This window comes from Argopecten irradians, chromosome 5, assembly GCF_041381155.1.
Source record: "Argopecten irradians isolate NY chromosome 5, Ai_NY, whole genome shotgun sequence".
NCBI classification, from domain to species: Eukaryota; Metazoa; Mollusca; class Bivalvia; order Pectinida; family Pectinidae; genus Argopecten; species Argopecten irradians.
This window is the reverse complement of record NC_091138.1, coordinates 5,740,827-5,885,005: the sequence shown is the minus strand read 5'-3', so window position 1 is coordinate 5,885,005 and position 144,179 is coordinate 5,740,827. Positions and strand designations below refer to the sequence as shown.

Here is a 144,179-nt window from a genome sequence, read left to right as displayed (position 1 = left end):
TGAAGTCTGCGCACTGATGGACATCCGGTATGGATCACAATAATAGTGAAGGCGATTAAAATCAAAGGTCAATTAAGAAATGACAAAAAAATTCAGATACAATGATTTTACAAAAAATCATTAACAATAATGTAATTAATAAAATTCGTGTTGTATTCTGTGTTCAAACTGCAAGTGAGTTATAGATATTTGTTAAAACATGTTTAGCACATTTAACTTTGTTTCTTTCACTGCGTTTGGTTTAGTGTATTTGATTAACGTTCTTTGAAAGTCAGAGTCATCTTAAGGTTTACTAAAGGCAAAATCACAGTTATATTACATACTCCAATATAACTATTCGTCTCAGTGGCTACTGTATGAAAATGCTAGATTTTTTCCAGAAGTGAAAATTTACCAATATTACTCTCTTTAACGTCCAGTATATTGAAAGCCACCCCAAAATAAGTGCATTGTGTGTGAATTAGTGCGCTAAATTTACAAACGAAACATACTCATGTTTTCAAACAAGAGGCACATGGGCCTTAACGGTCATCTGACTCATGGCACAAAACAGTCACAGTATAAAGTAATGGTTAACAATTAATATAAGCAATACAAGGGACATCTTAGTTTAATATGTGAGTTTCTGAAGTAGGTAAAGGTCAATTGTTGTACAAACTTATCCTTCATCCTAGTATGCTGCAGGCCAAATATCAAGTCTCCAGGCCTCTTAGTTATTCACAAGAAATTGTTTAAAAGATTTTAGCTTATTTGACTTATGTGAAGTTGAATGGTCGTCAACGTCATTCATTTGAATAATTTGTTTCTACAGATGTTCCATGACATATATGGTTGTAACCCATTCAAGGATTAAGGAGGAGTCTGATATTACAGCCAAATTTCAGCAAAGCTCCCATTTGGACCCCCGCCGTTCAATCCCCATGGGTCTTTCCTCGGTCCTTTATAAAATATGATTGTCCGTCCCCTTAATGATGTTTCATGACCAATATGGTTTTAATCCACTCAAGGGTTAATGAGGATTAGGATTTTAAAGCAAACTTTCATCAAAGTTTTTTTTCTATTTGAGCCCCATCCCTTTGTCCCTAAGAGTCAAATCTGGCTCATTAATATAAGATATGATTGTCTTCACCCATTGATGTTTCACACTAATTATGGTTTTTATTCACCCAAGGGTTAAGGAGATGTATGATTTTTAAGCCACATTTCAGTCAAATTAACCCTTCTGAACCCCACACCTTTTGTCCCACAGGTCGGACTTAACTCTTTTATTTCAAATATGATTGTCCTTCCCCAATGATGTTTTACACCAAAGATGAATGTTATCCACTTAAGGGTTAAGGAGAAGTAGGGTTTTAAAGCAAAATGTTATCAAAGTTCAAATTTTGAGCCCCGCCCCTGTGTTCCCAGGGGTCGGACCTAACTCGTTTATGTAAAATATGATTGTCCTTCCCCAATGATGTTTCGCCTCAGATATGTTTGTTATCCACTCAATGGTATGGAGGAGTAGGATTAAAAAGCCAACTATCATCAAAGTTCCCCCTTCTGAGCCCCGCCCCTCCGTCCCCAGGAGTCAGACCGAACTCGTTTATATCAGATATGATTGTCCTTCCCCAGTGATGTTTTACACCACATATCGATGTAATCCAATCAAGGGTCAAGGAGTAAATTCTTCAAAATCTGATAAAATTCCAGTTTCATGTTAAGGTTCATAAAGTATTGCTTTTTTAACATATATACGAGTATACAGATGCAAGTTTTTAATTTACACAAATAAATGAAAAAATATCAAATATTTGTTTATTTGTGTTATTGTACCACTATGGACCTCCATACTTTCAAAATGAAAGTAGTCCTTTAAGAAAAATAGCTGCCTATTTGAACTATTTCTCAAAGTTTACAGAGGCATAATGGCCATTACACTTTAATATAGCATAAACGTAATGCAGCTTACCCTGGAGATAACCATTCATTACTTTTTCCACTTTTCAGAAACTTTGAAACATACATGCATGTTTGATATCATAATCTGGTATGTGTTACAATGATGACTTTGTAATGTTTTGGGGATTCTTCTAATATGAATGTGAAAGGATATAGATTTAACAGATATCAAGGTCACGGATAAACAAAAATTAAACATAAGAACAAACTTTCTTAAATTTCAAAGCATCACCACTGCAATAAGAAATAACTCCAGATATATCCAATACAGTGCTAAGCTATCCATATACACTTAAAAATTTAGAATTTTTTCTGAAGCATCAAAAAGTTAAAAAAAAATACAACCTCAAGAATAGAAATGCTTCAATCTCTACCGGGAAATCCAAATGGAATAATTTATCTAACTTTGATGATATTTGGACACAAATATTGATATAACAATCCTTTTGGTGCAACTAAAAACTCCAAAATACATTGGATACAATATAGAGTTAATTAACATATTTTAACATGCAATCTTTTTTGTCCAAAATTTGGCTTGCCGAAAGTGCGAATTGTTATCGTTGTAAAACGAAAGTAGAGACAATAGTATATATGTTATGGAAATGTATAGATGTGCATAATTTTTTATTAGCTTCGAATCCCTACTGGATAGATTGTTCATTCCATTCGCCTTTAAAGAAACATTTATTTTTATTTTAAATCAACCAATACTACATAATACGGTAGACAGTATGATTATTCTATTATTGAAAACAAAACATGTATCACACAAGATGTTACCAAGATAATTTATCATCCCTGTGCCTTAACTAAACTTATAAAGGATGCACACTTACATACACATGTAATATCAGCTGTATCTTCTGAGACCATTCGTACCATTACTTATCCTCTTTCTTTCTTTCTTTTCTTTCTACCTCCTTTATCTACTCACTATACGAACCCTTTCTCTCGCTTTCTCCTCTTCTTTAGAAAACAGCAACACAGTATTTTCCTTTTAAAAATAATTGAATAATGTCTCATCACTTAAACTAAATATATATATATATATATATATGAATCAATTGCGAGATTATGAATATTTGGATGTAAGCGAGTAGTTATAATGACATGCTTAAAAATATAAATATGATGTCTACCAATAGTAATGCTTGTGCTAGAAGCGAAACTGAAATTCAAGATAGATGGGCAATGTGAATGATTATTAGTAGCACAAACAAATGAATAATGTTTAATATGAATTTCAAAGTGAGTATGATACAATGTACATTTTCTAAAAATAAAAACGATTAAAACAAATATTTGTTTTAAGTTGACGAATGGTAATATGTCTGCAAAAGTTATGTGATGACAAGTGTACAGACATATCAAGCTCGGTCATCTGACACTGTGGTTTATTTCAATACAAAAAGATTGAAAGTTTTTTATGATGGCGGCTGTGGTGGCCGTCTTGGGATTAGAATCGATCGAAAAAATAACACTTAGTCGTTACCATCTCATGATTGCACCAGTATATCTTGAGTTCAGAATACTATGTACCGAATTTTTCAAGGCAACTGAGGAGGCCATTTTGGATTTCAGATCGACCCAAAAAAACACTTGATCGGAACCATGTCACGCAAATTTCAGCTAAATCACATCAGCAGAACTTGAGAAGTTCAAAGTAGTTTTTGCCAATATGGTGTCCGTGGCGGACCCGAAAACAACAACACGCGGTCGCGACCATGTCAGGATCATTTTAGGCAAGTTTAAGTTAAATAACACTTTTAAAACTTGAGAAGTTCAAAATGTTAAAAGTTTAAGCACTATGACGGCCAAAGCACGATGCCTATTGGTCATCCTGGCCCTTTTAGTCAGATGACGCTCATGCAACCTAAAAATCTTCAAATATTTGTTCTATTTTACAACCAAAATGTATGGCGTGATTATTTTGGGTACATTGTATCTTTTGTCCCCAATCTGTTCCCTGACTCAGAGATCCCAGCAAATTTCATTTAGAAATATAATACAGATTGGTGATGATCTTTTTACAATATTTAGATTTTTATTTGTCCAATATCAAGCATACCTTTTCTACTCTTCTGTCCTGTCAGGTATTTAAGCATCAACTGAACTATTGAACATGAACTTGGATATGATATCAGAACCTGGTTGTCACGGTACAGTTTAGATTACATACTTCCGTTGTCGTATGTAGCGGTGTGAAATGTACTCAATAAACCAAACCTCCATTGTTCTGTCCCTATAATAGAACAAACGAGCATTAGCTTGTAATGACAAGTTTCTGAATTTACAGGACAAGCTCAAAGATAAAATGCTTTGTGTCATCAATTTTATGAAATTGTATTTTCTACTAGGATAAAGAGCTACCATGCAATACATTGGTTTCAAGAGATTCAGTACAGATTGCCATGCTTTTTGGACTATTGTGATTTACATGAAAACACATGATATTGTCAACTCTAAAATAGATATGTAATTATTGCCTTTTAAATGTGTAATTTAGTGGTGAGTGTTTTAATCTGGTTTGTTTTATTATGTGTATATCCTATTAACCGTCAGGATCATTTTAGTACGGTCCCCGTGTATGTGATCTGTTCGGTGTGTAACGTCCTATTAACAGCCAGGATCATTTAAGTACGATCCCCGTGTATGTGATGTGTTCTGTGTGTAACGTCCTATTAACAGCCAAGATCATTTAAGTACGGTCCCCGTGTATGTAATGTGTTCTGTATGTAGCGTCCTATTAACAGCCAAGATCATTTAAGTACGGTCCCCGTGTATGTGATGTGTTCTGTGTGTAACGTCCTTTTAACAGCCAGGATCATTTAAGTACGGTCCCCGTGTATGTGATGTGTTCTGTGTGTAACGTCCTATTAACAGCCAGGATCATTTTAGTACGGTCCCCGTTCATGTTATGTGTTCTGTGTGTAACGTCCTATTAACAGCCAGGATCATTTTAGTACGGTCCCCGTGTATGTGATGTGTTCTGTGTGTAACGTCCTATTAACAGCCAGGATCATTTTAGTACGGTCCCCGTGTATGTGATGTGTTCTGTGTGTAACGTCCTATTAACAGCCAGGATCATTTTAGTACGGTCCCCGTGTATGTGATCTGTTCGGTGTGTAACGTCCTATTAACAGCCAGGATCATTTAAGTACGATCCCCGTGTATGTGATGTGTTCTGTGTGTAACGTCCTATTAACAGCCAAGATCATTTAAGTACGGTCCCCGTGTATGTGATGTGTTCTGTGTGTAATGTCCTATTAACAGCCAAGATCATTTAAGTACGGTCCCCGTGTATGTGATGTGTTCTGTGTGTAACGTCCTTTTAACAGCCAGGATCATTTAAGTACGGTCCCCGTGTATGTGATGTTTCTGTGTGTAACGTCCGTGCCAGGATCATTTAAGTACGGTGTGTATGTGATGTGTTCTGTGTGTAACGTCCTATTAACAGCCAAGATCATTTAAGTACGGTCCCCGTGTATGTGATGTGTTCTGTGTGTAACGTCCTTTTAACAGCCAGGATCATTTAAGTACGGTCCCCGTGTATGTGATCTGTTCGGTATGTAATGTCCTATTAACAGCCAGGATCATTTATTTGTTTGTTTGTTTGTTTGTTTGATTCAATTAACGTCCAATTAACAGCTAGGGTTATGTAAGGACGGCCTATCATGTATGCTTTGTATTGCGTGTATGAAGTGTGAGGTGCGTGTTTTTGGAGACTGCGATATATAAGGACGGTCATCGTGTATGTGGTGGCCTGTGTGTGTGAAGCGAGATGTGTGTTTTGGGAGGCACTGCTATATTCGCGTCAGCAATGGGAACCTACATCAAAGGAGCGCTCAACCTTAGGACAAAATTGAGGCGTTGTCTAGAGCGACGTTAGGAAGAAGAAAGTTAGTTAAGAAGAAGAGTTACACTATTTCAAAATTATCAGGGTTGTATATCAACACCATTATCGAATATGCGTACCCGGCCTACTATACCTTCCGGCCGACATCCTTATATGTCTTAAAGTCTTTTGAACTACAATATGCAGTTCAAAAGACACCGGGTCATACCCTGACACACGAACAGAAAAAAGATAAAAGAGAAGTTATCGGAAATAGTGGTGACATTTATTCATATCGTTCATTTTATTTTCATGTTAAAACAATATAAACAATAGGATAAATTACATGGTAAATGATGATAGTTTTTAGTAACATTTTATACTCCTGAACGTAAAAGTTCGCCTGGCTAGCCTGTGAGTACTAAGGAAAGGATCAGACACCTAATCTTCACATGTCTTCGTGAGGCCCTAGTCGAAAGGGTATAAACTCTCAACACCAACTTTGATTCGATTTCTACTGTCGCGGTGACAAATATAGGCCCTTTATTGTTGTCTAAGAACCGTTAGATTAACACGTGTATTTCCGACTAATTCCGTTTCGCAGACCGGTTTGACATGGCTATTTCAATGTACCATTGCAGGTCTTGTATCTTCGTTTCACAGACTGCTTTATAGTTTTAGAGATGCCACTTAGCATATAATATAGAGGGAGTTTACTTAGTGTAGCATTACTTTCATGTAAATATGTTACCTACTATTTTAACGAAGTAATATATTTCCAGTAATGTTGCATCGAAGATAGATTTCACAGTACTTTTTAAGTACCATTATATTTGGTCAAGACCAAACAAATACCGCCGTAATTGAGACGAGTTGACCTGTGAACACAGCATGCAAATAAGTGCACTTTCATAGCACTAGTAGTTTCTATCATTTCTTGATTTCATAGTTTCTGCTGATGCGGCAGAACCATCGTTTTTTTGCAATACTTCCAACGGTATCCATTCGTTTGACTCATCATTACTACCCATATTTACATGACGGTGGAGAAAACAGTTCAATTACTCTTGAGGGACAAACTTTTGGCTCATCTAACCGACCCAAACCCTTCTGAGTTGATATGAAAGCGTCTTGTTTCGGGTCGAAAACATAGTATCTGCTGAAGTAATTAATTTACATAATGATATGATAGTAATTCTTTAGATAAACGCAGAGAGATCGACGGTTCTGTTTGACCTATCTCATTGTGTCTTCAACTGTATGTCAATCTCTGTAAAATCCATCATATTTGTTGATGAGGCGTCTTCATATCTGTTCATAACTCTCGCAAGTCGATGGTATCTGACATAGAAATCCTCAGAGTACCGCACACTACCCCATTTCAACAGATATTTCTGGAGGTGTCCAGGGTATGGAACCACTATCATACTTAGCTTAATATAGACACATTCAGTGATTCCATTTCCATGATCTCGCCAGGACCATAATCCATTTGGCAGATTACAATATAGAATCAGCGGTGATAGCATGACCACTAAAACAGCGGAGTTGTTATCTTTGAAAACACGACACTTCCTGGAATTCCCGAACACTATACTGTATCATGGACAGCGCGTAAATCCGAAACGAAACGATACTGTTTCTACCCAGTGACTGTCCCACAGGTAGAAGGTTTCTTTCTCTTACTCCCCCGTGCTGTGTGGAAATGCTGTGGATATTTTTTACAGCACTTTGAACTAAATTACCCAATTTTACATCATGGAGGAGTTCCTTACCTTTCTCTATATATTAGTCTATAGTGGGTATTTGACTTACATGCGTGCCAGACACCTATGGATAGAGAATAGTACCTGTGGCTGCCGTCATTGCATGATCGTAAAAGGCGACTAAATTTGGGATATTATCATTTCTCTTCTTCCTAACTAACTTTGTTCTTCCTCACTTTCTGTGAGTTAGGCACTTGGTTCTTTCCCCTGGACGAGATACACTGAGGACTATAAAACTGGCATTTCATGCTCTTGCTTTGCGCTCAGCATACAGGGAGTAGGACGACTGGTTTGCCCGTTGTCAGTTTAATGTGACCGGGTTAGGCGTGATGCTTGGTGGCATGCTTCAGTGATATAACACTCTTAAAAAGAACAAGATTTCTACTATGATTACATTAACTTCCTATTCCTATAAACATGTAGGGACAGACGATCGTCCATGCATGTGTCCTGCCTGTATATAGAGTTGTGTCTGTTATATGAAACTACGGTATATTCGTTTTGTATCTTCTTCTATAGTGGAACTCCTGCCATTTACATAATACTTTATCACTGAAGCAAGTCGCCGTAGACAAAAAGGAACATATCACACCAGGTGACATTATACAGACAACAGTCGTCGTACTCCCTTTATGCTGAGCGCTAATTATAAGCATGATCAGATACTAACACTTTAATAATTATTGACTTTGGTTTGTCATTGATAGGGGACAGAACCCGGAGCCTACCTCAAATGGGCGAACGATCACATGTGAGGCGCTGTCAAGAGGGACGTTAGGAAGAACAAAGTTAGGAAGAAGGTAATTCTAACGCTCTACCGGAACGACATGAATTTAGATTTCTTGTGATGAATACACGGTAAGCTCGCCATAAATCACTAAAGTTGGAGGTAGGAGATTAAACTAATTAACTAACAAAAGAAATTGGGAAATTGAAGTTGGTCCTACAGATAGGGCGTTAATCGTAAAAGGCGACTAATTTTTGGATCTAATATTTTCTTTTCTAGCTGACTTTCTTCTTCTATTCATTAATGTTTTCCGTATGCTTGTTTGTTTGTTTGATTAATTAACAGCTAGGGTAATGTAAGGACGGCCTCCCATGTATGCAGAATGTTGTGCGAGGTGCGTGTTTTAGGAAACTGCGGTATATTCATGTTGTGTCTTCTTGTATAGTGGAACTGTTGCCCTTTTTATAGTGCTATATCACTGAAGCATGCCGCCGAAGACACCAAACAACACACCCCACCCGGTCACATTATACTGACAACGGGCGAACCAGTCGTCCCACTTCCTGTTTGCTGAACACTAAGCAGGAGCAGAAGCTACCACTTTCATAGACTTTGGTGTGTCTCGGCCAGGTGACAGAACCCACAGCCTTCCTCACAGGGGCGAACGCTCAACTCAAGGCCAAAACTGAGGCGGTGCCAAGGGAGGAATTAGGAAAGATAAAGTCAGTTAGGAAGAAGAGAAAAGAAAAGATCCTAAATTTAGTCGCCTTTTACGATCATGCAATAGGGGCAGCAGGTACAATTCTAATGCCCTACCTGCAGGGCGCTTCCATATGCAGTTTGCAATTATCTTAAGGTTCATGAAAACTTTTTTTACATATATTTCATAGTAAATACAATCACTTTGAGTCCCTCAATGCTCTACTGAACCAACACTAACACTACCAGAAGACCGCCATGCTTCCGGCTCATTCGATAACAGTTTGTTTTTATAGTTACGTTGTGTTTTTTGCTTTATCCAAATATTACAAGATCTTAATGGAGCGTTTGATGTGTTCAGCCTTCAAGATATGCCGTGGTCCACTGAATCCACAATAACATATAAAATACATTTATTTAAGTACAATTACTATAGCCTTGATGCTGATTTCAGAATGTGTTTTGCTGTTTTGATAGATAACAAAGAGCATTGATGCCCGCTGGTTACTCGTGGCGGGTGTCGGTCTTTATAGGCAATATATTTAGCAGTACTATGACACTATCTCAAAAGCATTGAATGTCGTCAGTCCACAACATATTATGGCTATTACCAAGGGAATTTAAAAGTCTTTTATCATATCCCTTCCCGTTCAAATGAGTTACCGTCTTTTACAACGTCGCTTTCGATAACGTGGCTTAACGATTTTTAAGAGAAGTTATCCCTCAAAAACTTAAGAAATTCGTAAGAAAAGCAATCATAATAAAAATAAGGGAAAAGCACAATCTTCATAATAAATAACATGTAGTAAATAAGAAACAACGATGATCCTGTTGGACATTTTGATAAATGTATCTGACGCCACAAAGGCATGTTACATAACAATAGTAATGCATCGTAACCACACACGGCTTGTTACGTTATCAGTCTTTGATGAATGTGTCAAGCATATTAATGCCAATATACACAGCAGAGTTATTGAAATTAATATCTTATAAAGATAACTATCTAAATGTATTTTGCATAATATGATGTTGTTTATAATGAGATCAGCTTGACAGAGGCCTACTGTGTGTACATGATTTTAATGAATAGATATGCTCGTACATCAATACCCTGATCTAATACAGGTGTAAGGGATGTAAAGATATGACGTCTACCTCTGAGATATAGATAAGACAGGTTGCCAGAATAACATTAAAAAGGCAAATCTGAAATTAGTCATAGAGAAGTAAATATTAAATGTGTAATTATAAGCATGATCAGATACTAACACTTTAATAATTATTGACTTTGGTTTGTCATTGATAGGGGACAGAACCCGGAGCCTACCTCAAATGGGCGAACGATCACATGTGAGGCGCTGTCAAGAGGGACGTTAGGAAGAACAAAGTTAGGAAGAAGGTAATTCTAACGCTCTACCGGAACGACATGAATTTAGATTTCTTGTGATGAATACACGGTAAGCTCGCCATAAATCACTAAAGTTGGAGGTAGGAGATTAAACTAATTAACTAACAAAAGAAATTGGGAAATTGAAGTTGGTCCTACAGATAGGGCGTTAATCGTAAAAGGCGACTAATTTTTGGATCTAATATTTTCTTTTCTAGCTGACTTTCTTCTTCTATTCATTAATGTTTTCCGTATGCTTGTTTGTTTGTTTGATTAATTAACCAGCTAGGGTAATGTAAGGACGGCCTCCCATGTATGCAGAATGTTGTGCGAGGTGCGTGTTTTAGGAAACTGCGGTATATTCATGTTGTGTCTTCTTGTATAGTGGAACTGTTGCCCTTTTTATAGTGCTATATCACTGAAGCATGCCGCCGAAGACACAAAACAACACACCCCACCCGGTCACATTATACTGACAACGGGCGAACCAGTCGTCCCACTTCCTGTTTGCTGAACACTAAGCAGGAGCAGAAGCTACCACTTTCATAGACTTTGGTGTGTCTCGGCCAGGTGACAGAACCCACAGCCTTCCTCACAGGGGCGAACGCTCAACTCAAGGCCAAAACTGAGGCGGTGCCAAGGGAGGAATTAGGAAAGATAAAGTCAGTTAGGAAGAAGAGAAAAGAAAAGATCCTAAATTTAGTCGCCTTTTACGATCATGCAATAGGGGCAGCAGGTACAATTCTAATGCCCTACCTGCAGGGCGCTTCCATATGCAGTTTGCAATTATCTTAAGGTTCATGAAAACTTTTTTTACATATATTTCATAGTAAATACAATCACTTTGAGTCCCTCAATGCTCTACTGAACCAACACTAACACTACCAGAAGACCGCCATGCTTCCGGCTCATTCGATAACAGTTTGTTTTTATAGTTACGTTGTGTTTTTTGCTTTATCCAAATATTACAAGATCTTAATGGAGCGTTTGATGTGTTCAGCCTTCAAGATATGCCGTGGTCCACTGAATCCACAATAACATATAAAATACATTTATTTAAGTACAATTACTATAGCCTTGATGCTGATTTCAGAATGTGTTTTGCTGTTTTGATAGATAACAAAGAGCATTGATGCCCGCTGGTTACTCGTGGCGGGTGTCGGTCTTTATAGGCAATATATTTAGCAGTACTATGACACTATCTCAAAAGCATTGAATGTCGTCAGTCCACAACATATTATGGCTATTACCAAGGGAATTTAAAAGTCTTTTATCATATCCCTTCCCGTTCAAATGAGTTACCGTCTTTTACAACGTCGCTTTCGATAACGTGGCTTAACGATTTTTAAGAGAAGTTATCCCTCAAAAACTTAAGAAATTCGTAAGAAAAGCAATCATAATAAAAATAAGGGAAAAGCACAATCTTCATAATAAATAACATGTAGTAAATAAGAAACAACGATGATCCTGTTGGACATTTTGATAAATGTATCTGACGCCACAAAGGCATGTTACATAACAATAGTAATGCATCGTAACCACACACGGCTTGTTACGTAATCAGTCTTTGATGAATGTGTCAAGCATATTAATGCCAATATACACAGCAGAGTTATTGAAATTAATATCTTATAAAGATAACTATCTAAATGTATTTTGCATAATATGATGTTGTTTATAATGAGATCAGCTTGACAGAGGCCTACTGTGTGTACATGATTTTAATGAATAGATATGCTCGTACATCAATACCCTGATCTAATACAGGTGTAAGGGATGTAAAGATATGACGTCTACCTCTGAGATATAGATAAGACAGGTTGCCAGAATAACATTAAAAAGGCAAATCTGAAATTAGTCATAGAGAAGTAAATATTAAATGTATGATAAAAATCTAGTGGTTAATCTAAATATTATTGGAGCTGTTTTAGTGAATCGTTTTGAAGACGACATAGATACCTTGAAATCACGTGTTCCTCGCACTTTAATGTAATTATTTTCAGTCAATTGTATCTGATAAAAATAAACTCCATATGCAAATGCTTCCTGTTATTTAATATCCTAACATCAACCAGCAGTATTACATTTACGAGGTTGTTATTGTAAAAACAAAAACATAAATTTATTCATCACCTTAACAGAGACACCTACTCCAGCATAATGCGGGTCCAAATTTCAGCGATTGTAAATTTTCGAGATATGTTCCAACCATTTTTCGCGGATCAAACTTTGGTAAAGATAACAATTGGTCTACAAATTGCCACAGAAATATTGCCCCGCCAAAATCATCGGCTATACGATATGTTATCTTACGCCTCGTGCTTAACATAATTAAGATAATGTCCATTCAAATTCTTTGTCGCATATCATCTGGTTTTAGGAAAATGATCTACATTTTAAATATACAAAGTATAATGTACTCAATTAACTCCGACTCTATATCTATCTGACTGTAATTTATTTGCCTGCACAAGACATCATTTACTTTTCATAGGTAACCTGTTTGGTCCAGTTGAGAGGGCGCTATTGCCCCATTGTTATATACCTATAAAATAGTTTCTGTATAAACTCTATTGACAAAATGCCAATAAAGGAACTGTTCCGTCAAGCCCTCAACCCACGTCAACAACTGTATATTGTATTGTCAAGGGGTGGAATAGTCATTGAAGCAATAATTCCGTGTAAATAAGGCTGCCATGCAGGTAGGGCGTTAGAATTGTACCTGCTGCCCCTTTGCATGATCGTAAAAGGAGACTAAATTTAGGATCTTATCTTTTCTCTTCTTCCTAACTGACTTTATCTTTCCTAGTGTCTCCCTTGGCACCGCCTCACTTTTGGCCTTGAGTTGAGCGTTCGCCCATGTGAGGAAGGCTCTGGGTTCTGGCCGAGACACACTAAAGTCTATAATAGTGGTAGTTTCTGCTCCTGCTTAGCGCTCAAAAAACAGAGAGTGGGGCGACTGGTTCGCCCGTTGCCAGTATAATGTGACCGGGTGGGGAGTGTTGCATGCTTCATTGATATAGCACTATAAAAAGGACAATAGTTCCACTATACAAGAAGACACAACACGAATATACCGCATTCTCCCAAAACACGCACCTCGCACTACATACACGCAACACAACGCATACATTGGAGGCTGTCCTTACATGTCCCTAGCTGTTAATAGGACGATAATTGAATCAAACAAACAAAAGTATAAATAAGGACATAATGCCTTTAGTACTTCCCCCACCCTGACCTTTCGATAACGTTATACTTTTTTCATTTCTTAAATGATATATTTTTTTAAGCTAACATTTTTTTCCAGGAAAACAGCTTGTTTCCTTTCTACGTATATCATGCACAGCCTATCCGCAACGTGACGTCAAAGATGACGTCATGAAATAGTGATATCACAATGGAATTAAATTTAATATCGTGCCCCCGGGAACACTACCCCTGGATGCGGCTCTATAGCAGTCAAGTGCCCCCTATGTGTGTTGCAAATCAGAATGTGGTAGTTTGTCATTTGTTATTTAGTACTTCTCGTAAAGCTAACGCGTATTGCATAGCTTTCACGTTATTCTAATGTGGCTGATATCGCTGAAGTTTGCCTTTTTTGTATTCTGCAACTTAGGCCCCTCCTTGTTTAGGCTACACAAAATGCGACTGCTCGGCTCCGCGAGTTTTATTAATTTGTTATTCTGCATGAAATCGAGAAGCATCGTGGGATTTGACTAAGTTTTGATTTTGTTTCAATGCTGCTGTGCATCTGTCGCTGGTTCCTATCTACGCAATTTTGTCCTTTTTATTCCAGAAATAGTTGTGAGGCTTGTTTGATAATTCAAGATATCGTTTCTTTTCATAAATTTAAAAAAAAACCCACACAACAGTTTCAGTTATTTTTTCCACAAAATTATTCCCGCGTTGACAGATATCATAACAAATTACCTTAGATTTAAAGCCCACAAGCAAGCACAGACGCAAGAGTAAAAACTAATTTACTATAGTAAATTCGATTAAACCTGTACGTGGTACATCTGATATCATCTCGCACATTATATTTTGATGCGCTTTAGGACTTTGCTTTATGCGGCTAAAACATAACTCAATTTGAGGTCGTCGACTTGTCAAAGTGTTTTAACCATCCTTTAAACTGTGATCATTAAAAATATCTAAACTGGCATTCGCTTTATAATCTTGTAATGAAATAGTTAGGCAAATGCAACTTATTGCAAAGGAGGGGTATCACTTTCGGACGTTTTACGGCCACTCAGTGATAGCAAACTATTTTGCATAAAGATACATTAGGATCAACTGCCTATTGGATGCTTTTCAGAATATCCGACTAAATTCTTAGACGATGTTCCTGAATCAACTGCCTGAAGATATATTCACATTGGACAATCATATTACCAAATTATATATCTTTAAATAAAATTGTCATACCAAGGCATCGTTATACTACATTCGCCCCACACTCATATATAATTTCAAATTAGTTATAATTTGAGATCATCATGCTACAAGGACAATTAGATTTTCATTTCATGGCACCGTTTGTACTAGAAACATCTAAAGAAAGTTCACGGTGAAATGTGCAAAAGATATCGTCAAAAATTTAGTATAACGATGCCTTGGTATGAAAATTTTATTTAAAGATTTATGTTAAAGCAAGTTATATATAATATATAATTTGGTAATATGATTGACCAATGTGAATATATCTTCAGGCAGTTGATCCAGGAACATCGTCTAAGAATTTAGTCCATATAGGAAGTTATTATTGAATCATTGCCTGATATCACTTTGAAATCGTGAACTTTACGCCATTCCTGCTTCCTAGTATCGAATATATAAGAGACTCAGGATATTCTTTAAACACTACAGACATGACACACTTCACACTAGGACAACTCCGCAGATACTAACACTAGGAAGCATGGAAATAATTTTATGAAGATGTATTTTAGAATACGGTAAAATTTGATTGTAATTCCCGCCAGGATGTTTAGGGCTGAACAGTCCTTAGTCCAATATACTAATTATACATATCAAACCAAATAAAAACCATGGAAAAATGCCTTCAATCATCATTATTCATTCAACTCTACACAAACAACAAAACATATTTTCATCATATAGAGATAACATTTTTACAGATTTTACCTGTATATATTGGGTTTGTGAAGATCAGTTGAGAAAGAATTTATTCTTTTTTAGCACTAAAAACTTTAATATTTTTGCTGAAAAAATAAGGATTTTCAAAGATTTGATAACTTGACATTGATGATTAGTACTGCATTAAGCATTATGCTTAAAATGATTACATCCTAGGGTTACATTGGGTAGGTCACGTGCAAAAATTAGGTCGTATTCAATGAATGGTATCATCTGTCCACTAAGCATATGCTGTTTTCCCATGTTTAAAGTAGGATTATAGATTGTTAAGACTTGTTTTATGAGCTTAATTTCAAGCAACGCCTTCACTGAGGTAGGATTTTAGAATTATGCCAACCGCCCCGCTACATTATCGTGAAAGGCGACTAAATTTGGAATCTTAACTTCACGGTTATTGAGATGAAAATATGTTAACTTGTTTCAACCATTTTAGAAGCTTTAGAATAATGTTTAGCTCTTGATTCGTATTTTGTCATGGTCTTCTTTAGATTATTACATCCTAGGGTCACATTTGCTGGGTGTCACGTGTATGAATTGAGTCATATTCAATAAATGGTATCATCTGTCCACATGCTGTTTTCGAATGTTTAAAGCAGGGTTTTAAATTGTTTAGATTAATGTTTTATGAACTTGCCCCACTGCATGATCATGAGAGGCGACTAAATTTGGAATCTTAATTTCATGGTTACCTAGATGAAAATAGTTACATTTTCATCCATTCCATAGTTTTCAGAGTAACGTTTAGAGCTTTATTTAGGTTCTGTAATGATCTGGTTAAGATGGTGACAGTTTAGGGGCATATTCTGTCAATTATGTATCTTCTGGATTTTCTAAATATAAAGCAAGTGTTTAAGCTATTTAAGTTGTTTTAATGAGATAATCTCAAGCAACACCTGCATTGCAAGTATTTGTTACAATTGTGTCTGCTGCTCCATTGCATGATCGTAAAAGGCGATAACTTTTATTTAACTATTAACTATTCCCTCTTGTTCCCATATGAAACAATGCTTTCCGAAGCAAATGGTAGTTAGACGCAGATGCAGACGGGAAGATCAAAATTGATTCAATTTTTACTTCTCTTTTAATTACTTTTTTGTGCAATGTCCTTGAGTTTAGCCAAATTTATAGCTTCACCAGTTGCCAAAAACAAGGAGATTTTTAATTATATGAGCCTGTAACCTCGTTATTAAAAGTCTACTTCACTAGGTTGAGATTGCTTCCGCCCCAATCGCGATGATTGCTCTGTGTTATTGGTAAGGGTATCCAGAACCACGGGGAATTTCTACCTCATTACTATAACTCATCCTGACGATTAATTCCTGTTATTTGTAACCAAGACATTAAAGATATCATGACATTTAACGAAGCATTGAGAATGTATTTGGATATGCTGAAACAAAAACTGATTTGTATTCTTTCGTATCATTTCACTTTATTTGCAATCAACGTATCGATTAAACAAAACTATGAAGTATGGGGATTTGGTTTGTTTCATGTTACGGCCCATCGACGGCTAAGGTCATTTAGGCCCAAACTGGATATAGATAATATACAAATGGAAATATAAACACACAAACACCTTTTTAAACTAGACTTTCTTTATTGTCAACCATACGAACATTAACTATACGTATTGTTTATTCTGACCTAGTATAGTTGCATGATTTTTATTTCACTAAGTGTCAAACCAGGAGTGACGACTCTTTAGAATACATCAACCTTGGGACGGAACTCATATATGAAACACTCCTATGCCGGTAATATTCGACTAGAGTCAAAATTGTACTACTTTATCTAGGGAGACATTAAAGGTTAGCCGTTTTATGTTAGGAAATGGCCAAAGTGACACAGATATCTAGTGGAACATTTGAAGGTCATTGGTTATAACGGGAGGAGATGTTACTTTATAGACGATCGTTAAGACAAAGGTAACGTCATAACAATGGGTGGTTGTTGTGTGTAAAATCACTAAGCTCAACAGTATTTACCCAGCTTTTTTTTTCTTTTTATATTTATTTTATTTTCGAAGATTTTACATATACAGAAACATGGTTATCTCACTCACACCATACACACCCACTCACATCATATTCAGCATAATTTCAATATATTGCCATCTTCATGTATTATAACTCAGTTATGATTTATATTGTTATACAAGTATTTTGTTTCATTTTTATATGTCTACGTACTATTTCACAAGCCATCATTATCCAGGAGATGACTGAGCTAAATATAGATATATAGTCACGTGTTGGTGGCCAGTCTATATAAGCTAACCCTGCCTTATCCATCACTTCGCATGTTATTTGTCTAAAGTAAGAAATGGCGTAACACTCTAATCCTTGATACACATTTTCTTATCGTCTCGTGAAGCTAGGTTGGTTTTACGATCGAAACACATCTTAGATAATGGGATTGCTTCGTAAAGATGAATATTGCAACCTAGCCTAGAATTATAATTGTTTCTAGCGCTTGACAAATGGAAAATGTACAATTATATAGAAATTATGTTCTTCGTATAGAAACCTAGAGCTGACACGCATTATTGTATCTTAATAGAGACATTAAACCTGTCTATTTGTGATCATAAAAAGCACATGTGATAGTTATACACTCTAAATTGAAATTGTTGCGGAGAAAGGCATGTTTATAACATAATACAAAAACAACTATTTTGTGGGTGTATGTATATAAATATATAAGAGTAAATCAGAAAACATGTTATCGTACTTCAACGCGCTTCATCCTCCCCTTGAGATTTTATGTTATCAAAATGACCCTCCCAAAACGATTTCAATGCTAATCTGAGTATTGTGAATCATTGCTGAATATGACAAGTCAGTAATTAAACAAATACTGGTTTTAAAACGTACCATTCAATGGCCTCCTTAACACAGGGTCAACAACCTGGCTACTATTGTCAAAGAATGATGTCCCCTTACTTCCTGTTCTCAACATGCCTAAGTAACAAGGGTGAAAAAGGCATCGGAGATATTTGGAGCGTGTGTTTGACATCCCCGTACCAGTCCTCTCCCGTATAACACCATATCATGCCGACTGGGCGATTACAACAAATTAGAGTGCCAGAGAGACAGAGACCTGTGGAAGGGTGTGACTTCTCAGTAATAGTTTTACTGTCTCCATGCTGATCAGTCTCCATGGTGATTTTTCTGAGAATTAAAAGCAGCTGAATGCAGCAAATGGTGGAAGATCTCATTTAGACGAAGCAATGTGCACGGTTGGCAGCAAAAGTACATAGCACATCTGAGGGCTGCAATTACAACACTGATTGTGTGCAATCAAAACACCGTGAGATCCTTGGCCCGGTATCTTTTAATGGGACTCTTAAATTATCTCCATAAGGCCTTGAAAATAAAAATAACGATGCACAATTATAATGAAGCTGTGTTTCTCTCAATTTCACTTCAAAAACGACACATTTTATATTTGAGGCAACAAATTTTTCCATGAAAAAGTAGCTAGGTTTCTTCAGAATAACGACAAAAAGTATTTTATTTTTCTGTTCATATTATTTGCAAATCAATGGGGAAATAAATACATACCTTATAAGCAGACGAATAGTCATTCTTGAAGTCTGAAAGGTCACACTCGCATTTCTAACCTAAAGCTAAGCTATCCAATATTATTGTGAATCTTTTTTTATCCGAAAAAAATTCAAAAAAAGACATTAATAACAAACTTGTCCTTGCCCGCATATACACAGCTTGTAAGCACCATATATGATTGAGTCCCAATGCTTGTGGATATACAAAATATAATCTGGTTAAAAGATTGCTTTCTTTATTTTAGATCTTTTTTTCTGTAAGATGAAAAGTGATTGACATCGGTCGTCAGAACAATGAAAAAAATGTATACATTTATAAGAAAGATAGCATTTCTTTGGCACATAAATTCGTTGATTTTAGTCAGAAAACGAAAACGCGATAGCTATACCCCAACGAAAAAAAATCGCTGTAGATACACAATGTATATGCAATGCAATTGGAGCAGCGTCTAGCTATGATAAAACAAGGATGGCCCTGACCAAAGACATGTTGTTTTATTTGCGTCACATCAAAGGAATAGCTAGTTGATATTAAACACGAATTCCATATTATATAATAGGCCTGTATTAAAGACAGGTTAGTTCCACTGCCAACACAAAGCGTAACTTATTCCATCGACTAAACGTGTCATGAACACCTAGGTAAACGTATATGAATATCTTGCCTATAAATCGATTGGCGATGGCGAGTAATGTACGCAAAAGATGAAAAAGTCGGGTAGGGTACGCAAATGATGACGAAGGTGGGTAGGGTACGCAAAGGATGTCAAAGGTGGGTAGGGTGCGCAAAAGATGAAAAGTCTGGAAGAGTGCGCAAAGGATGGTACAAAGTCGGTTAAGGTACGCATAAGAAAAGGATAGGTACGCAAAGGAAAGATGCAAAGGGGTAGGGTACGCAAAGGATGTCAAAGTGGTAGTCGAAAAACAAAGGTGGTAGGGTACGGGATGTCAAAGGTGGTAGGGTACGCAAAGGATGTCAAAGGTGGGTAGGTTCGCAAAGGATGACAAATGGTGGGTAGGGTACGCAAGGATGCAAAGGATGTCGTGGGTAGGTTGCAAAGGATGACAAAGGTGGGTAGGGTACGCAAAGGATGTCAAAGGTGGGTGTAGGTTCGCAAAGGATGTCAAGTTAGGTGGTACGCAAAGATGTACAAGGTGGTAGGTTCGCAAAGGTGGTAGGACCAAGATGACAAAGTCGGGTAAGGTAGGGTACGCAAAGGATGAAATGTAGGGTAGGGTACGCAAAGGATGTCAAATTGGGGTAGGTCAAGTGGGTAGGTTCGCAAAGGATGACAAAGGTGGGTAGGGTCCGCAAAGGATGACAAAGTCGGATAGGATCCGCAAAGGATGAAAACGTCGGGTAAGGTACGCAAAGGATTTCAAAGTCGGGTAAGGTACGCAAAAGATGATAAAGTCGGGTAAGGTACGCAAAGGATAACAAAGTCGGGTAAGGTACGCGAAAGATGAAAAGTCGGGTAGGGTACGCAAAGGATGTCAAATGTGGGTAGGGTCCGCAAAGGATGACAAAGGTGGGTAGAGTACGCAAAGGATTTCAAAGTCGGGTAAGGTACGCAAAAGATGATAAAGTCGGGTAAGGTACGCAAAAGATGATAAAGTCGGGTTAGATACGCAAAGGATAACAAAGTCAGGTAAGGTACGCAAAAGATGATAAAGTCGGGTAGGGTCCGCAAAGGATTAAAAAGTCGGGTAAGGTACGCAAAGGATGTCAAAGGCGGGTAGGGTACGCAAAGGATGTCAAAGGTGGGTAGGTTCGCAAAGGATGACGAAGGTGGGTAGGTTCGCAAAGGATGACAAAGGTGGGTAGGGTGTTTGTTTGATTAGTTTAACGTCCTATTAACAGCCAGGGTCATTTAAGGACGTGCCAGGTTTGTTGGTGGAGGAAAGCCGGAGTACCCGGAGAAAAACCACCGACCAGCGGCCAGTACCTGGCAACTGCCCCACATGGGATTCGAACTCGCGACCCAGAGGTGCAGGGCATGTGGTAAAATGTCGGTACATCTTAACCACTCGGCCACCACGGCCCCTTACGTGGGTAGGGTATGTATAGGATAAGTATTAAAGAAGTCTGTATATCATACATAGAGGCATATGGTTATATAAAAATATATAGTTATGTTGAATACATAAAGGATATATCTGGCTTATTGATTAATAGCAATCATATTTCATCGAGTGGGGTGTAAACTTTGATATTTTCACCAGTGCAAAGCACGAGTGAAAATGTAAAAGTTTCCACATCATAAATTGCTGGTATTCTTTAAGAAACGACATGTTCTATTTATTACAGTTAGCGTCTCTGTCCTAGGTCTGGACAAGACTACTGATAACAGTACTGTATTTGATTCTGTCATGATATCTACAAACTTCTTAATTATTTGCGCATTCTTATTTAGTTCTACACATGGAACTCAAATTTCAAATAAATATGAATTAACAATAATAAAATGAAACACATTTATGTTCCAACAATTAATTAAAGGAATACTGTTTCTGATTGGTCAATATTGAGTAAAATAATCAAAACTGATATTTTCATTAGGGTGAAAAATACAATATACTAGTATTTCTCACCATGATACCTTATAATTTATCATTGTCAACTTACGGGAAATTTCACGGCTTCTCTGCCACCTGAATTAGAGAAGCCTTATGGATTCCCGTATCAGATATAAATGTGTCTCCATTGAAATGATTTCCGACCAGACAATACCGATTCTTGTTACACATCCCACTAAATAGATTATACATAGCAATCTCAATAACATTGTCTTCATGATACCCATTACGTCCTGTTTCACTCTGTCTCCTATCACCTTCAATAGATGTAGGAGTATATCATAAATAGTTTTACCACGTACAACCTAACTTACAATGATCTATCCAGTTTTACAAACCATTTTTGTCCTAATTGAAAAATAATTTATTTCTATAGGGTACAATACCACGAGCTTATTGGTTCTTTCGACAGATATTGAATGTAAGTGACGGGATCCCAGGAACGTTTTGTGGATGACATCCGGATTTAATTTGAATATGTTATAATCGCACATGAAGCAGTGAACGTGCCGTTTTCAGGCGTGTATGGCAGTTAGTTAAAATGTACCGTGTACCGATGTTCCAACAATTTGACATTTTGTTTCCACGTATTAAGCTTTGGAAACCGAGCACATCGTCATAAATTCGATGAAAACAATATTGCAAGTTTAAAACGAAAGTGTAAAATATAAAAAAAAAATGCCAAAACGAAACTTCTTTCACCGTATACTACAAGAATAGTTTTTCATCAGTTTGATGAGCGAAAGGAGTATTTGGACATTGATGTTTGTTCAGGAATACATTGGTTTATTCTGGCCAGAGATGCTTGTCATTGACCTCAACACTTAGCTTTGTACGAACCCGAAACGCATTAGTGTCCCTGAATCCTTCCAAATCTCCTAATCTCACACAAACGGCAGAGGAATTACTTATCACGAAAGGCCCTCGTTCATCGTATCTTGTTTTTAACGATATTTTTGCTGATATGCGAATTGACACGCATTACTTTGTTTTCTCTAATATGATTATAATGACACGGTCCATTGTAAGATATTGATTTAATCCCTGGCCAGGCTGACCAATTACGATATATAAGATAGATGCGGGAAGTGATATCACACGGAATGGCCTGATAGACCACAATCAATGTGTTTACCCTAAGATTGAAAAGCGTCTGTATGACCACGAATTAAGCTGCATCCTTCCGGTTGACTGAGGTCAGACTCGCGGGAGACCCTAGCATTACCCCACAGATCGTCGGGTTTGGAACAGTAAAATACTTCTGTTGTTCTAGAGCACTGCAAAAAAACATGTGAAACGTCAAGAATAATTTCGATAAAATATAAAAATTTGCAATTACTTTGTGACATACTTTAATGATATTGCTGTATGAATTGCCGCAAACAAAGGATGTTAGGACGTTTTTTTTACCACAACACCACAAATATTTTTCTTCATCAAGGAGGTCACCAAGCTTTTTTGACATCTAACACGTGACTTATTAGGAATTTCCAGCACGTGTCGACGTCTTTGGAACATACGGAATAAATTTGAGGTATAATTAAGGCAGTTGGGAGAACCGGATTTCGTACAAATAAAGCAGCAATTACATCTTGTTCAACATTCATATTTTCTTGTTTTTATTTGATTTACAAAAATCGTTCCCCACTGATTTCGACAAGGATCCTCTGCACGTCAAATCGATAAGGACCTAATTGTAGTGGAGTAGTCATGTGCAATACTTCAAACCCAAGTCCGTGGCCGATTTAGATCACGACTCTTAGTCTCCGTAATAACAATGCATTAACAATCACATCGCTGTCACATGTCGTAATTACACTCACAAGCATCACAGATCATTATACAGTAGATGGTTAATATAATTAACAAATGTAAGCTTCACCAATGTTACAAAATAAGTCATTGTATTTATAAAATGTTTTAGTATGCGTCTGAAATTAATGATTTGTTTGCGAACATAAGTTTACTGTCATATGTAAAGGTCTCAAAAAATAACAATTGTAAAAATGTTGAAACTCAACGGTAAAATTGTGCATGTAAAATATGAAGCTCAGAGAGTAACTGTAATATTGAAAGTCGATGATTTTACCGTATTTCTATTTTTTATTGTTGCCGGGGATCACGATGTCGTATATTCATACAAGACTTGAGTAATGAGAACGTCATGATGAAACTGTATATTTATCATTTAACTGTGAAGTCGAAAACTATTGATGTAATAGCTAGTGTGCTTGCATTCTCAATAAACAGTAAAGTCAAAAATAATGATGTCAAAATGTGCGTGATATCGTTGACTAATACTGTAGACTTGTGTTTGATTATGTTTCAGGGCAGAATCTTTGAGATTACCTAAAGGCACTTTTACTTCAGCCTATGACGAATTAGTTGTACAGCGGGACATGATCAGCCGTCGCTGGACGGTCAGACGTACGTATGTCCAGTCGACATCAGTTCAAACTACGAACGTGTCTGTGAGACGGACCAATCACAGCCCAGCCATGATTGACGCGTCCTGGTGATTTGTTTTTGATTACCATCGCTGCTTGGTCAGATTTCAGTTGAGACCACAAACGCCATACAAACAACACATTTACAATGGTATGAAACCCGCCAACAGATTCCGCTGGGCCACCAAATAATACAATATCCTCGATAAGAATTGCTTCGGTAATATCGCGGTATTGGCGTCCGTGCCCTGAAACTCCTCCCGGGAGGGGTCGCCGTTTTTGATGACCAGCAAGACAGATTACATCGAAGAACTTACTGAGACTGGATTGCGTAATATCTTGTGTTATATGGCTTACATTTCACATCATTATTAACCAATCAACCCAAATTGTATCAACTGTGTCCCTTCAGCTTAGCCTTGGGTGAACTATGACTCCATATTCCGTGTCTCTCATCCCACGAGCTCGCGTGCTGGAAGGAATCATGAATTAAGGTCTGTCTGTTTAAGTCATAACTAATATTTTATCGAACTGTTTATGGCCCGTTGTGAAGACATTAGCGTGTGCTTGTTGAATATATCGGCACTCGATACCGATCTGGGCCCTAGTTGTCATCACCTAGCTAAAACTCTATTCCCAACGCCTTCTTGGTCGCAAAAGCATGTGCTTCATTATGTGTAATTGATGACATGGATGACTGGAAAAAAGTTGTTTTGAGTAATTACATGACTATAAAGATAAATCTTGTTAAAAGTAGACTACCAGCATTCCAAACTCTGACTTTACAGTAAGGGCGGATAATAACAAAACAATAAGATTATTAAATAATTTATAATCTTATAGATATAACAAATTATAGAAGTGTATCTCTGTAGGTATGTCTTCAACACTATAAAGCTTGCTTTGTGACAGTGCTACTGTTAGGGAATCTCTCCTTTTAATTTACACGTACTTTTTGAGTTTGTTGCTGAAACTTTACGCCAGTGTTTGTGATTGTAGTGCCTTCATCTTCAAATCATTACAGCACCAACCGCCAATAGACTAATCATCATATCAGGCTGAAACTACCAATAACATGTTATAGGTGATATTGGCGGGAAATACGATGATCCCTGGACATAGTGTACGTATGAAAAGTAAGGTGTTTAACGATCTCACGATTATATGGAGCAATGTCATAGTAGTTTGTTAGATAACCATATTAAGCTTGCTATGGTCACGATAACGGAATTTAGAATCACGAATTACAAATAAATGCGGATAGCATCGATGAAGTTACTTCATAACATTGTATGCTTATAAAAGATCTCAGGAGCTTGTGGTAACTCGGTTTTCCTTCTGAACTATCCAAATTTGTTCCAAATACACCGGATACTGAAAGGGAGAGACGATAATCATCACCAATGCAGCATGATGAAAATTACTCTCTAAAACAGTTTCTGTGATGTTATGTGCAATATTCAAAGTATTACCGTATATTGTTCCTTTTATCAACACAACCAATGTTTGAAAACGAAATCCAAGAAATGCCGTTTGAAGACACATGACCTGTTGCCTAATTCATATTGTCATGGCAACAGAATATAATGTTGCTATTTTGAGAAAAAAAACAAATCCAGTTACACAAAACCACTTCCTATTGCCGGTGTAACGTTGAAAATGGACCCCGTTGAAAGGTGACCCCATAAGAACGCGTTTTTAGCTCGCCTATTCGAAGAATAGGGGGAGCTAATGTTGTCACCCCGGTGTCGGCGTAGGCGTCAGCGTTGGCGTCCCATTTCACGTTAAAGTTTTTGAGCAAGTTTCTATTTTGTCTATTGTTTAAGCTTAAGTCATCATAAATGTTTATGATTTTATTTTCCTAATGTGTATGGATGCTGAACGTGATAATACAACCAATTTCGGGCCCTTTAGGGGGTTTTTGAGTCTGTTAATTTGTCATATTTCCATGTTAAAGTTTTTGAGCAAGTTTCTATTTTGTCAATTGTTTAAGCATAAGTCATCATAAATGTTTATGATTTGATTTTCCTAATGTGTATGGATGCTGAACGTGATACTACAACCAATTTGGGGCCCTTTAGGGGTTTTTTGAGTCTGTTAATTTGTCTTATTTCCATGTTTAAATAGTAAATACTTGAACATCAACTTCTTCTGAATAGGCGAGCTTTTTGCTGTTCTCCAACAGCTCATGTTTATTACGTAACCCAACTTTCCTGATGACTCTCCTCAGTCGACTATCTATCTATCTTGCTTTGGAAACAATGAATGCCAAAATTCCAGGTCTTTATTTTTGTCAAAAGCCAAGATTAATTTTTTTATACATTTTTATCTTTTTTCTTAATTTTGTTTTTGTTTTATGTCCTTTTAACAGTCAGGGTCATTTCAGGACGTGCCAGGTTCAGGAGGTAGTGGAAAGCCAGAGTACCTGGAAAAAAACCACAACACACCAAACCACACAACACAACACACAACAACATCATACGACAACACAACACAACATCATACAACAACACAACATAACATGCAACATCACACACACAACAAACCATTATACAACAACATACAAAAACATACAACATATGACAACACAACATCACAGAGCAACATCACGAAACAGCATAACACACAGCAACACAACAGCACAACTCAACATCACACAGCACAACAAAACATCACACAGCACAACTAAACAACACACAATACAACACCATACAACAAAACACAACACAACAACACAGAAACACACAACATCGCACAATACAACAACACACAATACATCAAAAACACACAACACAACATCACACAGCCACACAACACTACAACACCACACAACACAAAACGCCACAAAACCCAACAACACACAACAACACATCATTCAAAAACAACACACAACCCAAAAACACACAACACTAACAATAAATTAAATAAGGTAATTGTTACGATGATAACAATACAAATTTCATTCAAATCGAGGTGATTACGTAATTTAAATACCAGCACAGAAGGGGCGCTTATATTATGAATGGCGATAACAGAATTCGAGAATGTTTGTGCAACAGCTATATATATGTATGTACTGAGTTCATTTTTCAACAGACGATCCGTTGACAATTTACCAAGGTCATTTTTCAACTGTCAATTTTAACAGACCTGCCGTTGAGAATTGACCCTAGACGCTGTCAATTTTCAACGGCATGTTCAATATTCAACGTCATTCGGGGTCCGTTTTCAACGTTGAAAAATGACCCGAGGTCAATTTTCAATGGAGGTCCATTTTCAACGTTACACCGGCTAACAATACTCAATTACGTTCGCCGTCCTGAAAACTTGATGTATACTAGCAATGCATTGTACCAAGGACAATCCTATTGTCACGAATCAAAATGGTTTTAAAACATGAAACAATTAAGGCACTGTTCCTCTGGCTGATAGATGATTTGTTTATTTCGAACTTCATAATAACCAAGAGGAAAAGTGACCGATATACAGCAATATCTCGACCCTGTGACCGCGAGTTTGAACTCAGTGGAGGGTAGTAGCCAGATGCTTCGGAAGATTAGGTGTTATGTTCTTCATAGGCGCCACCTGTCACAAATTTAAAAAAAAAAAGTTGTTAACGTGTAACGTAACATTCTGGCGGCGACAACAGTAATACATGGAATGAAAAGAGAATGTCCGATAGCAGGGGAGACTTAAACAAATCCAAAATCAGCTTAAATGATGTTTTGCTTACTTAAGTTACAAAATAGGCTAAATGTTACAGTTTTAAACACTTTTATGTTCCACTATCGAAATTCCCAAAGGAAACTTGATCACGAATATCGCCTCACGGCAGTTCAGCGTTTCCAAAAGCTGTGAAAATGTAGCATCAACATTGGCCTACTCTCACTAGTGTTGTCAGACAATTCTGTGTCCGTGGTGTGACAGTGACAAGTACTATAGACTGATACCACACACCAATACCATGGGGACCATTCCGTCACCATGGATTAGCGCGTGCAGTTCAAAACGAGGCCATGCGTGGGTCTCGTGACTGTCATATCGCCAACAAATGCTAAATATAATTCTTTATTCCAACTCTTCCATTTTTTCTTGTATCACAATGAGATCAGTGCATCGATGGCCTCTGTTTTTCGGCCATATTATAGCCTCACTTCTGACAATATTGAGGCAAATTGTCAATTAATTCGCTCTTGTCCTGGTCGACGTTCTGTGGAAATTAAATCTCTTTGTGGTGGTGGAGACATGTGCAGGCGCCATGTTGTGTTCAGCATCCTGGATGGGCGATCTTGGCCAAGTTCATAGCATGTACTATTATAAGTCTGATATGAGAATGTCAAGACTAACCCGTACCTAGACTGGTGACACATGCTCACAAAGTCCTCTTGTCATTGAATATGTAAGACATCACAAATGTTTCATGGTACAAAACTTAACGGAGCAACTATTTTCAGCATTCTAGGAAGCTGTGCACAACCGACACCATGTATTAGGGATATTTTATAAGAACATTATTGTGTTGTTTTGCGGTTTATGATTTTCATCAATATAAAACAAATAACAAACAAATAATAAGATAATTTGAAAATTAATCACAATAAACAATCAAGAGCAAATAAAACAACAGCGGCTTGTTTGGATCTTACAACAGCTTCGATCACAGCACATTTCACCTATCATGTACTGTATTTACATATTTGCATGACATTCCCCTATATAAGTTTACCAGACAGCATCCATCATGTTGTAATTGCCAACTCGCACATAGTTATTATGATGCCATAATTATGTCCACGGGAGCAGCGACAGAACATCCGTCAAAACAAGCAAACCATCTGACACACCACGTTAACATATAACAAATTATCTCTTCAGTTCTGCACTAGACTGCACCAAAAGGTGCAGAGAACGTCAAAAAGCATCAGCCCTTTCATTGATTAGTCGTAATGGATAGGGCATATATATGTGTGATCATAGAGTGGAAATACATTCAAACCGAGGACAAAACCTCCTTCGAGGGCATGGAGTTTGTATTGGTATAGTTTCGTATTGATTATTTGTATACAAATAAAAGATAAGTTCCTTATTAAGATCAGCGGTATACAATGCGACGTTTATCGGATGTCCTATAAACACACTCCGTAATGAGATCAACTTTTAACTGAACAAATAGAACATCAGATATGATCCAAGGGATAGGCTTTTTAAAGGAAGGAGAATACCATTAGAAACGGTCCAAGGACAACCTGCTAGCAACCCATACCACTTCAAACGATTTTATTCATAAGGACAAACAGGGAGGAAAGTGACATACCAATTTTTATAACAAATTCCACTGGTTGCTGGACGAAGGCTAGTGCGGAGAATGACCTTGTGTACGAGATATTATCTATCGAGAGCTATCTATGGGGCAATTGTATCAGCGCAGAAAACAATTACATCAACTGGCTATAAATAATACATCGCAAACGCCAGTTTGCGCTGCCATTGTGCTTGCAGCTTCCTTTTAGTGCACTTGAAAGAGAATTTAAAATTTAAATGTTGATTTAATTATGTATAGTCTCCGTTTAGAACTACTTGGTTGTCTATAGAAGGTGAGTGAGTGATTTATCACCCCGGTTCAATGTTGTGTCGGTTATGCTCTAATGATGAGAATATAATGGCTCGTGAATTATCGCTCAAAAATAAACAGCGAATGAGCCAGATCATTAGCCATTGTCTCCGTAACATGCTTCCATACCGTCTTCTTGGTACTATTGTTCCGGAACGCCGTGCATAACACGTCATGCCGGATCGTAAATTACAGAAGATGGCCGGTCACGTGATGGAGAGTGCCCAATAACCAGTCACATTAATTAGAAGAATAGTCCGTAAATCAAGTTCTAAAACTCTATTTTAGGTTAGAATTCAACACATTTTAATAGACATGAAGAATATCATCTTACATTATTTTTTCTTTACTGGTTTTCAGAGTTCTATACATGGGGTGGTCTTTATGTCTTTTACGATGGGTAGGAGTGTTTAAATGAAAGTTATTCCTCGAAGCTTAAATTATTGTTTGTTTACAGAGAGCAGCCTACGGATTGGTTTAATTTGTTGGCAAAACGGAAAACACAAAAACACAGCGTCATATTTGTGAATATATGTATATGGTTGTGTATTCAATAAAAAATTGTAAGGAAATTATCACTCATTTGAACTACTACACTTTCACATAAATTATGTTATTTTTTTCTAATAATATTGAAATTTATTTTCAAACCATCAGTCATATGCACTGTTCTCAACACACGTTTCATCTTTTTGAAATCTAAATGGAAAGCTGATATTGTAATCCGTGTTTGTCTGTTCAGTAAGATGAAGCATCCTTTTGTATTTTAACCCAATTTTGACTGTTTCTCCAACAGATGGAACAGATAGGAACTTCATGTATGTCATAAACGAACGATCATTAGAAGTTCCCGGCCTTACTAATGAGATTCTTTCTCTCCAATTTCATTTTAATTGTGTATCGTATTTTTTAATTCAATAGATAAGCACGTTCTTGTTTACACTCAATGCAATATATACGACGATGATATTTCTTGACGGATTCATTTGAACATTTCATCATTAAAACATTGTGATGTGACTGCTGTCCTCGTGTAGAGCAAGCTACGGTACACCATTTTAATTATGATATGACTGCTGTCCTCACGTAGAGCAAACTCTGATATAACATTTTAATTGTAATACGTCTGCTGTCCTCGTGAAGAGCAAACTTAATACTGAATGTTCATATTATTAAATATTGTGCTAACTACAATTACTTACAATCCACGTATTGTTATAATTGTGAATCGTTACCCACCAAAAACCCATACTAACATAGAAACGGAATTACATACATGACTTTTAATCATTTTCAATCCTATGGTTATTGGATATTGTTAAAGCTCCAACATCACATTACATAGGTGTTAAACAATTATCTAGAGTGAAAAGAAAGAATAAATATTAAATAGGAATCTCTTCTATTTTATGATTGAACTTCATAATAATTGTAGATGAAACATTTGTAAACAACAAAGTGTGTATTAAGTACTTATACCAATTCCTTGTAATTAGGTCGTGAGAATTGTATACATTACCCCAATAACACAACTCGTACGAGACAACAAAAACATTTATTTCCCTATCTAACCGTATTCCCACTTGTGAGGTGATCTTGTTACCGTGTGTAAGGATGATAGGTTCTTCAACATGGCCACGAACGTTTATCGCGTGAGGTTACCGATTGCTGTAATAACAATAGCTTTATTTAACAGTTTGGTGCCTATAGTTACCTAAAAATTGTCCGTTCGTCAATGGCCTCTCATTTGCATCAAGTTAGTTTAAACCTCATAGTTAGTCTATTTGACGCTATCCAATAATAAATTGTCGTTTTGTTCTGCAGATTAAAGTTAAACGCAAATATCCCTTTATAGTTGAAGTCGTTACTTTATCATTACTTGTTTTCATTTCAAGTTCAGTTTATTTGTGTTTTAAAAAGTCTTTGAAACAATGGAGTGATGTCTGGGCATGGTTCTTTAGGATAGAAACTAGAAGGTGTCATGAAATATATCCAAGATTCAGACATGGAAGATTTCTCATGGAAAAGTTCAATCATACCTATGTTTGTATACTCTGTCTTAGACTTATATAACCACTATGTAAACGTTAGATGGAGCTACATCTCTATGTTGCCGTAAGAAAACTTGTGATAAATGAGAATATGTCCCGTAGACAGTAATACGAGGAAGCTGACTTGATTATAATGTCGCAACAGCTTCAAGCCTATACAGGGATTGGGGCGGGATTCGATTTGTGAGGAAGACAAGCATGTCGGTTGTTTATTTTATAAACCATTTGGCTGATGGAACAGTGATTGTGTTTAGCGAGCATTAATAATTCTCGTGCGACCGTGAACCCTTTTGGTGTAAATCTTCTCAGAGCCCAATTTCTGTACCACATCCTAAATATACTGCCTAATTACCATCATCTAGCATCATTCTGTCCGAGCTATATATGGGATATCTGGTATAAAACCTTTTATTTTATCTGTTGGTGCTGTGTTGCCACTGTTCTTGTATACCTGTTAAATTCCCGTATATCACAATATCACAGTCGATTATGGTTTGTTGTATGTGTTGTTTGCGATGTTGTATTTGTTGTTGGCGTTGTTATATTTGCTGTTGGCGTTGTTATATTTGCTGTTGGCGTTGTTGTATTAGTTGTTGGTAATATTTTATCATCCAACCAGCATTTGCATCGTTGGAACACACCTACCACATATATTGTTTTGCTGTATTTGTATAATAAAATGTATTTTTGTTGATTTTTTTATGTTTCATTGTTGGTAGTTGTTCGTTGAATAATAATGATGATGAAGGCGTTGTCTTCTTTCCATGGTTATTATTTGATCTGATAAGCATAATTAGTATATTGGATAAAGGACCGCATAGCCCTATACATCCTGACGAGAATTACAATAATATTTCTCCGTCTACTAAAATACATGTTTATAAATTTATATCCATGTTTCCAAGTGTTGTTGTCTGTAGATTTGTTCTGTGGAATGTGTGAAGTGTTTGTAGTGTGTTTTAAGAATATCCCCAGTATCTTATATATTCGATACCAGGAAGCAGGAATGGCGTAAACATTACGATTCCAAAGTGATATCAGGCGATGATTGAGTAACAACTTCCTAGATATGAATTAACTTCCTATATGGAATTCTAAGACGATGTTCCTTCAATGTACTGCTGATGATATATTATATGTATGTGCATATGTGCAATGACCATGACTTAACCGAAATCTTCATAACTATGTCCTGGTGATACCACATTCGGCACTGACGGAAAATAGCTGTATTTTAGCACGTGCGCCGATTCAATCGACCTCTTATTGGTTGATCCATTATTGCACGTTGTATTGCAGTTTGCGTTGTTGTATTTGTTGTTAGCGTTGTTGTATTTGTTGTTGGCGTTGTTGTGTTTGTTGTTGGCGTTGTTGTGTTTGTTGTTGGCGTTGTTGTATTTGTTGTTGGCGTTGTTGTATTTGTTGTTGGTGTTGTTGTTGTATTTGTTGTTGGCGTTGTTGTATTTGTTGTAGGCGTTGTTGTATTTGTTGTTGGCGTTGTTGTATTTGTTGTCGGCGTTGTTGTATTTGTTGTTGGCTTTGTTGTAATTGCTATTGGCATTGTTGTATTTGTTGTTGGCGTTGTTGTATTTGTTGTTGGCGTTGTTGTATTTGTTGTAGGCGTTGTTGTATTTGTTGTTGGCGTTGTTGTATTTGTTGTTGGCGTTGTTGTATTTGTTGTAGGCGTTGTTGTATTTGTTGTTGGCGTTGTTGTATTTGTTGTTGGTGTTGTTGTATTTGTTGTTGGCGTTGTTGTATTTGTTGTTGGCGTTGTTGTATTTGTTGTTGGCGTTGTTGTATTTGCTGTTGGCGTTGTTGTGTTTGTTGTTGGCGTTGTTGTATTTGTTGTTGGCGTTGTTGTATTTGTTGTTGGCGTTGTTGTATTTGCTGTTGTGTTGGCGTTGTTGTATTTGCTGTTGGCGTTGTTGTATTTGCTGTTGGCGTTGTTGTATTTGCTGTTGGCGTTGTTGTATTTGCTGTTGGCGTTGTTGTATTTGCTGTTGGCGTTGTTGTATTTGTTGTTGGCGTTGTTGTATTTGCTGTTGGCGTTGTTGTATTTGTTGTTGGCGTTGTTGTAATTGCTGTTGGCATTGTTGTATTTGTTGTTGGCATTGTTGTATTTGTTGTTGGCGTTGTTGTATTTGTTGTTGGCGTTGTTGTATTTGCTTTGTTGGCGTTGTTGTATTTGTTGTTGGCGTTGTTGTATTTGTTGTTGGCGTTGTTGTATTTGTTGTTGGCGTTGTTGTATTTGTTGTTGGTGTTGTTGTGGTATTTGTTGTAGGCGTTGTTGTATTTGTTGTTGGTGTTGTTGTATTTGCTGTAGGCGTTGTTGTATTTGTTGTCGGCGTTGTTGTATTTGCTGTTGGCGTTGTTGTATTTGTTGTTGGCGTTGTTGTATTTGTTGTAGGCGTTGTTGTATTTGTTGTTGGCGTTGTTGTATTTGTTGTAGGTGTTATTGTGGTATTTGTTGTAGGCGTTGTTGTATTTGTTGTTGGTGTTGTTGTATTTGCTGTCGGCGTTGTTGTATTTGTTGTAGGCGTTGTTGTATTTGTTGTAGGCGTTGTTGTATTTGTTGTTGGCGTTGTTGTATTTGTTGTTGGTGTTGTTGTATTTGTTGTTGGCGTTGTTGTATTTGTTGTAGGCGTTGTTGTATTTGTTATTGGCGTTGTTGTATTTGTTGTAGGCGTTGTTGTATTTGTTGTTGGCATTGTTGTATTTGTTGTAGGGTTGTTGTATTTGTTGTAGGTTGTATTTGTTGTATTTGTTTTTGTATTTGTTGTTGTTTGTATTTGCTGTAGGCGTTGTTGTATTTGTTGTCGGCGTTGTTGTATTTGCTGTAGGTGTTATTGTGTATTTGTTGTAGGCGTTGTTGTATTTGTTGTTGGTGTTGTTGTTTTTGCTGTCGGCGTTGTTGTATTTGTTGTCGGCGATGTTGTATTTGTTGTAGGCGTTGTTGTATTTGTTGTTGGCGTTGTTGTATTTGTTGTAGGCGTTGTTGTATTTGTTGTTGGCGTTGTTGTATTTGTTGTAGGCGTTGTTGTATTTGTTGTTGGCGTTGTTGTATTTGTTGTAGGCGTTGTTGTATATGTTGTATTTGTTGTTGTATTTGTTGTTGTATTTGTTGTTGTATTTGTTGTTGGTGTTGTTGTTGTATTTGTTGTAGGCGTTGTTGTATTTGTTGTTGGCGTTGTTGTATTTGTTGTTGGCGTTGTTGTATTTGTTGTTGTTGTTGTTGTTGTATTTGTTGTTGGCGTTGTTGTATTTGTTGTAGGCGTTGTTGTATTTGTTGTTGGCGTTGTTGTATTTGTTGTTGTTGGCGTTGTTGTATTTGTTATTGGCGTTGTTGTATTTGTTGTAGGCGTTGTTGTATTTGTTGTTGGCGTTGTTGTATTTGTTGTTGGTGTTGTTGTTGTATTTGTTGTAGGCGTTGTTGTATTTGTTGTTGGTGTTGTTGTATTTGTTGTCGGCGTTGTTGTATTTGTTGTTGGCGTTGTTGTATTTGTTGTTGGCGTTGTTGTATTTGTTGTTGGCGTTGTTGTATTTGTTGTTGGCGTTGTTGTATTTGTTGTTGGCATTGTTGTATTTGTTGTTGGTGTTGTTGTTGTATTTGTTGTTGGTGTTGTATTTGTTGTTGGCATTGTTGTATTTGTTGTTGTGGTATTTGTTGTAGGCGTTGTTGTATGTTGTTGTTTTGTTGTTGGCATTGTTGTATTTGTTGTAGGCGTTGTTGTATTTGTTGTTGGCATTGTTGTATTTGTTGTTGGTGTTGTTGTTGTATTTGTTGTAGGCGTTTTTGTATTTGTTGTAGGCGTTGTTGTATTTGTTGTCGGCGTCGTTGTATTTGTTGTTGGCGTTGTTGTATTTGTTGTTGGCGTTGTTGTATTTGTTGTTGGCGTTGTTGTATTTGTTGTTGGCGTTGTTGTATTTGTTGTAGGCGTTGTTGTATTTGTTGTTGGCGTTGTTGTATTTGTTGTTGGCATTGTTGTATTTGTTGTTGGTGTTGTTGTTGTATTTGTTGTAGGCGTTTTTGTATTTGTTGTAGGCGTTGTTGTATTTGTTGTCGGCGTCGTTGTATTTGTTGTTGGCGTTGTTGTATTTGTTGTTGGCGTTGTTGTATTTGTTGTAGGCGTTGTTGTATTTGTTGTTGGCGTTGTTGTATTTGTTGTCGGTGTTGTTGTATTTGTTGTTGGCGTTGTTGCATTTGTTGTTGGTGTTGTTGTTGTTGTATTTGTTGTTGGCGTTGTTGTTGTTGTTGTTGTATTTGTTGTTGGTGTTGTTGTTGTTGTATTTGTTGTCGGCGTCGTTGTATTTGTTGTTGGCGTTGTTGTATTTGTTGTTGGCGTTGTTGTATTTGTTGTAGGCGTTGTTGTATTTGTTGTTGGCGTTGTTGTATTTGTTGTCGGTGTTGTTGTATTTGTTGTTGGCGTTGTTGCATTTGTTGTTGGTGTTGTTGTTGTTGTATTTGTTGTTGGCGTTGTTGTTGTTGTTGTTGTATTTGTTGTTGGTTTGTTGTTGTTGTATTTGTTGTTGGCGTTGTTGTTTTTTTTTTGTTGGCGCTATGGTATATATCTAATGTCAACGTTGCTGTTGATATCTTCGATCTTTTCAGATTATATTGGTATTGAGATAACTTCCGGGCATTGTTTTAATTTACAAACGAAACATTGCCGCGTCTGTATTCTTTATTTCAATATTTGTATCAATAATGTAAGCATTTGTATTGATGTCCTTGGTAAAAGTAGACATGGTTGTCATGCCTGTTGACATTCGTTGTATTGGCCAATTTTACATATGTTTATATGTTCATCTTTTATATACATTTATTGTTTTAACAGTTTTTATTGATGTAGTCGTATCATTTATATTACTAAATTAATAGTTTTAACTGATTTCAATTCAGACAAGGAAACATTGATGGCATTTCCGAAGGCTTTAACAGTTCGTCATTTTAAAATTTATGCAATGACTAAAGTAGATTGTGTCGCAAAACTGTCAGTTGTTATTTGACAGTTTGAAGCGTTTACTCACTGAATCGTAGAATTTCTATTACGTGTATGCAACGGTATACTATTTGCATAATACTTGTAATTGTCGAATTTGTCGTTTACAGAATATAGCGTGGAGGACAGGAGAGTGTATTTCGGTAAACTACTCATCACGATTTTAAAGTACCCACATGGAAATACTTCACAAGTCTAACACCAAGAGTTTTTCAAGGAACTCCAGAGACGAATCGAAGCACATACATATTGGAAACTGACAGCATTAGTGGGACTTAAAGATATACAACCTAGTGGCATTTGTCGTAGATATGCGTTCACTACTCGAAACAGTTGGGTACCTGAGGAATTGATACTACCTGGGTGTGTAATAATCCATTAGCACCATGCGGAAGTGGGTGTTGACTGTAAGACATAGAAGTCTGCCTGGTGTGGCAATGACTACCCCTCTTGGCCTAGCTAGTCCTACATACCGCCACAGTCGTTAACGACTACCGTTATTATCACTGTACTTACGTAACGATAGCGATGAGTGGTGTCGAAGGCCAACAATCTTAACTTATACAGCGCAACACAATTATACGGTTACGTCAGGTCATGGTTTCAAGTTTTTTCTACATAATATTTTATGTCGTTATGACTTCCAGATATACATAGGTGTAATTCAAACAAGGTGTTGCACATTATGTTTGTGTGTGGTTCGGAATATCTCTAATGGTTTTGTTTATGTGTTATTTATGTAGTTTAGTTTGGGAGAAAAGCCATACATTGTCAACAACTTCTGAATACTTGATGTAAAAGCTGCAAACGTATATTTTCAATGCCTTTTTTCTTTGTTTGTTTACTTCAAAAGTAATTTGAAGTGAACGTGATGTGAAAATCTTCAAATAGAATTTTAACACAATAAAAACAGTAAAACAAATCAGAATAGATTTTAAAGCATTTTTAGAATGCGTATTGACATAACTCTATTACTCTTGCGAGGGTGTAAAAACTGCATTGATTCGATTTGCAGTGTCCAAAGTTTGATGGCTGTGAAATGTCACCAAAGGGTGGCCGTCGACGTAGCCAATTCTCCGGTGTCAGGATATAATCCCGCCAACGCCTTATACTGTAACGGTGCGGCTTAACACTGATAGAGTTCGGCCTGCTGATTGGCACTGTTAGACAGGCGGATCAAGTTTGATGATCGAATTCAGAAAACATTTCCTTTAACTTGTTATAACGGGCTCATCGGTGACATTCACTGTTTAATAAAAGGCGTGAGTATTTCCCATTCTGTCTTTTTAGGAGAAGTAATCCGTCTATCGTAGTTAATGCCTGGAATTCTTAACGCAATACAATTTTGTCGGTGTACAGAACGGCTGACGTGCACGGAATCCTGTCTACGGTATGTGTACAAATATTTACATTGGCGTTTAACGCTTATGGCGGTACACGTATACCGCTATTATATGGTAAGAGGCGAGAAGGATTTTTCATAAGTGGTGTTTTTACCCTTTTCAAGATCTTAGAATACCACTTGATTGGATCTCACTGGACGAGCTAATGGAATAAGCTATGGCCTGATCTAAGACACCAAATTTCTCCTTTAAAGAACGTCGGACGACTTTTTAGATGTTCGTTCCACAGGCAATATTCATAGACAATGCTATACATGGGTCCAGGAGTTACCGTCCACGTGTGTAGTGATCGTAAGGGATCATATCAACGGTGATATTCTAGATGTTGCTTATTCTTGCAGTTGTTGATTTTTTTTATCTGTATCAATATCCAACTACAATCTACATAAATCTGTATATGTATCCAACTACAATCTGTATCTATATCCAACTTCAATCTACATAAATATGTATCTGTATCCAACTACAATCTGTATCTGTATCCAACTCAATCTACATAAATCTATCTGTATCCAACATCTACATAAATTGTATCTGTATCCAACTACAATCTGTATCTATATCCAACTTCAATCTAGATATGTATCTGTATCCAACTACAAAATCTACATAAAAAATCTGTATATGTATCCAACTACAATCTACATAAATCTTTATCTGTATCCAACCAAAATCTACATAAATCTGTATATGTATCCAACTTCAATCTACATAAATCTGTATCTGTATCCAACTACAATCTATATAGATCTGTATCTGTATCCAACTACAATCTACATAAATCTTTATCTGTATCCAACCAAAATCTACATAAATCTGTATATGTATCCAACTTCAATCTACATAAATCTGTATCTGTATCCAATTACAACCCATGATAAATCTGTATCTGTATCCAACTACAACCTACATAAATCTGTATCTGTATCCAACTACAATCTACATAAATCTGTATCTGTATCCAACTACAATCTACATAAATCTGCATTTGTATCCAACTAAAATCTACATAAATCTGTATCTGTATCCAACTACAATCTACATATATTTATATCTGTATCTAACTATAAGGCGGGCGTTATCGTGCAAATTTTGATGCAATTAAATTTTAGCGAAAATTCGATTTTGAACAGTATGGACACATTTGGGCATCTGCAATGTTTGGATTAAGGCAGATACATAATCAAGAGATCCCAGAGGGATCTTGGTGCCCACCAATGTTTGATCTATGTCTGACAATTGTCATATGGATCTTTTCTCTGCCGGCCATCTTGTTGACCGATCAGTCCCAAAATGCACAACTAGGGCCCAAGGGGATCCTACATATAAAATTTTAGAATGAACCCTTCATTACTTTCTGAGAAATTGCGATAACAAACTTTAACCATCAAAATCCAAGATGGCTGCCTGGCGGCCATCTTGTTGACCGAATGGTCCAAAAATGCAATATGCACAAATATGGCCCTAGGGAACCCTCCATATGAAATGGTCCCAAAATGCAATATGCACAACTAGCGCCCTAGGGGAACCTACATATGAAAGGAGTAGATATGATAGGACCAGTATTTGGCCTTATTTTTTCAGGCCGAAAAATATTAACTCTGATCCACATCAATTTCACATCAATAAATACTCTCATACTTGCCATTCATCAAAACATAACTTTTTATAACCATGTATACGATGTGCTCCACCTATGACGTCATCAAAGTCTTTCGGTTAGAAAAGGCTTGAAATGGATTTGGCCGCCACTTTGGAGCAACTTTATATTTTGCATGGATATGCGTTAATACACGATACACAACGTGTGAAAATCTCTTTCTGCTCCACGAAGGCGGCCACGTTCATTTTTGATTTTTCGAGGATTTTTGTGAAAAATGGCGGGGAACTGCATGTTGATGAGGTCATAGTGAACATAATTTGGCACATGTGGGATATTTTCGAGATGTAATGTGTTAGCAAATGTATTCAGCTGTTATATGGCTATATATGTTGTTCTTTACTGGAGAATTAATTTTTCGGACATATTTGAGTCTTACGTACCTTCTCCTTTGAGAAAGATCTCTTTGCAGTTTCAGAGAAATAGCAATATTAACCAACTTTAACTATCAAAATCCAAGATGGCGGCCTGGCGGCCATCTTGCTAACAGATTTGTCCCAAAAAGCAATATGCACAATAAAAGCCCTAGGGGAACCTACATATGAAATTTGAGAAAGATCCCTTCAGCACTTTTTGAGGAATTGCGATAATAAGAATTGTTAACAGACAGAAGGACGGGCGACAGACCATGGACAAAAATGCGATTTGAATAGCACACCATCTGATGATGGTGGGCTGAAAAAGTCATTAGCGACAGATTCTGTATTTAGACGCCCTGCGGTACGCCTACAGTATTAGGTTATTGATCAAATTAACTTGTGTTAGTTATCAATGTTGACGAAGACTAACAAAAAAACATTCAATCTTTATTTCATGAAAATAATCATATACAATGTGACACCGAGATTGTCTACATTATGCATATCAAACATTCTAAAATGATATACAATACATAACACAACAAAACACATATATCATCATAAAATACAAATGAAAGTATGAGGTATTAATCTTGCAAGTAATTATTTTATATAAGGTGGTATTCCCAACCATTCAAAGTCAGAAGACTGTTCATTTAATGCATTAGTGAGGAATTAATTAAATTAAATATTTAAAAAAAACATGCAAACGTGATGAATAACAAAGATATAATTGTTTTTTTTTAATTCAATAGAATATATCGGTTTTAAGTATAATTAAAAGTAAGGTACCAATTTGAAAATATTTGGCATATTTTTTTTTAAAAGTGAAATAAAATTTATTTAGTAAATCTAAAATTAAAATACTTCAGCCAGAACTGAATAAACATGATACCTAAAAAATATTGAGTATTTGTTAACAAAAGCAAAGTTTAGTGAAGGGTTAGTATAGTTTTCTTTGAAAAGATACTAAAAAGTACTTATCATATTTGCTAATGCTAGGTTTACACTATGTTCCCGGAGACCACGGTAGCCCCGTTTGCCCGAAACGTGGTGCGCCGTGGAATTTTGGCTATTTTTGTATCTGTATTCAAGTTGAGCTAGGTCTTGTGTGAAGTTTTGCCACGGTCTTTTACGGATTACGTGGTGGACCGTGGATACAGGTGAAAGTGCTGTTCCCGGAGGTCAAAGGAACACTACGACTTTAGCACGGTCTATCAAGGATACCACTACGTTCTCTCCTGGCCTGTTACGATCTGATGAGGTCTGCTACGTTTTACACGTTTTGATCGAACTCAAATACGTTTTTCACGATCCGCCAAGGCTTACTAGGATGGAAGTCTGATGCCGGGCTTTTTGGAGCAACTGAAATAATATTTATTGCCGAAAATGTCATTTCAAACACGTTTTAATTACAAAATTTGTTAAAAGCATATTTGGTATAAATATATTAAATATTAAAGCCAAGTGTTTCTACGCAAATATTTTTTTGTGTACTCTTTTAATCTGCTTTTTGCAACAATAGCTTTGGTATAATTTGAGGGTTAAACGTGTTTAGTAGTGACTATTTCTATTTATTAATACAAATAATTCAATGAAGTAGCAAATATATGTACCAGGAGAGGCAATGGTACTCCATCATATTTTGCTTGCAACGTAAGACCGTAATAAAACGTAACAAGCCGTATCACGTCGGACTTTCAACCGCTACAAGCCGTGAGATGCCTTGACAGAACGCATCAAAACGGTTTTCATCCACCTTGGCTTGCCGTAAAAACCTTGACAAACCTGGACAAAACGGCACAAAACGTGCAGCCAATCTGCATCAACCGTAATAAAAACGTGGAAAAAATGCAACAGAACGTCACAAAACTCGAACTCACCGTGAGATTCCGGTGAACGTGCTTGCTGCCCGTTCCACCACGGACCGTATTGAAGTTCTGTTACGGCCTCGTGCGCATTGTTACGTTTTGTTACGTCAATTCCGTTTTATGACGTCCTCTGGCGTTCACCATCTGTACCGTGACTGCCGTGGCAAATTTTTTAACAGTTTAAAAATCTGGCACGGCATCCACGGTAATCACGACCGCTCACGTTTGTCTATCCACAGGTGTTCGTTTCTAATATAGGTATAAGTATAATACTGGGTCATTATACTTATACCTATATTAGAAACGAACACCTGTGGTCTATCACGTCCTTCTGCGTTGTCTCACGTTGTCCCGCGGTCACCACGTTTTGTCCACGGTGGCCTGAAACGGGGCTGCCGTGGCCGACGGGAACATAGTGTAAACCTAGCATAAAGAAGTGGTTTCATAACGTAATTAATTTTAGACATGTATATTTACTGGATTGTCAGTCAGTTTTATTAGGCATTTCAAAATATTTCACATTTTATTTCAAAAAGAGGTTTTTAAATCTAAGTATCATTGCACATATTAAAAGCCGTAATCTTTCTTTTTTCTCAATTGCTTGTACCCTTTCTTCCTTGTATGTTTTTCTCCCAGCACAATCTTCCTTGGAAGTCATGTTCTAAATTACGATTTAGATAGCTATATAGTGGCATATTCCATACCATATAGTGCTCTATATTGTGCATACCACTCTATATTAAATCTACAATTGTGACAGCATAACATTCTATATTAAATCTACAATTGTGACAGCACACCATTCTATATTAAATCTACAATTGTGACAATCTGTTTTATGACCATTGCAATAGAATGAGATCATAAAATAAGTCCTTTTACAGAAATCAAATAACAAATCATTTATCAACAACATGACCCACCAGTCCGGCTCTACCCATCGGTAGGATTGTAAGATTGTACTCTATTGAATCACATTATGTGATGTAATCAGTATATACTTTATGATCCTACAAACAATGACGTCAGATTGAATCTCTACATGTATAGTATACAGCGCCCAAGTCAGCCCTACATTGACATTAAATATAATCAGCTATCAGATCCTGCTCAACCTTTCAAAGAACCCGAGTACCTAAAATATCTCTTTTGATAAATCAATATGTATTTCAATGAAAAGTTCCACAGAACAAAAATTAATCTACATTTATGGAATTATTTTTGGTAAATCTAATAATGGACCGAGAAATACCATAAATGGTGCATTACCTTTCCTCACAGTGTATCTGTCAAATGTCAGAACTTAGTGCTAATGCTTCTCCTAGTAATTGAATTTGCACAAACCAATTATGTTTTGACATCAAGCCTTTTTGGAGATAGGACGAATTGTGGATTGAATTAAGATTTGAATTATAAGTCAGCTGAAACTTTTTAAGATGAAGGCAAAATGATTGATGAACACATTACTACAAGATGACACTAGTTATCTACCAGTACAATTTAACATTAAAGTACAAATACATGTACCTATACCCCTATCACAATGTGCTCAACAAATAGGATAACAATTACAATCACAGGCTCAACGTGAAGGTAAAGGACAATAATATAGAACATGCCTATATTTAAAAGACAACATGTTCTCATACCTGTGTGATATAAGTAGAGAAATAGAATCTTACACTTGTGTGGTGTAAATAACTATCCCTGTTGTGTGATGTCATCAAGATATTTTTATTCTATTTTGATTGATTTGGTCTATCTGGTTTATTTTGATTAGTTTTACTGACATATGGTTATCATATATATTTTATTTATTTCTTTAGATATTCTATTCACATCTATAATGCATGGTCATTTATTAATTGACATTCTTAGATATATAATGATACGTAAGCTATAATTAAAAGTGATTTTTATTACTAAATGAAAGTGATATCTTCTACTACAGAGTAGAGATCTTTAGACAGAGGTGGTCACTAAGATAGGTGTTACTGTATGGGTTAGCACAAGATATCAATAACAACGCATTTTTCGTGTAGAAAGAAAGGTCAAAGTTCAGGCACCTGTTTGAGATATAGATATATAGACAATCAGAGAGAATCATCTCATGGAAGATAAATTCTATAATACTGATCATGAGTTATATGGAGAAAGTAAAAGAAAGTTCAGGTGATAGAATACAGATAGATGCTAGGAAAATGAGTAGATATATTAGCTACCACATTATACAATAGATAATGGTGTTATGTAAGGAAATGGAATGTTAAAAGTTCATTATGTATACATAAATATATCAATTATTTTCTCTTTTATCTAGGAAAAGTTACTATACATATAATAGAAATAGAATATGTTTTTATGATCTGTTCATGGTAGAAGACGATTATTGAGAAGCTTGTACCAGGTACTTTGCTGGGCGTCTTATATGCACATCTGTTTCATACATTTTTATTTTTAATATTCTGTATGACACATGTTTTTTTTCTTCTACCAGCTGCTTAGCAATTATGATAAGGAAGGGGAGGGGTTAGGAGTTATCCTTCATCACTTAGAATTTAATTGGTAAAACAATAAACTTATTAAACAATTAAGTCTTAATTTGTCAGAGTGTTTGATACCATAGTTTTAGAGGTGTGGATATGGGGCATTCTGTGAAAGGCCGGGATATGTTAACGATTGATGTTACATCATAAAATAACCAAACAATTGATACACTTTCAAAATTTTAAATCAAATCTCAAATGTAATGAATGAGTTTTAAAAAACTAAAGAACCAAGAATTAATAAACAAAAAAAACTAATTATAAAAACTTATCTTGAATGACATTAGTGACACTGGAATGACAGGTGTTGAATGACAAAACAAAGCATCACAAAAACTTAATATGAGGATGACCCCTGCGAGATGTTCATGAATGATGAAACAAAACATGAATGTTCATGAACTTTCTGTAAATGTTCATGAATTGTTCATTAAATTTTTCATTCAAAGTTCATGAACCAGTTCATGAACATCGGTTCTGAAGTGTCCATGAAGTTTCATGAACTTTTCATGAATAGTTCCATGAACATAATAAGTAAATATGGTTTTCATGAACTGTTCATGAACATCAGAAACATCAAGGTCAACAAGGTGAAGAACCTTGGGGCTAAAGAAGAACATTTTATACTGTACAAAGTTTTAATTACGCCAGCAATGTAATAAAGTTTGAAGACAAACTATCAAATGGCATTCCTAACAATAAAACCAATTCTCCTAAAACAAATGGAATAATTTGTTTTAAAAGAGATTGCTATCTCTCGGCCTGATGTCCAATTGGGACAACTGAGATTAAGGATCAGACCATGGCCTCAATTAAAAGTGATTTCAGTATAAATAACTATCATAAATGCCAATCAAATAAGATACTGCCATGATGAAAATCATAAATTGAGATAATCCTTGGTGCAAAGACTTTTTTCAGCTCTGTAGGGTGTAGATGTGTTTGGGAAGCAATAATCTCTTAGTACTGCATTACTATGAGTATTTTCTAGTAATTAGAAAATCATTGTTTTGTACTAAATTTAAAAGCTTTTCCTGGGGAGATTCTTAAAGTATGATTGCAGGAGAATCTACCTTAACAATTTTATATCCCTAACGTATATGAAAGAAGTAACATATTGTTAAATAACAAAAAATTTCAACATGAAAGATATTCATGAACATGACATAATTTTTCACATGCAGTAATGATATCAATTACCAGCATTGTCCATTTAGAAAACTGTAATATTTCAAAATGTACCGGCATTGTGTTTAGAAACTTCATATAATCATGAGCTTTGGGGATAACATTTGATGAACCATCTCACTGACTACAATGATTTGATAAAAGCTTGAAAATGAACCATTTATGAACCAATTGCTGCTGGTAACCTTTCATGACCTTACATAAGAAAAGTTTTCCTTTGCATGAAAGTGCTTTGTATTACCTGATGATACATTTCTCCATAGGTGAACACACACCAGTAAAAATGTAGACAAATGTCATCCACAGCCTACAAACCCCAAACCCCCGTCAACATGACAATGATTTTAGATTTTTATCTAAACCAACAACAAAATTAATGATCAAATATTTTAAAACAAAGAGGGATAACTCAATGAGGGAAGGTATCTTGTTCCATAACACACTGTATTAGGTTTATTGCCACAAAGTAATAAAGTAACTTTCTAGACTAAATACATTCATATCTAGTCCCTACTACAAAGCATGTCAGCTCAAATAGGTAGTCACCAATGTCTGCACCAATAACTTGTCCACAACACTAACAGGCCATCTCAGATAGTCCCCAACACTAACAGGCCATCTCAGATAGTCCCCAACACTAACAGGCCATCTCAGATAGTCCCCAACACTAACAGGCCACCTCAGATAGTCCCCAACACTAACAGGCCATCTCAGATAGTCCCCAACACTAACAGGCCCCCTCAGATAGTCCCCAACACTAACAGGTCATCTCAGATAGTCCCCAACACTAACAGGCCATCTCAGATAGTCCCCAACACTAACAGGCCACCTCAGATAGTCCCCAACACTAACAGGTCACCTCAGATAGTCCCCAACACTAACAGGCCACCTCAGATAGTCCCCAACACTAACAGGCCATCTCAGATAGTCCCCAACACTAACAGGTCACCTCAGATAGTCCCCAACACTAACAGGCCATCTCAGATAGTCTCCAACACTAACAGGTCACCTCAGATAGTCCCAAACACTAACAGGCCATCTCAGATAGTCTCCAACACTAACAGGTCACCTCAGATAGTCCCCAACACTAACAGGCCATCTCAGATAGTCCCCAACACTAACAGGTAATCTCAGATAGTCCCCAACACTAACAGGTCATCTCAGATAGTCCCCAACACTAACAGGTCATCTCAGATAGTCCCCAACAATAACAGGCCACCTCAGATAGTCTCCAACACTAAAGGCCATCTCAGATAGTCCCCAACACTAACAGGTAATCTCAGATAGTCCCCAACACTTACAGGTAATCTCAGATAGTCCCCAACACTAACAGGTCATCTCAGATAGTCCCCAACACTAACAGGTAATCTCAGATAGTCCACAACACTAACAGGTCATCTCAGATAGTCTCCAACACTAACAGGTCACCTCCGTAAATTTGGTTACATTCCAAGCTGAACTCTATGACTAGTAGCAATTTAAAGGATTTACTTCTATTTCCCCTATTGGGCCCACCCCTCCTGCCCCCGTGGGGTCAGAACCAAAATTTATACAAACTCTGTTCCCCTTCTCCCAAGGATATTTCTGGCGAAATTTGGTTACATTCCATGCAGAACTCTATGATTAGTAGCGATTTAAAAGAATACGGACGGACGGACGAACGGTCGGATTGACGGACGCCGCGCCATGACATAAGCTCAATAATGGAATAATGGAAAGTTGTGCCGTTTCATACTATATAAGTATAATGGAAGACTAAATTAGTCAGGTAAGCAAATACCTTTGTTGTCAGAAAATGAAAGCATCTAATATATATTACATTGATATATAGAAAAACAAATCCATAAACATTTGTAAACAAAATAAAGCTATGCTCATTCGAAATACATAAATAGGAATTTATTTTCCTTTTTATATAATCAATTAAATAACAAAAAATAAGTTAATGACATGAGATATATACAAACTATGTAACAAATATCATTACAAGAATGAGGACGCATACAGAAAATACATTAAAATCAATATGAAATATTCTTTAAAGATTTTGTGGGTTAAAAAGACAACAATCTGGAATTTATCAGCCTGTTTAACTTTTAATATTGATAGCTTTTGTATTTTTGGTATTTGCCTTATCACCATAACTTATCACAAAAGTCAAGAATAGGAAAACTAACATCTTTTTGGAACGAAAGAATCTAAATGTAATGTAGAATTTTAGTACATTATTTGTCACCTGTGTTGTGTATGTATTACACCGGCATCAATAGACCACTACCAGGCAGGGCTTGTGATGTAACATACTCTACAGGCAGAGAAATATAGTTATGGTAACACTATAAAGAACGGTATTTAGTTAGAATATTGTATATCTGGCAACATTATATATAAATAATCAAATATGTGCAGGAAAAATCAAATCAGAAGGAAGAATACAGTACTAGAGTGTGACCCAATCAGGTGCCTATTTAGTATGTAACTGTCTGTCAGGCTAGCATTTACAAGTGGATGTTAAAACTATGGTAACCCTCCCTAGAAAGAAGTATTGTTTTAATTTGTAAATAAGGTCAATAATCTCAAATATCATATTTCTTGATGGAGTCAAAATGTTGTGTAATGTATTATGTCTGGAATGTCAACTCCAGTACAGAGTTAATGAGATTGACCTGAAACCATCACATACCACAATCATACTGGGGTAATCCCACAAGTACACAGGTATAGCTGAAAGTCACAATGTCTGCATTGTTAGTAACAAGACTAGAACATCTTGTATGTTTCCAATCATGTTATATCTTTATTTAGTTTTATTCTAGCAATTTGACATGATAATCTTAATCAAACCAAATGACATGATGCTCAGAAATAAAAACAGAAATATTCACTACATATAGATGTAACTAACAAATATCCATCCTGAGATAATAAATTTTATCTGTCAGTCATAGACTTTGAAGCTATATTTTAAAAACCATTTCCATTTCATATATCAATCAAGATTAAAATCTGTAAAACATTAAAACTTAAATGTAAAATATAAAATCACTTTGGAATAAAATTTCAAAATTTAGGAATATATCATCAATATATCTATATAACATCATTTCTTGTCAACAACAATGCCATTAGCATTCTAAGAAAAAAACCCACTTTAGTCTATTAATAAATTAAAAACTTATAAAGGTCAACAAGGTGAAGAACCTTGGGGCTAAAGACAGTAACATTTTACTGTACATAGTTTTAATTCCGCCAGCAATGTACTAAAGTTTGAAGACAAACTAAAACAAGGCATTCCTAACAATAAAACCAAATTCTCCTAAAACAAATGGAATAATTTGTTTTAAAAGAGATTGCTATCTCTCGGCCTGATGGTCCAATTGGGACAACAGACTTTCAGTGATAAGTATAACTATCATAGTGCCAATCAAATGAACAAGCCTATGATGATTTGGATAAATTGAGACTAGATCCTGTCTTCACTGCCAAGACTTCTCTCTGTAGGAGTGTAGATCTACAATCAATATTTACCGTTATACAGACCACTGTCTATACTCTTAGTACTGCATTACTACTATTTATTAGTACTGCTTGTTAAATACTGCTCAAAATTTAGAAAGGAATTTGCTTTTCCTGATTTTCTTCACACAGGAGAATCTACCTTTGTACAATTTTCATTCCCTACGTATAACAGAAACATCATTGATAAATAACAAAAAATTTCACATGAATTAATCACATGACAATAATTCATCACAGCAGTAGTTACCAGCATTGTCTTTAGAAACTTCAATCTATATAATGTACCGGCATTGTGTTTAGAAACTTCATATAATGCACTGGCTTTGCATTTCAAGATAAAACTTGATAGTAACCATTCTATCATAACCATCTTATCCCACCAATGTGCTGCTATCCTTGTAAGATTTCTATAAGTGTCCTTGACATAATGTCCACTGAGCTAGTTCCTTTGGTTGGTGTTCCTGATGCGGTGATACATCTTCTCCAGACTGACATATGGAGACAGGTACAGTGCCACATAGAAGAAAATGTTACAGACAAAGGATGGAACGATTGGCCAGATGACGATGAAGAATATACCAGACAACAAACTCTTACCATAACTCCTCCCAATCGAGAAAATGTTTCTGAAAGTCAAATGTAAAAGATTAGGTAAACAACATGAGGTAGAGTGGGACTAATAAGAGCAGAAAACACTCTGGGTATGTGTCAACACACCACCATAAATACAGAGTAGAAAACACTCTGGGTATGTGTCAACACACCACCATAAATACAGAGTAGAAAACACTCTGGGTATGTGTCAACACACCACCATAAATACAGAGCAGAAAACACTCTGGGTATGTGTCAACAACACAACCATAAATACAGAGTAGAAAACACTCTGGGTATGTGTCAACACACAACCATAAATACAGAGTAGAAAACACTCTGGGTATGTGTCAACACACCACCATAAATACAGAGTAGAAAACACTCTGGGTATGTGTCAACACACCACCATAAATACAGAGTAGAAAACACTCTGGGTATGTGTCAACGACACAACCATAAATACAGAGTAGAAAACACTCTGGGTATGTGTCAACACACCACCATAAATACAGAGTAGAAAACACTCTGGGTATGTGTCAACACACCACCATAAATACAGAGTAGAAAACACTCTGGGTATGTGTCAACACACCACCATAAATACAGAGTAGAAAACACTCTGGGTATGTGTCAACACACCACCATAAATACAGAGTAGAAAGCACTCTGGGTATGTGTCAACGACACAACCATAAATACAGAGTAGAAAACACTCTGGGTATGTGTCAACACACCACCATAAATACAGAGTAGAAAACACTCTGGGTATGTGTCAACACACCACCATAAATACAGAGTAGAAAACACTCTGGGTATGTGTCAACACACCACCATAAATACAGAGTAGAAAACACTCTGGGTATGTGTCAACACACCACCATAAATACAGAGCAGAAAACACTCTGGGTATGTGTCAACAACACCACCATAAATACAGAGTAGAAAAGCACTCTGGGTATGTATCAACAACACAACCATAAATACAGAGTAGAAAAACACTCCATAAATACAGAGTAGAAAACACTCCGGGTATGTATCAACAACACAACCATAAATACAGAGTAGAAAACACTCCGGGTATGTATCAACAACACAACCATAAATACAGAGTAGAAAACACTCCGGGTATGTATCAACAACACAACCATAAATACAGAGCAGAAAAACACTCTGGGTATGTATCAACAACACAACCATAAATACAGAGCAGAAAACACTCTGGGTATGTGTCAACAACACAACCATAAATACAGAGCAGAAAACACTCTGGGTATGTGTCAAACACAACCATCATGTGTCAACACACTCACCATAAATACAGAGCAGAAATACAACTCTGGGTATGTTGTCAACACACCACCAATAAATACAGAGTATAAAAACACTCTGGGTATGTGTCAACACACATACCAATACCATAAGATATAGAGTAGGAAAAATTAAAAATCACTCTGGGTATGTGTCAACACACCACCATAAATACAGAGTATAGAAACACTCTGGTATGTGTCAACACACCACCATAGCTTTATACAGAGCACACACACACTCTGGGTAAAATAACACAAATACCATAATATACAAGAGTATAAAGCACTCTGGGTATGTGTCAACACACCACCATAAATACTCAGAGTCAGAAAAAGACACTCTCTGGGTATGTGTCAACAACGGGACACAACCATAAATACAGAAGTAAAAACACTCTGGTATGTGTCAACACACCACCAAAATACAGATAGAAACCACTCCTGGGTATGTGTCAACACACCACCCATGAAATACATAGCAAGAAAACACTCCTGGGTATGTGTCCAACACACCACCATAAATACAGAGTAGAAAGCACTCTGGGTATGTGTCAACGGACACAACCATAAATACAGAGTAGAAAACACTCTGGGTATGTGTCAACACACCACCATAAAATACAGAGAGCAGAAAACACTCTGAGGTATGTGTCAACACACCACCATAAATACAGAGTAAGAAACCACTCTGGGTATGTGTCAACACACCACCATAAATACAGAGCAGAAAACACTCTGGTATGTGTCAACACACCACCATAAATACAGAGTAGAAAACACTCTGGGTATGTGGTCAACGACACAACCACCATAAATACAGAGCATAAAACACTCTGGTATGTGTCAACACACACCACCATAAATACAGAGTAGAAAACACTCTTGGTATGTGTCAACACACCACCATAAATACAGAGTAGAAAACACTCTGGGTATGTTGTCAACACACCACCATAAATACAGAGTAGAAACACTCTGGTATGTGTCAACACACCACCATAAATACAGAGTAGAAAACACTCTGTGTATGTGTCAACACACCACCATAAATATAGAGTAGAAAAACACTCTTGGTATGGTGTCAACACACCACCATAAATACAGAGTAGAAAACACTTCTGGGTATGTAGTCAACACACCACCATAAATACAGAGCAGAAAACACTCTGGGTATGTTGTCAACACACCACCATAAATACAGAGTAGAAAGCACATCTGGTATGTTTCAACACACCACCATAAATACAGAAGTAGAAAGCACCACTGGGTATGTGTCAACGACACAACCATAAATACAGAGTAGAAAACACTCTGGGTATGTGTCAACACACCACCATAAATACAGAGTAGAAAAACACTCTGGGTATGTGTCAACACACCACCATAAATACAGAGCAGAAAACACTCCTGGGTATGTGTCCAACACACACCACCATAAATACAGAGCAGAAAACACTCTGGGTATGTGTCAACACACCACCATAAATACAGAGCAGAAAACACACTCTGGGTATGTGTTCAACACACCACCATAAATACAGAGTAGAAAAGCACTCTGGGTATGTGTCAACACACCACCATAAATACAGAGTAGAAAGCACTCTGGGTATGTGTCAACACACCACCATAAATACAGAGTAGAAAGCACTCTGGGTATGTGTCAACGACACAACCATAAATACAGAGCAGAAAACACTCTGGGTATGTGTCAACACACCACCATAAATACAGAGCAGAAAGCCACTCTGGTAATGTGTCAACGACACCACCATAAATACAGAGTAGAAAACACTCTGGGGTATGGTGTCAACACACCACCATAAATACAGAGTAAAAAAACACTCTGGGTATGTGTCAACACACCACCATAAATACAGAGTAGAAAACACACTGGTATGTGTCAACACACCACCATAAATACAGAGGCAGAAAAACACTCTGGGTATGTGTCAACACACCACCATAAATTACAGAGTAGAAAACACTCTGGGTATGTGTCAACACACCACCAAAAATAGCATAGAGAGAAAACACTCTGGGTATGAGTGACAACACACCACCATAAATACAGAGCAGAAAACACTCTGGGTATGTGTCAACACACCACCATAAATACAGAGATAGAAAACACTCTGGGGTATGTGTCAACACACCACCATAAATACAGAGTAGAAAACACTCTGGGTATGTGTCAACACACCACCATAAATACAGAGCAGAAAACACTCTGGGTATGTGGTCAACACACCACCATAAATACAGAGTAGAAAACACTCAGGGTATGTGTCAACACACCACCATAAAATACAGAGTAGAAAACACTCTGGGTATGTGTCAACAACACAACCATAAATACAGAGCAGAAAACACTCTGGGTATGTGTCAACACACAAACCAAGAAATACAAGAGCAGAAAAACACTTCCGGGTATGTGTCAACACACCACCATAAATACAGAGCAGAAAACACTCTGGGTATGTGTCAACAACACACCTACTATAAATACAGAGTAGAAAACACTCTGGGTATGTGTCAACACACCACCATAAATATACAGAGTAGAAAACACTCACTGGGTATGTGTCAACACACCACCATAAAATACAGAGTAGAAAACACTCTGGGTATGTGTCAACACACCACCATAAATACAGAGTAGAAAAAACACTCTGGGTATGTGTCAACACACCACCATAAATAAAGAGTAGAAAACACTCTGGGTATTGTGTCAACGTACACAACCAATAAATACAGAGCAGAAAACAACTCTGGGTATGTGTCAACACACCACCATAAATACAGAGTTAGACAGCACTCTGGATATGTGTCAACACACCACCAAAAATACAGAGCAGAAAGCACTCTGGGTATGTGTCAACACACCACCATAAATATAGAGCAGAAAACACTCTGGGTATGTGTCAACACACCACCATATAATACAGAGTAGAAAACACTCTGGTATGTGTCAAACACACCACCATAAATACAGAGCAGAAAACACTCTGGGTATGTTGTCAACACACCGCGACCATAAATATACAGAGTAACGAAAGCACTCTGGGTAATGTGTCAACACACCACCATAAATTCAGAGTAGAAAGCACTCTGGGTATGTGTCCAACACACCACCATAAATACAGATTAGAAAGCACTCTGGGTATGTGTCAACGACACAACCGTAAATATAGAGCAGAAAAACACTCTGGGTATGGTGTCAACACACCACCATAAAATACAGAGTAGAAAGCACTCTGGGTATGTGTCAACACACCACCATAAATACAGGGGGAGTAGAAAGCACTCTGGGTATGTGTCAACACACCACCATAAATACAGAGTAGAAAACACTCTCTGGTATGTGTCAACACACCACCATAAATACAGAGCAGAAAACACTCTGGGTATGTGTCAACACACACCACCATAAATACAGAGTAGAAAGGTCACTCTGGGTATGTGTCAACACACCACCATAAATACCAGAGTAAAAACACTCTGGGTATGTGTCAACAACACACAACCATAAATACAGAGCAGAAAACACTCTGGGTATGTGTCAACACACACCAATAAATACAGAGTAGAAAACTCACTCTGGGTATGTGTCAACAGGTCACCACCATAAATACAGAGTAGAAAAACACTCTGGGTATGTGTCAACACACACCACCAAATACAGAGTAGAAAAACACTCTGGGGTATGTGTCAACACACCACCATAAATACAGAGTAGAAAACACCTCTGGGTAGGTGTGTCAACACACCACCATAAATACAGAGTAGAAAAGCACTCTGGGTATGATGTCGAACACCCCCCCCAATAAAAATACAGAGAGGAGAAAACACTCACTGTCAAAAAACACAACCATAAATATCAGAGTAGAAAACACTCTGGGTATGGTGTCAACACACAACCATAAATACAGAGTAGAAAACACTCTGGGTATGTGTGTCAACACACCACCATAAATACAGAGTAGAAAACACTCTGGGTATGTGTCAACACACCAACCATAAATACAGAGCAGAAACACTCTGGGTATGTGTCAACAACACCACCATAAATACAGAGTAGAAAGCACTCTGGGTATGTGTCAACACACCACCACCAAATACAGAGTAGAAATTCTGGGTACACTCAACCATAAATACAGGGAAAACACTATGTGTCAACAACACAACCATAAATACAGAGCAGAAAACACTCTGGGTATGTGTCAACACACCACCATAAATACAGAGCAGCAAAACACTCTGGAAATGTGTCACACACCACAAAATACAGAGTAGAAAGCACTGTGTCAACACACCACCATAAATACAGAGTAGAAAACACTCTGGGTATGTGTCAACAACACAACCATAAATACAGTGAGCAGAAAAACACTCTGGGTATGTGTCAACACACCACCATAAATACAGAGCAGAAAACACTCTGGATATGTGTCAACACACCACCATAAATACAGAGTAGAAAACACACTCTGGGTATGTGTCAACAACACAACCATAAATACAGAGCAGAAAAACACTCTGGGTATGTGTCAACGACACCACCATAAATACAGAGCAGAAAACACTCGGGCTATGTGTCAACACACCATAAATACAGAGCAGAAAACATATGTGTCAATACACAACCATAGTACAGAGTAAAAAACACTCTGGTATGTGTCAACACACAACCATAAATACAGAGTAGAAAACACTCTGGGTATGTGTCAACACACACCACCATAAATACAGAGTAGAAAGCACTCTGGGTATGTGTCCAACACACCACCATAAATGGAGTAGAAAAGCACTCTGGGTATGTGTCAACACACAACCATAAATACAGAGTAGAAAACACTCTGGGTATGTGTCAACAACACAACCAAACAGCTACAGATCAGTCATTTATTTTCTCAGACTGATGTCACTTATTTAAGAGAACACTAGATTTCATGACTAGATAAAGTTATTAACCAAAAGAATTAACATTGTTACCTTTTTGAACATAAATGATAACACAAACGGAAATTTCTACTCATGGATTAAGTTCTACTTAATGTTTCGTGCACATAAAAGTTTGTTCAAATCAAAGAGATGACATCTGTCAGAATAAAATGGAACACTGATTCATAAAAACACAAACTTATATAATTATAAAAACAAAACTTTAGTTTATACAATACAGGTAATATTATATAAATAATTGCAAAAGGCACAGACATCTCAATAAATGTTCCTTGTGAAATCAATCAACTTACCTGTATCCCCCTCGCACGAAATCAGCGATGTATGTACATTCCAGGTAAGTTTGGGCAATACAGGTGAGAATGACGAGTCGGCTAATCCAGTAATGAGTAACTGTCCAATCATAGGCGTAGATTCCAATCAGGTAGTAAGGCAGAAACAGACCACACGACACAAACTCTGTCAGCTGACGGCTCGTTACATTATCAAACTAAAAACACAACACAAAATCATTATTACACTCTATTTTGTTGTTTGATTAATTTCTCTGGTATGCAGTGAATAATTGACATTAACATAAAAAATTGAAACAAAAGTTGATTATAAATTCAACAAAATTATTTAATTAGTAAGTCCTTTCGAATGTGCCATAAGGTTCTATTTGCCTCGCCTAGATGATCTGTAAACAATGTATAATACTTCAGAGTCTCATACTAATGGTGGGAGAGCTTGATAAGTTTATTTTCTTAAACTAAGATGGAATATCAAAATACACTTTATTAGGTCACAGTGACCTAGTTTTTCACGTAGTACCAGACACACTGTCTTAGTGGACTAACACTGTCTCACCTAGGTGGATCTGGACATACATTTACACAAGTACCAAGTATGAAGTTACAATGCTTTATAATAACAAAGGTAATATATAGCTATCATAATGGTTACAATGCTTTATAATAACAAAGGTAATATATAGCTATCATAATGGTTAAAGTTACAATGCTTTATAATAACAAAGGTAATATATAGCTATCATAATGGTTACAATGCTTTATAATAACAAAGGTAATATATAGCTATCATAATGGTTACAATGCTTTATAATAACAAAGGTAATATATAGCTATCATAATGGTTACAATGCTTTATAATAACAAAGGTAATATATAGCTATCATAATGGTTACAATGCTTTATAATAACAAAGGTAATATATAGCTATCATAATGGTCATGTGCTGTTACTTTCATACTGTCAAATCATGAAAAAGTTTAAGTTCAATTAACCTGTCTATAAAGACCAATCAATAGACAAAGGAAGGTTGGTCTCTATATAGACAAGTGGTCTTCATGTACACAATTAGGTCCAATTGTGCTATAAATAGCCATATCTCTAATTTAGCACCAAACTTTACCCACATTTTTTGAATTACAATAATTGATATGTTGATTTTAATGGCTATATCTCTAAATGAGTTTTTGGTATTATTGAGGAATTTCCATAAATAATGATATTCAAGTTTACATATTGTGCAATATTATACTGGTAACACTGTCTAAGTAGGAATAGCGCCAAGTCAAGTGTATCATTAAAATGCTTCAATGTTCTAAAACAACAACCATTGGTCAATACATTTAGTTCATACAAAATGTACATGGCCTTGCTTTTCAATGTCAGGTAAAAAGTTTTAAGCCCCTTTCACACATTCAAGGATGTGGTGCCAGATTAACACGGACCATCAACCTAGGACATCCTGTGAAAATCCGCCATCACCGTGTTAGTCCTTGTTAAGTCTGGAGCCATACGAGTACGAATTTTTCCTCCAGAAAAACACTGGTATCAACAGATTTACCACATGGAGTGTTCTTGGAAGCTACATGGACCTAAAACGTTTGAGTATCATGATTTTCCATGAATATCCATACCAACACCGGGTTATTCCGTAAATTAATCGTGTATAGACCAGCACAAACTGTAGTGCTCTGGACTGTTCGTGATCCATGCAGTACGTTCCGGTAAATTGTCGGGAGACTACCGTATAGTTATCGTGATTAACCGTAGACACATCAGTGTTGTTAGTGTGGTCATCACATTACAACCGCGTTAACACTGAAAAAATGATGATCAAATTTCCAATCCGTAGTGATCTGGTGCCTCATTCTTGAATGTGTGAAAGGAGCTAAAATGTTACAGTTACAATGCAACCAATCCATTTCTTTACTGAACACTGTATACAAATACACTTCTTGCTGATTTAAATGGTAATTTATAGTTGTTGGAAATACTTACCCTATAAATAATTAATAAAAATTTTACAATATTATATACCATATTCGACTCAATAAGCACCCATGTCCCTATAAGCGCCCCTCCTCCTATTTGAGGCCTCGATTTCAATTGCCCAGACATAAAAGACCAAAACTAAACAAAACTCTATAGATTTGCCATAACTTCGTCTTTTTAGCACCTTTTATCTTTTTCAATTTTTTTAAACGCCCTGTGTACTTATTAGGTTGAGTATGGTAAAACTCTTTTTGTGTGCTATAAATTTGAGGCCACTGTGTTTTTACTGTTAAATCATTACCCAAGTCTGCCAAACACATCATTTGGAGTGATTTATAATACCAAGTCATAACACATGCTTTCAAATGAATCATCATGATGGAATTTGATAACACGTACAATTTTAAAAACATTTTTTTCTGAAACAATTAACTAAAGAATAATTTCAAAATAAAGTGCATTTGGCAAATAACAGTTTGCATGTGCAATACCTCCCACCAGTGCTAGCTGTCAGGGGAGAAGCTAATGTGTGATTTCTCTACAGTTCATACAGACATGGGTTTCAAATTCTAAAAAACTGAAGATCAATATATCAAAATTACTAACTAGAAAGGTAACTAATTCTAACTGTGATACTCAACAAGCATTTAATAAAACATTATGCTCCTTCAATACAAAGCTATTACTTGACAAACAAAGCATACTGAAATTTAATCTATAGTTAACCAAATAAATGAGGAACTATAATGAAAATTACTATATTTTGAAAAAATACCATTATTAGTGTATAAGGATACAGAAAGACATGTGGCAAATCTGCTGTGTCAATTTCTTTCAACATTGACATCTTAAAGTGACCTTTAATTAATATGTTTTTCATTTTGGACTTTTATTTTTTTTTTTTTGTTCCAAAGAGAGTTAGTAGAGAGCTAATGGAGACAGTGATGTTTTGAATTAAAGACATCAGCCCATGACCTATATACATGTAGTTCTCCCAAGTCAGTATTTCTACTGGTAATAGTTATACTGGGATAATACCATATATTTAATTAGTTTACATTCATTGTCATGATGTGGAATCAATGTATGTACTGGGAGAATTTTGACAATGTAAACTATAAACAGTCTGGTTTTATTACTCTAACTGTATAACTCTTAAAAGCTTTTTATTTTCTTTGACTTAAATATTACAAAAGCAATATGTCTTTCATTTCATGTTCTTTCCTCTTTTGTTTTTGTCATTTCTTGTAATAAGGGGCCTTACTCCTGATATTGACTGACAGTTCCAGTATTTCAGTTTTTAATTTATATTTAAAACAATTTAAATTACTTGTTAAAATTTCAGTTCCTAAATTGTGTGTAATACAATCGGCTGGTGGTTGGCTATAACTTAGAAAACACAAGCAATGGCTTCACATCAAATATATTGCCTATCCCACTGCATGTATTAAGGGAAAGATTTTATTGATCAATAACAAAAATGTAAAGTGTTTTGCATCATTTCATTTAGCAAATCTTTTCCTAGTTGTGTAATTCATTGTTATTAATCAATTTATCCTTTTATTGCAATTTAACATGCAATTCAGATTAATTTGTTTCCTTCCAAACAGGATCATTAAAAACACCCAGAAGTCTGGTCTAATGTTATCACACAGGATCATTACAAACACCAAGAAGTCTGGTCTAATGTTATCATACAGGATCATTACAAACACCCAGAAGTCTGGTCTAATGTTATCACACAGGATCATTACAAACACCCAGAAGTCTGGTCTAATGTTATCATACAGGATCATTACAAACACCCAGAAGTCTGGTCTAATGTTATCATACAGGATCATTACAAACACCCAGAAGTCTGGTCTAATGTTATCATACAGGATCATTACAAACACCCAGAAGTCTGGTCTAATGTTATCACACAGGATCATTACAAACACCCAGAAGTCTGGTCTAATGTTATCATACAGGATCATTACAAACACCCAGAAGTCTGGTCTAATGTTGTCACACAGGATCATTACAAACACCCAGAAGTCTGGTCTAATGTTATCACACAGGATCATAACAAACACCCAGAAGTCTGGTCTAATGTTATCATACAGGATCATTACAAACACCCAGAAGTCTGGTCTAATGTTATCATACAGGACCATTACAAACACCCAGAAGTCTGGTCTAATGTTATCACACAGGATCATTACAAACACCCAGAAGTCTGGTCTAATGTTATCACACAGGATCATTACAAACACCCAGAAGTCTGGTCTAATGTTATCACACAGGATCATTACAAACACCCAGAAGTCTGGTCTAATGTTATCACACAGGATCATTACAAACACCCAGAAGTCTGGTCTAATGTTATCACACAGGATCATTACAAACACCCAGAAGTCTGGTCTAATGTTATCACACAGGATCATTACAAACACCCAGAAGTCTGGTCTAATGTTATCACACAGGATCATTACAAACACCCAGAAGTCTGGTCTAATGTTATCATACAGGATCATTACAAACACCCAGAAGTCTGGTCTAATGTTATCATACAGGATCATTACAAACACCCAGAAGTCTGGTCTAATGTTATCACACAGGATCATTACAAACACCCAGAAGTCTGGTCTAATGTTATCACACAGGATCATTACAAACACCCAGAAGTCTGGTCTAATTTAATCACAGGGATGTTATCACACAGGATCATTACAAACACCCAGAAGTCTGGTCTAATGTTATCACACAGGATCATTACAAACACCCAGAAGTCTGGTCTAATGTTATCACACAGGATCATTACAAACACCCAGAAGTCTGGTCTAATGTTATCACACAGGATCATTACAAACACCCAGAAGTCTGGTCTAATGTTATCACACAGGATCATTACAAACACCCAGAAGTCTGGTCTAATGTTATCATACAGGATCATTACAAACACCCAGAAGTCTGGTCTAATGTTATCACACAGGATCATTACAAACACCCAGAAGTCTGGTCTAATGTTATCACACAGGATCATTACAAACACCCAGAAGTCTGGTCTAATGTTATCACACAGGATCATTACAAACACCCAGAAGTCTGGTCTAATGTTATCATACAGGACCATTACAAACACCCAGAAGTCTGGTCTAATGTTATCACATACAGGATCATTACAAACACCCAGAAGTCTGGTCTAATGTTATCACACAGGATCATTACAAACACCCAGAAGTCTGGTCTAATGTTATCACACAGGATCATTACAAACACCCAGAAGTCTGGTCTAATGTTATCACACAGGATCATTACAAACACCCAGAAGTCTGGTCTAATGTTGTCACACAGGATCATTACAAACACCCAGAAGTCTGGTCTAATGTTGTCACACAGGATCATTACAAACACCCAGAAGTCTGGTCTAATGTTATCACACAGGATCATTACAAACACCCAGAAGTCTGGTCTAATGTTATCACACAGGATCATTACAAACACCCAGAAGTCTGGTCTAATGTTATCACACAGGATCATTACAAACACCCAGAAGTCTGGTCTAATGTTATCACACAGGATCATTACAAACACCCAGAAGTCTGGTCTAATGTTATCACACAGGATCATTACAAACACCCAGAAGTCTGGTCTAATGTTATCACACAGGATCATTACAAACACCCAGAAGTCTGGTCTAATGTTATCACACAGGATCATTACAAACACCCAGAAGTCTGGTCTAATGTTATCACACAGGATCATTACAAACACCCAGAAGTCTGGTCTAATGTTATCACACAGGATCATTACAAACACCCAGAAGTCTGGTCTAATGTTATCACACAGGATCATTACAAACACCCAGAAGTCTGGTCTAATGTTATCACACAGGATCATTACAAACACCCAGAAGTCTGGTCTAATGTTATCACACAGGATCATTACAAACACCCAGAAGTCTGGTCTAATGTTATCACACAGGATCATTACAAACACCCAGAAGTCTGGTCTAATGTTATCACACAGGATCATTACAAACACCCAGAAGTCTGGTCTAATGTTATCACACAGGATCATTACAACACCCAGAAGTCTGGTCTAATGTTTATCATACAGGATCATTACAAACACCCACAAGTCTGGTCTAATGTTGTCACACAGGATCATTACAAACACCCAGAAGTCTGGTCTAATGTTATCACACAGGATCATTACAAACACCCAGAAGTCTGGTCTAATGTTATCACACAGGATCATTACAAACACCCAGAAGTCTGGTCTAATGTTATCATACAGGATCATTACAAACACCCAGAAGTCTGGTCTAATGTTATCACACAGGATCATTACAAACACCCAGAAGTCTGGTCTAATGTTATCATACAGGATCATTACAAACACCCAGAAGTCTGGTCTAATGTTATCACACAGGATCATTACAAACACCCAGAAGTCTGGTCTAATGTTATCACACAGGACCATTACAAACACCCAGAAGTCTGGTCTAATGTTATCACACAGGATCATTACAAACACCCAGAAGTCTGGTCTAATGTTATCACACAGGATCATTACAAACACCCAGAAGTCTGGTCTAATGTTATCATACAGGATCATTACAAACACCCAGAAGTCTGGTCTAATGTTATCACACAGGATCATTACAAACACCCAGAAGTCTGGTCTAATGTTATCATACAGGATCATTACAAACACCCAGAAGTCTGGTCTAATGTTATCATACAGGATCATACAAACCCAGAAGTCTGGTCAAACACCCATAAAAACCCAAAGTCTGGTCTAATGTTATCACACAGGATCATTACAAACACCCAGAAGTCTGGTCTAATGTTATCACACAGGATCATTACAAACACCCAGAAGTCTGGTCTAATGTTATCACACAGGATCATTACAAACACCCAGAAGTCTGGTCTAATGTTATCACACAGGATCATTACAAACACCCAGAAGTCTGGTCTAATGTTATCACACAGGATCATTACAAACACCCAGAAGTCTGGTCTAATGTTATCATACAGGATCATTACAAACACCCAGAAGTCTGGTCTAATGTTATCACACAGGATCATTACAAACACCCAGAAGTCTGGTCTAATGTTATCACACAGGACCATTACAAACACCCAGAAGTCTGGTCTAATGTTATCATACAGGATCATTACAAACACCCAGAAGTCTGGTCTAATGTTATCACACAGGATCATTACAAACACCCAGAAGTCTGGTCTAATGTTATCATACAGGATCATTACAAACACCCAGAAGTCTGGTCTAATGTTATCATACAGGATCATTACAAACACCCAGAAGTCTGGTCTAATGTTATCACACAGGATCATTACAAACACCCAGAAGTCTGGTCTAATGTTATCACACAGGATCATTACAAACACCCAGAAGTCTGGTCTAATGTTATCATACAGGATCATTACAAACACCCAGAAGTCTGGTCTAATGTTATCACACAGGATCATTACAAACACCCAGAAGTCTGGTCTAATGTTATCACACAGGATCATTACAAACACCCAGAAGTCTGGTCTAATGTTATCACACAGGATCATTACAAAACACCCAGAAGTCTGGTCTAATGTTATCACACAGGATCATTACAAACACCCAGAAGTCTGGTCTAATGTTATCACACAGGATCATTACAAACACCCAGAAGTCTGGTCTAATGTTATCACACAGGATCATTACAAACACCCAGAAGTCTGGTCTAATGTTATCACACAGGATCATTACAAACACCCAGAAGTCTGGTCTAATGTTATCATACAGGATCATTACAAACACCCAGAAGTCTGGTCTAATGTTATCATACAGGATCATTACAAACACCCAGAAGTCTGGTCTAATGTTATCACACAGGATCATTACAAACACCCAGAAGTCTGGTCTAATGTTATCATACAGGATCATTACAAACACCCAGGAGTCTGGTCTAATGTTGTCACACAGGATCATTACAAACACCCAGAAGTCTGGTCTAATGTTATCACACAGGATCATTACAAACACCCACAAGTCTGGTCTAATGTTGTCATACAGGATCATTACAAACACCCAGAAGTCTGGTCTAATGTTATCATACACAGGATCATTACAAACACCCAGAAGTCTGGTCTAATGTTATCACACAGGATCATTACAAACACCCAGAAGTCTGGTCTAATGTTATCACACAGGATCATTACAAACACCCAGAAGTCTGGTCTAATGTTATCACACAGGATCATTACAAACACCCAGAAGTCTGGTCTAATGTTATCATACAGGATCATTACAAACACCCAGAAGTCTGGTCTAATGTTATCACACAGGATCATTACAAACACCCAGAAGTCTGGTCTAATGTTATCACACAGGATCATTACAAACACCCAGAAGTCTGGTCTAATGTTATCACACAGGATCATTACAAACACCCAGAAGTCTGGTCTAATGTTATCATACAGGATCATTACAAACACCCAGAAGTCTGGTCTAATGTTATCACACAGGATCATTACAAACACCCAGAAGTCTGGTCTAATGTTATCACACAGGATCCATTACAAACACCCAGAAGTCTGGTCTAATGTTATCACACAGGATCATTACAAACACCCAGAAGTCTGGTCTAATGTTATCAAACAGGATCATTACAAACACCCAGAAGTCTGGTCTAATGTTATCATACAGGATCATTACAAACACCCAGAAGTCTGGTCTAATGTTATCACACAGGATCATTACAAACACCCAGAAGTCTGGTCTAATGTTATCATACAGGATCATTACAAAACACCCAGAAGTCTGGTCTAATGTTATCATACAGGATCATTACAAACACCCAGAAGTCTGGTCTAATGTTATCATACAGGATCATTACAAACACCCAGAAGTCTGGTCTAATGTTATCATACAGGATCATTACAAACACCCAGAAGTCTGGTCTAATGTTATCATACAGGATCATTACAAACACCCAGAAGTCTGGTCTAATGTTTATCACACAGGATCATTACAAACACCCAGAAGTCTGGTCTAATGTTGTCACACAGGATCATTACAAACACCCAGAAGTCTGGTCTAATGTTATCACACAGGATCATTACAAACACCCAGAAGTCTGGTCTAATGTTATCACACAGGATCATTACAAACACCCAGAAGTCTGGTCTAATGTTATCACACAGGATCATTACAAACACCCAGAAGTCTGGTCTAATGTTGTCACACAGGATCATTAACAAACACCCAGAAGTCTGGTCTAATGTTTGTCACACAGGATCATTACAAACACCCAGAAGTCTGGTCTAATGTTATCATACAGGATCATTACAAACACCCAGAAGTCTGGTCTAATGTTGTCACACAGGATCATTACAAACACCCAGAAGTCTGGTCTAATGTTATCACACAGGATCATTACAAACACCCAGAAGTCTGGTCTAATGTTTATCACACAGGATCATTACAAACACCCAGAAGTCTGGTCTAATGTTATCACACAGGATCATTACAAACACCCAGAAGTCTGGTCTAATGTTATCATACAAGGATCATTACAAACACCCAGAAGTCTGGTCTAATGTTATCAACAGGATCATTACAAACACCCAGAAGTCTGGTCTAATGTTTATCACACAGGATCATTACAAACACCCAGAAGTCTGGTCTAATGTTATCACACAGGATCATTACAAACACCCAGAAGTCTGGTCTAATGTTATCACACAGGATCATTACAAACACCCAGAAGTCTGGTCTAATGTTATCACACAGGATCATTACAAACACCCAGAAGTCTGGTCTAATGTTATCACACAGGATCATTACAAACACCCAGAAGTCTGGTCTAATGTTATCACACAGGATCATTACAAACACCCAGAAGTCTGGTCTAATGTTATCACACAGGATCATTACAAACACCCAGAAGTCTGGTCTAATGTTATCACACAGGATCATTACAAACACCCAGAAGTCTGGTCTAATGTTATCACACAGGATCATTACAAACACCCAGAAGTCTGGTCTAATGTTATCACACAGGATCATTACAAACACCCAGAAGTCTGGTCTAATGTTATCACACAGGATCATTACAAACACCCAGAAGTCTGGTCTAATGTTGTCACACAGGATCATTACAAACACCCAGAAGTCTGGTCTAATGTTATCACACAGGATCATTACAAACACCCAGAAGTCTGGTCTAATGTTATCACACAGGATCATTACAAACACCCAGAAGTCTGGTCTAATGTTGTCACACAGGATCATTACAAACACCCAGAAGTCTGGTCTAATGTTATCACACAGGATCATTACAAACACCCAGAAGTCTGGTCTAATGTTATCACACAGGATCATTACAAACACCCAGAAGTCTGGTCTAATGTTATCACACAGGATCATTACAAACACCCAGAAGTCTGGTCTAATGTTATCACACAGGATCATTACAAACACCCAGAAGTCTGGTCTAATGTTATCATACAGGATCATTACAAACACCCAGAAGTCTGGTCTAATGTTATCACACAGGATCATTACAAACACCCAGAAGTCTGGTCTAATGTTATCATTACAGGATCATTACAAACACCCAGAAGTCTGGTCTAATGTTATCACACAGGATCATTACAAACACCCAGAAGTCTGGTCTAATGTTATCATACAGGATCATTACAAACACCCAGGAAGTCTGGTCTAATGTTATCATACAGGATCATTACAAACACCCAGAAGTCTGGTCTAATGTTATCATACAGGATCATTACAAACACCCAGAAGTCTGGTCTAATGTTATCACACAGGATCATTACAAACACCCAGAAGTCTGGTCTAATGTTATCATACAGGATCATTACAAACACCCAGAAGTCTGGTCTAATGTTATCACACAGGATCATTACAAACACCCAGAAGTCTGGTCTAATGTTATCACACAGGATCATTACAAACACCCAGAAGTCTGGTCTAAATGTTATCACACAGGATCATTACAAACACCCAGAAGTCTGGTCTAATGTTATCACACAGGATCATTACAAACACCCAGAAGTCTGGTCTAATGTTATCACACAGGATCATTACAAACACACCCAGAAGTCTGGTCTAATGTTATCACACAGGATCATTACAAACACCCAGAAGTCTGGTCTAATGTTATCACACAGGATCATTACAAACACCCAGAAGTCTGGTCTAATGTTATCACATACAGGATCATTACAAACACCCAGAAGTCTGGTCTAATGTTATCATACAGGATCATTACAAACACCCCAGAAGTCTGGTCTAATGTTATCATACAGGATCATTACAAACACCCAGAAGTCTGGTCTAATGTTATCACACAGGATCATTACAAACACCCAGAAGTCTGGTCTAATGTTATCACACAGGATCATTACAAACACCCAGAAGTCTGGTCTAATGTTATCACACAGGATCATTACAAACACCCAGAAGTCTGGTCTAATGTTATCACACAGGATCATTACAAACACCCAGAAGTCTGGTCTAATGTTATCACACAGGATCATTACAAACACCCAGAAGTCTGGTCTAATGTTATCACACAGGATCATTACAAACACCCAGAAGTCTGGTCTAATGTTATCATACAGGATCATTACAAACACCCAGAAGTCTGGTCTAATGTTATCACACAGGATCATTACAAACACCCATGAAGTCTGGTCTAATGTTATCATACAGGATCATTACAAACACCCAGAAGTCTGGTCTAATGTTATCATACAGGATCATTACAAACACCCAGAAGTCTGGTCTAATGTTATCATACAGGATCATTACAAACACCCAGAAGTCTGGTCTAATGTTATCATACAGGATCATTACAAACACCCAGAAGTCTGGTCTAATGTTATCACACAGGATCATTACAAACACCCAGAAGTCTGGTCTAATGTTATCACACAGGATCATTACAAACACCCAGAAGTCTGGTCTAATGTTATCACACAGATGATCATTACAAACACCCAGAAGTCTGGTCTAATGTTATCATACAGGATCATTACAAACACCCAGAAAGTCTGGTCTAATGTTATCACACAGGATCATTACAAACACCCAGAAGTCTGGTCTAATGTTATCACACAGGATCATTACAAACACCCAGAAGTCTGGTCTAATGTTATCACACAGGATCATTACAAAACACCCAGAAGTCTGGTCTAATGTTATCACACAGGATCATTACAAACACCCAGAAGTCTGGTCTAATGTTATCACACAGGATCATTACAAACACCCAGAAGTCTGGTCTAATGTTATCACACAGGATCATTACAAACACCCAGAAGTCTGGTCTAATGTTATCATTACAGGATCATTACAAACACCCCAGAAGTCTGGTCTAATGTTATCATACAGGATCATTACAAACACCCAGAAGTCTGGTCTAATGTTAATCACACAGGATCATTACAAACACCCAGAAGTCTGGTCTAATGTTATCACACAGGATCATTACAAACACCCAGAAAGTCTGGTCTAATGTTATCACACAGGATCATTACAAACACCCAGAAGTCTGGTCTAATGTTATCACACAGGATCATTACAAACACCCAGAAGTCTGGTCTAATGTTATCACATACAGGATCATTACAAAACACCAGAAGTCTGGTCTAATGTTATCACACAGGATCATTAACAAACACCCCAGAAGTCTGGTCTAATGTTATCACACAGGATCATTACAAACACCCAGAAGTCTGGTCTAATGTTATCACACAGGATCATTACAAACACCCAGAAGTCTGGTCTAATGTTATCACACAGGATCATTACAAACACCCAGAAGTCTGGTCTAATGTTATCACACAGGATCATTACAAACACCCAGAAGTCTGGTCTAATGTTATCACACAGGATCATTACAAACACCCAGAAGTCTGGTCTAATGTTATCACACAGGATCATTACAAACACCCAGAAGTCTGGTCTAATGTTATCACACAGGATCATTACAAACACCCAGAAGTCTGGTCTAATGTTATCACACAGGATCATTACAAACACCCACAAGTCTGGTCTAATGTTATCACACAGGATCATTACAAACACCCAGAAGTCTGGTCTAATGTTATCATACAGGATCATTACAAACACCCAGAAGTCTGGTCTAATGTTATCACACAGGATCATTACAAACACCCACAAGTCTGGTCTAATGTTATCATACAGGATCATTACACAACACCCAGAGTCTGGTCTAATGTTGTCACACAGGATCATTACAAACACCCAGAAGTCTGGTCTAATGATGTCATTCATTACAAACACAGAAGTCTGGTCTACATGTACACAGGATCATTACAAACACCCAGAAGTCTGGTCTAATGTTTGTCACACAGGATCATTACAAACACCCACAAGTCTGGTCTAATGTTATCACACAGGATCATTACAAACACCCAGAAGTCTGGTCTAATGTTGTCATACAGGATCATTACAAACACCCAGAAGTCTGGCTAAGTTATCACAACATAACACACAGGATCATAACAAACACCCACAAGTCTGGTCTAATGTTATCATACAGGATCATAACAAACACCCAGAAGTCTGGTCTAATGTTATCACACAGGATCATTACAAACACCCACAAGTCTGGTCTAATGTTATCACACAGGATCATTACAAACACCCAGAAGTCTGGGTCTAATGTTTATCACACAGGATCAATATTATTACTAACACCACACAAGTCTGTCTAATGTTATCAAAATGGCCTTTACTGATTGATAAACCTTTTAATGCAGGGTCAATCTGCTTGTCTTCACTTGATGACACTTAATTTATAATATCAATGTAAAATTCATTTTCAAAGTGATAATATCTTGACTGTGATTTTTGTACAATGATTATAAAGATAGAAAATGGTTTCAGAAAAATTAAAGCTTCTAGCTATCTCATTACATTTGCATGTAGGCCAATAATTGCCAACTGATCATGAATGCAGTCCAATTCTTGTATGGTTATTTTCAGATTTCATTTTACTAACTAATTTGTCTACTAATTATGTATCAGAGTATCACTTTTATTTTATTTAGTTTAACTATTTCTATTTGTATAAAGCTGACGAGACTAATCAAGTATTAACATTATGGGACCAGGATATTTCATGACTACAGCACAGGTAACAAATGACTTAGGACATCATGGCAACACTATGGACAACAGTCAGTACGGTACTCATGGTGCAGAATAACTGCTATACAGGGGAGGTAAGTTTATGAAGCACTATCTAATATGATTAGTGTTACATCACAAGCAATGTAACTTTATATATAACAGGCTTCCCATATATACATCAAGGGATTTGTCTGGATATTTATTGAATTAGCAGGCACATTAATATGAAAGTAAGAATATGTGTCAGGTAATACAAAGTAATTAGATTATGTAAGCATATATACTGATGTATGCCTTAACTAACATACTAATTGATATAGCATATTGTTTTTGCAATAAAAGATTTGCAACAAATTAAATTTAATCAAAATTCACAAAATGATAGGATTTCTAAAATTTCTAAGCATAATTTAATTCACTACTCAACAGCAATATTTTATTTTACTGCATTATTTTGAATATTTATACAAAAAGTGTATATTCTAAAATTGTAATGTATGAGTTTAAAATTCTTATTCATAAATATTTACAGTCAGTGGTGAATTGATAGTATAAACCCCGTTGATTTCAACCAAAGGCTACTCATCTTTATTTCTCGATAGATTGAGTATGTCATGCGCAATTTGGAGCCGCGCGTATGAATTTATGATGGTCCAAATCAGAAAACTTTTGGTGTTTTTCAGTACCGAACGTTACGTTCGATGAACATGTACATGTATCAAAATAGGTTTGAACACATACATGTACGTGTGTAAATACAAATGTAGAAAAGTTACATTGTTTATGTTACTACCGTACCTCTTTGAGCAATGCTTCCGTGTGTATGATAAATAAACAATGTTGAACAATGTACAGTTTTGCACATTCCGATGACGTTGCAATGTTTACATGTTGTGTGTTGGGTGAGTGTGTGTTGTTCGCTACAACATGTAGATCTACATATTGTACATCCTATTTGTATTTTTAACATCTTTGGTTGTATGCAAATGGATAAGATATGTCAGGACAACATCAGTCTTTCAGTTGCATAAGTTTAACCAAAAACGATCTAGCACGATAATGCATTTTGTTCACCTCGGGGGACAGACAAGTCCTGTACGTTATCTACTGTGAATCGGCTAGAGTAGGCCTTACATACACAATGTATGTTTGGGTGTTTCTAAATATCAATGAAACGGAATCCTTCAATTGTAGCTTTACAATATTTGTAATAGATATCTCTAATATTTATTGAAGTGTTTGAAACAACAATATAAATATAAAGCTAACATTTTGAGAGCAGTAAACGTTTACAGTACAGTACTTAGTGGGCCTACCTGTGTTTGTACATGTTCCTCGAAACGACGTCCGATACATTTGAAAATCTCCAAAATCCGGAAATAATGACATGGAACTATGTAAACATCCGTGTATTCAAGTAATTTTCAATCGTGAACTGATTAAGTAGAACTCAAAGACTTCCTTTATGGTACAACCCTATTTTTTGCATTGATAATAAATCCTTTTTTAACAAAAAATGGTTTGATAAGGGTGTTCCGAAATGTCTGTGATTTATTAGACCAAGAGAATAATTTTCTTTCTTTTAATGATTTCAAACAAAGATTCGTATAGAATCAGAAATTTTTTTGCTTAATCGAAGTATATGCAGTTGTATCAAGAAAATATGTAAGAATTCTAAATTTAAACCTTAGTATGTTAAATAAACTAGATAGAACCATTCATACCTAGCCATATTCAATATTTTATTTAAAAGTATTAAGGGATGTAAAGACACGTATCTTTGTTTAATTGAAAAAATATAGTTTTGATAACATCAGAGCAGAAATGGAAGCAACAAGCTGTCTTTAGAAACATACACTGGAAAAAAAAATATAAAATACCTTTTCTAATTACCAAAGATACATCAATACAATGGTTCCAGTATAGATTACAGCACCGTATACTCCCTTTGAATAATTACTTAAAAATTATAAATATTTCTGAAAATAATATATGTAATATCTGTTTATACAGAAGTTGAAACCATAGAAACAATGTTTTTTGGTATTGTCAAAAATCTTTTGAAATATGGCAAGGTATGAAAAGAAAAATATATGAAAAAACTAATAATGTGGTGGAATTTAAATTAGAAACAATACTGTTTGATGAGACTGAATTTTTTTCAATACCTCTCAATTTTTATTATTCTTTATATGAAATTTTTATATTTTTTCTGTATCAATAAAACAAAACATAAATATGCAAGGTTTGAGTGATTTTTGTTAACAAAATATGATGTTGAAAAAGATAGCAATGTCCAATTAAAAATTATGTACTCACTACTACAAACATTAAACCAAAACAATTAAATTCCAAATCTTAATGTGAACACAATACTCAATACACAAGTAATTTTCTTAATTTTTTTTCCTTTTTTTCCCTTTAACTATTAATAATGGCTCTAAAAATTATTTTTATTGTTTAAATTGATGCATGCAGTGCGAGAGCCCTCCTGTGCGAGGACATTATTGTTCGGGGAGTTGACCCCAGGGCACCCCAACCCTGGCAAGCTCTCACCAAATTACCGATGTGTATATACATTTGTTGCAATGCCACAAATGTATATACACATCATACACAGCTGGGGGAATAAAATATTTGTACTGTAAAAAAAAAAAAAAAAAAACATTTTTGAGAGCGGTAAATGTTTACAGTAGTGGGCCTACCTGTGTTTGTACATGTTCCTCGAAACGACGTCCGATACATTTGAAAAATCCGGAAAATAATGACAATGGAACTATGTAAACATCCATCCATTGTATTCAAGTAATTTCAAATATTTCAAATATGAACTGATTAAGTAGAACTCAAGTGATCACAAAATTGAAGAAAACTCTCTATTTGTCACACCTCCTTGACACAGTGCGGTTTGAATCGGACGAGCAGCGTCACAACTAACGTATAATTATATCCTGCCACGTTATGAATTGTTTGTAAGCGTGTGTAATCATACGAAGTAAAAGATTTAAACCAAACGGCTTTGCACCATGGTGTTTTTAACAACAGATAAATTAAAACGATTTATAGTTCCATACCGGGAAACCCCAAATATATGCATGCATCATCATAACGGAACTCATTTTATTTGTATGTTCATCGATAAATTGGCTGGGAATTTCCGCCACTTCGAGTGGCTGTTCCAAATGCCAGTCGGAACCAAACGAATTTAATTCAAGTTTTACCTGTCTTTATATACTGCCATAAACACTATTAAGCCGTTTAAAAGTTTTGAGCCATGAAAATGAGATACTTTCATACTCGTAATTTATACAGGATTATAAGTCTCTTTCTGGTGGGTTCTAATATAAATAGTTAGTTTCATGGTCCACGCTTCGCAGTCCATTCCAAATAGTCGATACCCCGTACTCAACTGTATCATGTCGATAGAACACTACAGATAAGAGGAACTTAAATCATTAAATAAAAAAACTGTTGTATAATGTCTTAACAATAACCGTCAATCAACCAAACAAAAATACATAAAGAAACAGCTTGTATATTATACATTTTGGTAATAATGGAACATATTCATTCTATTTGTCTAGTAATATATATAAGTAAAGCCATATGAATTTTTTGTCACATCGCTCCTAAATAAACATTGATTGTGTTCACAATCCTTAGTCACACGTTATCAGTACAAGTAAAGTAGGGTAAAAAGGGGTAAGTAACTTAAAGTAATACAATTGACACAGAGAATAGTAGTTTGTATAAAGCATATTTATCATAATGTGAATGTATTTATCCTATAAAATTGGTAGTCATGATTTTGGATTTGCATGCAATAGTACATAATGAATAAATGCTTTATTACTAAAATTAAAATTCTGAAAACATGGATTATATGCCCTAGAAATGAGACTATTTTGTCAATATTTCATACTTACACCAGTTCATCCTTACCCATCTATTTTCTAACCCATCAGTTATGAGAATAGCGTGGCCGATGGCACCAAGGGAAAACGCGCACATCATTCCTTTAATGGTAGTCACTCCAAGACGTAATATGTTTGTTGCTTTAACATATCCTTCGAAATATTTTCTATAAATATGTGTATGTTAAATAATTAAATAAATCCGATATAAAGCAATGAAGTGAAAATTTGATGAAATCTCTGAGGTATATGCGGTCCCTGTCGTAAATGGGAATGGATTTTCAAACACCAGAAGTAATGTTCATCGCAATAAATGATAAGGGGGACCTGTCCGGATCAAATTCTAGAATTCTAAAAATATTGCATACAGATTTCCTTAAAACACAAAATTTGGAGAAAACCATAAAAACAAAAAAACATAAACCAGATATGATATCACAAAAATATATGAACTGGTGTGGAATGTTTTTTGTGGCATGATTTTTAAAAACAAGAGGCCCAGAGGGCCTGTATCGCTCACCTGGTTTGTAATGCCTAGAAATGTTCTGAATTCAAGTTCATGGTTTCTTTTCTGAATTCCCCTATTAGGCCCCACTCTTTCTGCTCCAGGGGGTCAAAGCCAAAATTTATACAAATTCTGTTAACCCCAAGGTGTTTCTGGGCCAAATTTGGTTAAAATCCAAACAGAACTATATGACTATTAGTGATTTACAGGATTTACCTCTATTTCCCTAATGGGCCCCGCCCCTCCTGCCCCCAGGGGGTCAGAGCCAAAATTTATACAATTTTTCTGTTCTCTTTCCCCAAGGATGTTTCTGGTCAAATTTGGTTACAATCCATGCAGAACTCTAGGGACAAGTAGCAATTGATAAGATTACCTCTTCCCCTATTGGGCCCACGCCCCTCCTGCCCCCAGGGGGTCAGAGCATTAATTTATAAAAGTTCTGTTTCCCCTTCTGCCAAGGATGTTTGTGGCCAAATTTGGTTACAAATCCATGCAGAAACTCTAGGACAAGTAGCGATTTAAAGGATTTACCTCTGTTTCCCCTATTGGGCCCCATCCCTCTTGCCCCCATGGGGGTCAAAGCCAAAATTTATACATGATCTGTTCCCCTTCCCCCAAGGATGTCTGTGGCCAAATTTGGTTACAATCCATGCAGAACTCTAGGACAAGTAGCTATTTATAGGATTTACCTCTATTTCCCCTATTGTGCCCCGCCCCTCCTGCCCCCGGGGGGGTCAGAGCCAAAATTTTTACAAGTTCTGTTCCCCTTCCCCCAAGGATGTTTGTGGCAAAATTTTGGTTACAATCCATGCAGAACTCTAGGACAAGTAGCATTTTATAGGAATTACATTTATTTTCCCTATTGGGCCCCGCCCCTCCTGCCCCCGGGGGTCAGAGCCAAAATTTATACAAGTTCTGTTCCCCTTCCCCCAAGGATGTTTGTGGCCAAATTTTGGTTACAATCCATGCAGAACTCTAGGACAAGTAGCATTTTATAGGAATTACATTTATTTTCCCTATTGGGGCCCCGCCCCTCCTGCCCCCGGAGTAGGTCAGAGCCAAAAAGTTTATACAAGTTCCCCTATTGTTCTGTTCCCCTTCCCCCAAGGATGTCTGTGGCCAAATTTGGTTACAATCCATGCAGAACTCTAGGACAAGTAGCTATTTATAGGATTTACCTCTATTTCCCCTATTGTGCCCCGCCCCTCCTGCCCCGGGGGTCAGAGCCAAATTTTTTTCAAGTTCTGTTCCCCTTCCCCCAAGGATGTTTGTGGCAAAATTTTGGTTACAATCCATGCAGAACTCTAGGACATGTAGCGTTTTATAGAAATTACCTCTTATTTCCCTATTGGCCCCGTCCTTCTGCCCCCATGGTGGTCAGAGCAAAATTTATACAAGTTCTGTTCCCCTTTTACCACTATTGGGCCCCTCCCCTCTTTGCTAGGGATCTGAGCCAAAATTGAATATAAAGTGTCTGTTCCCCTTCAACACAAGGATGTTTGTGGTCCAAATTTGGTTACAATCCATGCAGAACTCTAGGACAAGTAGCGTTTATAGATTTACCTTTATTTTCCCTATTAGGCCCCGCCCCTCCTGCCCCCGGAGGGCCAGAGCCAAAATTTATACAAGTTCTGTTCCCCTTCTCCCAAGGATGTTTGTGGCCAAATTTGGTTACAATCCATGCAGAACTCTAGGACAAGTAGCGATTTCAAGGATTTACCTCTATTTCCCCTATTGGGCCCCACCCCTCTTGCCCCCCGGGGGATCAGAGCCAAAATTTCATATAAGTTCTGTTCCCCTTCCCCCAAGGATGTTTCTGGTCAAAATTTGGTTACAATCCATGCAGAACTCTAGGACAAGTAGCAATTTATAAGATTACCTCTATTTTCCCCTATTGGGCCCCGCCCCTCCTGCCCCGCGGGGGCCAGAGACAAAATTTATACAAATTCTGTTCCCCTTTTTGCCAAGGATGTTTGTGGCCAAATTTGGTTACAATCCATACAGAAATCTCTAGGACAATAAGTAGCCGTTTTATAGGATTTACCTTTATTTTCCCTTATTGGGCCCCGCCCCTCCTGCCCCCGGGGGGTCAGAGCCACAATTTATACAAGTTTCTGTTTCCCCTTCCCCTAAGGATGTTTTGTGGCCAAATTTGGTTACAATCCATGCAGAAACTCTAGGACAAGTAGCATTTTTATAGGAATTACCTTTATTTTCCCTAATGGGCCCCGCCCTCCTGCCCCCGGGGGGTCAGAGCCACAATTTTATATAAGTTCTGTTCCCCTTCTGCCAAGGATTGTTTGTGGCCAAAATTTGGTTACAATCCTTGCAGAAGTCTAGGACAAGTAGCGTTTTATAGGATTTACCTTTATTTTCCCTAATGGGGCCCACGCCCCTCCTGCCCCGGGGGGCCAGAGCCAAATAATTTATACAAGTTCTGTTCCCCTTCCCCCAAGGATGTTTCTGGTCAAATTTGGTTACAATCCATGCAGAACTCTAGGACAAGTAGCAATTTATAAGATTACCTCTATTTCCCCTATTGGGCCCCGCCCTCCTGCCCCCGGGGGGTCAGAACCAAAATTTATACAAATTCTGTTCCCCTTTTGCCAAGGATGTTTGTGGCCAAATTTGGTTACAATCCATGCAGAACTATAGGACAAGTAGCGTTTTATAGAATTTACCTCTATTTCCCTTATTGGGCCCCGCCCCTCCTGCCCCAGGGGGTCAGAGCCAAAATTTATACAAGTTCTGTTCCCCTTTCACTAAGGATGTTTGTGGCAAAATTTGGTTACAATCCATGCAGAACTCTAGGACAAGTAGCGTTTTATAGGATTTACCTTTATTTTCCCTATTGGGCCCCGCCCCTCCTGCCCCCGGGGGGTCAGAGCCAAAATTTATACAAGTTCTGTTCCCCTTCCCCCAAGGATGTTTGTGGCCAAATTTGGTTTACAATCCATGCAGAAACTCTAGGACAAGTAGCAAATTTATAAGATTACCTCTATTTCCCCTATTGGGCCCCGCCCCTCCTGCCCCCGGGGGGTCAGAGACCAAATTTATACAAAGTTCTGTTCCCCTTCACCCAAGGATGTTTGTGGCCAAATTTGGTTACAATCCATGCAGAACTCTATGACTAGTAGCGATTTAAAGGAAATGTTGACGGACGGACGGACGGACGGACGGAACGGGACGGACGGACGGACGGACGACGACGGACGCCGCGCCATGACATAAGCTCACCGGCCCTTCGGGCCAGGTGAGCTAAAAAATTAGTCAAATATGACCTATCTTAGCACTGGATGAAATTCGGATAGTTACAAACTTCAAGCTTACAAAATTCTGAAAATTTGTTCGAGGACCCCATGTTTTTATATGATATTTGAAAAATATATTACCTTGGGCATATCATATACAAATATTGTGAAATTGACAAGGGTTTTCATTTCCTTTTTTGCCACTTCATTGAAGTTTTAGGGGCGAAAATATGGCAAAACATGATAATTTTGTATAGAGACGATCCTGGGAAATAATGAAAATTAGTTAGTATATGTGAAAATACAAGTCTATTTGAGTTTTGTTTATTGTTCTATTGTTAGAAATTTAGGACAAAAAATCAACAGGATTGAAGCTACATTCAGCTAATATTACAGAAAACTTAATTTCATCATTTTTCTATTTTCAGTCAGCAAATTTGCACAGATGGTATTTTTCAAGCTCAAATATCTCATAAAGTAGTTCGAGAACACCCATTTTTCTTACAGATTTGAAATCTACATGCAAGAAAGCAAGAAAATAAGACCAGTTAGAAAACAAGAGGCCAATGGGCCTTAACGGTCACCCGAGTTCAGATACAGAATGAAACAAAGACATGCATATAAACACTATATATTTGCCCATCAGGCCCTTGAAGTCAGTGAGTGATTTTATAAACTGGACTTTTTAATCTATGAAGATTATTTGGTTCCATCAAATCTGTGAATTCAGAAGAAAGATTTTTTGAAATGTTATCCATTTTGACCCCTTTTGGCCCCACCCCTCTGGCCCCTGGGGGTCGGCCAGGACCAATATGGATATGGTGTTAAAATGCTATCTCAGGCTAATAATTCTAACCCAGATTGACTAATTTCCTATGAAAACTAAGCAAATAATGTTCCTAAATGTGTTTTTCCTATATAAACTATAGTAAATTTGACCCCCTCCCCAGGGGAAAATCTGAGACACCAGGGCCATGAAATTCACAAATTTTTGTAAAGGGCCTTATGATCTTCCAATCTATCAAGAGTATCTGGTTCCACCAAATCTGTGAATTCAAAAGAAGATTTTTGAAATTACCATTTTGACCCCTTTTGGCTCCGCCCCTCTTGCCACTGGGGGTCGGCCATGACCAAAATGGATATGATGTTAAAATCCTATTTCAGACTAATTATTCTAACTCTGACTAATTTTCTATGAAAAATAGGCAAATAATGTTCATAAATGTGTTTTTCCTTTATAAACTAAAGTAAACTTGACCCCCTCCCCAGAGGGAAACATGAGACCCCAGGGTCATATTATTCACAATTTTTGTAAAGGACTTTAAGACCTTTCCATCTATGCAGAGTATGTGATTCAACCATTTCCAGAATTTCAGAAGAAGATTCTTGAAGTTATAGCCTATTTGACCCCTTTTGACCCCGCCCCTAAGGCCCTGGGGGTCAGTCATGGAAAATTGGTTAATAGGATTCAATGGCCATCTCATACTGATAATTCTGACAATATTTGACTCATTTCCTATTACAAATGATCAAATAATACTCAAAAATGTGTTTTCTCTATATGAACTATAGTAAACTTAACCCCCTCCCCAGGGGGAAACCTGAGACCCCCGGGTCATATTATTCACAATTTTTGTAAAGGACTTTAAGACCTTTCCATCTATGCAGAGTATGTGATTCTACCATTTCCAGAATTTCAGAAGAAGATTTTTGAAGTTATAGCCTACTTGACCCCTAAGGCCCTGGGGGTCAGTTATGGAAATTGGTTAATAGGATTCAATGGCCATCTCATACTGATAATTCTGACAATATTTGACTCATTTCCTATTACAAATGATCAAATAATACTCAAAAATGTGTTTTCTCTATATGAACTATAGTAAAATTAACCCCCTCCCCAGGGGGAAACCTGTGACCCCAGGGTCATATAATTCACATTTTTCATAAAACACCTTAGGACCTTTCTATCTATGGAGAGTATTTAATTCCATCACATCTGTGAGTGGAAGAGAAGATTTTTGAAATTTTAGTCAATTTTACCCATTTTGGCTCCTCCCATAGCTCCCTGGGGGGTGGGGACCATATAATTCACAATTTTGATTGGCCTTATGCCTTAGCAGGTTTGTGCAAAATACGACATAGGACGCACGACGACGGACAAAAGGCGATTAGAATATAGGTCACTTGAGACTTCCTCTCAGGTGACCTAAAAACAAGAGGCCCAGAGGGCCTGTATCGCTCACCTGGTTTGTAATGCCTAGGAATGTTCTGAATACAAGTTCATTGTTTCTTTTCTGAATTCCCCTATTAGGCCCCACTTTTACTGCTCCAGGGGGTCAAAGCCAAAATTTATACAAATTCTGTTAACCCCAAGGATGTTTCTGGGCCAAATTTGGTTAAAATCCAAGCAGAACTATATGACTATTAGCGATTTACAGGATTTACCTCTATTTCCCCTATTGGGCCCCGCCCCTCCTGCCTCCAGGGGATCAGAGCCAAAATATATACAATTTTCTGTTCTCTTTCCCCCAAGGATGTTTCTGGTCAAATTTGGTTACAATCCATGCAGAACTCTAGGACAAATAGCAATTTATAAGATTACCTCTATTTCCCCTATTTGGCCCCACCCCTCTTGCCCCCAGGGGATCAAAGCCAAAATTCATACAAGTTCTGTTCCCCTTCCCCAAAGGATGTTTCTGGTCAAATTTGGTTACAATCCATGCAGAACTCTAGGACAAGTAGCAATTTATAAGATTACCTCTATTTCCCCTATTGGGCCCCGCCCCTCCTGCCCCCGGGGGGGTCAGAGCTAAAATTTATACAAGTTCTGTTCCCCTTTCGCCAAGGTTGTTTTTGGCCAAATTTGGTTACAATCCATGGAGAACTCTAGGACAAGTAGCAATTTATAAGATTACCTCTATTTCCTCTATTGGGCCCCGCCCCTCCTGCCCCCGGGGGGTCAGAGCCAAAATTTATACAAGTTCTGTTCCCCTTTCGCAAAGGATGTTTGTGGCCAAATTTGGTTACAATCCATGCAGAACTCTAGGACAAGTAGCGTTTTATAGGATTTACCTTTATTTTCCCTATTGGGCCCCGCCCCTCCTGCCCCCGGGGGGTCAGAGCCAAAATTTATACAAGTTCTGTTCCCCTTCCCCCAAGGATGTTTGTGGCCAAATTTGGTTACAATCCATGCAGAACTCTATGACTAGAAGCGATTTAAAGGAAATGTTGACGGACGGACGACGGACGGACGGACGGACGACGGACGGACGGACGGACGACGGACGCTGCGCCATGACATAATTATAAGCTCACCGGCCCTTCGGGCCAGGTGAGCTAATAACATGGGTTTTCCCAAAAGTATGGAGCTACCTTAAGGAATACAAACTTACCACATCTATTGTTGTCTCATCATCTGAACATGTGTTGTGTACAAAAGGGATAAACACAGAATCATATTCAAACATGTAGATAAACAAGATGGTGGTCCGTGGGTAGTCCTTCATTCCATACAGTAACAACATGGCCAGTCCAGGATGTAATGACTGAAAACATGTAAAGCACAGTAATGTTAAATCTTATTACCATTTTTTATACCAAATTTAACATTGTTTCTTTATACCTTATAAAACTAGTGGTAATCCAATTGTGTGAAGTACATGTATACAGTGTATTACCTAAAATAAACTACAAGTAAGACAACAATGTACATGTGAATTAAGTAGCTAATAATCAGGTCATGCATATAGTTACTGTAAAGAAATCATGTCAACAATGCTCTGATTAAAAAATCAGTTTCCTGGAAGGAACTATCGTGTTGGACTCACTCTTTTTTGTAGTTACTGTAAAGGTTTATTAACAATCAAACAAATACACAAGATACATTACTTTATAAACCTAGTATATAGGTCAAAGTGTCATATGACCATGTTTTTCTTTATATATATATATGATATCGTATCATTCAACTAAAGGCTAATATTCATAAAATATGTTAATAAAATTTCTTTAATGTTTGGTCTCCATTCGTTCTTATGCCAGAACATGAAATCCAGCAACAAGTCCCTAGTAGGGGGTGTTACCTTATACTCCCAGAGTGTCCCTGGTAACTTGGAACCCCTCTCAGATAAATCCTGTAGAGACTGCAACACAACTTTCATATGAAGGCTGTCTTCAATTTTCAATTTCACTTTCAAATCAGATTCATCCATAACAAGAAGCTGTCGTCCATCTGAAAAAATATAGACAATGTACCAACTAATAAAAGTACAAAAATATACAGGGAGCCATACACAAACTAGAGATTTGTTTCAAGTAAATGCCTCTACCTCCATGATATAATATCCTGATGAGATAGAACTTGATATCTGGTATAAAGACTGCATAAAATGTATAATGATCTGAATCAGATTAATTACTATTGAAATTCTTAAGTATTTTGTACATTTATGTAAATATTTAATACTACATTTTCTTGTATGTAACTTATAATCAAGGTCCCATACAGATTACCAAGTAAACATAAATCATAAACTGTCTAGGAAAATCAACATACACCAGACACTGGTCACATTGGATTTAGGATAGTGACTGTAAAATACATGATGTGTGATTATGACTATTGAACATTTAGATATATCATTACCTATGTTTTCTTCAATGGCATTGTTAGCATACTCAGAACTCCAGGAGCCCAGCTCCTGTAGCCAGGTGGCCACCTCCTGTGGTTCCCAGCGTTGGACTGGTTTGTATATTAACAGTCCACTGTCACTAATGTTACGCCAATACCATAGTACATATACGGCCTGTGAACAAATAGAAATTTATTTAAAAATTTATTAGTCAAACAGGTATCCTACATCAATTTGATACCTAAGTAACAATAACTGTTGTCAAGTTGACTTGTGATGAACAACATAATATACATTATTTCTATACAGGAATAAAAAGCTACCAAACATACCTGTACCAGTGCACTGTACTTAGTTGTGAATTCAACTTGATTACCTTGTGTTAACAAAATTCCCTTTTGAAATTTCTGTCTTTAAAACTGATACAAATTGCAAAATTTTCATTTTAGTAAAACAGTTCAGGATATGGATAACATTTGGTTTTGATATGCCATACGTTATTTGTGTCAACTATGTAAGCTTCAGTACTGATCTGTCATGGTAGAGTGATAGTACTGATAATGTACGTGGGTAAGGTGATCATGATCAGTGTCCATTTTGTTATCACAAAAATAGTCATCCAACTATAAGGAAAACTACAGTTACAAAATAGCAAAATGACATAACTTATATATGAGTAAAGTATGATAAGACCCACTTTCTGGTGTTTGTGACATCATTCAGTGCCACCAAAAATAGGCGGATTGGGATCCCCAGCTTAGAGCATCCACCAAACAAATGTGAACATACCATAACTACAACAGCGGCCACTAGAAATCCTGAACAGAAGTCTTTAGCTTGTACTCTTCTTTGAGGACCTCCTTGTACTCTGCCTTGCCCAACAGCATTAACCCGAACTCTCTTTTCTTTTAATTGTTGACCAAAATTCTCAAATTTCTTAATGATATTTTCATTTTCTTCTGTGTCTAAAGCCTCTTCTCTCTCTCGTAATTTCTCTGGATAGTCTTTTTGCAACACTTCCCTGAAAGTAATTAGAAAAGATATTTGCTGAACGTAGAAGAAAAAACTTTAAACAGCAGTTATTTTTGATTAGACATAGATATATATAGTGCTACATGTACAGTTATATGTTATCACGCTCTTAAAAGAAAAAACAGAAAAAAAGATGATATCATGATCCATACTAATAAATTATATCATATGACAAGTGTAATTGAATTTTATCAATAATCTAGCATTACATCAACCATTGAAAGCCATGTTGTGTTTAAAGAAAGCAAGTTTTATATATATTGTATACATTTATAAAGATGAACTAATAATAACATTCATGTATATGCACATGTGCTATCCAGACATCACATTATAAAATACAAAAGATATCGTTAAGGTATGACATTATGACAAAATTACTTTTATTGTAAAACTGTGTACTATTCAGAAAATCTAAATTCTCTAATCTGAAATCATGATCAAGTTATGAACTGAATCAAATATAATTACCCATACCTGATAAATATGTTGACCTTTGGGACTTCCTGCCATGCCGTTCGACAGTCAGGACACTCTAAGCGTTTTGATGTTTCATACCAAGAAGCCAAACATAGCCTACAGAATGTGTGTCCACATGCCAGTGAGGAAGGCTTTACTAGCAGTTCATAACAAATATGACACTTAATGTCCATGTCGTATGTTGACTGTTCTCTGTATAATTGTGGTGGCTTTTGATTTGTCTCTTCTAAAGCTTCATACCAATCTGAATCATTATCTGAATGCAGCATTGTGGAACTTCAATTTGTAACTTCTTTCCTAAAAACTTCAAAGTTCAAACACCTTCAACCCAAGTGCAGGTAACATCTAAAAAAAGAAATGCAGTACCATATATTTACATCAATATATGCATGCATGCATGTACAATGTAAGAAATGGATGCATATTTTTTTTTTAAAGATGCTAAAATGCAGTATTTAATATATATACATGCCATCATCTGCGTGTTAACTAACTAATTATGATAGAACCAAAGTCAAACATGACATTGTACACTTGAGGTCATATTACAAGATGACAATTAAGTTTCATTTTCTGCTTTGTTTTAGCTAGCCTACGTACATGTACATTTACTTACATGAACATTATCGGTATGTAAATAAATTTGCATGCATACTTAGTACATTTTAAGCATGAATAATGCACATTTCAGGTCACATTGAGTGAACATGAGCTAAAAAAGATCCTATGAAATGATGATGATCTTTGAGAAAACAGGAAATGAATTGAAATATAAATTGTCGACTAGTTCAAATAGTACAGTAAACTACCTTATCAAACAAAAATAGTTGTCATGTAGATTAGAACTAAGCAACGAGCTCAAGTAACAAGTACACATTTACAGTTTTCTGTTACAGTCATACACATTGATTGCGTGTGCCCCCGCTGACATCGTTGATCTCTGGTTCACCACAACAGCTGGATACGAGCTGTACATGTACATGAACTGTTCTATAGTGGTAATAATGAATTACTGATAAAATTTTAACATGGTGGAATTCTAAGTATACATCATCATGTATTTATATGTATGTATGCAATAATCGTAAATATATAATTTATGAAATAGCTCAACAGTTTATAGAAACGTGTTACCTGACCCGGATGCTTTCTGATATAAACACAAAACATGTCATATCGAAACAGTGTCCCTTAAATCAATCAAAATAAAAAAAATATTCCGCTTCATCACCTGGATTGAATAAAAATATGTATGAAGCATGATTAGATATTAAATATCTTAAATGAAAATGTGATTAGTACAATGAAATACTATTCGATTCCATAATACATATATTATTTTTCAGAACTTAAGCGACACGAAGAATGGAGATCACACGAAAAAGTGGGTAATTTGACTGCGGTAAAGCAAAAAGATTTTAGCTTATAAGCCAGTCTATCGTACGTAGCTTGAACACAATTCTGATATAGTTTATTCCACTGAGTTCTGACCTTTTATAGATATCAATATGTGTTCGGACTCTATTAAACAAAAATGAGTTGTGACCGCAAACAAAATTATAGCGTTTCAGTTACAGTAATTTCTCATTTTCTGACGATCTTGTCTGCTTGTTATCGCGAACCTGTTGTCGCAAGATTTCAAAGCGTTATTACCAAGATAAGCTTCTCTGTTTCACAATTTATGAGGATATGAAATTAGATTGACACCAGTAGATTAGCAGCCCCCCCCCCCAAAAAAAAAAATGATTGTAAAAGTTATTGTACATTTATATTTGTACAGTAAATGAAAAAAAAAACTTTTATGGGAGCAAGTATGAAAAAGAAGCAGTTCTGTACATTTAACTTGTACAGTTTTAAGCTTTGCATTTTGATAAAAACTATTTAAGAAAAACAGTAAAAAATACATGCTCCAGCTGTCAAGTGTCCTGTGGGTTTCATTATCTTTCTGGAGGACGGTACAAATTGCAATACGGGGGTTTCGAGATCCCAAAACAACGTAGGTAAAGTACAATTTACTGTTGATTATAGTCCCACCTTCCAGTGATTGTGACGTCACAAAAATCATGTCGAAATGAAATGACGACGTCATAATCACCGGAAGGTGGGCCTAATCGACGGTAAATTGTACTTTACCCACGTCGTTTTGGGATCTCGAAACCCCGTATTTCAGGGGGTACTTTTCTATACAATCTGTATGCTATCTAATGTAATTTAGCCCAAATCAACCCCGTATTTCAGGGGGTACTTTTCTATACTATCTGTATGCTATCTAATGTAATTTAGCCCAAATCAGGCGGTACCACAGCCAGGTTTCACCGACAAAAAGTACTGGCCCCCGGTACCGCCTGATATTGAAACCCCTGGTGCCCCTACCAGGAATCGAATCCAGGTCTTTGGTGTGAAAAACTATGGCTCTAACGTCTGACCCAAAGAATCATGCTTTGCGAGTGTGACAGATATATAAGTTACTAAGACCATATTTATTAAACAGCAGACATATTAACCCTACTGATTTATACGGAATTAAGCTCCGGATCACCACTTTTGAGACCGATCTTCCTCCAAGCTATTACTGAGACCGTCTATCTACAAGCCACTTCACCCTGCTTGATCCTTTTACAATTTTACCTGCCTCTCGAGTATCGTTGGTTTGTGTTGTTTGACCAATTAATCAAGTAAGAAATCTGTAATCAGGTTTTGTCAGAATTGCCTGACATCATGATAAACAAAAGTGTATAATTAGCTGGTCAGTAAAATACGAAAGAAATGTCATAGAAAACTTGTCACGATCTATCGCTTGTGTGTGTTGTCACTCATATCATTTCAAATATCAATTGCAAGCGTCTAAACGAATTGAAAAGTGCATAAGCACTACGTATATACATAGTATAAGTGAATTTCAGAGAAGTATGATTTTATTTGTGAAAACATAAGTGACCTGAGAACATAGCAACACGTGATACTGTAGAAGAAAGTTTGTACAGTTTTCCTGGAAAACATATGTGGTCAAATATAATCGATTTTAATCGATCATCGATTGGTTATACAAAACTGATGATCGATTATAAAATTTCAGCTGATTCCCAACACTACCCAATGATTAAGTTGTTTAAGCTCTCTGAAATATGAAAGTATTACAATAATAATGAGGTAAAAACGGTATAAAGCTAGTATATTAATAATCCGGAAAAAAAGGCCAAAATAAATTTAAAGTAAAATCAATATCATTTCTATGGAATTTATATTCAGCCACTATAGGGTCGTCTTCAGTAAAAAAATTACAATAATAAACTACAATATAATACAAGGTTTTGAGATTGTGATCTTGAAATCCCCTATAAAGATGAGTAATAATAAGTGTCATTTTGATTCTCATTATAAGTTTATATACAATGTATACTGTTCTTTTGGTATATGTTTTAGCTATCATATAGAGCTTGAATGCTTTGTTTCAGATTTTAAACAGAGGCTAAATCTTATCACTGAATCTATCAATGAAGCAGACTTTTTGGCTATAGATGGAGAATTTACAGGTACTACCAAATTAATTCAACAATTTAAATACAAAAACATTTAATTTGTTCATTGATCATATATCCAGGTCATGGAGTCTCTACCTGCATTGCCAGATTAACCAATGAAACGCATACAGCCCATTTATTCATGCAGAAGTCTATGCATGTTTTAATAAAATATCATTTTGTATGCAGACATCTGCTTTAAAATAACTTAATACAATCGTTCAACAAGATGTCTGACAGGCCACCATCTTGGATTTTGATAGTTAAAGCTTGAAAAGTATAGAAAAGATGCATCTGTCAATTGTCAGACAGAGATCAATCTATTGTGGGCGCCAAGATCCCTCTGGGATCTGTTCTATATACTAATATAATTATTTGACTAAATATCATGCAAAAATCTGGTTGAAAAGTTCACAATATGATACCACAATTTAATTTGATCGTATCAGTCTGTACATTTTATGTCAGGTATATATTAGAACCTCAGATTATAATACTTGTTGTAGGATTGGATGCAGGCAATGCTGGTCATGCTATGCCCTTTGACACACCAGAAGAGAGATACCAGCGGATACGAAAGGTACTGGTAGTCTGATAATCATAGCCTAATTAATTGCTACTGACATTATGATGGTTACATATTTCATTTATTGTTTCAGCAGATGTTTTGTAACTTTGGATTTTTGACTATTTTACTGATCACCAATATATTTATGAGCTAGAATTCTTTTTTCACATTGTAACTGATCTATCTATTACTGTTAAAGTGTCGTATGTGTGCTGTAGACTTTGAACATCTATCATATTTACAGGGTGCCTCCGATTTCCTAATGCTGCAGTTTGGTATATGTTCCTTTCATTATGATGAAACGAAAAAATTGTAAGTAATAGTATTTAATGATATTGAAATATAGATAACAAAACGTCTAAAAGCCTATTATAGGCTTATATATGTTACTCTATTCAACTCTAAATAGAAATTACCAGTAGAAATACATCCCACTTCAGAAATTGTTTAGGCAACAAACTATATAATATAAATTGAGAAAGGACTTGGTATGGTAAGGGTCTTTTGTGGCCCCCAAATTCGCTATTTTTCAAAGTCTGTTATTTTAAGATGCGAGTCTTGCATTTCAAATATTAGCTACATACCTGACATATTTGATAGTGCTATTAGGTAATATATCAGTTCTCGTTGCAATGGCAACTATTTTTATTATACATTGATCATGGAAAATGTGGAAATCTCATCAAAATTGGCCTTTTTTATGCAGTTTTTCTTCAAGTTAACATAGAGCGCATTCTAGAACAAACTTTAAATTTCTCAAAATGATGTATTCTTTGTGTCTGCTAACTTCCTTAAAATATAGTTTGTTCTAGGTTGTGCTCTATTGCTTTTAAAAGAAAAACTATTAAAAAATATGCCAAAATTGACTAAATTTTCAAATTTGCATAATTTATGCAAAGTTACCATGGTTATATAGCAAAAACATACTTTCTAACAAAAAATGTCATTAATTTTTTATCAGGGGCATATTCAATATATCAAACACAGCAACTTAATTTCTGAATAGTTACATGTACTTAATTTGAAATTTGGTAGATTCAGGGGCCAAAAAGAGCCATTACCATATATAGTCCTTAATCGGCTTATATACCAGGAAAGAGTAAATCTCACTTTAAAGTTTAAATATTTTATTCCTTTTATTGGTGTTTAAGATAATTTGTGATTTGTTTACAGATATGAAGCTAGACCATTCAATTTCTACATTTTCCCTCGGCCATATTCACGAACTGGTCCTGATATTCGCTTCCTTTGTCAGGTAAAAACTTTGTTAACTCTTTTGTTAAAAACTCAAGTACGTTCATCTTGAGATAAAGCTTTTTTCTCCTTTTCTAAACACTGAGACAATTTTAGTTTGGATTTTAAAAGGTTGCACAGTATCTGTGTTACCTTTGGTTGGAGAACACAAGTAAGGTATATGTGTATCCACATTGTAGTGATTTTGATTTTAAAAATCACTTTTATAAATATACATTTTGTATTGAAATCAGCAGGTAATCTATCTTGATGTCTTATTAAGTTATTTGAAAATATCTGGCTTTGTGCCTCAATAATAGTGATATTTTCCACCCAATGTTTGGCCTTATAACATGTATTATCTAATAAACATGTGGGATTCAATAACCTGAATTGTATTCAAAGTGTTTCTTTTAAAGGTTGCATTTTTATAATTTGCTAAAAAAAAGCCATACATGTTAACATCTTGTAAATAAATTTTGTAGAGTTCGAGTATAGAGTTCCTGATAACTCAAGGGTTTGATTTCAACAAAGCATTTAAAGATGGTGAGTATTCTGATTAACTCCTAGACATACTAGTCAAGGTTAAAAAATATGATGAAGATACTTTACAGATATTGTAATACTTGAACACAAGGGATGGCTATCTCCTACAATTTTAGCTATTATTAATTGCAATACTATTCTATGGGGTAAACACTATTCCAATAGTTTAACTATTGCAGACTACAATTTTAATAGTATTGAATTCTGAATTTTATTAAATTCCTGTTGATGAAATGACCGCCATGTCGAAAATCTAGTACAGCGTTGGTTTAGAGTTACTTCCCTTTACCTGCTAGGTGTTTGCTTTTTCATTATGGAAAAAGTAACATTTTATTGTAACTGTTAGTCTGTTACTGTATCAAACCTCATTGTTAGTACATCATTTTAGTCCAAGCTAGATATACAGAGTACAGAAAAAATATCTGACTATTGAAACTATCAGTATCTTGGTGTACTATCGGCGATTGTTATCGACTTTTTGAATTTGCCATCGATTGATGGAGTTAAAAGGCAAACCATCACAATATATTGATTGTCCAATCTATTTTCACACCCATATAGAACACAGGCAGCAATACTTTGTCAGAAACTCACTATAACCAGAAACACCAGTAGTTTTAGATATAAATTTACTTGACTGTTTTGATAGGTATTTCCTACTTGGCCCCTGGTGATGAAGCTAACCTTCGTGAGGCACTACAACAGAAACACCAGCAATTCTCCCAGTTTTCCTCACCAGCTTTTGTTACGCCTGATGGCATCACACAAGGAACCTCAAAAGGGCCAGTCAGCATTCCTGATGAGCAGAAAGAATTCATCAAAGAAATTCGGTAATGTCTATTAAAGAATAAGGACTTCTACATTAAATGTAATATCATTATTAATGTGGGTCAGGATGGAAATTTAGAATTTAAAATGGTTATTTGATGTAGCTACTCATAAACAGGTGTTTCAAAAGATTTTGTCTCTATTTATATATAACAGTTGTATAAAGTACATTATTCCTTTTCACAGTAATTGTTATGTTAAGATGTATTTCTCTGTTTTTGTTTCAGGGAGAAAGTTTCTGATTTTGTTGAAAAATCAACAGAGGACAAAATGAGCCTACCATCCTGTAGTGGTTTCCAGAGGAAGCTTATCTATCAGTCATTGCGAGCACAGTAAGAGCTAAAACACAATACAATTGTAGTCATGATCAAATCTCAATGGATAGCTAGGTCAAAATAAACTAAAACAGTGATAGGCTAGTGATGTAAGTCTTTGTCCTATTACTATTCTATGGTTGGTCCTAAACCTTCCTCTTCTACAAATTGTGATTAATTTAGTTTTGACCAGTTAGCTATATTTGGGCAAGTATCTCTCTATAGGCAAGCTATAAACATCTACAGACCAAGTTGAACATTGAACTGGCAAATCAACTTTAAATAGAAAGTGGAAATTAGAAGTCAAACCACTTTCTTGTGAGACATTTTGCTTACTTTAGGTTTATTATGTGTGCTGAAATAACTTGGATGGGTATTTTTTTTAAAAATATTATTGGTATTTAATTTACATAGTCAACCCTTACTTCTCTGGATGGCTCATCATGAGCCTAACTCCCTAAAATATATTTACGTCTTCTTTAAAATAAAAACTCCTGAATTGAATGATAAATATTGCGATATGATTACATATCTATATTTCTTACAATTGTTGAAGTCATTTGACTATTGTTTAGGTATCCATCAGGAATTCACCTGGAGACACAGACAGGTGAGAAAAAGGAACGACACATTGTTGTGACAAGGATTAAAAGTGAAGAAGACATGAAGAGAAGAGAGGAAGAGAAACAAGCTGCAGAGGTGGTAGGTATAATCAAAGGACTGTGGACAGAGTCTGTGGAGATCAGGGTGGTGAGGTGGTAGGTATAATTAGAGGACTGTGGACAGAGTCTGGGGAGATCAGGGTGGTGAGGTGGTAGGTATAATTAGAGGACTGGTGGACAGAGTCTGGGGAGATCAGGGTGGTGAGGTGGTAGGTATAATTAGAGGATGGTGGACAGAGTCTGGGGAGATCAGGGTGGTGAGGTGGTAGGTATAATTAGAGGACTGTGGACAGAGTCTGTGGAGATCAGGGTGGTGAGGTGGTAGGTATAATTAGAGGACTGTGGACAGAGTCTGTGGAGATCAGGGTGGTGAGGTGGTAGGTATAATTAGAGGACTGTGGACAGAGTCTGTGGAGATCAGGGTGGTGAGGTGGTAGGTATAATTAGAGGACTGTGGACAGAGTCTGTGGAGATCAGGGTGGTGAGGTGGTAGGTATAATTAGAGGACTGGTGGACAGAGTCTGGGGAGATCAGGGTGGTGAGGTGGTAGGTATAATTAGAGGACTGTGGACAGAGTCTGGGGAGATCAGGGTGGTGAGGTGGTAGGTATAATTAGAGGACTGTGGACAGAGTCTGGGGAGATCAGGGTGGTGAGGTGGTAGGTATAATTAGAGGACTGTGGACAGAGTCTGGGGAGATCAGGGTGGTGAGGTGGTAGGTATAATTAGAGGACGGTGGACAGAGTCTGGGGAGATCAGGGTGGTGAGGTGGTAGGTATAATTAGAGGACTGTGGACAGAGTCTGTGGAGATCAGGGTGGTGAGGTGGTAGGTATAATTAGAGGACTGTGGACAGAGTCTGTGGGAGATCAGGGTGGTGAGGTGGTAGGTATAATTAGAAGGACTGTGGACAGAGTCTGGGAGATCAGGGTGTGTGAGGTGGTAGGTATAATTAGAGGTGGTGGTACAGAGTCTGTGGAGATCAGGGTGGTGAGGTGGTAGGTATAAATTAGAGGACTGTGGACAGAGTCTGGGAGATCAGGGGGTGAGTGAGGTGGTAGGTATAATATAGAGGACTGTGGACAGAGTCTGTGGAGATCAGGGTGGAGGTGGGTGAGCTGGTCAGAGTGGGTAGGTGGTAGGTTAATCAAAGGACTGTGGACAGAGTCTGGGGAGATCAGGGTGGTGAGGTGGTAGGTATAATTAGAGGACTGTGGACAGAGTCTGGGGAGATCAGGGTGGTGAGGTGGTAGGTATAATTAGAGGACTGTGGACAGAGTCTGGGGAGATCAGGGTGGTGAGGTGGTAGGTATAATTAGAGGACGGTGGACAGATGTGGGGACAGAGTTGTGGAGATCAGGGTGGTGAGGTGGTAGGTATAATTAGAGGACTGTGGACAGAGTCTGGGGAGATCAGGGTGGTGAGGTGGTAGGTATAATTAGAGGACTGTGGACAGAGTCTGGGGAGATCAGGGTGGTGAGGTGGTAGGTATAATTAGAGACTGGTGGACAGAGTCTGGGAGATCAGGGTGGTGAGGTGGTAGGTATAATTAGAGGACTGTGGACAGAGTCTGGGGATCAGGGTGGTGAGGTGGTAGGTAATAATTAGAGGACTGTGGACAGAGTCTGTGGAGATCAGGGTGGTGAGGTGGTAGGTATAATTAGAGGACTGTGGACAGAGTCTGTGGAGATCAGGGTGGTGAGGTGGTAGGTATAATTAGAGGACTGTGGACAGAGTCTGTGGAGATCAGGGTGGTGAGGTGGTAGGTAAAATAGAGGACGTGTGGACAGAGTCTGGGAGATCAGGGTGGTGAGGTGGTAGGTATAATTAGAGGACTGTGGACAGAGTCTGTGGAGATCAGGGTGGTGAGGTGGTAGGTATAATTAGAGGACTGTGGACAGAGTCTGTGGAGATCAGGGTGGTGAGGTGGTAGGTATAATTAGAGGACGGTGGACAGAGTCTGTGGAGATCAGGGTGGTGAGGTGGTAGGTATAATTAAAGTGAACGTGGACAGAGTCCATCTAGGAAGTTAAGAATCTCGCGATAAGTTATATGAGTGTACATATGATGTAACTCAATCAGATGCTGACTTTTAGACATTATGCTGTAGGATAATTGAGTTACAGTGTGATAGAGGTGGTATATCAAAGTAGCTCTGAAGTATAGAGTACTGGTTAGATCACTTATGTAGATGCGAATAAGAGTAAGGTCACTTGCTGTAGACTTAATTGGTTACAGTTGTTGATTAAGTATAACTCGTTCACGCTGCCTTAGATAATGTAGTCAGTCTGTACACAAGTATATCGTATTATTGCTCTGTAGGTAATTATCCCAGGGTGTATCGGTACTAACTTCTCGAGTAATGTATTAGCGATAATTGGTACAGTATGTGGTCAAGTATACACTCTAAGTTGCTGTATGATAATTGCTTACAGTTAGATGTTGTAACTCTATCGTGCTGTAGGATAATTAGTTTACAGTATGTAGAAGTATAAAACTTTAAAGTATGATGTAGGTATAATTAGTTACAGTGTGTTAGATAGTATAACTTAAGTCTGCTTCAGCGATAAATTGGTTACAGTATGTAGAAGTATGACTCTCACGCTACTCTTGGTCTTACAGTATGTACAGCTGTAGTTCATGTTATGCGATAATTGTGTACAGTATGTAGAAGTATAACTCTCAAGTTGCTCTAGAGATAATTGTAGTTAATAGTGATTTGAGCAAGTAGTAACTCTACTGTATGCTGTAGGATAATTGGTTATACTGTTATGGTAATAGAAGATATAACTCTAAAGTGCTGGCTGTGGATAATTAGTTACAGTATGAGAAGATATTCTAAGTGTGCTGAGGATACTTGGTTTACAAAGTATGATAGAAGTTCAACTCTAATGTATGCTCGGTAGCGATAATTGGTTACAGTATGTAGAAGTATTTGCTCTAAGTCTGCTGTAGATATGGCTTACATGTTATGTAGATCTGTTAACTCTAAGGATGCTGTTAGGATTGTAGCCTTTCGGAATGTAGAAGAATAACTCTAAGTTATCTGTAGTGATAATTGTATGACAGTATGTAGAAGTAGTAACTCTAAGTCTGTTGTGGATATTTAGTTAGAGTGTGTAGGAACTATAACTCTAAGAATGCCTGTTAGGATTACTTTTTTGTACACTAGGTAGATTTATTATGTCTAGTATGAGGTAGGATAACTCGCTGGATTAATTACAATCAGTACCCATGGTTGATTAAGTATCGTTATGTTTGCTGTAGGCTACATAGTTACAATTGCAGATAGTGCATCACTCAAAGTAATGCCGTAGCATAATTGGTGTACAATCTGTAGATGTGTAAATGAAAGTCTCCGATTGGATTTTAAAAATAAAATTTGTGTAAAGTACCTATAGTGACACCATAGCATTTAGAGATCCTGCTGTAGGATAATTAGATAGTAAGGTATAACTCTAAGTTATGAATGGAAGGATTAAATGGTTACAGTATTTAGATGAGTGTCACTCAACGGTCCTGCTGTAGGAAAATTGGTTTTACAGTATTTAGAATTGTAACTCTTATGATAATGCTGTAGGATAGTGGTTTCATAGTTGTAGGAAGTATAACCTCTAAGTGCTGCTTGTAGGATAATTGGTGTATTACAGTATGTAGAAGGTATAACTCTGTCTGCTGTTAGAATAATTTGTTTACAGTATCTCGAAGTTAACTCTAAGTTTCTGTAGGATAAGTAGTTACAGTATGTAAGAAGAACTTAAGTATGCGAATAGGGTAATAGGTTTACAGTATGATAGAAGTATAAACTCTAAGTATGCTGTAGGATAATTGGTTACAGTATGTAGAAGTGTAACTCTAAGTATGCTGTAGGATAATTGGTTACAGTATGTAGAAGTGTAACTCTAAGTATGCTGTAGGATAATTGGTTACAGTATGTAGAAGTGTAACTCTAAGTATGCTGTAGGATAATTGGTTACAGTATGTAGAAGTGTAACTCTAAGTATGCTGTAGGATAATTGGTTACAGTATGTCTGTAGAAGTAGTAAAACTAAGCCTATATTGTAATGCTGTAGGATAATTGGTTACAGTAGTGTAGAGGGGTTGTACTCTACAGTATGGCTGTATGATAATTGGTTACAGTATGTAAGAAGTGTAAAAAACTCTAAGTAATGCTGTAGGATAATTGGTTACAGGTATGTCGAAGTAATAAAAAACTCTAAAGTAAGTCTGCGTAGGATAATTGGTTAAAGTATGAGTAAGGAAGTGTAAACTACTCAAAGTCTGTGTTAAGTCTGCTGTAGATAATTTGGTTACAAGTATGTAGAAGAGTTTAACTCTAAGTAGTGGAGTAGGATAAAATAGGATTACAGTATGTAGAAGTGTAACTCACTCTATTATGCTGTAGTCGAATAATTGGTTCGAAACGGTAAGGTTAGAAGTGTTAAACTCTAAGTATTGTTGCTGTAGGTATACTTGGTTTACAGTATGTAGAAGTATAACTCTAAGTATGCTGTAGGATAATTGGTTACAGTATGTAGAAGTGTAACTCTAAGTCTGCTGTAGGATAATTGGTTTACAGTATTAGAAGTGTAACTCTAAAGTATGCAGTAGGTTAATTGGTTACAGTAATGTAGATGTATTAAACTCTAAGTATGCTTTAGGCTAATTGGTTATCAGTATTATATAAGTGTAACTCTACGTTCTTCTTATGCTGTCTGAGTAATTAGTTACGGTATGTGAGCAGGGTTAACTCTAAGAATAGGTTTAGGCTCAATAGATACCAGTATTGTAGAGTGTAAACTTCTAACGTATGCTGTAGGCTAAATCTGGTTACCGCTATGTATAAGTGTAAACTCTAAGTCTGCTGTAGGCTAATGGTTTACAATTAAGTGTAACTCTAAGTGAGCCTGTAGGGATAATTGGTTACATGTTTGTAGAAGAATAAAGACTTATGTTGTAGGTTAATTGGTTCTGACAGTGTATGTTCGAAGTATATTCTAAGTCTGCTTTAGAGATTGATATACAGTATGTAGAAGTATAACTCTAAGTATGGCTGTAGGATACTTGGTATACCGGATGTAGATGTAATAACCCTCTCAGTATATTGCGTGTACGGAAAATAGATACAACTTTAACCAGTATGTAGAAAGTGTAATTTTTTAAGTATTGCGCCTGTAGGATAATTGGTTACAGTATGCTAGAAGTTATAACTCTAAGTATGCTGTAGGATAATTGGTTACAGTATGTAGAAGTATAACTCTAAGTCGTGCACTGAGGATTATTTGGTTACAGTAAGTGTTAGCAGTCTAACTACAAGTCTGCTGTCGGATAATTGATATTCAGTACCGTACTGTAAGTATTAATAACTCTGAACATATGCTGATAGGATGAATTGGTTCCAGTATGGTAGAAGTATAACTCTAAGTATGCTGTAAGGATAATTGGGTACAGTATGTAGATAGTATAAAACTCTAAAGTCCTGCTGTAGGTATAATTGGTTACAGATGTACACGTATAACTCTAAGTCTGCTGTAGGATAATTGGTTACAGTATGTAGAAGTATAACTTCTAAGTATGCTGTACGATAATGGTTACAGTATGTAGAAGTATAAACTCTATAAATGTCGATGTACGATAATTGGTTACAAGTGTAGAAGTATAACTCTATGTATGCTGTAGGATAATTAGTTACAGTATGTAGAAGTAGTAGGACTCTAAGTGAGCTGTAGGATAATGTGCTCTTACAGTGTGTAGAAATTGTAACTCTATGATTAGTGCAGTAGGGATAGACTTGATACTACAGTATGAAGAAGTGTAACACAATGTATCCTGTGGGTATGATGTAGTTTCAGTATGTTGAAGGAGTAACGGTATTGTGTGCTGTAGGAAAATTGTTACAGTAGGTGTAGAGGTATAACTCTAAGTTATGCTGTAGGATAATATATGTCTACATTGATGTATACAAGAGTAAATTATGTGTAGTGTAAGATGGTCACGGATTTGTCTTAATCATACAGCCATGAGAGTTACAACTGCGGATAAATATAGTTCACTTTGTATAATTTTTATGAGTAAAACTGGTCACTTTGTACACTATGTCACTTTGTTATTTTGTATGTTAGGTTAATACTTTGTATTTCGTAACACTGTAACTGGTCAGATACACACTTTGTTATTTTATTATTTTGTTTTAGGGTAAACTTGTCATAGAACACAATATGACACTTTACATTATTTTGTATGCAGGGTAAACTGGTCATAGAACACAATATGACACTTTATTATTTTGATATGCAGGGTAAACTGGTCATAGGACACAATATGACACTTTGTTATTTTGATATGCAGGGTAAACTGGTCATGGGACACAATATGACACTTTGTTATTTTGATATACAGGGTAAACTGGTCGTAGGACACAATATGACACTTTGTTATTTTGATATGCAGGGTAAACTAGTCATAGGACACAATATGACACTTTGTTATTTTGATATGCAGGGTAAACTGGTCATAGGACACAATATGACACTTTGTTATTTTGATATGCAGGGTAAACTGGTTATAGAACACAATATGACACTTTGTTATTTTGTATGCAGGGTAAACTGGTCGTAGGACACAATATGACACTTTGTTATTTTGTATGCAGGGTAAACTGGTCATAGTGAACACAATATGACACTTGTGTTATTTTGATATTGCAGGGTAAAACTGGGTCATAGAACTCAATATGACACTTTGTTATTTTGTTATGCAGGGTAAACTAGTCGTAGGACACATTATGACACTTTGTTATTTTGATATGCAGGGTAAACTAGTCATAGGACACAATATGACACTTTGTTATTTTGATATGCAGGGTAAACTGGTCATAGAACACAATATGACACTTTGTTATTTTGTTATGCAGGGTAAACTGGTCGTGGGACACAATATGACACTTTGTTATTATTGATATGCAGTGGTAAACTGGTCATTGAGAACACAATATACACTTTGTTATTTTTTGTTATGCAGGGTAAAACTGGTCATAGGACACATATATGACACTTTGTTATTTTGATATGCAGGGTAAACTGGTCATAGGACACAATATGACACTTTGTTATTTTGATATGCAGGGTAAACTGGTCATAGGACACAATATGACACTTTGTTATTTTGATATGCAGGGTAAACTGGTCATAGGACACAATATGACACTTTGTTATTTTGATATGCAGGGTAAACTGGTCATAGGACACAATATGACACTTTGTTATTTTGATATGCAGGGTAAACTGGTCATAGAACACAATATGACACTTTGTTATTTTGATATGCAGGGTAAACTGGTCATAGGACACAATATGACACTTTGTTATTTTGATATGCAGGGTAAACTGGTCATAGGACACAATATGACACTTTGTTATTTGTTATGCAGGGTAAACTGATCATTCACAATTGACACTTTATTTGAGTTATTTGGATATGCAGGGTAAACTGGTCATAGGGGGACACCTATGACACTTAGTTATTTTGATGAAATGGTGCACTTTGTTATTTTGAGTATACAGGGTAAACTGGTCATAGAACACACTATATGACACTTTGATTATTTTGATATGCAGGGTTAAACAATATGACACTTTATATTTTGACACAATATGGTATCACTATGACACTTTGTTATTTTGATATGCAGGGTAAACTGGTCATAGGACACAATATGACACTTTGTTATTTTGATATGCAGGGTAAACTGGTCGTAGGACACAATATGACACTTTATTATTTTGATATGCAGGGTAAACTGGTCGTAGGACACAATATGACACTTTATTATTTTGATATACAGGGTAAACTGGTCGTAGGACACAATATGACACTTTATTATTTTGATATACAGGGTAAACTGGTCGTAGGACACAATATGACACTTTATTATTTTGATATGCCAGGGTAAACTGGTCGTAGGACACAATATGACACTTTATTATTTTGATATACAGGGTAAACTGGTCGTAGGACACAATATGACACTTTATTATTTTGATATGCAGGGTAAACTGGTCGTAGGACACAATATGACACTTTATTATTTGTGATATGCAGGGTAAAAACTGGTCGTAGGACACAATATGACACTTTGTTATTTTGAGGGTCACCTATGGGGTAAACTTTTATTATTTTGTCAGGGTAGGTCGAGGACACAATATGACACTTTTTGTTATTTTGTTATGCAGGGTACACTGGTCCGTAGACACAATATGACACTTTGTTATTTTGATAATGCAGGGTAAAAACTGGTCAATAGGACACAATATGACACTTTATTATTTTGATATGCAGGGTAAAATACTGGTTATAGGAACACAATATGATCACTATGTTATTTTGATATGCAGGGTAAACTGGTCGTAAAGGACACAATATGACACTTTGTTATATTTTGTATGCAGGAAGGCTAACACTGGTCATAGGACACAATATGACACTTTTATTTTATTTTGCATATGCAGGGTAAACTGGTTATTGTGAACACTATATGACACTTTGTTATTTTGTATGCAGGGTAGAAACTGGTCATAGGACACAATTATGGACACTTTGTTATTTTGTATTTAGGGTAAACTGGGTCATAGAACACAATATGACACTTTATTATTTTGATATACAGGGTAAACTAGTCGTCATTGACACAATTATGACACTTTATTATTTTGATATTGCTAGGGTAAATGGTCATAGGAACACAATATGTCACTTTATTATTTTGATATGCAGGGTAAACTTGGTGTTAGGACACATATGACACTTTATTTCTTTTGATATGCAGGGTAAACATGTAGTTCATAGGACAGACAAATATGACCTACTTTATTATTTTGATATTACAGGGTAAATGGTTTGTAGGACACAATATGACACTTTATTATTTTGTAACTATACCAGGGTAAACTGGTCGTATATGGACACAATATGACAACTTTATTATTTTGATATACAGGGTAAACTGGTCGTAGGACACAATATGACACTTTATTTATTTTGATATGCAGGGTAAAACTGGTCTATAGGACACAATATATTAACACTTTTATTATTTTGATATGCAGGGTAAATGGTCGTAAGGACACAATATGACACTTTATTATTTTGATATTACAGGGTAAACTGGTCGTAGGACACACAATAGTGGACACTTTATTATTTTGATATGCATGGGTAAACTGGTAGTGGTCTGTAGGACACACAATATGACACTTTATTATTTTGATATGTCAGGGTTAAACTGGTCAGGACACCATAATGGATATAAGTGGTAAATCTGGTCGTAGGACACAATATGACACTTTTATTATTTTGATTATGCAGGGTAAACTGGTCGTAGGGACACTCAATATGAACACTTGATTATTTTGATATGCAGGGTAAACTGGTCGTAGGACACAATATGACACTTTATTATTTTGATATACAGGGTAAACTGGTCGTAGGACACAATATGACACTTTGTTTATTTTGTATGCAGGGTAAACTGGTCGTTAGGACTCACAATAATGGACACTTTATTTTTTTGATATACCAGGGTAAAATGGTCCAGCTTAGGGACATACCAATATGACTACTTTATCGAGGTTAAATCGGTTTATAGAGTAATACAATATGACACTTTGTTATTTTGATATACAGGGTAAACTGGTCGTAGGACACAATATGATGCTGGACCTTGTTCACATACTGCACCAGTTCTTCTACCCACTTCCTGAGGTATGGTCATTACCGTTTTAAAGTCACATAATTTAAAATCTAATAGCTCTATAGCATCATTTATACTTAGACAGAAATGGGAGATAACTTATTGAGAAAATTTGAATCATTTTTTTTTCCTAACTGTTATAATCCAATTCAATGCAGCTATAAAATTGCTAACAAAATTTTTGAATTATTATAAAGTTTTATATTATAGCTTTATAATCCTTAATGAGAGATTTTATCTTGTCGTTATAAATTTATTAAATCTAAAGAACACAATGCACTTTAAAATTTATATTTTATAATTGAGCTTGAAATATTTGACTGATTATGTTTCCAAGCATTTTTGTTTACCTACCATACTGATTTTTGTGTTTCTAGAGGTATGAAGAGTTCAAAGACATGTGTATGTCCGCCTTTCCCAGGTATGTTGTCACTTTGTCACTATGTCTGAATAGTACAATAAAGATAATTGTATATATACATTTTCTTATCTCTATGTGTTTTCTGAATTAAACAGGCGTAGTCAGGGGGAACAACTCTAATAGTATTATAATCTAGGTGGCACTATCGCCACCCAGCGTCAGTTCTTTGCTTGACGGTATATTACATAATCTGTAAATAGTATGATTATGTTCATTAAATAGTTATATATGTATTGATTTATGTGTGCAGCTCAGGTAGAGATCGTTCATAAATTAATGTTTTCAATTTATTTATTCTAGTTTGTTGTTCTCCCATATGATGTAGGTTTAAATAAATATCTGTTATGAAAAGAGAATACAGTGGAAATGATTGAAACTTATCGTGTTAAATGTAATTTTTGGTCATAGCAATCAAAGGGAAATATGGAGAAAAAAGAAATTTATTTAATATTGATAGAAATTTTAATGAACTGGACACACTAATTTTATCCTGATTTTTCAGAATTACTTGACACATAAGCTAATGGCCAGTAACAAGTCCCTTCAAGGTAAAAGTTTGTTTTTTCACTTCCAAAGCCAATTTTTAAAAATATTTGCTGGATCATGAAATTTTAAGAGTAGCTAAACAAATCACATTCTCGAAATGGACTGGAAATGAAGATACAGTAAAACCCGGATAACTCAGACAGCTGCAGACCAGATCAATAGTTCGTCGAACACAGGGTACATGTATTCGATTCATCCGAGATTGGTCACGAAAATGAGACGTTTGAAAATACTGGACGAGAAAACTAGATAAAAGCCTTTTTCTACTTGTAAAAAGCGTTAGGTTACATGTGTTCAGGAGGAAAGTTATGAAAATAAAATATACGGGAAAAGATACGGAACCCACTGATAAAAACGAACATGGATCAATGTGATTTGTACTTTGCACAATCAGATTTCGGTATCGTTTAATCTTTCGATAAATGATATTGTGTTTAGCTTGTCGAATGAAAACAACATAAATAGAAATTAAAAAATATTGAATTTATATAGGTAGGAGGACGTCAGCGATTTCTTTCGGCCTCTTTTTGTCATTTCAAAATGTGTACTTTCTATTAACACTGATCAAAAACTTCTGTATTTTCATATTACAGGGAAGATTATTACAAGAGAAACATCGATCACGTAATACCTTTATTGAAATGTTTGTTTAACATAAAACAACGACTGGCGATCATGAAGTTAGGTAATACTGACACTGTTAATCCCTTGTTACCCAAAGGCTTGATATGACACCTGTATAAACACAGATTATGAGCTATTATCCATGTCGGTCGGTTCGTGCGGTCAGGTGTGACACAGGTAAAAAAATCTTAAGGGCCGAATACCTGTTCAACAAATACATATGTAAATACTGTATATTTGATGAAACGGGGATATATTTCTGTTTGAGGAATAAGGGGTATTCGAAGAATAGCTGTTCGAGCTTTCCGGGGTTTTGTTACTTAGGTTATATAGGACACCGTCGGGACCGAACGACCAGTTTGACGAATAGGAGGTATTCGAGGAGTTCGAGTTATGGGGGTTATACTGTAGGTTGATAATTAGAGATAAAAATGATTGGTTGTTAAATTCTGATAACAGATAGAATTAATTGCTTCTTTAAAAATATCATGTACTTCATAAGATTTTGGAACTCTAAAACTTTCCTCAATCAATGAAATCAATGAAAACCTTGTTGAAAGTATTTTTTTCCATAATAACAACTGTACGTTTCTGAGTTTAGGACAGAATCATGAACACCATTCTGGCTGATCTACAGAAGATACTAGAACAGAAACCCTTCCAGAAGCCTCAGGTCGGTGAGTACAGAACCTCTTTTATTACTTGCTCTATACTGGTACTTTGTTGGACACCAAACAGCAACTTTCATTTGTACACGAATATTAATGAATATATCCTATCATGATGTGAAAGTGAATCTGGATTTGAATACTGTCCAATTCTGGTGTTAAAAGATGCTCCACTGCTAAACCAATTATTGTTAAAATGATGAGTATCGTTTATGCTTTGTCAGCGATGGAGCATCTTTAAATATTTGATAATTGAAAAAAAAAATATAAGAAATAAACATGCGGTACTATTCAATTGAAAATCTAAAAAAACTTTACGTAATGATATTAAACGTCTTCCTATTATAGTAAGGCAAATGTTTTATAATAACTTGTAGTACTGTAAATTTTGAAGGAGATGTACAATTAACATTTTAACTTTATATTCATACCACTCATTTTTTTAAAACAAAAATATTTACTGTAAATCATATAATTTATATTTACTTTATTGTTACTTTTACATATAATATTGTGATAACCTGATGTGAGTTTTGGGTTTCTGTTTGGATAAGGCTGCTATTGATTGTGTAATACTTAAAGTCACACTATACGTAACTATCATCAAAAAGTCAAGTTAGATTCAACCTCGATATTGTTAGTATTTGTAGATGTAGTTGAAATTAAATTGTATCAAAGAATGTTTATAATGATTTCTTACTAACTTAGTACAGCAGTTGTTGAAAGTCGATACTTGTAAACAAGTGATCACCATAGAAGTTACGGCAATCGCCAAACGGAAGTCGGAAAATTAATGACCCATTCTCGGAAGAGTTGGGAGAGACGTTTCGTAGTTACGGTAGTCACATGACGTTCTCAGCAGCGACGTTACAATGTCGGCTAACTTCGGCTTGTTTACTAAATGGGACCCACCTATAGTGATGTTCAATATTTATTTAATCTTTGTCGTTGTCATTCATCTTGACTTCAATTTAGTCCTGTCTCAGCATGAGTTACATTAGGATTTCTTTTTCAACATTCTTCTAATTATGAAAGGAATAGCTAAAGATAGATAAGGATAATGGGACTTTAATACTAATAACCAAATTAGGATCTCTGTATCTTGATTTCTAAAAATTTAAATGAAAGTGGTGGAAAAAAGTCAAAACAATCTTAGTTTTAGTAATGATTTGATGACTTCAGACTTCAACATATCCCAGATTACAGGTACACATGGGCTAAGGCCATTCCGATTTTATTTCTCGTTCGTCGGATTTCCTGCTCCAATTTTCCGAAAATGAAATACAAATAAAACATTTTTTTTACCTCTCCTCATTTTTTGTCCAGGAATCTGAGGTATCCGGCCAAATTTTTATAGGGTTCATTTTTACTAGTCTGACACTGTTCCTGGTCACTCAGATGTTTGAAGTATTCGTGGATTTGTCTCTTCAAACGCGCGAGCGTCTTACAAACCTTTACAACAACAAAAATGTCAATTTTTTCCGCAACCACCTGCAGGCAAAGTGGTACTTAGAGATAGAGACTGAGGGGCGCTTACTTTTTAATAGGACGTGTCCCGATTTCAGTCTGATTTTGCCTATGTCTGCAACTCATTTAAAAGACTTCGCATTCGTATCATATTAGAAATGGTGACCATAACAGGTGTTTTGACTGGCCGATATAACAACGAAAAAACGGTAATCAAGCATGTCAATTATTTGATGAATCGCTAATTAATCAACAGCTCAGTTACCTTATATCTTAAGACTTGGTCAGTGTGTATTTTGAAACGTGGCCCACATAGCCAAATTTAGTCGAATTTGCCAACATGTTTTGACAGCTAGGTGACGATTCGTCTGATATTTGGTCAAATATCGGTAGTAAATTACACACTTAACTGGGATCCAAACTTAGTGTTACTTATGATTCATTTTGACTTCTACGGCAATATAACATACATTTGCCTTCATTTATGTGTTGATAGATTATATGTATGTTTGCGTTTGATTTACTCAAAAATTTATAAACATTATCTCATTTTAAGTGTGAACAGCTAAATAAGTAACATGCTAAACACAATTAATCAGTTCCATACAATATTAATTGACAACAAAGAAAGAATGTATATGTCGATTGAGGTTATATTGGTTTAAAAGATTTTCCATTAATGCTAACCGCTGATTGTTTCTATTAGTTTGTTGGTTTTTACTGATAGCTCTGTCAACAATAAATTGATAATTGAAATAATTGACAATAAGTAAAGCTTTCTTGACTATTTCCTTTTAATTATTAAACATTGCTATTCAATGTTAAAATTGTCATGTCATGATTTGTCTTAAATTGAAATATACCATGCACTGAAAGCATTTTGTGTAATAGCATATTTTCAATAGCTGCACAAACACCTTAATATTAGACTTCCTGTTTTTTACATCTGTGATACAGTTATGAATAACGAAAACACTGAAGGAAACAACAAAACTCTTATTTTAACACAAAAACTTGGTTATTAAGTGTTATTTCACGAAATAAACATAAAAGTCTAATAAAAAGCATCCGCTTTCAAAACATTTTTAAAGTTAAAAAAAATTTGCTCGCTCACTCCTATTTTAAAATTACAAAATCTGAAGAACAAGAAATCAAATCGGAATGGCCTAATATATCAAATATTTTGATAAAGTTATAAAATGTTTTGATTTGTAGAAATAGCGGAAAAGTTCACGAGGTACACAACCGAGAAAGGTCCACTCCACGAGGCGGGGTATGATGCTTATCTGACAGGAGTTTGTTTCATCTGTATGTCTAACTTTCTAGGTATGTTATTTTGTCACTGTTACCTATGTCATCTGTATGTCTAACTTTCTAGGTATGTTATTTTGTCATGTCTAACTTTTTTAGGTATGTTAATTTTGTTCACTGTTACCTCTTTCATACTCATATGTCTAACTTTCTAGGAGATGGTATTTTGTCACTGTTTTACCTAGTTCATCCTGTATGTCGACTTTCAAGGTATGGTTATTTTGTCACATGTTACACCTATTTCCAATCTGTATGTCTAAATTTCCCAGGTAGGTTATTCTGTCATGTTATTTTGTCATCTGTTACCTATTTTGTCAACTTGTCTAGTATGTCACTGTTAACTTGTTAACTAGGGTATGTGTAATTTTGTCACTGTTACTTATTTCATCTGTAGGTAACTAACTTTCACGTAGGTATGTTTATTTTTGTCACTGTTAACCTTATTTCATCTATGTCTATGTCTAACTTTCTTCTATAGGTATGTTATTATTTTGTCACTGTTACCTATTTCATTTTCTATGTTATTTTTGTCTTAAATGTCTAACTTCCTAGGTATGTTATTGGTCACTTTACTATTGTTGTCACTTTAGTTACATGTTACTATTTCATCTGTATGTCTAACTTTGTAGGTAGTTTTATTTTGTCACAGTTACCTATTTTCATTCGTTATGTCTATTCCTATGTATTTATTTTGTCACTGTTATTACATCTATGTAACTTTCTAGGTATGTTATTTTGTCACTGTTACCTATTTCTCTCTATCTAACCTTTCTAGGTATGGTCACTTTACCTTTTTCATTTGTCACTGTTACCTATTTCATCTGTATGTCTAACTTTATTTTCTTTCTGTATGTTATTTCCTAGGTATTGTCACTGTTACCTATTTTAGGTATGGTTATTTGTTCATCTTATGTCTACCTTGTCTAGGTATTTATTGTCACTGTTACTATTTCATCTCTACATGTCCCTAACTTGTCGTAGGTATGTTATTCTGTCAGGTTACATCACTGTTTGTCCTATTTCAGGTCTGTATGTCTAAACTTTCTAGGTATGTTATTTTGTCACTGTTACCTATTTCATCTGTATGTCTAACTTTCTAGGTATGTTATTTTGTCACTGTTACCTATTTCATCTGTATGTCTAACTTTCTATGGTATGTTATTTTGTCACTGTTACCTATTTCTATCTGTATGTGTTGCTTCTCTTTTAGGTCTATGTATGTTTTCTCACTGTTACCTAAACTATGTTATAATAATCAAATTCGTAGTACCATATTAATGTACCACTTACTTTCTTATGTATTTTCTGTCTACACAATATATTTTTTAGAGATTGCAAAGTTAATTTCGAGAAGAAGAGCTTATGAAATATGAGAATATAAAAAAGGAAGGTTTTTACCAATGAAATATAAAGGACTGTGTAAAAAGAAGAGTTAAAATTATATCCCAATATACATAGGTATTTAAATCTTCAGATCTTTCATCAATACATACAGCAAACAATTAAAGGTGGTCAGTTGCATAGCTTGACCAGGAAAATACTCCTCTAAAAACAGAGGCATTTTGTTTACTTTTAGTACACAACAATGTGCATGCGCAAAACTTTTGCATACACTATATTATCCTGTCAGTCAGCAGTGGTATATAAAATAATCATTTCCTTCAATTTAATTTCTTCTCGAGGCACCTTCTCATAAGCATTAAGCATTAAATTGATGTATTTTTAATATATTTCTTTCGTCTTTTTTCCTGTTTGTTGGGTTTTACAAAGAAACATTTATAAGGTTGGGCCAAACCTTCCTTTAATGTTACAATTAGATATTAACATGTGATTAACCATTGTGAATATGAGCATTATTTCTGTACTACTATGATATAAATGTAAAGTAAAAAATCAATAAAGTCAAGAGACAGAAAATTGGGTAAAGATTAAGGAAATATTTTATTAGGTTCTAGTATTGTCTTAGTACATTAGAAATTAGGAATGTTTGAATTAGAGGTTTATCAGATTTTGCTTTAAAAGTTTATTCTAACAGAGACTGTCAACTTCATTTTTCTGCCATTAATCTGTCATTAATCCGTACATGAGATTAATGTTGAGAAGAAATATGTTTTCTCCTATTAATTATATAGGCCTGTAAGGTACAATTAACTGGATATTGAATTTTGGGAATGAAAATCTCGGAAATTGTGGTTTTTAGTTACAAAGAGTGATAAGTGAGATAAAAGATATTGTCTATAAGTCTGCATCTTCGGAGACCCACGGGTGATCGCACTACACTACGCTAAACTTAACACCCGTGGGCAAACTTCTCGTAAAATCCTCGTAAAATATGCTAATTCACATACTAGAATTGACCAATTAGAATACTTGATATATAGTTCTGAAATCTTTAGAATGAAGGCTGGTTTATTGGTTTGCCCTAATTAATACCTTATACCTAATAACATTAAGACTATTAGTATAAAACACTCATATGACAATACCTATTTCTACCCTAATAGCATTATATTATTACAGAAATACCGAATAAAGTCCTATACTGCTATGAACGAAGCTAACAACACTTTTATTCATAGTTTACCTGGCCCATACACACACGTGTATACACCACTCGTGCGCTCACAGTATGGCGTACCCAAACATTTTTGTTGTGCTGCTGTATACTGTACATAACGCTTACTCTGATTGGATGAAATCCCATCGCAAAAATGTACTTAAACCAATCAAATTCTTCTTGCATATAAATTACCTATGACGATTTTAGGAGGAGTTTGCCCAGGGTGGATAAGTGTAGCGTAGTGTAGTTGTGATCACCCGTGGGTCTCCGATGATGATAAGTCTGGTGTATTAAGAATATAAATTATTTAATATGTTTTGGTGTGTTAGAAGGACCTTGTTTTATATTTGATATGTTTTTAGTGCTAGAAGACATTGTTTTATATGTTTTGGTTATCACAGGTACTTTTCCAGAATCCATCACAGGATATTGTTCTTCCTTTACTCACACTCTCATTCAGCCGTTCACCAATAAGTAAGTAAGTGGCCCAGTTTCTTAACCACTTTATACAAACATCCAATAAGCAAAGAGTAGATGATGTTTTTCGAGAAGAAAAAATATTATTTGGTTTCACAATTTTGTATTTATGTGAATTTTGTGAGGGTACATGTACCATGTTTTTAAAGTTTTCTCATAAAATATAAAAACTCCATCAGTACAAAGCAAACAGTTTTAAAAACAAACAGTAAATGTTTTTTGTTTTGTGTTTATTGAAAAACAGGATACTATATATTGCTTCCTTTGTCCTTTTTCAACATTAAGATTTAATTAATGCCAGCTACACTTTGTTTATGTGATAGTAAGGTAAGATTAATGAATGCCAGCTACACTTTGTTTATGTGATAGTAAGGTAAGATTAATGAATGCCAGCTACTACACTTTTTTTATGTGATAGTAAGGGTAAGATTAATGAATGCCAGCTACACTTTGTTTATGTGATGGTAAGGTAAGATTAATGAATGCCAGCTACACTTTGTTAATGTGATAGTAAGGTAAGATTAATGAATGCCAGCTACACTTTGTTTATGTGATAGTAAGGTAAGATTAATGAATGCCAGCTACACTTTGTTTATGTGATGGTAAGGTAAGATTAATGAATGCCAGCTACACTTTGTTTATGTGATAGTAAGGTAAGATTAATGAATGCCAGCTACACTTTGTTTATGTGATAGTAAGGTAAGATTTAATGAATGCCAGCTACACTTTGTTTATGTGATAGTAAGGTAAGATTAATGAATGCCAGCTACACTTTGTTTATGTGATAGTAAGGTTAAGATTAATGAATGCCAGCTACACTTTGTTTATGTGGAAGTAAGGTAAGATTAATGAATGCCAGCTACACTTTGTTTATGTGATAGTAAGGTAAGATTAATGAATGCCAGCTACACTTTGTTTATGTGATAGTAAGGTAAGATTAATGAATGCCAGCTACACTTTGTTTATGTGATGGTAAGGTAAGATTAATAATGCCAGCTACACTTTGTTTATGTGGTAGTAAGGTAAGATTAATTAACGCCAGCTACACTTTGTTTATGTGATAGTAAGGTAAGATTAATGAATGGCCAGCTACACTTTGTTTATGTGATGGTAAGGTAAGATTAATGAATGCCAGCTACACTTTGTTTATGTGGTAGTAAGGTAAGATTAATTAATGCCAGCTACACTTTGTTTATGTGATAGTAAGGTAAGATTAATGAATGCCAGCTACACTTTGTTTATGTGATGGTAAGGTAAGATTAATGAATGCCAGCTACACTTTGTTTATGTGATAGTAAGGTAAGATTAATTAATGCCAAGTACACTTTGTTTATGTGGTAGTAAAAGTAAGATTAATTAATGCCAGCTACACTTTGTTTATGTGATAGTAAGGTAAGATTAATGAATGCCAGCTACACTTTGTTTATGTGGTAGTAAGGTAAGATTAATTAATGCCAGCTACACTTTGTTTATGTAATAGGTAAGGTAAGAATTAATGAATGCCAGCTACACTTTGTTTATGTGATAGTAAGGTAAGATTAATGAATGCCAGCTACACTTTGTTTTATGTGTAAGGTAAGGTTAAGATTAATTAATGCCAGCCAAGCTACACTTTGTTTATGTGATAGTAAGGTAAGATTAATGAATGCCAGCTACACTTTGTTTATGTGATAGTAAGGTAAGATTAATGAATGCCAGCTACACTTTGTTTATGTGATAGTAAGGTAAGATTAATTAATGCCAGCTACACTTTGTTTATGTATGTGATGTAAGGTAAGATTAATTAATGCCAGCTACACTTTGTTTATGTGATAGTAAGGTAAGATTAATGAATGCCAGCTACACTTTGTTTATGTGATAGTAAGGTAAGATTAATGAATGCCAGCTACACTTTGTTTATGTGATAGTAAGGTAAGATTAATGAATGCCAGCTACACTTTGTTTATGTGATAGTAAGGTAAGATTAATGAATGCCAGCTACACTTTGTTTATGTGATAGTAAGGTAAGATTAATGAATGCCAGCTACACTTTGTTTATGTGATAGTAAGGTAAGATTAATGAATGCCAGCTACACTTTGTTTATGTGATAGTAAGGTAAGATTAATGAATGCCAGCTACACTTTGTTTATGTGATAGTAAGGTAAGATTAATGAATGCCAGCTACACTTTGTTTATGTGATAGTAAGGTAAGATTAATGAATGCCAGCTACACTTTGTTTATGTGATAGTAAGGTAAGATTAATTTAATGCCAGCTACACTTTGTTTATGTGATAGTAAGGTAAGATTAATGAATGCCAGCTACACTTTGTTTATGTGATAGTAAGGTAAGATTAATGAATGCCAGCTACACTTTGTTTATGTGGTAGTAAGGTAAGATTAATGAATGCCAGCTACACTTTGTTTATGTGATAGTAAGGTAAGATTAATGAATGCCAGCTACACTTTGTTTATGTGATAGTAAGGTAAGATTAATGAATGCCAGCTACACTTTGTTTATGTGATAGTAAGGTAAGATTAATTAATGCCAGCTACACTTTGTTTATGTGATAGTAAGGTAAGATTAATTAATGCCAGCTACACTTTGTTTATGTGATAGTAAGGTAAGATTAATGAATGCCAGCTACACTTTGTTTTATGTGATAGTAAGGTAAGATTAATGAATGCCAGCTACACTTTGTTTTATGTGATAGTAAGGTAAGATTAATGAATGCCAGCTACACTTTGTTTATGTGATAGTAAGGTAAGATTAATGAATGCCAGCTACACTTTGTTTATGTGATAGTAAGGTAAGATTAATAATGCCAGCTACACTTTGTTTATGTGATAGTAAGGTAAGATTAATGAATGCCAGCTACACTTTGTTTATGTGATAGTAAGGTAAGATTAATTAATGCCAGCTACACTTTGTTTATGTGATAGTAAGGTAAGATTAATGAATGCCAGCTACACTTTGTTTATGTGATAGTAAGGTAAGATTAATGAATGCCAGCTACACTTTGTTTATGTGATAGTAAGGTAAGATTAATTAATGCCAGCTACACTTTGTTTATGTGATAGTAAGGTAAGATTAATGAATGCCAGCTACACTTTGTTTATGTGATAGTAAGGTAAGATTAATGAATGCCAGCTACACTTTGTTTATGTGATAGTAAGGTAAGATTAATGAATGCCAGCTACACTTTGTTTATGTGATAGTAAGGTAAGATTAATGAATGCCAGCTACACTTTGTTTATGTGATAGTAAGGTAAGATTAATGAATGCCAGCTACACTTTGTTTATGTGATAGTAAGGTAAGATTAATGAATGCCAGCTACACTTTGTTTATGTGATAGTAAGGTAAGATTAATTAAATGCCAGCTACACTTTGTTTATGTGATAGTAAGGTAAGATTAATGAATGCCAGCTACACTTTGTTTATGTGATAGTAAGGTAAGATTAATGAATGCCAGCTACACTTTGTTTATGTGATAGTAAGGTAAGATTAATTAATGCCAGCTACACTTTGTTTATGTGATAGTAAGGTAAGATTAATGAATGCCAGCTACACTTTGTTTATGTGATAGTAAGGTAAGATTAATGAATGCCAGCTACACTTTGTTTATGTGATAGTAAGGTAAGATTAATGAATGCCAGCTACACTTTGTTTATGTGATAGTAAGGTAAGATTAATGAATGCCAGCTACACTTTGTTTATGTGATATAGTAAGGTAAGATTAATGATGCCAGCTACACTTTGTTTATGTGATAGTAAGGTAAGATTAATGAATGCCAGCTACACTTTGTTTATGTGATAGTAAGGTAAGATTAATTAATGCCAGCTACACTTTGTTTATGTGATAGTAAGGTAAGATTAATGAATGCCAGCTACACTTTGTTTATGTGATAGTAAGATTAATGATGCCAGTCATTTTTTATGTGATAGTAAGGAAGATTAATGAATGCCAGCTACACTTTGTTTATGTGATAGTAAGGTAAGATTAATGAATGCCAGCTACACTTTGTTTATGTGATAGTAAGGTAAGATTAATGAATGCCAGCTACACTTTGTTTATGTGTGATAGTAAGGTAAGATTAATGAATGCCAGCTACACTTTGTTTATGTGATAGTAAGGTAAGATTAATGAATGCCAGCTACACTTTGTTTATGTGATAGTAAGGTAAGATTAATGAATGCCAGCTACACTTTGTTTATGTGATAGTAAGGTAAGATTAATGAATGCCAGCTACACTTTGTTTATGTGATAGTAAGGTAAGATTAATGAATGCCAGCTACACTTTGTTTATGTGATAGTAAGGTAAGATTAATGAATGCCAGCTACACTTTGTTTATGTGATAGTAAGGTAAGATTAATGAATGCCAGCTACACTTTGTTTATGTGATAGTAAGGTAAGATTAATGAATGCCAGCTACACTTTGTTTATGTGATAGTAAGGTAAGATTAATTAATGCCAGCTACACTTTGTTTATGTGATAGTAAGGTAAGATTAATGAATGCCAGCTACACTTTGTTTATGTGATAGTAAGGTAAGATTAATGAATGCCAGCTACACTTTGTTTATGTGATAGTAAGGTAAGATTAATGAATGCCAGCTACACTTTGTTTATGTGATAGTAAGGTAAGATTAATGAATGCCAGCTACACTTTGTTTATGTGATAGTAAGGTAAGATTAATTAATGCCAGCTACACTTTGTTTATGTGATAGTAAGGTAAGATTAATGAATGCCAGCTACACTTTGTTTATGTGATAGTAAGGTAAGATTAATGAATGCCAGCTACACTTTGTTTATGTGATAGTAAGGTAAGATTAATGAATGCCAGCTACACTTTGTTTATGTGATAGTAAGGTAAGATTAATTAATGCCAGCTACACTTTGTTTATGTGATAGTAAGGTAAGATTAATGAATGCCAGCTACACTTTGTTTATGTGATAGTAAGGTAAGATTAATGAATGCCAGCTACACTTTGTTTATGTGATAGTAAGGTAAGATTAATGAATGCCAGCTACACTTTGTTTATGTGATAGTAAGGTAAGATTAATGAATGCCAGCTACACTTTGTTTATGTGATAGTAAGGTAAGATTAATGAATGCCAGCTACACTTTGTTTATGTGATAGTAAGGTAAGATTAATGAATGCCAGCTACACTTTGTTTATGTGATAGTAAGGTAAGATTAATTTATGCCAGCTACACTTTGTTTATGTGATAGTAAGGTAAGATTAATGAATGCCAGCTACACTTTGTTTATGTGATAGTAAGGTAAGATTAATGAATGCCAGCTACACTTTGTTTATGTGATAGTAAGGTAAGATTAATGAATGCCAGCTACACTTTGTTTATGTGATAGTAAGGTAAGATTAATGAATGCCAGCTACACTTTGTTTATGGATGTAAGGAAGATTAATGAATGCCAGCTACACTTTGTTTATGTGATAGTAAGTAAGGTAAGATTAATGAATGCCAGCTACACTTTGTTTATGTGATAGTAAGGTAAGATTAATGAATGCCAGCTACACTTTGTTTATGTGATAGTAAGGTAAGATTAATGAATGCCAGCTACACTTTGTTTATGTGATAGTAAGGTAAGATTAATGAATGCCAGCTACACTTTGTTTATGTGATAGTAAGGTAAGATTAATGAATGCCAGCTACACTTTGTTTATGTGATAGTAAGGTAAGATTAATGAATGCCAGCTACACTTTGTTTATGTGATAGTAAGGTAAGATTAATGAATGCCAGCTACACTTTGTTTATGTGATAGTAAGGTAAGATTAATGAATGCCAGCTACACTTTGTTTATGTGATAGTAAGGTAAGATTAATGAATGCCAGCTACACTTTGTTTATGTGATAGTAAGGTAAGATTAATGAATGCCAGCTACACTTTGTTTATGTGATAGTAAGGTAAGATTAATGAATGCCAGCTACACTTTGTTTATGTGATTAGTAAGGTAAGATTAATGAATGCCAGCTACACTTTGTTTATGTGATAGTAAGGTAAGATTAATTAATGCCAGCTACACTTTGTTTATGTGATGGTAAGGTAAGATTAATTAATGCCAGCTACACTTTGTTTATGTGATAGTAAGGTAAGATTAATGAATGCCAGCTACACTTTGTTTATGTGATAGTAAGGTAAGATTAATGAATGCCAGCTACACTTTGTTTATGTGATAGTAAGGTAAGATTAATGAATGCCAGCTACACTTTGTTTATGTGATAGTAAGGTAAGATTAATGAATGCCAGCTACACTTTGTTTATGTGATAGTAAGGTAAGATTAATTAATGCCAGCTACACTTTGTTTATGTGATAGTAAGGTAAGATTAATGAATGCCAGCTACACTTTGTTTATGTGATAGTAAGGTAAGATTAATGAATGCCAGCTACACTTTGTTTATGTGATAGTAAGGTAAGATTAATTAATGCCAGCTACACTTTGTTTATGTGATAGTAAGGTAAGATTAATTAATGCCAGCTACACTTTGTTTATGTGATAGTAAGGTAAGATTAATTAATGCCAGCTACACTTTGTTTATGTGATAGTAAGGTAAGATTAATGAATGCCAGCTACACTTTGTTTATGTGATAGTAAGTAAGATTAATAATGTAAGGTAAGAAGATTAATGAATGCCAGCTACACTTTGTTTATGTGATAGTAAGGTAAGATTAATGAATGCCAGCTACACTTTGTTTATGTGATAGTAAGGTAAGATTAATGAATGCCAGCTACACTTTGTTTATGTGATAGTAAGGTAAGATTAATGAATGCCAGCTACACTTTGTTTATGTGATAGTAAGGTAAGATTAATGAATGCCAGCTACACTTTGTTTATGTGATAGTAAGGTAAGATTAATGAATGCCAGCTACACTTTGTTTATGTGATAGTAAGGTAAGATTAATTAATGCCAGCTATACTTTGTTTATGTGATAGTAAGGTAAGATTAATGAATGCCAGCTACACTTTGTTTATGTGATGGTAAGGTAAGATTAATGGATGCCAGCTACACTTTGTTTATGTGATAGTAAGGTAAGATTAATGAATGCCAGCTACACTTTGTTTATGTGATAGTAAGGTAAGATTAATGAATGCCAGCTACACTTTGTTTATGTGATAGTAAGGTAAGATTAATGAATGCCAGCTACACTTTGTTTATGTGATAGTAAGGTAAGATTAATGAATGCCAGCTACACTTTGTTTATGTGATAGTAAGGTAAGATTAATGAATGCCAGCTACACTTTGTTTATGTGATAGTAAGGTAAGATTAATGAATGCCAGCTACACTTTGTTTATGTGATGGTAAGGTAAGATTAATGAATGCCAGCTACACTTTGTTTATGTGATAGTAAGGTAAGATTAATGAATGCCAGCTACACTTTGTTTATGTGATAGTAAGGTAAGATTAATGAATGCCAGCTACACTTTGTTTATGTGATAGTAAGGTAAGATTAATTAATGCCAGCTACACTTTGTTTATGTGATAGTAAGGTAAGATTAATTAATGCCAGCTACACTTTGTTTATGTGATAGTAAGGTAAGATTAATGAATGCCAGCTACACTTTGTTTATGTGATAGTAAGGTAAGATTAATTAATGCCAGCTACACTTTGTTTATGTGATAGTAAGGTAAGATTAATAATGCCAGCTACACTTTGTTTATGTGATAGTAAGGTAAGATTAATTAATGCCAGCTACACTTTGTTTATGTGATAGTAAGGTAAGATTAATGAATGCCAGCTACACTTTGTTTATGTGATAGTAAGGTAAGATTAATTAATGCCAGCTACACTTTGTTTATGTGATAGTAAGGTAAGATTAATTAATGCCAGCTACACTTTGTTTATGTGATAGTAAGGTAAGATTAATGAATGCCAGCTACACTTTGTTTATGTGATAGTAAGGTAAGATTAATGAATGCCAGCTACACTTTGTTTATGTGATAGTAAGGTAAGATTAATTAATGCCAGCTACACTTTGTTTATGTGATAGTAAGGTAAGATTAATGAATGCCAGCTACACTTTGTTTATGTGATAGTAAGGTAAGATTAATGAATGCCAGCTACACTTTGTTTATGTGATAGTAAGGTAAGATTAATTAATGCCAGCTACACTTTGTTTATGTGATAGTAAGGTAAGATTAATGAATGCCTGCTACACTTTGTTTATGTGATAGTAAGGTAAGATTAATTAATGCCAGCTACACTTTGTTTATGTGATAGTAAGGTAAGATTAATTTATGCCAGCTACACTTTGTTTATGTGATAGTAATGTAAGGTAAGCTGGTGACCAGTTCCCATAATATGTTAATATAACGGTGTTAACTTGTCATATCCCATCACATACTGTCCGGCTTTACTATATGAAGTCAGATATTTCTGTTCTATTGACATGTTAATTTTGTAAAGGATGACATATTAAATTTGTAGAAGTGTTTAAACTGTGCTAATTGGTTTTTATTGCTTTGCAGACTGTTCCTGATGCGAGTTTATGATATCCCCTACCTTAACCTGGCAGGCTCCGATTGTAAGTTTAATTATCTCCCTTTAACCACATGGAAAGTTAATTGACATTTTCTCTAAATGTTAAGATTTCTCGATTTATCCCTTTATTGTTATGTAATCATTGCTATACACCTTTAATTGGGATCCTTTTGCTATGATTTTATGAGTTCTTGGGGGGGGGAACCTTTTAGTCACAATTTCAAAAGTAACCATCTAAAAATGTAAAACGTTAGAAGTAGCAAGGATATATACAAACTTAGCAAAATGAATTTGATTATGATTACACACCTCTGCCAAATATCTGATTGATATTGGAAACTCTTTTATTTTAGTGAGTCCAAACAGAGATCATGTATTCCATTTAACATTTCTAAGGAATGGAAGACCAATGATATTGTGCATTTTATTCTCTCCCTTTGGTAAGTTATCTAAATAAAAGTGTATGATTGAACAGTAGAATTATTGTCCTTTATTCTCTCCCTTGGTAAGTTATCTTAATAAAAGTGTATGATTGAACAGTAGAATTATTGTCCTTTATTCTCTCCCTTGGTAATATCTTAATAAAGTATTGACGGAATATTGTCTTTATCTCTCCTGAAGTTATCTAATAAAGTTATGATTGAACAGAGAATATTGTCCTTTATTCTCTCCTTGGTAAGTATATTTAATAAAGTGTATGATTGAACAGTAGAATTATTGTCCTTTATTCTCTCCCTTTGGTAAGTTATATCTTAATAAAAGTGTATGATTGAACAGTAGAATTATTGTCCTTTATTCTCTCCCTTGGTAAGTTATCTTAATAAAAGTGTATGATTGAACAGTAGAATTATTGTCCTTTATTCTCTCCCTTGGTAAGTTATCTTAATAAAAGTGTATGATTGAACAGTAGAATTATTGTCCTTTATTCTCTCCCTTTGGTAAGTTATCTTAATAAAAGTGTATGATTGAACAGCAGAAATATTGTCCTTTATTCTCTCCCTTGGTAAAGTTATCTTAATAAACGTGTATGATTGAAAAGAATTGTCCTTTATTCTCTCCCTTGGTAAGTTATTAATAAAGTGTATGATTGAACAGTAGAATTATTGTCCTTTATTCTCTCCCTTGGTAAAGTTATCTTAATAAAAGTGTATGATTGAACAGTAGAATTATTTGTCCTTTATTCTCTCCCTTGGTAAAGTTATCTTAATAAAAGTGTATGATTGAACAGTAGAATTATTGTCCTTTATTCTCTCCCTTTGGTAAGTTATCTTAATAAAAGTGTATGATTGAACAGTAGAATTATTGTCCTTTATTCTCTCCCTTTGGTAAGTTATCTTAATAAAAGTGTATGATTGAACAGTAGAATTATTGTCCTTTATTTCTCTCCCCTTGGTAAAGGTTAATTATTGTCCTTATTCTCTTAATAAAAACGTGTTGGGATTTTGGATACAGTGTATGATTGAACAGCAGAAATATTGTCCTTTATTCTCTCCTTTTGGTCAGAAGTCATTAATTTTGATACATAATACACTATACTATTAGAACATATGGTATTGAAATCTAGGGCTAGTCACTAATTAAAATAAAAAACAAATTCATATTAATTAAAGATATAGGGAGCAAAACACTTATGTAATTGAATCCTATTAAAAAAAAGATGTAAAAAAGCACATATTTAATTGTAATTTTAGGTGGTTCACAAATATTTTGGATTGACGATACATCAGCATTTGCATCACTTCATTATAAAGAAGATTCTCAGAAAGGTATGTACATTGATCATCAAGTAGTACTAAAGTCACCTTAACTTGTGAAGATGTTAGATGAATTATTCAGAGGATACACTGAATTTGTTGATTTTGACTAAAAACTTTATGTGTGTAGCATAATTTAGTAATTTGGTATGAAAATTTTAAATGAAATACATTTTGTATATTATATATATTGTATATTTTTATAAAATATTGAGTTGAGTGTGAAGATAAAGTAACAAACCTACTGTGTCCTGTGTGTGTTTGTGACAGCGTTGCAGAGTCTGCGTAAGACAGGATCCCTGTACACTATCAGAACTTTCCATCAGTACCAACAATACAAGGAGGGCAGTCAGACGGCATCACGTAAAAGGCCCACACCTAACACAGAAGATAACATCCCAAACAAGAAAAGGAAGTCCCTTAATGTCGAGTAAGTTTCTTCTATAACTTTATTAGTTGTGGTTTAGCAAAATCATTATAACAGTCGTATTTGTCATTCAATATTAAGTAACGATGAAGATTATCCAGCATATTTTTCATTTTTATGAAATTCCATTATAATTAAAAGTGCACTGTGGCCATGCTAACTTTAATCTTAATATTTGAAACTGTTGGTAAACTAGATAATTTTTCTTGAAAACCTCTTTGCTATTATAATAGTACCAAGTGTCTTTTTCTCTTCCTTTTCTTTAGTATATAGAATATTTCATTGAATTTCCTCAAATAGCTGTTAGTATTTGCAATGATAATTTCATTATTAAAAAAAAAAAAATCATAACACTTATATTTTTTTTTTCGTTTGTTAATTGGTTATGTAGAGTTGTCTACCTTTGAAAATTTAAGAGATTGATTATGGTTTTTTTTTATATTTAAATAAAAATGTTGTTACATAGAAAAAGAGAAATATATTATCAATCAATACTTTTTGTCTGAAAAGTATATGCATTATCAAAAAGGACTTGGTATTCTAGTGTATTTATGTTTTCACTTACTGGTAGTCTGTTACATACTTGATACTCGAGGTGTTACTATCACTGTCGTATTATTGTAAATCTATAAAAAGAAATTATATTTACATAATTTGGACATTAGATTGTATGAAAACAAATCTAGTATCCACCCTTATTATATGTCATAGCAATCTGACAGCAGGTCAGATGGGTGGGGGAGATAATTTTACAGAGAGGGACACTTAACTTCACCAAATTTGATGTACTGTATGTGCCCCTCCCTCTTGCCTCTTCTGGAAGAGAAGAATATATATAAACGCCCCCCCCCCCCCCACCCCCACTCCCATCACTTGGATTAAGAGATGTTTCACAACTGTGTAATGCTTATTTATAACATCTTCATTGTATCCCATATTCATGAGTCTTTCACATGTGAATCATGATGTAATAATACCTCTCAAAAGCAAAAAAGCACATGAATGTTTACTCCAGCATATTAATGTGCCATGAGTACGGAGAGTGTTAAAATATGGCTGAGGTTTTTTTTTACAGTTTTTCTTCCACAACTTTTTCGTTACCTAATAAGCACTTCCTTTGTTAGAAATTTTAATCTCCCTAGTCGATAATTACAATGAATATGGTATATCAAAGGACCAAACTAACTTCTCATCCATTGTCTCACAAAGAGCCTTCAGTTTTACTATGACAAAGTTCAAAGTATAACAACAGTGATAGTTACCCCTGTAATATCAAGGATGTAACTGTTAATGAGCTCACCTATACATACATCTTTGTGTGTTTTAATGTGGTACTGACAAATGACATTACCCTGCAATGAATGCCATTGCTTCCGAGGCTTATAATATAATGCTTAATAAAATTGTAATTTTGCATGTGCTAGGAGAAGTTTTAGTATTGTGTATTGTACATCGTGGAATGTTAAAGGTGTGCTAAGTTTCACATTAATTTGTAATGCAGTGTAACATGTCTAAACCAGATGTCACAAGAATAGTATGCCTGTAAAGCCAGGTTTTTGAATCATGCACATTTTAATTATTTACTATAAAAATTCCATAAAATTACGCTGCAATACATAGCAATCCACATACGACAAGGGTTTAGATAAGTTACACTGTATTACCGGAAAGTGGAATAGTATGCTTTGATATGCATTTAGGCAAGGATTAGAATTAGAAACATTTAATTTGCATTGCGTTCTTGCATTTCAATAGTAGTATAAACACAGTTGTACAGCAATTCATATATATTCTCTTCAGCTTTTAGCTTCAATTCAGAATAGATACTAAAATAAAGACTACCGTATAAATATTGAAATCTGTTAATGATTACTCAGTACTAATATCTATTTCCTGAAATCTACCAACAAATGAATGGAAAACAAACCAGCAATAATGGTCGCTATCTTCGCCAAGAGAGATCTCAGATTCACTATGTTTAATTGAATCGTTATATTTGGAATACAAAGGCATCAATATGCTGAGTATCTTTTTAAAGTTATTTGAAAAAGCAAGATTTTATCTAATGGAAACATTTCAAATTAAAATACCAGTTTAACCTGTTTGTATAATTTGAAAAGATATGCTTCTAAGATAACGCATACAGATTAATCATACAGAAGGAAATATGTTAGTGAGATAACAAATGAAATGCAGCAATCATCGTTGCTCATACAGATTTCTCCAAATATTTGAATTATTTACATGCATAATTTGATTTGTATAAAACGTTGGCATTAAAACAGGACTATTAGAGTCTTGAATGTGAACCTGGTGTTGCTAACAATCATCATGAAAATCATGTATTTTCTCTCATTTTTTACCATTTTTCCTGTATTTACTATATAAATAAGCAAACTTTCATAAATAAATCCATCTTTATAATACCAGCTAGAATATCCAGGTTTAAATTGAACTATTATCTTTGTATTTGTGTTACATTTGTATTTATGTAATATTAAGATCTGTTGTAGATACAGTATATATTAAAGGCACTTTTAATCCTTTCTGTCTTTCTCTGTAAACTAATGCAAATGTAGCTAGTAATTAACTAAGTTACAGTGGCTGTGTATATAGCATGTGCTTGCTTTGTGTTTAGCGCTAGGCTTTGTAGTAATAGTCCCTCCTAATATCCTTCGCTGCAGAGCTGCCCCATTTGTGTCTAGGTCAATCACACCTCCAATCCCTGAGGAAAACACCGAGAACATACAGGAACCAAATGGAAGGCACACACCCAATACTACAGCTATGGAAACAGAAAGTAGCAACACTGCAGGTAACTGTGTTTGTTGTTTGTCTTTGTACTACTGTACAGTGAGAAGTTTTAGTATGACTTTAATATGGTGAGGCTATTTGAATTACCTATAAATCAAATTTTAATACCACTAATTAAATAGACATCAATAACTTTTTTTACGTCATCTAACCCGAAGGGTCCCCACAGGGTTCCAACAAAGTGTTGTTATTTTTCGGGTCGATCCAAAATCCAAGATGGCCACTATAGCCGCCATCTTGAAAACATATTTAGAACTTCTTCTCCAGTTCTATGGGTTTTCTATTTGGCTGAAACTTGCATGAAATGATCCTGACATGGTCCTGACAAACTGTTGTAATTTTTTTCTGGTCAATTTTTTTAACTTCTTTAGTTCTAGTGGTGCGATTTCGCTGAAACTTGCATAAAATGATCCTGACATGGTCCCGACAAAGTGTTACTATTTTGCGGGTCAATCCGAATTCCAAGATGGCTGCCACAGCCACCATGTTGAAAACACAGCCACCATGTTGAAAACACATTCTAAACTTCTTCTCAACTTCTACCAGTGCGATTTAGCTGAAACATACATGAAATGATCCTGACAGGGTCCCAACAAAATGTTGCTATTTTTGTGATCGATCAGAAATTCAAGATGACCACTACAGCCGCTATCTTGAAAACACATTTTGAACTTTTTCTCAAGTTCTACTGGTGCAATTTAGCTGAAACTTGCATGAAATGATCCTGACATGATCCCCACAAAGTGTTGTTATTTTTCGGGTCGATCCAAAAGCCAAAATGGCCCCCACAGCTACTATCTTGAAAACACATTTTGGACTTCTCCTCAAGTTCTACCGGTGCGATTTAGCTGAAAATTACATCTGGTCCAACAAAGTTTTGTTATTTTTCGAACGATCCAAAATCTAAGATGGCCACCACAGCCGCCATCTCGAAAATACGTTTGGAACTTCTTCTCATGTACTACAGTTGCGATTTGGCTGAAACTTGTATGAAATGATCCTGATATGATCTTGACAAACTTTTGTTACATCTCTGGTTGATCCAAAATCGAAGAAGGCTACCATGACACCATATCTAAATAATTTCCTATTTGACTTTTGCTAAGGAAGTCAGATGACCTTTAAGGCCCTCGAGCCTCCTATTTTAACCTTTAGAAAAGCCATATATTAGCGTGTATGATGAGTTGTTCCCTGGCTCCTGTAAACACTGTTAAATTCTACTCATATTTATTTGTATCTATAAAAAACATTTAGCCTTATATTTTCTATCTTGTCATAGGTGGCAATTAGAAACTCCTTTCCAGTTCTAATGATTCACAACAAATTATATCACCATTGCAATATTTGGTAGGGTCGAATTATCGTCATATTAGACTAGAATTATTACAGTGATTATTTAAATGCCAAATTAAAACCTAAAGCTTGCGACAATTTACCAAAGCTAAATGTTTATTATTCATTACTAATTACGACTGCTAAAATGAATGAATTATATTCCATTAATTCATGTACATTATCAATATTGAAGAGTTTTGATGACAATGATTATAATTGTTTCGATAAAAATGTATTAGTTTGCAATGAGTTTCCTTTACATTGCTTGTACATTTTTTGTTTAATTATAAGTAAGTGTGCCCTGCAGGTAGGTCATATGAATTGTACCTGCTACCCCTATTGCATGATCGTGAAAGGAGACTAAATTTAGGATCTTATCTTTTCTCTTCCTAATTAACTTTCTTCTTCCTTATGTCTCCCTTGACACTACCTCACTTTCGGCTTTCGGTTGAGTGCACGCCCCTGTGAGGCAGGCTCTGGGTTCTGTCCCCTGGCCGAGACACACCAACATCTATAAAAGTGGTGGTTTCTACTCCTGCTTAGCGCTCAGCATACAGGGAATTTGACAACTGGTTCGCCCGTTTGTCAGTATAATGTGACCGGGTGGGGTGTGTTGCTTGGTGTCTTCGGCTGCATCTTCAGTGATATAGCACTATAAAAAGGGCAAGAGTTCCACTATACAAGAAGATACAACAAGAACATACTGCAGTCTCCAAATACACTCACCTCGCACTACATACACGCTACACACCACATACACGGGAGGCGGTCCTTACATGACCCAGGCTGTTAATACCTGACGTTAATTAATGAAACAAACAAACGTTATAAGTAAGTGTTCTATCCATACAATTAATCTACGCTGTCAGAGTGAAGTATTGGAAAATTAATCACCATAGTTCTTTAATGCAGGCGTTTTTGAGTCTGAAAGTAGACATATTCATCTAGAAATCTAATCATTAATAGAGTAAAGGAGAAAACATTAATTTTCATCCTTTTTCTGTGGTCAAAAATATACAAGTTTATTTATGAGAAGTGTTTTTGCCAACATTACTTCTTACTATAGTTATGTCATCATTCAGATTTTGTCTCTTATCTCTCCATTGCAGTGTACAGAAAAAATAGAAAATGACAGAAAAAAGATATATATCTACAAATGTGTTTATTATGAAATAATCATTAATGATTTACAAATTATTGTTAGCTGCTAGGTGTTAGTAGTGGTATTGCAGATGATCATCAAAATGTATCAACACGATTTGTTTTTTATTATTTTCCTACAAAAAGCCAGAGTTTAGGAGGTAGAAAGCAAGAAATCATAAATACTTCTACACGTCACTATTGTAAAGTATATAATGTATTAGGAATTTTAACATTGACTAGTTTACATCATCAAATCATCATCACAATGTGTTATGGGTGTGTCTAAATGGAAATATTTTTTAACAATTGATGTACTTGATAGCCAAATTATGCGTCACATACATAACATCTACATTGTACACCTACTGTCTGCCTCTCTCCAAATGTTTTCAGATTTCATAATAGAGTATTTGATTGTACAACATTGTTCAATACTTTTACACAAATAATTTAAACTTGTTTCATAGTGAAATTGGGAACTAGTCCAGTAAAGATAGGGTGTTACCCCAAAATAATTGCAACATAATTTTTTCTTTGTTTTTCATACAGATCTGACTTTGTTTTAGATAAGAAAAAAAAAGTCGCCACAAATAGAAATTGGGAAAGTGTTTTTCTTGACCCCAAAAAATCATACAAATAGGGATATTTGCATAATTTGCCAACTTTGAAGCCAAATATAAACTTACATGGTTATCATGAGATACTAGAAAATTACTTTATTACAAGAACGTTATAAGGACAGCACAGATTCCCAAAAACATAAGTTGAAATCAACACAGGGAAAAAGTATGACAGCATGAAAATTGCATGATTATGTCCTTGTAACAGCCAAATATGCTTTTGCTGAATGGTTAAGACAAAAAATTGTTATTATCAACAATACCATTGATACTTATTTTGGTGGAATCTTTTTAAATAAAACTTGTTGATTAAAGGCTTTAAAAGTAAAACATTTTACTTTCACTACCGGAGATAACATGATTACTCAAAGTTGGTCTTTTGGCCTTTTCCAAGGATATTTTGAAGTCCAAATTGAATAATCTTTAAAAATAGTCTTTTTTATTCAAGAATTATTCAGTAAATACCGTCTCAAGTGTTTAGATAGTTATTAATTCAGATTCTATGTAGACTATACTCCTCTAAAAGAGTCAACTATATCAAGATGTCCCCAGATATAAAAGACGTGAGGTCAATCAAATCATCATTTAGTGCCAATTTGACTAAACTTCTCTAATTGGCTAAGTCCTTAAGTTGAAATATCAAAAATGTGAATATCTATTTTGTGACTAATCAGATTGTAAAATCATTTGCCAGATATTACCACCATAATGGAGCGTTCTTTATAAAGTGATATTGAAGTTTCTTTTTGATCAAATATTTGAATAGGTCAGTTTTTCATTTTTCCATAATGGAACGGATGGGGGTTACATAATTTTCAATGAGATAAAGGAATAAAATAAAAGTTCAATTTCAATTTTATAGCTGAAAATCATCACAGTTCTGATTTATTTACTGGCAAAATTTTATGACAAACGAATAAAGCATATTCGAAAAATTCAGATTTTTGTATTGCAGATTTATGGACTTAGACATATTTTGGTATTCAGCCAAATTAACATGATAGGAAGATTTTAGTACTAAATAAAATGTGCATATTTATACCGTTTTATACAACAAAAATGATATTTAAACAAATGATCAAATAACAAGTACAAAATATACAAAAAGGATATATAACATATTTAGAAGCATTTGCTTTTTTATTTTCCGAAATATTAACTACCAAAATGGGTGTTTTGCCAAAAATCTAAGTATTAAAACACTTCAAATTGGCACGATCAGTCAACTTAACAGGTTAATATTTAGTTTTTTTTTCTAGCTAAGGTATTATCGATCATGCATTAACATCAAAAAAAAGTTATCCTTTAAGACATAAAACATAAACTGATATTGTTCCGGGTACGATTTTATAAATATTTGCACCTAAAAAGAACAAAAACGGTAATGCTAGCTAAATTCAAAGGGTTTTGAGCCGTTTTCATCCTTCTTTATTTCTTGGATTGACCGAAATTATTGTATCATTTCAACTTATTTGTATTAACCTAAAGTTTGTCTTACCATATATCAAATTTCATATTTCAAGTATTGCAAAATAGCAGATATTGTACTTTAAAAATGGTCAAAGGTGTGGTTTCTTTTTATTTTCGTATTTTTCGGGTGTTGAATAAACGACTTTCCGAACAAATGATTTTTGGCGACTTTTTTCATGGTAAGAAACTAAGACCTTCTAACCCAAAAGGCAGTAAACAAATTCTGTTGCAATTATTTGGAGGTAAGTCCTCTATTTTTCGTATTTTTACTGGACTAAACTTGTTTATATCACTTTTGTATCAATATTAACATTGTTATGTGAAATTTTGATGCAAATGTTGAAAATGTTCCTAGTTTAGTGGGAAATCATTATGGGATGCTGACATTTTCAAAGTGAATTTTCTTGAAATTTTAATACTTTCGTCACCAAAACTCCTTGGTTATTTTGGATATCTAGTCTTTGAAAATATTATTTTCAAATGGGTTCTTATTTTCAATTTGTAAACGCCTGTCTGCTAAATTGTATTGGTAGAGGCACCATGATAATGTCAAATTCGCTAGCCAAGGATATTCAGTACAATACTCTTGGCTAGCTATTTTGTGATCTTTTCGTCCAAATTATACACCAGAAATCCTGTTTGAAGTTAGTAGATTTATAGTGGTAGATCGATGATTTGGTCTGATGGCAAAAACTATCTAAATGTATTGCATCTTAGGTTATACCCATATTTTTTCAATTATTGATCTACCACCCTAAATTCATCTGAATATTCACTCACTTCAAACAGCATTTCTGTTGTATAGCAAGTAAGAGTTGTCACAAAGCCTTACATATGTTATCCAGACAGATTTTTGTTATGTAACATTGGAAATGCCTGTGTTCATCCCAATTCTCTCTTATCCACTGTAGGTTCAGAATTCGAGAAATAGAGAATTAGAAAAATGTAGTTTTGTTAACTTTTCTGTCCAATTTTGTGCAGAACCTACCAAATTAAGATATATGTATATGAGGGGCATATGAGAAATATATGACAGGATGTGGTTTTGGATGAGTAGGTGTTGAGCTGGATCTTTAGTGTTGAGCAATACCTGCAGTGATTACTTGTACCCCTCACGCCTACACAAATCAGGTCTATTTCGGTCAAACCGCAACCTTTTGTCAAGAGTTCAACAGAAGGCCACCAAGAAACACATTCCTCCCACATCCAGATATCGCTGTTTGAGAGTGAAATAAAAGATAGTCAGATACCTGATACATATTCATTTAAAACACAAAACCTATCAAGTACTTAGTGGACATTTATGCAGATCGTAATGGAGTTTTCATTTGTAAAATTGTTAAATTTCGGTTAAATTTCGGAATCTAAACTGTGTTCTGATTCTGATTTAGATACATCTCAATAACTTCATTTGATTATATGTTGGTAAATGATCAATTCAGCAATTGTTCCGGAAGTTGCAGCCGATTTTATTTTTGTAATGAATCTAAATTTGATTTCAACGAGGCCTTGAAAATGACAAAAATGCATTGAAAAGTCCTTAAAAATTCCTTGATTTTTTTTCAAATTTCTGTGCGAAACGTGAAACCAGAGGGGACTAATGTTTGTTCCCGTCTGTCTGCATATCCAAATTCGGTTTCCATATGATAACTTGACAACTAGTGGATGGGTTTTGATCAAACTTCGTACAATGGTAACATAGTGGAAAATACAGCTTGGGATTGAATTTTGGGGTCAAAAGGTCAACTACACTGTTACTAAAAAATAGTTTGTTCAACAAATTTTCCCTTTACCTTGAGAACACATAAACATAATTTGTTCAAACTTCATATAATTATAACATAACTAAGCAATAATAACTTGCCGTAGATTAGAAAATGTAATTGACGGCAAGGGACGTGTGGTGCTTGCAAAATTTACTGTAGGCTTGTTTTATTGATTTCATTTTGTTTGCATTTCAGAAAAGAAATCGGACCAAATGTTTGTGGAGCCAGAAGTTTGGTGATGTGACATTTAACCTTCAGGACAAACGAAAAGTGCTAAGAGGCTACTCTATAAATGTTGTCATGGTAACGATCATCTTCAACATATGATGCTGATTATGACTGTTTCATTGTTTGTGATCATGATCGTAATTGACGATAAGATAAATAAAATGAACTGCATACTATAAAGACAAATCAAACACGGTGTTTCTGTGTTGTTTATTTTTTTTAACCAAACCGGTATCGGACAGTCGTCTGCCTGGTATATTGCCACCAAGAACAAACTGGTGCGGTCCGACTCGTCAGATCAACACATATAAGTGGTATTACTTATTTATTGATTGGCCTATATCTAAGACCTTATCAATATTACGGGTTGGTTACATGAGTCTAATCAAGGGCACTAAAGTTATTTGTCATTGCCCTTTGTTATAACATAATGATGTATGCATTTTTACGTTTTATGATCGGCTGAGAATTAAAATTAAAACACTTCTAAAATACCTAATGAAATATGCAAATACATTTAACACATTTATCTCAATTACTTCTGATGAAGACCTCTATCGAATTTTGCCTAGTCGACTGTTACATTTCATTTCTGATATTTGTTTTTAGTCAGACATGAATGAGGAAAGAAAGATAAACACATTCTTAGAGGAGAAAAGATTAATCGACAATTGTGTATTGAAATTTGTATTTTTATTGGGTGAATTATTCTAACACTTGTATATTTTGTACATACCTATGAGGAGGTTAATCGTCCTGCTTTGTCTAACTCTGAACAGCAGTGTTATCCATTTGGATCTAGACAGAAATTGAACAGGATAAAGATTAATTACTAGCATGAACATAAATAGAAATCATACAAAAACAAATGATATGTTTGATATGTTTAAATTACAGCATAGAGATGGTATAAATCTACAGATAATATATCACAATATTAATGGGAAAACACTTCAAGCTTTATTACAAATTCGGACACATAACTTTATGTAATACGTACGGATAATTGTTATAGACTAATTTATTCAATCTTTAACTGATTGCTGTGCTATAGCAAAACTAAAGACGAAGTAGGGTGAGATGTAAAGACATAAGAAAGGAGAATAATAAACAATAACAAAGAACTTATTTTTACACCAAACTATATAAACAGCATTAATTCTTATGGAAACTCAAGGTACGACAGAACATGGCATCCCGGAAAACCTGCATTGCTTGGTTGACATACCGTAGAAAAACTTATGTAAAATACGGTAACGATTTCAAACAAAAGTCCTTTGGCGAATGCGAAAACCCACATAACAATGCATCCTTAAACGCATTAAATGGTGTTGATATATCGTAGCAACGCCCTGCCATTTCCAATCTAGTTTCAATAATCGTCTTTAAATATTTATCTGGAGAGATATCAGTAGAATTAGTCACACTGCATCAGACATATTGAATGATTATATTATTAGTCCAGTAAATATATTTGCCCCAACAAAATTTTATCTTTGTTTTTCTACAGATTAGAGTCTGTATTATAAGAGAGACAAAAATCTCAAGTAATCAAGACTTGGAGAAATAAGACTAATTGATTGCTGGGTCAACTTTGAAGTTAAATATAAACTATATGTGACTGTAACAAAAGAAAGTAGAAAGATATTGGATATCAAAAATTTTTACCAAAAACAAATCACGTAAAAATCATTTGAAACTAACACATTGAAAGAGTACGACGCCTTGAAAATTGCACAGCCATAAGTTTTAAGTCATTGTTAGGGCAGGGAATTAATAAGGATCAGCATTACAATTGCTTTCATAGAATGTTTTCAAATGTGATTTTTCAATTAACGGTTTCACCAATGCCATATTTTAAATTCACACTTTGAGTTCATAGTTGTTCACAGTTAGTCTGCTGGCTTTATCCGAGGCTATTGTGAATTCCTAATTTGAATGATATGTCATTCTTTGCAAGCAATTTCTAAGCAATACCAAATGTAGATGCTTTAATTGTCATTGACTTATTTTCGAAGTATTTTACTAAGTTAACCTTAGAAAAGTCATCTTGACTAAGATTTCCCAAAATCTAAAAGATTACGTCGATGAAATCCCCATTTGGTGCATATTTAAAAATTAAGATAAGAACTTTTTTGTTACTCATCAGATTGCAAAATATTTTGACAAAAATACCACCATAATTAACCGATAATTAGGCAGTAGAGTTTCTCTTTTATCATATATACAACTGTATTTGAATAATTGAATTGTTTATTTTTTCCAACATAAACTAACGGATATGGATTTTTCTTTCATAGAAAATGCTGTGCACCACTTTATTTCCACGATATTACTCTTCGCTAAATAGCTCGAACTGGAATCCAAATGTTTCGCGTGTACGATAGTCGGTAATAGACCACGGGATTTAATTTCCGAATACGCAGCATTACGACAAAATAAAGTGATTTAGGGTAGAGTATGTTCCATTTCAATTTTATTGTTCTGAATCATTGACTTTGTGATTAATTTACTACCAAATTCATATCGGATAACTACTACGTACATTTGCTCGACGGGCACGGTTTACCATGGCGTGAACATAGATATTACTGATTTTATTGAAACTGATATATGTAATACGTGTTATATCAAACGGAAATTAAGTGGTTTGGAGCAGTTGCTTTTCATTTTCTCGGAAAACTTGCTACAGTGTGTGTGTACGTTCTTCAATATGGATATAAGACAGTTGAAATAAGCACGGTCACCTAACTCGAAAGGTTGATTCAATTTGTATCTGATTCGTAATAAATATGTTGTCCATCATCACATTGATTCAAGATGCTCCACCGCAGAAGATTTGTATTTTTCTCTACAGAAACCAGGAGCAGACGAATTAGTATTTCTCTTCAGTTACAAAACTTACGTACTTTACACCATTACCACCGTTGAAAATTTGGTGGAGCTTCTGATTTTACTTCAAGGAAAAAGTATTAAAAATAATTATTTGCGTCCCGAAAAGAAATTCATGTCACTTTGTCCTATATGGAATTAAGTACTGATTACGCATCTACCAAAAGCAAAATAGATAAGTTTAAATGTATTAATGAGACACACACATATATACGGATAACATGATTTTATTGTTCGAATGATGGGTATCATTTATACCCTGTCGGCGGTGGAGCATCTTTAATAAGAAATGAAATCTGAAGACGTAATACATAAACTGACATTGTTTAGTGTCAGATTTTATTAATTTTGCATCGAAAAGGAACACAGACTGCAATGTTGGCAAAGTTCCAAACGTTTTAAGCGTTTTTCATCGTTTTTGTTCTATTGGAAATAGCTTATTCGTACTTACAATTTACCTTGACAACAGGTTGAACCTAATGATCCTAACTGTAGCTATATATAAATGGACTGTAAAACTAAAAGAATCAAATTGTCTTTACCTAAAGTTTGATGTTCTTACTATATTCCATATTCTAATATTGAACAAAATCGCAGATATTGCACTTAATACTTTTTTAACTTTTTTTTCACCTTTGGAAATTTTGATTTTGGTCGACCATTTGCGTGTTAAAATGCAAAGAATTTTCTATCGCAGATGACTTATCCTGCAATAACAATGTACTTGAATGTGTGGCTTCTATTTTCGTAATCTTACCAAACTAGATAGATACTTATTATATTATACAATTTCATATTGATACAATCAAAGACTCGTCGTAGACATTTACTGTGACTGTTGTTTAGTAATTATAACTGTGCATGCATCATTCTACTCATAGAAATAGCTAGTTTGTTTTAATTTCATCAGTAATAAAACTCATGTTTAAAATACAAAATTGGAAAGAATAATTGGCATAAAACTATTTCATTTATGAATTGAAAAATGATATGTAATGCATAGAGTTTGAGAAAAGATTTTTATAATAGAAAACGAAAATAATGATGATTTCCGTGAAGGTTGTTCAAGGGCGGGAATACCTTATTCAACATATGACCAAATTAAACTAGCCGCGATTTCCTGTTAAAATCCATAAACTCTGCTACGGCATACCTTAACCGAGTAGACAAATAAAAAAAGAGTAAATTTGAATCAGCTTACTATTTAAATACATTTCTGCCATATTCATATTTAGATACATTTATACCATATTCATTACATAATTAATTACTATATATTTCCTACATTTGAGTCAAGAACATTTACCTTACAAGTTTTGTTTTCAAAGGTTCAAAATAATAGAAACACATTCTTCTGAACCAGACTACAAACTACATTGTAATCTGTCATTTGTTTGTTTGTTTGTTTGTTTGTTTACATATCTATACCATGAAACATCGCCTGTTGATTGGTCAATTTGACACACTCTAGACGAAGGGGTTTCCCCTTTGGGGATCCCAAGGACGAAGGTATAGATGCGAATATTTAGCATAGCGGTGTCTAATGAAGGGTTTATTCAGGTTTGGGGCGAACAATCACCTCTACTAAATATTTGTAAATGTTGATATCCAGTGAAAGTACAAAATGTATCAGCAAATTGTTTTAATTAATTTTCTTTTGTTTCCATACTAGACGCGACTTTCTAGCTGTTGGCAATATAGATATTGACGTTGCCTAATGTTTTTATGGAAAAAACAAATCCTTGAAAAGTTTATGATAATGTACATAAAACGTCGTATTGTATGGTATCGATTAGTCTGAAAATTAATTATAAGCATTGATGTCACCATTTTACCCATAAGATGGTGTTCTATTTAAACTGCTTTTCATCCGTGGTTCGGCCGTCCGTCCGTCCGTAAACAATTCTTGTTATCACTATTTATCGGAAAGTACTGAAGTAATCATACTCACATTTCATATCTTGATTCCCCTAGGGCCCTAGTTGTGCATATTGCAATTTGGGACCGATCGGTTAACAAGATGGCCGCCAGACAGCCATCTTGGATTTTGATAGTTAACGTTTGTTATCGCTATTTCTCAGAAAGTACTGAAGAGATCATTCTCACATTTCATATCTTGATTCCCCTACGGCCCTAGTTGTGCATATTGCAATTTGGGACCGATCGGTTAACAAGATGGCCGCCACACAGCCATCTTGGATTTTGATAGTTAAAGTTTGTTATCGCTATTTCTCAGAAAGTACTGAAAGGATCATTCTCCAATTTTATATGTAGGTTCCCCTAGGGCCCTAGTTGTACACATTGCAATTCGGGACCGATCGCTTAACAAGATGGCCAGCACATAGCCATCTTGGATTTTGATAGTTAAAGTTTGTTATCGCTATTTTTCAGAAAGTACTGAAGGGATCATTTTCCAATTTTATATGTAGGTTCCCCTAGGGCCCTAGTTGTGTATATTGCAAATTGGGACTGATCGGTTTACAAGGTGGTTGCCAGACTACCATATTGGATTTTGATTGTTGAAGTTTGTTACCGCTATTCCTCAGAAAGTACTGAAAAGATCATTCGGAAATTCCATATCTAGGTTCCTCTAGGGCAATAATTATGCATGTTACATCTTGGGACCGATCGGCAAAAATATGGCTGACAAATCGCCATCTTGGATTTTGGTAGTTGAAGTTTGTTTTTGCTAACTCTCAGAAAATCCCGTGGCATTCTTCGGTGATATAGCACTATAAAAAAGGCAAGAGTTCCACTATACGATAAAGCATGAATATACTGCATTCTCCCAAAACACACACACACACTTCATACACGCAACACACCCCATGCATGGGAGGACTTCCTTGATCCTGGCTGTTAATAATACGTTAATTTAATCAAACAAAATCAATATGTATGTGCCCCTTGGGGCTTAGTTGTGCATGGTGGATTTTGGGACCGATCGGTTAGCAAGATGACTGACAGGCCACCATCTTGTATTTTGATAGTTGAAGCTTGAAAAGTAGAGAAAAGATCCATCTGTCAATTTGCATACATAGATAAATCTAAGGTGGGCGCCAAGATCCCTCTGGGATCTCTTGTTTAGTTTCATCTGGGTATTAAAATAATTTTTGTTTGCCAACTTTTATGAGAATCCGCTACGCAGATTCACATAGTGTGCAAACCAAAAATTATTTCCATACCCCAGTGAAATTAAAAAATAGTGACGTCAATGCCTAAGTTAAATGCAAATGAGATCATGCCAAAGAATGTTATGTGTGTTACGAATGACGGGTATACAGTTTGTTATAGCAAAGCTATAGCGAAGGCATTGTAGTTATACATTGCTTTTTGCAGTATTCCACTACCGTACGTTTTTATTATTTTTTGTCGATGGTAGCTAAGGACGTATACTATCCCAGTGTCTCAGGTTCTTTGTATTCGATCAGAGGCTGCTTCGCCAATACCTTGCGGTGTACATTTTAGCAGATACGCCGAGACAACTCTAACCTTTTATGATCATCATCACATGTACTACCACAAATTACAAAACGTTGATATCAGGACGATACTAAATCATAAAAGTGAGATATTTAATACGACACTCTGGTGGGTCTCTGTTAATTATAGATTGTCGTCCCCACATCTGTGGAGGCGTACATGTGTACGTATAAACATGGTACAGAAATTGTTTTATGTCAGTGCTACCTATATACTGTACACGGTATCATGGATTGCAAAATCAGCATCTCTCCTGTCAGAAACAGGCGATGTCGACATGCTGCCTTCTCAAGTCATCGATAATTGATGATTTCCATTTCTGTCCATGTTCACACACACATTTATACCTGTATTTTTAATGAGTCTCATTGTTTGGGACATCCTGTTGTTTCTACTCACGTTGGTATCATATTCAGATAAGCTATGTTTGTTGTTGTCAGAGATACGAAGTTATAATAATGTCGAGGTTAGATAACGGCTTCACATTCACACTTACCGTGGTCTCTTAATTAATATATGTGTACGTCATATGTAGTTTTTTTTATTAATCAATGCCGCTATATATATATGGTTAATGTATCTTTCAGGACAGCGTTACATTGTAAAAAAAAAACATTATATACCCGATTGACGATTACATTAGTAGAAGTGTCAAGTGAATGTAAATGTTTTAGTATAAATTTTGCATGAAAATGAATTGTAATTATTGTATAGATATTATAAATGTAACATTTACATATCTGTTGAATCCGGTACTATGGTAACATTTACATATCTGTTGAATCCGGTACTATGGTAACATTTACATATCTGCTGAATCCTGTACTATGGTAACATTTACATATCTGCTGAATCCGGTACTATGGTAACATTTACATATCTGCTGAATCCGGTACTATGGTAACATTTACATATCTGCTGAATCCGGTACTATGGTAACATTTACATATCTGCTGAATCCGGTACTATGGTAACATTTACATATCTCCTGAATCCGGTACTATGGTAACATTTACATATCTGCTGAATCCGGTACTATGGTAACATTTACATATCTGCTGAATCCGGTACTATGGTAACATTTACATATCTGCTGAATCCGGTACTATGGTAACATTTACATATCTACTGAGTCCTGTACTAGGTAACATTTACACATCTGCTGAGTCCTGTACTATGGTAACATTTACATATCTGTTGAATCCGGTACTATGGTAACATTTACATATCTGTTGAATCCGGTACTATGGTAACATTTACATATCTGCTAATCCTGTGCTATGGTAACATTTACATATCTGTTGAATCTGGTACTATGGTAACATTTACATATCTGTTGAATCCGGTACTATGGTAACATTTACATATCTGCTAAATCCTGTGCTATGGTAACATTTACATATCTGCTGAGTCCTGTACTATGGTAACATTTACATATCTTCTGAATCCGGTACTATGGTAACAGTTACATATCTGCTAATCCTGTACTATGGTAACATTTACATATCTGCTGAATCCTGTACTATGGTAACATTTACATATCTGCTGAATCCTGTACTATGGTAACATTTACATATCTGCTGAATCCGGTACTATGGTAACATTTACATATCTGCTGAATCCGGTACTATGGTAACATTTACATATCTGCTGAATCTGGTACTATGGCAACATTTACATATCTGCTGAATCCGGTACTATGGTAACATTTACATATCTGCTGAATCCGGTACTATGGTAACATTTACATATCTGCTGAATCCTGTACTATGGTAACATTTACATATCTTCTGAATCCGGTACTATGGTAACATTTACATATCTGCTGAATCCTGTACTATGGTAACATTTACATATCTTCTGAATCCGGTACTATGGTGACATTTACATATCTCTTGAATCCGGTACTATGGTAACATTTACATATCTGCTGAGTCCTGTACTATGGTGACATTTACATATCTGCTGAATCCGGTACTATGGTAACATTTACATATCTGGCTGAATCCGTTACTATGGTGACATTTACATATCTGCTGAATCCGTACTATGGTAACATTTACATATCTGCTGAAATCCGTTACTATGGTAACATTTACATATCTGCTGAGTCCGTTACTATGGTAACATTTACATATCTGCTGAATCCGTTACTATGGTAACATTACATATCTGCTGAGTCCTGTACTATGGTGACATTTACTTATCTGTCTGAAATCCGGTACTATGGTAACATTTACATATCTGTTGAATCCGTTACTATGGTGACATTTACATATCCTTGCTGAATCCGGTACATGATGGTAACATTTACATATCTGCTGAATCCGTTACTATGGTAACATTTACATATCTGCTGAATCCGTTACTATGGTGACATCTGTTACATCTGCCTGTGTGTTGGTTAATCCGGTACTATGGGAAACATTTACATATCTGCTGAATCCGTTACTATGGTAACATTTACATATCTGCTGAGTCCGTTACTATGGTAACATTTACATATCTGCTGAATCCGTTACTATGGTAACATTTACATATCTGCTGAGTCCTGTACTATGGTGACATTTACATATCTGCTGAATCCGGTACTATGGTAACATTTTCATATCTGCTGAATCCTGTACTATGGTAACATTTACATATCTCCTGAATCCGGTACTATGGTAACATTTACATATCTGTTGAATCCGGTACTATGGTAACATTTACATATCTGCTGAATCTGGTACTATGGCAACATTTACATATCTGCTGAATCCGGTACTATGGTAACATTTACATATCTGTTGAATCCGGTACTATGGTAACATTTACATATCTGCTGAGTCCTGTACTATGGTAACATTTACATATCTGTTGAATCCGGTACTATGGTAACATTTACATATCTGCTGAGTCCTGTACTATGGTAACATTTACATATCTGTTGAAACCGGTTACTATGGTAACATTTACATATCTCCTGAATCCGTTACTATGGTAACATTTACATATCTCCTGAATCCGGTACTATGGTAACATTTACATATCTGCTGAATCCGGTACTATGGTAACATTTACATATCTGCTGAATCCGTTACTATGGTAACATTTACATATCTCCTGAATCCGGTACTATGGTAACATTTACATATCTGCTGAATCCGTTACTATGGTAACATTTACATATCTCCTGAATCCGTTACTATGGTAACATTTACATATCTCCTGGATCCGGTACTATGGTAACATTTACATATCTGCTGAATCCGGTACTATGGTAACATTTACATATCTGCTGAATCCGTTACTATGGTAACATTTACATATCTCCTGAATCCGGTACTATGGTAACATTTACATATCTGCTGAATCTCTGGTACTATGGTAAACATTTACATATCTGCTGAATCCGTTACTATGATGACATTTACATATCTGCTGAATCCGTTACTATGGTGACAGATACATATCTCTCGAATCCGGTACTACTATGATGACATTTACGTACTATGGTAACATTTACATATCTGCTGAATCTGGTACTATGGTAACATTTACATATCTGCTGAATCCGGTACTATGGTAACATTTACATATCTCCTGAATCCGGTATTATGGTAACATTTACATATCTGCTGAATTCGGTACTAAGGTAACATTTACATATCTCCTGAATCCGGTACTATGGTAACATTTACATATCTGCTGAATCCGGTACTACGATGGCATTTACATATCTGCTGAATCAGGTACTATGATGGCATTTACATATCTGCTGAATTAGGTACTATGATGGCATTTACATATCTGCTGAATCAGGTACTACGATGGCATTTACATATCTGCTGAATCAGGTACTACGATGGCATTTACATATCTGCTGAATCAGGTACTATGATGGCATTTACATATCTGCTGAATCAGGTACTATGATGGCATTTACATATCTACTGATCTGTTACTAAGTTTGGCATTTACCTATCTGCTGAATCCGTTACTATGGTGACGGATACATATCTCCTGAATCCGGTAGTATGATGGCATTTACATATCTGCTGAATCCGGTTTTACGATGGCATTTACATATCTGCTGATTCTGGTACTATGGTAACATTTACATATCTGCTGAATCCGGTACTATGGTAGCATTTACATATCTTCTGAATCCGGTACTATGGTAACATATATATATATATGCTAAATCCTGTACTATGGTAACATTTACATATCTCCTGAATCCTGTACTATGGTAACAATTTACATATCTACTGAATCCGTTACTATGGTGACAGATACATATCTCCTGAATCCGGTACTATGGTAACATTTACATATCTGCTGAGTCCTGTACTATGGTGACATTTACATATCTGCTGAATCCAGTACTATGGTAATATTTACATATCTGCTGAATCCTGTACTATGGTAACATTTACATATCTGCTGAATCTGGTACTATGGTAACATTTACATATCTGTTGAATCCGGTACTATGGTAACATTTACATATCTCCCGAATCCGGTACTATGGTAACATTTACATATCTCCTGAATCCGGTACTATGGTAACATTTTACATATCTGCTGAATCCGGTACTATGATGACATTTACATATCTGCTGAATCCGTTACTATGGTGACAGATACATATCTCTCTAATCCGGTACTATGATGACATTTACGTTACTATGGTAACATTTACATATCTGCTGAGTCTGGTACTATGGTAACATTTACATATCTGCTGAATCCGGTACTATGGTAACATTTACATATCTGCTGAATCCGGTACTATGGTAACATTTACATATCTGCTGAATCCGGTACTATGGTAACATTTACATATCTGCTGAATCCGGTACTATGGTAACATTTACATATCTGCTGAATCCGGTACTATGGTGGCATTTACATATCTGCTGAATCAGGTACTATGATATGGCATTTACATATCTGCTCGAATCTGTTACTTTGGCAACATTTACCTATCTGCTAATCCGTTTCTATGGTAACGGATTTACATATCTCCTGAATCCGGTACTATGGTGGCATTTACATATCTGCTGAATCCGGTTTTACGATGGCATTTACATATCTGCCTGAATCATTTACAATCTTCTACTGAATCCGGTACTATGATGGCATTTACATATCTGCTGAATCAGGTTTACTATGGTAACATTTACATATCTGCTGATTCGGTACTATGGTAACATTTACATATCTGCTGAATCCGGTACTATGGTGACATTTACAAATCTTTGAATCCGTACTATGGTGACATTTACATATCTGCTGAATCTGTACTATGGTGACATTTACATATCTGCTGAATCCGGTACTATGGTAACATTTACATATCTGCTGAATCTGTTACTATGGTGACATTTACATATCTGCTGAATCCGTTACTATGGTGACATTTACATATCTTCTGAATCCGGTACTATGGTAACATTTACATATCTGCTGAATCCGGTACTAGACTATGGTAACATTTACATATCTGCTGAATCCGTTACTATGGTAACATTTACATATCTGCTGAATCCGTTACTATGGTGATAGATACATATCTCCTGAATCCGGTAGTATGATGGCATTTACATATCTCCTGAATCCGGTACTATGGTAACATTTACATTTCTGCTGAATCCGGTACTACGATTGCATTTACATATCTGCTGAATCCGTTACTATGGTGATACATTTACATATCTGCTGAATCCGTTACTATGTTGACGGATACATATCTGCTGAATCCGGTACTATGGTAACATTTACATATCTGCTGAATCCGTTACTATGGTAACATTTACATATCTCCTGAATCCGTTACTATGGTGATAGATACATATCTCCTGAATCCGGTAGTATGATGGCATTTACATATCTCCTGAATCCGGTACTATGGCAACATTTACATATCTGCTGAATCCGGTACTATGGTAACATTTACATATCTGTTGAATCCGGTACTATGGTAACATTTACATATCTGCTGAGTCCTGTACTATGGTAACATTTACATATCTGTTGAATCCGGTACTATGGTAACATTTACATATCTGCTGAGTCCTGTACTATGGTAACATTTACATATCTGTTGAAACCGGTACTATGGTAACATTTACATATCTGCTGAATCCGGTACTATGGTAACATTTACATATCTGCTGAATCCGGTACTATGGTAACATTTACATATCTGCTGAATCCGGTACTATGGTAACATTTACATATCTGCTGAATCCGGTACTATGGTAACATTTACATATCTTCTGAATCCGGTACTATGGTAACATTTACATATCTGCTAAATCCTGTACTATGGTAACATTTACATATCTCCTGAATCCTATACTATGGTAACATTTACATATCTACTGAATCCGGTACTATGGTAACATTTACATATCTCCTGAATCCGGTACTATGGTAACATTTACATATCTGCTGAATCCTGTACTATGGTAACATTTACATATCTCCTGAATCCGGTACTATGGTAACATTTACATATCTGCTGAATCCGGTACTATGGTAACATTTACATATCTGCTGAATCCGGTACTATGATGACATTTACATATCTGCTGAATCCGTTACTATGGTGACAGATACATATCTCTCGAATCCGGTACTATGATGACATTTACGTACTATGGTAACATTCACATATCTGCTGAATCTGGTACTATGGTAACATTTACATATCTGCTGAATCCGGTACTATGACAACCTTTACATATCTCCTGAATCCTGTACTATGGTAACATTTACATATCTCCTGAATCCGGTACTATGGTAACATTTACATATCTCCTGAATCCGGTACTATGGTAACATTTACATATCTGCTGAATCCGGTACTACGATGGCATTTACATATCTGCTGAATCAGGTACTATGATGGCATTTACATATCTGCTGAATTAGGTACTATGATGGCATTTACATATCTGCTGAATCAGGTACTACGATGGCATTTACATATCTGCTGAATCAGGTACTACGATGGCATTTACATATCTGCTGAATCAGGTACTATGATGGCATTTACATATCTGCTGAATCAGGTACTATGATGGCATTTACATATCTACTGATCTGTTACTAAGTTGGCATTTACCTATCTGCTGAATCCGTTACTATGGTGACGGATACATATCTCCTGAATCCGGTAGTATGATGGCATTTACATATCTGCTGAATCCGGTTTTACGATGGCATTTACATATCTGTTGATTCTGGTACTATGGTAACATTTACATATCTGCTGAATCCGGTACTATGGTAACATTTACATATCTTCTGAATCCGGTACTATGGTAACATTTACATATCTGCTAAATCCTGTACTATGGTAACATTTACATATCTCCTGAATCCTGTACTATGGTAACATTTACATATCTACTGAATCCGTTACTATGGTGACAGATACATATCTCCTGAATCCGGTACTATGGTAACATTTACATATCTGCTGAGTCCTGTACTATGGTGACATTTACATATCTGCTGAATCCAGTACTATGGTAACATTTACATATCTGCTGAATCCGGTACTATGGTAACATTTACATATCTGCTGAATCCGGTACTATGGTAACATTTACATATCTGTTGAATCCGGTACTATGGTAACATTTACATATCTCCCGAATCCGGTACTATGGTAACATTTACATATCTCCTGAATCCGGTACTATGGTAACATTTACATATCTGCTGAATCCGGTACTATGATGACATTTACATATCTGCTGAATCCGTTACTATGGTGACAGATACATATCTCTCGAATCCGGTACTATG

At 35.6% G+C, this 144,179-nt stretch overlaps 3 protein-coding genes and 1 long non-coding RNA gene across 5 annotated transcripts; 2 read left to right on the top strand and 2 right to left on the bottom strand.

Moving 5' to 3' along the window:
* Positions 1–32,265: 32,265 nt before the first annotated feature.
* On the bottom strand, positions 32,266–37,166 carry LOC138324232 (putative uncharacterized protein DDB_G0282499). The gene is made up of 3 exons (XM_069269308.1): positions 37,138–37,166; positions 33,583–34,287; positions 32,266–32,347 (listed from the first exon to the last, which is right to left on the bottom strand). The coding sequence occupies exons 1-3, from the start codon at positions 37,164–37,166 to the stop codon at positions 32,266–32,268; spliced, it is 816 nt and encodes a 271-aa protein (XP_069125409.1).
* A 9,784-nt stretch (positions 37,167–46,950) lies between these two features.
* Positions 46,951–49,354, top strand: LOC138322725 (uncharacterized). Its single transcript, XR_011208463.1, has 2 exons — positions 46,951–47,108; positions 49,315–49,354. It is a non-coding gene; the product is annotated as an uncharacterized lncRNA (long non-coding RNA).
* On the bottom strand, positions 47,104–85,659 carry LOC138322724 (bifunctional apoptosis regulator-like). 2 transcript variants are annotated; one of them, XM_069266779.1, is made up of 8 exons: positions 85,597–85,659; positions 84,460–84,807; positions 83,740–83,971; positions 82,965–83,124; positions 82,402–82,550; positions 81,712–81,864; positions 56,487–56,683; positions 47,104–49,950 (listed from the first exon to the last, which is right to left on the bottom strand). In XM_069266779.1, exons 2-8 carry the CDS (start codon positions 84,729–84,731, stop codon positions 49,764–49,766), a joined length of 1,350 nt encoding a protein of 449 aa, XP_069122880.1. In that variant the 5' UTR covers positions 84,732–84,807; positions 85,597–85,659; the 3' UTR covers positions 47,104–49,763. The 2 variants fall into 2 exon arrangements, with proteins under 2 accessions (XP_069122880.1, XP_069122881.1); XM_069266780.1 differs by lacking the exon at positions 85,597–85,659 and adding an exon at positions 85,272–85,569.
* A 148-nt stretch (positions 85,660–85,807) lies between these two features.
* Positions 85,808–130,196, top strand: LOC138324230 (poly(A)-specific ribonuclease PARN-like). Its single transcript, XM_069269307.1, is given in 24 exon segments — positions 85,808–85,846; positions 87,918–87,995; positions 88,490–88,563; positions 88,796–88,863; positions 89,725–89,806; positions 90,270–90,330; positions 90,980–91,160; positions 91,386–91,490; positions 92,048–92,227; positions 94,416–94,422; positions 101,814–101,891; positions 102,258–102,350; positions 104,073–104,148; positions 106,822–106,933; positions 109,881–109,917; positions 109,920–109,951; positions 118,429–118,484; positions 118,795–118,830; positions 118,833–118,864; positions 118,866–118,881; positions 120,133–120,207; positions 120,466–120,625; positions 123,307–123,437; positions 129,966–130,196. Coding segments are annotated over 24 exon segments (1,833 nt in total). The 5' UTR covers positions 85,808–85,827; the 3' UTR covers positions 130,010–130,196.
* Positions 130,197–144,179: the final 13,983 nt, after the last annotated feature.

Coding starts and splice junctions, on each gene's coding strand:
- LOC138324232 (XM_069269308.1), bottom strand. CDS start 37,166: ATGGTGCTAATGGATTATTACACACCCAG. Junction 34,288..37,137: donor ATGGATTATTACACACCCAG/GTAGTATCAATT, acceptor CAACGCCGACAG/CAAATACAACAACACCAACA. Junction 32,348..33,582: donor CAAACACAACAACGCCAACA/GCAAATACAACA, acceptor CAACGCCAACAG/CAAATATAACAACGCCAACA.
- LOC138322724 (XM_069266779.1), bottom strand. CDS start 84,731: ATGCTGCATTCAGATAATGATTCAGATTGGTATGAAGCTTTAGAAGAG. Junction 81,865..82,401: donor GGACACTCTGGGAGTATAAG/GTAACACCCCCT, acceptor ACATGTTTTCAG/TCATTACATCCTGGACTGGC. Junction 56,684..81,711: donor ATGAGACAACAATAGATGTG/GTAAGTTTGTAT, acceptor TTGTGTTTTTAG/TTTGATAATGTAACGAGCCG.